Source organism: Panthera tigris, chromosome A1 (genome assembly GCF_018350195.1).
Source record: "Panthera tigris isolate Pti1 chromosome A1, P.tigris_Pti1_mat1.1, whole genome shotgun sequence".
Lineage (NCBI taxonomy): Eukaryota > Metazoa > Chordata > Mammalia > Carnivora > Felidae > Panthera > Panthera tigris.
In genome coordinates, this window is record NC_056660.1 from 131,102,795 (window position 1) to 131,246,973 (window position 144,179).

General features: G+C 40.6%; 1 protein-coding gene and 1 pseudogene across 2 annotated transcripts; one reads left to right on the plus strand and one right to left on the minus strand.

The window, feature by feature from the left end:
* Window positions 1-2,863: 2,863 nt before the first annotated feature.
* LOC102958811 (regulator of G protein signaling 7 binding protein) lies at window positions 2,864-105,590 on the plus strand. 2 transcript variants are annotated; one of them, XM_007079903.3, is made up of 6 exons: window positions 2,864-3,385; window positions 4,276-4,442; window positions 65,676-65,806; window positions 83,258-83,405; window positions 93,492-93,562; window positions 105,213-105,590. In XM_007079903.3, exons 1-6 carry the CDS (start codon window positions 3,221-3,223, stop codon window positions 105,302-105,304), a joined length of 774 nt encoding a protein of 257 aa, XP_007079965.1. In that variant the 5' UTR covers window positions 2,864-3,220; the 3' UTR covers window positions 105,305-105,590. The 2 variants fall into 2 exon arrangements, with proteins under 2 accessions (XP_007079965.1, XP_042815190.1); XM_042959256.1 differs by lacking the exon at window positions 105,213-105,590 and having other exon boundaries at window positions 93,494-93,566.
* Window positions 105,591-142,267: 36,677 nt separating this feature from the next.
* LOC122232066 lies at window positions 142,268-142,366 on the minus strand (annotated as a pseudogene).
* Window positions 142,367-144,179: the final 1,813 nt, after the last annotated feature.

Here is a 144,179-nt window from a genome sequence, read left to right on the forward strand (position 1 = left end):
GAATCCCCCAGCAGGTTTCCAAATCTGTAGTCCTTCAGACATGGCATTGAGTTTGAACCATTTTTTTTTTCCTTCTCCCCCCACCTCCTCCAAAAAATATGGCTAGAAACGGGGCAACACAACTGTGTTGCCTTTTTTCTTTTAATTTGTTGAAATTGTCTCTGAGGCAGGAGAAGGGGGGAGTAGAAACCAGATGGTTGTAGTTGGAGTAGAAGCCCTACTACTGAGGAGCTTTGAGACATTCCAATCTGGTGGCGGTCACTATTTCTCTGCAGGCAAAGGGAGGAAATAACAGAGCCGTGGCAAAAGATTTCCAGAAGGCTGGCCACTACAATCCTATTTTCTGTCTTCTACATTCACACACGTGTAAAATAAAATCTTCTTTCCTTTAACTCTCCAAAGCACTGCCCAACTTGGGTTAAACCTTGGAGGGGAGGGTGTTAGTTACTTGTCATGAAAGGGGTTTATATCACAGGGCTCAAACAGTCTACAGGTGAGTATTATCCATTCTTCCTTAAGGCCCCTTAGCCTGCCTGAATCTTCCTCCTCAGCTTCCCCATCACTCACCAAATCCTAGCAAATCTCTCTGAATCACCTGATGTGTTTCTCAACCTTTTCTCCCTACACACATGAAGTACAGAGAAAATTGGGACTGAGGAAGGAGGGACAATCAGAGAGTTGGCAAAGAGTTAACCTCTTTAATCTTCCTATATCGGGGGAGACTCTGCCAGCAGAAGAGCCCCCCGCCCTGGTCTCCAAGCCATCTAAACCCCTGGAGAGAGAGAGTAGCACACCAAGGTCAGAGTGGGGGCTGATGCCTCCCCCTTCTCACTCTCTGTTAGGGAAAACTGATTCTCAATCGTTTGGAAAAAACTGTGCAAATACAACTGAACATCCATTCCGATGTCCACCTGTTAGGGTCTTTTCCTCCTCCAAATACATGGCGTGTCCTTCAACAATACTTCTTCATCTCTCCAACACCAGCTGGGGGTTCTATGAGTCATCTCCATTCTGACACTAACTCCTGGGACTTAGCATCACGTTCCACTGGCTTAAGGGCTCAGTCCCACAAGACCACCCACACTCCAGAGACCAATCACAAGTACCGAGTGCCCAGGTTACCCACACTTCTGTCACACCGGACACCAAGTCAGGGGTTCCCACAAAACCCCCTCAGATTGGGTAACTTGTAAGAGCAACTCATAGAACTTGGGACAGGGCTTAACCCGCCAGTTGACTATAAAGCATATGAGGCAGGAAGGGATGAACAGGGCAAGGTATGGGAGGGGTTTGCCACCTTTCCAGCGCCTCCACATCTTCAACAACCTGGAAGCTTCCTGAACCCTATTGTGTAGTGGCTTTTATGGTGGTTTCATGATACTGATATGATCGGTAAAGTTAATGGTTATTCGCGATTAAGCCGATCTCGAGCCTTTCTCTTCAGGGAAGTTGGTTGTGGGGTTTAAAGTTCCAAATCTCTAACTGAGTCTTAATCTTTCTGGTGACAAAACACTCCTGTCAGCCCTGTTACTCAGGAAACTAGGAGCTCTGTGACCAGTACTGGGGACAAAGACCAAAATATCATTCTTATTATACCACTCCATTATGCTTACCTGTCTTGTAAAAAAATCCTAGAGACGCACACCTTAAGGTGTTAGTCTTCCCATTTCTGGCTCTGCCTCTCTGGGTTCTTTCCATATCCCCTTAAGAGAGTGACCAGAGGTGGTAGACCTGTTTATCTGTCCCCTGCAAATAAATCCTTCAGGGGAACAAGCATTATCAGATCACGGGAGCAGAATACCAACCCCACCTCTGTAGGGTGTTATGGTAACAGTGGACTCCAATGGCCGAAGAACTCACTCCCACCCTGCTTCTTGTAGGCATGCCCTGCACTTCCCTGGACCACCTCCACTGGCCTCTGGCTCACTGATGTCTCATAAAGGAGAAGTGGTCATTTCGAAAGCCTGAAGTAGGACTGTTGGCTCTTCTTGTTAAGTCTCTAATGGGAACCCCTCAGAGCCTATCTGGACACTCTGGAACACAAGAACAGGAACTTCACTGGTTAAAATGGGATGAGGACCAATTTGGCTGACGCCCTCTGTGCGTTTTGCCCCCCTGGCTGCCAGTTCCCTTCCCTGCATACTTCACACACACACACACACACACACACACACACACACAGACAAACACACACAACTAGAGCAACAACCGACTCAGGGAAATACAGCTTTCCTTTTAGGTCATCAAGAGATCAACCTTTTCAATCAATCATCTCTCACGCTCCTCTGTTTGGGCTTTGATGATCTGTGTGGCCCCAGATGGTCTCAGATGGTGAGGGCCGTAAACGCACACAGGTTGGTTAGAAATCCATGTTTAGGTCCCAGCATGTGGCAATGTGCTCCACTCTGATGACACTTTTCGTTTCTAATAATAGCGCAGATGAAGTAATATTGCAACTGACGTTCCCGGGGTTTTGATTGGATAAGTGCATAAACTGTGGAGGAAGAAGGGGGGGGTGCTCCACGGACAGATCACATTAGTATTCCCGTCCTATCAATGTGCGGGGCAGCGCACAACGTCAGGCGGACCGATTCCCTGCGTCTGCCAGTCCCGCCACAGATTCATTTGGGATCCTCAAACAGATGAGCCCGTAGAGACGGGGGATCAAGGCGGCCTATTAGAGCCAACTGCCTGCTTCGGGGACTGCCAGCCCTTCCAGGCCTGGCAACGCGGGAGGGAGGGGAAAGACGACGGAGCGCCGCTGCGGGAAGACACTGAAGCCAGAGCGACACTCATCCCCCCCCCCCCCCCCCCCACCTTACAGCGCAGGCTTTGAAAGCTGCTCCCCCATCTGAATGGAAACTCAGAACCGCCGGGCGGCGCGTTCCTTCTCGCCCAGCGTTGCGATCCATGCCGAGGGGCAGGTAGTGCGAGCCCGCGCCAGCGCCCAGCTCCCGGGACAGGGCCGGCAATGCTGCTGAGCAGAACTTGACCGAGCCCCTTCCTCGCTGCTAGTGGAAGCGATGCTGCACGGCACAGCCAGCGCTTCCCAGGCTCTCCTTCAAGCTGAAGGTTACCCACCCGCGCAGCCAGCCCCAGCCCTGTGAGCGCCGCGCCTCGGTTCCCGGCTCCGGCTGCTTGGCGGCGCGCAGGGCAACGACCGGGCCGCCCGCGCCGGGGCGCACTGCACCAGCGGCTTCGGCTTGGTGGATGTGTATGCATGAGTTCTGCACCGAATGGGCGCAAAAAGCGCCCCAGCCGGTCCACCCGCTCCTCGATCTTCCAGATCAGCAAGCCCCCGCTGCAGAGCGGGGAGTGGGAGCGCAGGGGCAGCAGCTCCGAGAGCGCCCACAAAACCCAACGAGCCCTGGACGACTGCAAGATGGTAGGTGAAAACTGCGCCTCTTTTTTTTTTTTTTTTTTTGGAGAGGAGGTGGGGGTAGTCTTGTATGTTAATCGTTTGCTTGACTGCCAGCCACTCCCCCACCCTCAGCTCCTCCATGCCGATCACGTGCACATGCACTATTTTTAAATCTGCAGTCCCCAGATTCAGGGTGACAGCCGGGTCGTAATGCCCCCACAAAGAAGTGCCGCGGCAAGGGACTTAGGGTCACCGGCTGTAAGTCATGCCTCTACCTCCTCAGAGAATGGTGGATGCGAAAGACTCGGTGAACTGGCTTGCTTACCAGGGAGGGAGGGTTTGGGAAGCTGGGGGTGCTGCTTTGTGGGGAGACAGCAGCAAATAAACCCAAACACAGCACACGGGGCGCTGCAGAGGGGACGAAGGTTCCAGCGCCCAGGCTGTGGCCGGTCTTCCCTTCAGGCTCCTGAGCCAGTGTGGTTCAGTGGCCTGGACAGAGGTGAAGGTTTGCCTATGGCAGCCTACCTTTGGCCTTTATCCCTTCGCAAGTACACATCCTTATCTTTGCTGTAGTAAAGGGGAGAGCATTCTATGTAAGAGTTCCCAGCATCAAACTCTAGTGACCTGGGAGTGGCATATGTTCTTGCTCTTCAGAAAATGAGTCTGAATGGGTGGGGGTGAGTAGGTCTTGAAATAGAGCTTCCACGACCAGACTTACCCATGAAAAATAAACACGTGCCTTGGACAAAGAGAAACTTACCATCTTAGTGCTTTGATCTTTAAACAATTTGGAGGCTCCTTAGCTGGCAACTTGTGGAGTTGGCTGAGGGGGTCACTGAAAGCCCACCTTTGTATACACCGCAATAGGAAACATTCTAATGATGTTTCGTGAAAGAAATTCAATTCTTTTCCAGCTTGTCCAAGAGTTCAACACTCAAGTGGCCCTGTACCGAGAGATGGTCATTTCTATCGGGGATGTCTCTGTCAGCTGCCCCTCACTCCGGGCGGAAATGCACAAGACCAGAACCAAAGGCTGTGAAATGGCCCGCCAGGCACACCAAAAACTTGCTGCCATCTCAGGGTAGGAGACTCTTGGCATTATTTGGTAACTCATATACATGATGCATGGATGCTGACAGTAATTTACGGTGGCCAAGACCTCAGAGGTGATCTTTGCAAATGTGGGGGTTTAACCAAATCACTCTGAGATCAGAATTATTTTGAGAGCTACAGGCAAGCTATATGCCAAATTACAATCTGAAGGTTTGTGATCCTTGTATGGACATATATTGAAAGATTTGGGTATTAAGTGATTTTTTTAAAAAAATTAACTTTCAATATGCTGTCCACATATTGGAACTTGGGGCTTAAGTTTTTTTGCCGAAAGTTTGGCTATCAAAATGAAGTTAAGTCATCATGCCTCAAGATTACTTGTCATCTGCTGCTAAACATCTACTGCACAAAAGGCCTATACAGTAGAGAGGAAATCTTTGCTAAATCCTATATTTATGCAACTATTTATACCATCAGATGAACTCCTATGATACCATTTAAAATAAAATCTCTAAAATAAAGTCTTGGATATAAAGTACTCTCCTCACTGTAGTGTATGAAAAGGAAGTTTTAACATAAGAAAATTATTTTAAAAATTGGGGATATTCAGAAATCTACCTAAACCTAGGTTTTTTATAGGCCCCTCCCCATTATTTTTATTTTTATCACGCTTACAGATTCCCAAGCCTACTTTAGGTGGTAATAGAGTGTAAGCTTCTCTTCTGAGACGCCATTTACTTCTTCCTGATTTCTCAGTATCAGGAAAGAAGTTAGTCATGGGTTTTTGTCAACAGTTACTATTTTCAAATAAGAGCGCAGAGCATGGAAACACAGAAATCCTTACACTAATACATTAATTTAAGTGCTTGATTTCATCTGGCTATAGCCTTTATCTGTTTATCTGTGTATGTCTATCACACTCAAAGTTTAAGTCAGACTAACCTGATAATGTTGCACATTGATCACATGTAGGAATTGTATCTAATTTACTGATTTGAAAGAATCATTCTTTGCCATCTTTAATGTAAATATTATGTATAATACCCATAATATGTATAGTGACTATTATTGGTATATACAGATTAGAAAACCATACGTTGCCTTTCTTAATAATTACATTTAACAAGTGGCATTTCTATCATGAAGAAAGATACACTATCTAATGTCCTTGAAGTGAGAGATAAAGTATGCCACAAATCTATTTTATTTAGTAGAAATACTGAGAAGCCTTAGCCTTTTCTGTTTAACTGTTATACTATGAGTAACAGGAAGTGAATCTGGGATTCCATAAAGGAGATGGAAGGGAATTCAGTGTTTAAGGAATTGGGGGAAGAAATGCGGGTGTGACAAATCCCAGAGATGAAAGGAGGAAAAACAATCAGAAACACAAAGGGGAATAGTGGTGGAATAAAAACTGTAGAGAAACCATGATTCAGAAGGGCGAACGGGTTTAGAACAGGAAATTTTATGCTCAGAGCTAAAGAGTAGCATCTTTGTAAACTGTGTGTCCAAGAGTATCCAATGGGATTATATTCATGACCTCTTTAAGTTGCAATCCAAATGGGGAGAAACAAACAAGGAGTTCAGTTTTGTCTGTTTTACTAAACACATGAAGTTCAGACTCTTCCAAAGTTTCAGGAAAGGAGTCTGAAATTCCTGACTCAAAGTTGAGTTTGGAGGATGTGAGATGGATTTTACATACTCAGAAGTTGATAGCCCTTTGCTACTTTTATCTATCTGAGGGTTGATGTTATTGAGAGCAGTTTTTTTGTTTTTGTTTTTTAAGACTTAGTGGGAAAATATGGTGTTCTTAGAGCCTTGAAGAGGTAAGGCCAACTCTGTAGAATGTTCTCAGATTCAATTTGAAACATTTTCCTCCTTAAAATAATAAATACAATTTAACCTTTTTCTAAAACATGACAGAAATATAATTGAAGGAAATCCCTTTAGCTTCTCACCATTTGGGTTTCATTAATGAAGGATATGATTCCCCTTGGTGGTATTCCATTCCTGATATTGCTAGGTATGTGGGCTCTCATATCAAACTTGATGTGAAAGCTGGTAGCCAGACTGTAGCATTCACTTTAAAATCTGAAGCAGGGTTAAGAAAAGCAAAGGTTCCCAGGGACTGTAAAGGCCAAGACTGGATTTCTTGAGTACCCATCATTTTCCAGGACAATCCAGTTAATTCATAGAATAATCCTCTGAGGGAGGGATTAATATCCTTATTTTGCAAATGAGTCTCAGAAAGGTTAAGGAGCTTGCCCGAATCCACACAACTAAGAAGTGGTATGACTTTGATTCGGCCCCAGGTTGCTTGCTTCTGAAATCCATCATCCTGCCTCTACATGTTGCTGCCATTTTAGAAGGTATTGTGTAAGGTGTGCCTGGATGGCTCAGTTGGTTAAGCGTCCGACTTCAGCTCAGGTCATGTTGACTGGCCTTTGACAGTTTGTGAGTTCGAGTCCAACAGCGGGCTCTGCGCTGACAGCTCAGAGCCTGGAGCCTGCTTCAGATTCTGTGTCTCCCTCTTCCTTTGCCCCACCCCCTCTCATGTTTGCTGGCTCGCGCTCTCTCTCTCTCTCTCAAAAGTAAATTTAAAAACACACACACACATTAAAAAGGTATTATGTGAAAAGGAGTGAAATACTAAAACACGCTAACATATGGATGAGCCACAAAAAGAGTATGCTGAATCAAAGACACCGGTCACAAAATGCCACAGATCCTTGATTCCTTTCATATGAAATGCTCAGAAAAAGCACATCTATAAGCATCAGCAAGTAGATCAGTGGTTGCCTAGAACTGGGAGTGGCCACAGGGAGTTTCTGCATATGAGTTTGAGGTAACTTTGTGGGGTGATCAAAGTGCTCCCAAATTGAATTCGGTGATGACTGTACAGCTATGTATTTACTAAAAGTCATTCAATTGCGCACTTAAAATGAGTGAAGTTTATGCTGTGTAAAATAGAGCTCGATAAGTGCTTTTTAAAAAGGTATGATCACCATCACTATGAATATCATTTGCCTTTGACTGCCCTCATTCTTTTCTACATACCTGGCTTTTAGCAAAAGGGGTATGAACTGAACAGACAGGGAAACAGAAAACTTGGCTCTCCATGCATGTGTCAAGATGCCTGCCTCACAGCTCTCACCCAAGCACCAAAGCTTTGCTCTGAGTAGGAACACAGGTGCTGCAAAGGCAGGACTTGAAGGAGTAAGTGAATCCACTCATTTCTCTCTTTTTTAATGTTTATTTTTGAGGAAGGGGGTGGGGGAAGAGAATGAGCAGGGGAGGGGCAGAGAGAGGGAGACCCAGAATCTGAAGCAGGCTCCAGGCTCTGAGCTGTCAGCACAGAGCCCCACACAAGGCTCCAACTCATCAACCGTGAGATCATGACCTGAGCCGAAGTCAGAGGCTTAACTAACTGAGCCACCCAAGTGCCCGTTAAAAAAATTTTTTTCAATGTTCAATGTTCTATTTTTAAGAGACAGAGCACAAGCCAGGGAGGGGCAGAAAAGGGGGGGGGGTGTCACAGAATCTGAAGCAGGCTCCAGGCTCTAAGCTGTCAGCACAGAGCCCGACACAAGGCTCAAACTCATGCACCGTGAGATCATGACCCGAGCTGAAGTCCAACGCTTAACCAACTGAGCCACCCAGGTGCCCCCAATTCACTCACTCCTTAACCAGCAAAGACCACTCCTTTCCTGTTTATGCCCTGGCTTCGGGGCCAGAGGAGGGAGACCGGGTTGGAGGTAGACAAGGTAAAAAGAGGATGAAGCAAGATAAAAGAAGAAGAAAATAAAAACCCCTTTCATCCCTGACTGAGAAAACTCCCACTGTATTTCTCACTAGCTGGCCCTGGGTAAGAAGGCCATGTTCACAGACACAGTCAAAACATTTTCTCAGATTGTGTCTAGATCAGCAAAAGTTGCAGCACAGCAACTGAGGTCTTCTGGACAGAGCCAGCCAGGTGAGTCCTGGGTCTCCTCTGCCTGCACTGACTTACAACAGTTGCTGTCCCTTTAGGGTGCTGATTTTCTCCTTGGTATTAAAGCTAAGGGGGCCTCAAAGATGACTTTGCTGCCGTGGTCCCCCAATCTGTTTTAGCAGCAGAATCTTCCTTCAGTCTGAATGTGGAAAGTCAGATTTGTAAGGCAGGTCAAAAGTGGCATTGCTGTGCCCTGCTTGGTATTTGTGTGTGTGTGTGTGTGTGTGTGTGTGTGCAGTTCACACATCAGGGGCAGGTGTCTGTCGAGCCAGGTGTCCTTGGACTTCCTTCCCAAAATGACTTCTGAGACACGGCTAAAGAATCCCTAGGGCTTCATGGCACAGAACGTACTGATTCAGCACAATTTCCTCGTTTTGTCTTTTAAGATTTAGAGGATTTCAAGCGAATTTACAGGCAACCTGGTTGAGTATGCGAGAAGAGTTAGCATTCAGGCAGACCAGGATGGAGTACCATCTTCTGTAACCTGGATGGCATTACTTCACTGTCTGAATCTCAATGCCCTTCTCTGTAAACTAGCTGTGATGCTCACCGTGCGGTAGTTGAGAGGATTGGGGGGGGGGGGGGGGGGGGGCCAAGGATGTGACTCCCCAGCCTGTAGAGGACGCTGTGTCAGTCCAAGGCTGCTCTAAGCCTGGAAACCATGGCTATGGCTCCCTAGTCTGGTGTCTATTCTATCAAACACACCACATCTCGAGAATGAAAGGAGCACAGCACGCAGGCTAGAAAGAACCCGGAGGAGCCGACGGTCTCCAGGAGACCCTAAGAGATAATGCTGTGGCTGGTGGGCTGAGGGTTGGGAATCCTTTTCCGGCACTGTTTTTACGGCGCCTGTGTCTCACTTATCTCTTTCTCACCACTACCTTCTGTTAGTGGCTGCTGACAGAGTGAAAGTGAGGTTTAAGTAGGAAAATGTGCGAGGCAGTATCGTGTGATGACAAAGAGCTTTGACTCGACATCAGATTAGACTGGGATAAAGTCCTAACTTTAGCACTTACAAGTAATGTGTGCGGATGGATATGCAAATTGCCTCCCAGGGTGGTAGCTGTCAGGGTGGCACGCTGGTGTCACTACACCGACTTTGGAGCTCCACGGCCTGTGTTCAAATCTCAGCCCTGCCTTTTACAGATAGTGTAACTACCTGATGAAGGTAGATAAACTGTCCTTCTCTGCCTCAGTTTCCTCATCAGCAAAATGGGTTTATAACTAATGGGACTGAATCAGATGACACCCTAAGGACTGAGTAAGTGAACATACATCAAGCACTCACAAGGCTGAGTAGCATGTAGTAATGCTATTATGAAATTCAGATTCGTGTGAGTCTAATTATTAGTAAGACATTCAAAATTCAGGTTATCATGATACACTCACATGAAAAATAAATTTATTCATCAAATATTTTTCAAATCATTATTTTGGTTGACATACATTTTTGTTGCCCTTAGTTCCTTTCATTATGTTTGGGGGAATTTTCCAGGTTGAGGCTTCCCAGAATGCTATCAAAAGCCTTCTTCTTTAATACCTTAACAACAATATGGATAGGTGAGGGTTTAAAAGCACTTAAGTTTAGAAATATTTTCTTTGTAGGGGGGTAACCTCGATGGCTCAATCGGTTAAGCTCCGACTTCAACTCAGGTCATGATCTCATGGTTTCGTGAGTTAGCCCCCACATCGGGGGCTCAGAGCCTGGAGCCTGCTTTGGATTCTGTGTCTCCTTCTCTCTCTGTTCCTCCCCTGCTCATTCTCTCTCTCCTTCCCTCCCTCTCTCTCTCTCCCCCTCAAAAATAAACAAACAAAAAAAATATTTTTAAATATTTTCTTTGTATGAATCAAACTGTATTCCTCATAAACGATGTAATATTTACAAAATCTTTTGGCCTAGCTCTGGTAAAGGCTGTGAGACATTGGACAAGTCTGTTAAATTCTCTGTACACCTCAATGAGAGGGCTGCACTGAATGACTTCTGAGTCCTGGTTTCATCATTCCAGTGTTCTGCGTTAATTCACTCAGAATCACAGACTTTGTTTATAGAACTAAGCTATAAAACAAAAAACAAAAAACAAAAGCATCATGCATGCAGTTTGATGATTGAATTCGAGAGATAATTTATTGAGATGTGAACATATGATCACAAGAAGAATCTTAGTTTCCTAATGGCTTCTGAGAATGATATAATCACTGTCCTAGAGATTCGTACCTAAATTTCAGATTTCTCCCTCCAGCAATTAGTTTCCTGCTCCCTAGTTTTCTCTCCTTTTCTCCTCCCATCTCCCCTCATGTTCTTTTTTCCCTTTTTTTAGTCTGTTTTCGTTTTGTTTGACCATTTGACTTTTCTGCTCCATTTTTCCCAGTCCCCCCTTCGAGCTGGTTCTTGTCTGTTCTCTGTTCCATTTGCTAGGAAGTTGGGAGGGTGGGGAGAGGGAGAATACAGATTCACAGATCCATCAGTAACGCTTCGCTCCCACACTGGGGCTGAGACAGCAGCCAGTACGTGGGGTGGGAGAGTATGGAAATGCATGGAGGCAGCCCTCACAGCTTTCTTAATCCACATGATGGAGGAGGTCTTATTAGTACAAGAGGCCTGGTTGGCAGCCATTCCAAGCCACCCACTCTGCCCTGTATGTTCCCTTTCTACTACAGGTGTTTTTGCTTTCAAAATTTTAACCCTCACTGGTCAAATCATGAAAGGGGATTATGTGTGCCCCAAAAGAATACGCCAGCCATCAAAGGGAAGGAAGGGAGAACAATTCTGAATTAGTCTGTGCTAGGGCTATAGTAACAAAATGCCACACACTGGGTAGATTAAACCTCAGATTTGGAGGCTAGATATCCAAGATCAAGGTACAGAGAGGATTGGCTCCTTCTGAGGACTGGGAGGAAGAATCTGTTCCTCTCTTCCAGTTTCTGGTGATTTGCTGGCAATGCTGGTTGTTCCTTGGTGTGTTGAAGCATCTGTCTTCGTCTTCAGTGTCCTTCTCCCTGTGTGTGTCTGTGTCCACATTTTGTCTTTGTATAAGGAAACCAGTCACCCTGGATTAGGGGCCTACCCTACTCAGCACGGCCTCATGCTAATGTAACTAATTCTATTTGCAATGATCTATTTCCAAATAAGATCTCATTCTGAAGTAGTGAGAGTTAGGATTTCAACAGAAGAATTTGGGGCTGAGGAGGCATAAATTAACCCAGCAGATTCCCTTGACCCATCTGTAGGAATTCTCTTCACACTTTGGGTTGTTGGGCCCAGTGGGAATGGAGGTAGAGTTTTGCCCAGCACTTGGTACATTCCCTCAACACAGACCTCCCCATGCCCAGAGCTTTATCATTAGAGCTTCGCTTATATCAGGGGTGGGGTTGGTGACCATGGAGAAGAATGCTTTCTATATGAAATGGATGTGGTCACAAAGGTCCTGAATCCCTGGTGTGGTTAGCACTTGGCAGTGACTAATTTAACTACTAATGTGTCAACAGGGAACACACAAAGGTGGTACAAAAATCCAACCGCAGGAGAGGGTATTTGGGTGGGGATAGAGGAAGCACGTGACAGTCCACATACAAAGTGTTCACCCTCTCTGGTCTTCATGGCTAGAACTGGCCAGGCACTGTTCCCTCAGCGGTACTAACACTATTGCTTAAGGACCGGAGGCCTACTCTGGAAACAAGTGACATAGTAATGACTCACATCAACTTAAAGAACCATGCTATTATCAGTGACAAGATGACAGGTGGCATGGAATCTAGACAAGGGCTCTCCCGTGGCCTGTTGAAGTTAGCCTTTTTATGCTTGGAAAAGATAGCAGCCTAATGACCTTCACCCTGTTAGAGCCTTCTTAACAGATGTGCCGATTAGAGAGAAAACGAAATCTAAAATGAACTTGAGGAAAATTTGTTGTCACTTTATTATTTATATGGGGAGGTGCAAGAGAGCACGGCCGTGTTTCATGCATGCTTGCACCCTGGGGGACAGGTCAGTGAGGATACGTCTGTTTTGTTTGTTCATTGACTTTACGCGGCATTGTAAAATCTATTCTGACAAAGAGGTTAAGAATTGATCAGTCCGATTAGCTGATTTTTTATGACTTATCTATTACTTTGGACCATTATTTTTTTTTCTAACTGTGAAACCAGTATGTTGTTTTTAAACAACAGAAGACTTTAAAATAAAGCACACTGACGACTGATTTCTGAGGTATAGGTGTTCATTATTACAGCATGTCAGCAGGCATTGTGTATTTTAGAACTGCTCCAAGTAATTATGTTTAATGAAAGTTGTTTGATAAAATATTGCCCTGACGTCTGTCTGCTTGGATACTGAATAGTTAAATAATGATTTTCCATTAAGATCACCTTTAAATATCACTCTTGATATTTTTAGCCCTTGAAGGGTTAGTTACAACTCCTCTAAAAAGCTGTCTACATAAAGCACAGCTCGAGAGCAGTAACTATATTCATTTCCTCTGCTCTACAAGACATGACTTTAAAAAAAGGAAAAACCACATGAATAACACTTAATTGCTTGTCTCTATACATATATGCACCTATGTATATTGCTGGTCTATATGTATACGTGTATTTATATATAAACAAATACTAAAATTTGTAAAGTAGACTCTTGTTAGCGTAAAGTGTCTGAGGCTTTAAACAAAAGAGCTGATTCCGGTTAACAAAAATCAGTATGTGCAGCTATAAGTAAACTCCTCGTCTATATGGATTTAATGGAGTTTGAGCAAAAGGGTCAAATACATACTAATCCAGAAGTCAAACCCCTAGTGTATTCTTCAGTCCCCAATTAAGTCAGTTCATAATAAGCCCCCCTCACCCTTATTTTCAGCACCAATTCTCTCTCTCTCTCTCTCTTCCTCCCCATTTCTGAGGTTACCCTCTTAGTTCACAGTTGGTACCCCCAGGCCATCAATCACAACACTATCTCTCAGTTGGTCCCCTCACTATCAGTCTCTCACCTCTTCTTTGCAATTTACTCACTGGTTCTAGGCTAATCTGCCTATAATTTTCCTCTGATCTCGCCACTTCTTTGATTTAAAACTTCAAGCCAATACCCATTTCCTAAAGCAGTGTTTCTTCAAATGTGATCTCTGGATTCCCAGTCTCAGAATCATCTGGCTTGCCTTCAGACCCAAGAACCAAAATGTCTGGGGAGCAAGACGTGGAAATTCAAATTTTTAACAAGCACCACCCCATCTCCCAAGAGATTCTTGAACATGCCAAATACGAGGCCTGTCGGCCTGAAGCAGGGATTCTCAACTTGGCCTGCACACTGGAATCACCTGGGAAGCTTTAAAAAATTGCTGGTGCTTGAATTTCATCCCTAGAGTTTTTGATTTAAACTATCTGGGATGCAGCCTGGGCATTCGGATATTTTTTAAAGCTCCCCAAGTGAGCATATGTATCAAAATGGCTTACGTTTGGCTACATTTAACAAAAAATTCAAAGAAGTAGTTGTTTAAAGATACCAGGGTTTATTCTCACACAGAAAAGGAGCCCTAGAATGGAATTTAGAACATGGAATCACTGTTCTGTTGCCCATTCTTAGCATATGGCTTCCACCCTCAACCTGACTTGATGATGCAAGATTATGACAGGAGCTCCAGCCATCAGTCCAGAATAGATGATGAACGGGGGAAAGGCTATGCTTCCCAGTGGGGTCAGCTCTTTCTAAGTAAACCCAAACAAAACTTCTAGAACTGCATCACGTAGTCATACCTAACTACAGAGGAGACTAGAAAGTGTATTCTTCTCTGACACGTTAACTAGAAGGCAAAGGAAGAGAATGGATAATGGCCAACAACCAACCATCTCAGTCATAGCACCCAAGCTGTACTCCTGGACTCTTCTTTTACTATCTGACTCTTTACTTACTCAAACTGATCTACTTCTTATTCCCTAACAGTGTGTAAAGGATGGTCCTCTCCTATTAGTCCACATCTATGGGTTCTCTCTATAAAAGCCTACCTTTTAACCATTAAAAAAAAATCATTTAGCCTCCTGAATGTCGTCTTACGTGCAGTCTCATTACAGCCTACATGCTCCTCACACAGAAATCCACAACAGACAGAAGAGTCCCAAAGGGATTAACAAGATTTGGCCACTTTTAAATAGACCCATGGAAAAGATAAGAGGTGCAGGAACCTCTTGGGAAAGCAGGAAGTTAAGCAAGGTACATTTGAGTATAGTTTTCATAAGACAGGAGTATAGTTTGAGTATAGTTTCCACCAGACAGGAAGTGAAATGAGACAGAGTCTACAAGGAGTGTAGGCAATGGCTCAAGAAAACCTGGGTGGCTCAGTCGATTAAGCATCCAACTTCGCCTCAGGTCATGGTCTCACTTGCTCTTATTCTTTCAAAATAAATGATAAATTAATTAATTAATTAATTAATTAATTTAAAAAGAAATCATTTAGAATACATCTACCTGAGATTGAGTGATTCTCTTTTTGGAACAATTTCCTTTAATAAATCAAAGAAAGAATTTCATCAAGGAGTTAAAATCTGATGAACTATTAAGAATAAAAGGTAGAGAGGCAGCATTTTCTGGATATAGAGATAAGGTGTAAAATGACCTATGATCTAGATTATAATAAAGTCATTAAGAAAAATTGAACTTGAAAATCATGTCATATAAACCATGTTATACAGCAGTTAGGTCATAAAACGCATTTAACCCATAACTTCCAAAATTATAAACCTATGCAACATATGATGGCATATTCTTTGGGGAAATATATTCATTTGTAACTCTGGAAGTATCCTCCCTTTCTGGACCACTATTTATAGAGCATCCACCATATGCCACGTGCTTTTCTAGGTGCTGGAGATACAGCAGTTCTGAACAAAATAAAGAAGGTTCCCGCCTTCATGGTAAGGATGATCAAGAAATGCTGTGGGTCTGAATGTTTGTGACTCTGCACCACTCCTATGTTGAAATCTGAATGTCCAAAGTTATGGTACCAGTAGGTAGGGCCTTTGGGTGGAGCTTCAGTTATGAGGTTGAAGCCTTCATGAATGGGATTAGTACCTTTATAAAAGGGGCTCCAAAAGATCCCTAGCCCCTTCTACCATGTGAGGACACAGTAAGAAAGCACCAGCCAGGAACCAAGAAGACAGCCCAGGAAGAGAGCCCAAACATGACGATGCTGGCACCTTGGTCTTAGACAGCCCACCCTCCAGACCAATGAGCAATACATTTCTGTTGTTGTAAGCCACCCAGTTGATGGTGTTTTGTTATAGCAGCCTGAATGTACTGAGAAAAAACAAAACAGGAAAAAGAAAGTACAACTGAGAGAGTGACAAATGCAATGAAGAAAATAGAGTGATACAATTAAAGAATGATGGATGCAAGGTAGGGAGTTATTTTCAGATAGGGTTTTCAGAAAGGCCCCTCTGGAATGTGACATGCTAACTTGGTATCTGATCTTGAGAAGGGGCCAGTCATGTGATGATCTGTGAGAAAAGCACTTTACCCAGAGGCAAGAGCAAGTGTAAAGGTCCAAAGACAAAGTGACATTGTCATGTCTGAGGGGAAAAAAAAAAAGAAAACTAGATTATCAGTTTGGAATTGTCTTCAGCTGCAAGTAACATAGACCAGATTTCAGTGGCTTAAACAGAGAAGAGTTTATTTTCTCTCATAATTAAAAACTCAGGGGTAGGGGATAGGAAGCTTTGGTTCATGATCCAAAGATATCAGGTATGAGATATGAGATTTTCTGGAATACTTCAGGCCTTTTCCTCAAGGTCCCAAGAATCCTGCTTAGCTCTAGAAGCTGTGTCTGTGTTCCCAGCAGGGAAGAAAAGGCAAAGACATGGGACAATTAAGTGCATCCCTTTCAGAAGCCTCAAACAGCAACTTCTATGAACATAATTTTGTCCAAGATCATGTCATGTGGATCTCCCAACCACAAGTTTCATGATTTCATTTGCATACATCTCTCGCCATACTAACTATCCAGTGAGGACAAAAGTTTCCCAATCTGTAAGCCAAAGTGATGCTTCCTGAGGCCGAGGACAGGATCTTTAGCAAAACTGGGGAAGGGTAGGGAGCTTGGACATGAGACGTGGGGAAAGAGCTACAGTGGGGAAAAAGAAGTAGGTGGAGATCCCTGAACGTCTACCCACTCCTTTCTGCCCATTTTCTTATTGAGGTGTTCATCGAACTCTGAATTACCTACTTGAACCAGGCACTGTGCTAGATTCTGGAAATGTCAAAATAAATAAAACACAGCCTCTGCCCTTGTGGAACTTATGGGCTAGCATCTGTGTACAGACAGACATGTAAACAAATTATTGCAGAACAGGGTCATCGATGCTGTGATAGAAATATGCAGATGATACAGGAGAGGCAGAAAGGACACAGCTATTATCTCTGCTTGAGTGGGAGTAGCCAAGAAATAAGACTTCATAAAGGGATGGTAGAACTTAGACCAAACTTTGAAGAACAAGTAATGAGTAAATGAGTAAATGCTCCTGTCTTGAACCGAAGGACAATAGAAATAGCAATGTCAATGTGCTGTACCCTTTGCACATATCACTTCATGAGTACATGAGTTCATCTGAATATTTACTTAGAACCCAGTGAGATGTTTCTCAATGTTTATTTATTTTTAAGAGAGCGCGCATGAGCTGGGGGGAAGCAGAGAGAGGGGAACAGAGGATCTGAAGCAGGCTCTTTGCTGACAGTAGTGAGCTTGAACGGGGCTTGAACTCACAAACCATAAGTTCATGAACTGAGCCACCCAGGCACCCCCAGTGACATGTTTTAAAGCCTGATATTTTGGCTAAGAAATCCATTTACCTAAAAGTCGCAGAAATTAAACCACAGGGGCCTAATCATAGAGCCAATATGTAGAAAGGTGGGAGGCGAGATTACCTTGGCAGTGGTCCCGCCAGGACTATAGTCTTTGGGATTCTTTGGACTTTTCCTTTATGCTTCCATGATAGTGGATTCATCCAGACCAACCGAGGCTTCATAGCTCCCTCCTGAATCTAGATAAGGTACACCTGGAGGCTTTCTGGAGCACCCTGAATACCAGATTTTTTTTTTAATGTTTAATTCTGAGAGAGAGACAGACAAAGAGAGACAGAGAGAGAGAGAGAGAGAGAGAGTGGGGGAGGGGCAAAGAGACAGGGAGACACAGAATCCGAAGCAGGCTCCAGGCTCTGATTTGTCAGCGCAGAGCTGGACACGAGGTTCGAACTCACGATCTCTGAGATCATGACCTGAGCTGAAGTCAGACCCTTAACCGACTGAGCCACCCAGGAGCCCGAAGAATACCAGATATTTTTAAAATTTTCATTTTGTAGTAAATTTAGGTTGAAGAAGTTGAGACATTTGGTTAATTGGTGGGACTGGGGTTTGAACACTGGTCTCTCTGGTAGCAGAATCTTTATTCTTGACACTATGCCAGGTGGTTCCCCAGACAGCCCCCTTCTTTCTTGGAGCAGTCCCAGAATTGGCCTACTTGCTTTCCTTCCCTTTCACTGCCACCAAATATTATTTCCACTCAAAGTCTCTCTCCTCCCCTGGACACACTTCAGGACAAGGACCTCTTCAGCTGGCACACAGCTGATTTGAAGGCTTTTAAGGTTTCCTTAGCTAGTAAGAAGAGGAAAACAAGCAAGCAAGAAAAATAACACAATGATGGTCTCTCTGAAGCTTCCAGTGGAATGTGAATGGATTTGGGCTCTGCATTCTGGAGGCCTCAGCACTTCTCCCTGAGCCCCGACTTTTTCAGACTTTCTTCCTCCATGCTATGTGTACTCAGATCGCTCCATCCTTGGACACCTTCTTTCCTGTCTGTTTGTCCACACAAATCATAAGAATGAGGACGTAGAATCTGACTTTTTCCCAGGTTGGGTAGGCTGAATTCTGGGTTTCAGGAACCAACCTGCTTCTTTCCCAGCAGAGGACATGTGAGTAGGAGTGGGACACCCCATTACCACAGTGACATTGGCCACATAGCTCCACTCCAAAACATCAGTGCATACAAGGGGTTCAAGAGAAATGGAAGTGAGAAATGGTACCAAATGTGCCAGGGCTCAAAGGAGAGCCAACTTCCCACTGTGGTGACGGGTACATGCAAGAGAGTAACAGTGACACTGGATAAAAAGATGGTAAGGGGCGGCCTGGGAGGCTCAGTGGGTTAAGCGTCTGACTTCAGCTCAGGTCTTGATCTCATGGTTTCGTGAGTTTGAGCTCCATATTGGACTCTGTGCGGACAGCTCAGAGCCTGGAGCCTGCTTTGGATTCTGTGTCTCCCTCTCTCTCTGCCCCTCCCCTGCTCGTGCTCTCTCTGTCTCTGTCTCTGTTTCTCTCTCAAAAATAAATAAACATTAAAAAAAAAAAAAAAAAGCGGGGCGCCTGGGTGGCTCAGTCGGTTAAGCGTCCGACTTCGGCTCAGGTCATGATCTCACGGCTTGTGAGTTCGAGCCCCGCGTTGGGCTCTGTGCTGACAGCTCAGAGTCTGGAGCCTGTTTCAGATTCTGTGTCTCCCTCTCTCTCTGACCCTCCCCCGTTCATCCTCTGTCTCTCTCTGTCTCAAAAGTAAATAAACGTTAAAAAAAATTTTTTTTAATAAAAAAAAGAAAGGAAAGGAAGAACTCAAAAGGAACAAGAATGGGAAGAGATTATAGACCAATCTCAAAACACCACTTCTTAAAATACCCAAATCCCTTATCAGTGAATGCACAAGAGCTCCAGTCTCCCTAGCAAAGGGAGTTTAAAATCACCAGAGTCATTACCCACCTTGCTCCCCCTTGTCAGAATGCCAGTTTTTAGCCAGAATGATGGCTTGTTAGAGCTTCAGACTCTGATTGGACTGTTTTATTCTCTTAGTGGGTCTCCTTTTGAAGCATTTCAATTTGACTTGGAATTTCTATTTCCATTCTTGCCATCTATTCCCTGAACTGAGGAATTGGGTGATGCCAATTTTTTTTATCTTTTGCAGATATTCGTGATCCATAAACAGATCATTTCTGATTTTTCATCTTTTGCTATCATTCCTATCACTGTGTCACTCTTGAAATTCTTATCTATCTTAGAATTAAAGAATAAACCACTCCCCCTCACCTGCACCAAAACATTTCTGATATATGCTTCTGAGATGGAAATTTATTAGGCAGAAATAGAGTTCCTAAAATTGTTGCGGGTGTATAGTTTCTTGAATTATACATCTCAAACATTTTGGGGTTTGTGTCATTATTTTTGTTCAAAAGGATTTTTTTCAGTTGTTCCACTCCTGTCTGTCCTTACTCTAGTCCAAAAGCAGCAGGTGGGGTAAGAAATGAGTAATGGGAAAGTCAAGGATAAATCTTAATCTTAAGACTACTGTTCTTACTAGCACTTTCTTAACTTCCATAAAAATCTATTCATTTTGATTTCATAATAATCCTTATCCCAAAATAGTGGCTGGTGTACAAAGACCTTCCCTTTGAGGACCACTACAGAATTTTCCACCCCCAAATGAGCTAGGTAAGACAACTAACTATAAAGGATCAGACCCTTTCTGTGGATATGATTTGGGAATGTGTAGTTTGGGTAAGTACAGCTGTCCCCTCCATGGAACACAGAAATAGCCTGAGAGGTGAGTGGCAGCAAGCTTCTAAACTGGATATGTTAGGGTTTTTCAGACAAAGAGAACCAATAGGATATATGGGGTGTGTGTGTGTGTGTGTGTGTGCGCGCGCGCACGTATAAAGTGGAGAATTGATGTGGAGAAGAGGTTGCTATCCCAACTCAGTAGCCAGGAATAGAGAATTCAAACTTTCTTAACTCTCTCGTTCTTTTCAGGTCCTCAATGGATTGGGGGATGGCTACCCACATTAGGAGGGCCATCTGCTTTACTCTACCAATTCCAACACTAATGTCTTCCAGAATGACCCTCACAGACACACAGAGAAACAATACGCAACCAAATATCTGGGTATTCTATGGCTCAAACAAGTTAAAACACCAAATTAACCATCACACTGAGCCAGTTCCCTTGATCATAGCAGATGGCTAAAAGCCCCACAACTCCTAATTCTCAGAGTGTAGCTGTGGGGAGATCACCTGTGGACATTTGGGAAGCCTTCTGTATGGGCAGTAAGGGGAGATACTTGAGGAAGCCCCTACCAGTCAGCATATGGTCAAGCATCAGAACATCATTCACCCCTCACCAGGGAGGAACTACGTGGTCAACAGTAGGTTCTGAAGGAGATTGCTGGATCTTCCCGACTGGGTGACTCCCATGAACATTTTTCACCATAAGTCATGTTTTCTTACTCTCTGAATTTTGAGCTCAAATGGCTGCATCTGTTTTAGTACTGTACCATCACTGAATAATGAGGAAACTGCTCAGATTATTTTAGGCCACACCATGTACCATAATGCAAAATCACTCGGCAAATGTTCTCTCCATAAAAACAAGCCTTATCAACTGTTTTTATATTCATAGATTCAATCTTTTGTTTTCTGAGGATGAAATATGTTTCAAGTTACCAAGTCTGTTCAGACTAGAGTGCCTTTAAATTCTTCTCTAAATTTCAGTATTAGCTTATTATACAGGGCACCACTGTAGCTCTGACATGACAATGTGAAGGGAGTTCAGGTACCTATTTAGGTATAATCTTTGCAAAAGAAATGTCATCACGGTTCATTCTGGGACAGTCTTGCTTCACGCTTCAGTATTCTCAGGGCATTCTCCAACTTCAGGCAAGGAAACTCTGTGGGCCATGAGGGGGAAAGATGTAGGAAAGGGCAACGATGTAGCCGGAGAGAAAGTGAGTTAGAAGAAATTTGTTCTTTGGGAACCATGCCGATTCAAGAGTTGGTATTGACAAGAGATAAAGGAATGAAGTGAAGAGAAAATAAAGGCAACTATGCAATCACAGGGTTAGGGGTCAGAGGACATTCAAGCTTTCCAAACTCAAGTCCATCACAGGCCCAGAAGGCAGTGTGAGAAAGAGAGCATGTGCCTGCATGTCTGAAACAGGCTTCACTGACTGCCGGTTCCCTGTGGAAGAGTGGGCCAAATGTGCCGTACTTGCAACCTGTTTGTTTCTTAAGAAGCTCCAGGAATTCATGTTTATGTGTCAAATATCAATTTTAAAATATTGGCCCACAGAAAGATTCTGCTGACTACAAGTGGCCCTCAGCTATCAGTGTCTATCTCTGTTACTTACCGCCTGCTTCCAGCTCAGAATATTTGCAGGCTGTTGGATGTGAACAATAAGAGAAATACAAGGATGTCTTACCATTTGGGTTTGGCTTTAGTAACTGTGACCTGTATTACCTTCTTAATTTCTTTGTTGCTTTCGGAACGGCACAATGTCGATGCTAAAATTTGTTATTACCTGTCACCTCATTAAAAAAGTAACCAAATATAGAAAAGTATTTTAGCCTTGAATAAGTAATTAAGGCCCAAAACACTTAATTAGCATTAGGAACATGTAAAACATTTCTGGAATTGAACCTAAGGAGAGAAAATAGAGTATTTGTACATTTGCCCTCAAGTCAAATTGCTTGAAAGACCCTTTCTCCTTTGATAAGATGACAATTATTTAAATTATCATACAGCTGACACATTACTTTCTCATATCAAACGGGAGCCATTGATCTTATTATGATTAAGATCAAGACAAATAGCCTGTCAGATATGTAACAGAGTCTGAGGGCCACATGAATGCTGAGTAGAGGGTATTTTTTTTAACTAAACAAAATCCTAAGGGGGGGGGGCAAGGATCACCCGGGTTTCTCGTTATTTATATGATCTGGCAGCGGATATTATTTCACTGAAAGAAGATACTGTATACCAAGTACTGACAAATGTCCATTTGCCCCAGAGTCATAACCATTTCTCAATAGCTGTTTCTGAATTCCCAGCAGAAAGTGTTCCTTCTAGGACTTATTTCTGCTTACAATTGTGGAACCTACATTAAACCTTTCAATATTCAATGTGTCCCTTTTCTAAGATTCAAGATTTAATGTAGCCCAGTGGACTATCCATTCTTCTCTTGCTCTTCTCCCTGCTTACCCACACTCCTTCCCTCGATCACCCACAGATTTCCTCAGCACACAATGGGGTTACGTGCTGATAAACCCACCGTAGGTTGAAAATATTCTAGGTGGAAAATGCATTTAGTACACCTAATCTACTGAATATCATAGTTTAGCCTGGCCTTAAAGGTGCTCAGAACAGTAGTTCTTAGCCTACAGTTGGGCAAAATCATCTAACATGAAGCTCGTTTTATAATAAAGTGTTGCATTCGGTAAATGACATGGACTCTTCCAACACTGAATACCATACTGACAGTGAGAAACAGAGCAGTTACCAGCATATGGGCTTTTACCCCGGAGCTCGCGTGGCTGACTGGGAGCATCGGCTCGCTGTTGGTATGGGCATCACAAGAGAGGATCATTCTACACATTGCTAGTCTGGGAAAAGGTCAAAATTTGAAACTGAAAGTAGTTTCTACTGAATGTGTCTTCCTTTCTGACCATCGCGAGGTTGAAAACTCCGAAATCAGACCATCATGTGCCAGGGACTATCGGTATATAGGTGAACTAAGGATAAGGTGGAGGGGCGGGGAGTGGGGGCTAGAAAGGCATAGGTGGCACCCTGAGAGGGACAGAAGTTTGGAGAAGAAACTTAAGCATCTGGAGAAAAGCTGGGTCAAATGACTAACCTTTAAGTTCACGAAAACTCTAAGATCCCGGGATTCCATAGTAACTTAATTTTTTCTTGATAGTTTGTTCTAGTTATAGACACAGCATCTGTATCTATGATTCGACATCAGCATTTCAAACATCAGTGTTATATTGCTGATACCATAATACCTTCTGGGGGCCTAAGGTCAGTAAGGTCCCCCATTTCTGAGCTTTCAAAGTGCCTTAAAAAATGTTATTATTGGTTATTATTTTACTACTCCCCAAAGGGATAGCACACATGAGCCCACTCATCAGTCTGTCATCACAGGCACCACGTTCTTTCAACCCCGCTCCCTCTGCCCCCAAAGCCTCTGAGCACCGTGAGGAATCCGACTGAGGGGCTGTGTGGAGGTGCTCTGAGAGCTCCCAGTCCAGAGAGTGGCAGAGGGGTGCTGGGTTCCACACTGAGGTGGGGAAATGGCCTCCTCTCCAACTCTGTGCCATACCTGATCATCTGGGGCTGAAGAAACTCTGTCCATCAGCTCTGGGGTATCTATTAATGCTTCTGCTTCTCCTCCAGCTCATCACAGAGGTCTAAATTTATTCTCACACCCAGGCGGTAAGCAGATACCATGCAACCCACCGCAGTCCTCTTCCTCCCCTTTGGGTCTATTTCCTACTCAAATCTACTTCCTCTCTCCCCCACGGATACATACAACACGTGCCCCCGCGCATATCCGCAGATGCAAATACTGGTGATGGATGTGGGGATGGGGGCAGAAGGTACAAAAGAGATAAGGAAAGGTGTTCACGACATGAGGACATCTCTAGCCCAGTTTGGTAGTCTAAAAAGGTCAAGGGAATAACTGGAAGAGCTACTGAAGCTCATATTCCTTCCTAGGTGATTTCATAAAGACCCTTCCCATCCCCTGCCATCGCAGGGTTCTTTGAGCTCACAACTTTAGAGCTGAAGTAGGTGCTGCGTACAATCCCTTGACTGCTTTCAGCCTTAAAGGCCCCCGAGAGGTGCACTTTCCCTTTACTGAAGTACAACCCACTGTCACTATGGATTTCTAGTGCTGTGCAGGATGCAAAGTGCTTCTCCAAATACGATGTCTGTTAACCCTTTCTCCTCTTGGAGCTGTGGACGATTCTATTCTACATACATGCAAACTGAAGAGCTCTGAGAGGTGAGGTGGCCTGCCTCTGGCCACACAGCATAGGAGTGACAGAGTTGGAACAGGAAACCCGGTCTCGGGACTTCCAGCTACGAGCCCTGGCCACTGTCCCATAGGTACCACCCTCCCATCAAGTCATTATTTGTCTTAAAGTAATTTCTGGATAACAGGAGCTGAGATCACATGGATTCCTCTATCTCTTGTAAATGGACACACGTTCCCTCTATTTATGATCCCTCATTTACCTTCATTATGTGTTCTGGTAAGTTATGCAGAGCCGGAAAACCCCGGTCATTGGAGGGCCAGCAGTGAGTCCTCAGGAGCAAATCCACCCCAAGGAAGCAGGCATCTTACTGGTGTAATTACTCGCAGAGTGGTGTTCTGGGGATAGCAGGGCCCCTAAACTCTTTCCAGCCCAGGCCCTGGGATGGAATCTGTGGTTTTGCACTGAAAGCTGAATCGCTAAATGCTAGAGCTTTGCAGTCCAATTAACTTTGTTCCCAAATGCTTCTTCAAATAAACGTTAGACATAGCAGGCAGTCTTCTAACTTGTAGTCTCTGCCCTGGAGGAGTGGTGGGTAAGCTCCACTTGGCTCAGCCTCAGGGTATACAATCAACTCCCAGCTTTACTGTAGCCAGGAAGGGGCAATGGCAGTGACGGACAGTTCTAGTCCTCTTGGCACCTCTGTGGGACAGTTGTGGCCTGAGGCTACAGAGGATCAGTTTAGCTGACTGTGGCCGTGAGCAACAAGCAACTTGTTTAGACACCTACCGATATTTTACAGAAATCACCCCAGGGTTCTTGGAGACGCCTGAGGGGAGGCTGGCTGCCACCCAGCAGGTAGGGGCTAGAAGCTATGGAGATGTGAGGGCTAATGCTAACTGGCTTTGTAGCTGTGGGCGCAGATGGTAGTTGCCCTCAAGCTGCAGCCCCTCGCTGCCCTCCTGCCCTTCCACTGCACCAGCCCTGAAGCAGACATTCAAACTCTCTAAAACCTGCATCATTGCAAAAACACACATTCCTCTTTCCACTTACAAGACAAAGACCCCATGAAAATTAACTAAGAAGTCACCCGAGTAATATACTCGGGTGCTGGTGTGCTCAAGAAAGAGTAATTGTAGGATGTTTCTGTGCGCTCTTGCTTCCAGAAGCCTCATGGCCTAAGCAGTGATCCTAACCCTGCTAAACATCCTAGTACCCGGAGGAATTTTTTAAGATGCTCTTACTGGGGCTCCACCCCAGATCAATTAAATCAGAATGTCTGGGGATGAGGCCTGGACACGATATTTATACAAAACTCTACAAGTATTTTACAAGCCTACAGCAGGGTTTAAGAACCACTGAGAAGTTGAGAGAAAGGAGGACTGAACTGATTAACAGACCCTATTTAGAGTTATCACCATGCTTTCAGCTGGGTTACTTTGATCAATCCCCTTGACTACTGTGGGCTGCACTTACCATGCCTACACTTCCTTGAAGCTGCACAAATGTGTGTGTACATTACAGCATGGCTTGTGACAGCAAAAAAGGAGGAATGATCTAAGTATCCAATAGAGGATTGATTAAATAATAGGCCCAGGTGCTAAAATACTGTGCAAACACTTAAAATGACATTTAGTGAAAAAAATCATATTATAAAACAGTTTTGCATAATGACCCCGTTTTTCAAACAAAATGAAAATTATATAAGTAGATCTAATTCCAAGGATATACACCAAAATCTTTACAAGTGTTCCTTTTTAGATAAATGACTTCCTTACATATCTCTATTTTCTAAATATTTTGTATCAGATGTTTAGGGGCAAAATCTACACACACATGTCAAGCCATGAGTATCAGTCTTGAATGCAAGCAGGAAAATATCAAAAATAATTTATTTATATAGGTAGAGTTCGAGCTTTTATACTTATTAGATAGGAAAATGAAAAACTCTGATGTTTTATTTGTCTTCTAACTTACTTATAAAAAGGTACTAGCCTTGGGGCACCTGGGTGGCTCAGGTTGAACATCGGATTTCAGCTCAGGTCACAATCTCGCAGTTTATGAGTTCGAGCCCCACATTGGGCTCTGTGCTGACAGCTCAGAGCCTGGAGCCTGCTTCAGATTCTGTGTCTCCCTCTCTCTCTGCCCCTCCCCCACTTGCACTCTATCTCTCTCTCAAAAATAAATAAAACATTTTTAAAAATTAAAAAAAAGAACGGTACTAGCCTTGGGGTGCCTGGGTGGCTCAGTCATTTCAGTGTCTGACTCTTGATTTTTGCTCAGGTCATGATCCCAAGGTCATGGGACCAAGCCCCATGTCAGGCTCTGCGCTGAGTGTGGGGCCTGCTTAAGATTCTCTCCCTCTGTCCCTCTCCCCTGCACACACTCACATTCTGTCTCTAAAATTACAAAAAAAGAAAGGTACTAGCCTTAAATTTGTTCATCTTCTTTATTTGGAACTAAAGATCCAGAAGAAAAAAATGAGAGAAAACATTTCTCCTACAGTATTTGTTCTGAGCCCTGGCGGGGCTGCCCCCATTTCCTTGGAGAGAATAATTAGAGAGGAAGCAGGAGTGAAAAAGGCAGGAGGCTGCAGAGCCAGGAGAGAAGGCTTTTGATCTGTTTTTCTTTTCTAGAACATTCTGTCATATTTTTTGCCTGGTGTGTTGGTGGTTATGAAGATAAAATGAAACCATCAGTCCAAGGACTGAGCACACCTTTAGCCACACAACTACTCAACATTCCCATTCATTCACACATGTTTCTGTGAAGGGAATAACTTAACTACTTATCACATGTGTGACCTCAGAGCAACCCCATCTCCTTCAGGTCTGTTTCTATCCCTAAAAAAGTAAGGAAAATAATAGCACCAACGTTCCTGGGCTGCTCTGAGAATTAACTCACGTGATGTAGGTAAAGCACTTAGCAAAACACTGAACACACAATAAGCATTCAATACATGCCAGCTATTATTATTATTATTACAACTTAGTCCAGCATTCCTTAACCAAAAACACCTTTCAGTATTACTAAGACTTTCACTGTAATCCAGAGAAAGAATTGTACAAGTTACATAGCTCTAACAGTTTGGAATGAGAATGATAAAAATAGTTTGGCAGATTATGTTTTGATTAGAAAAATGTACTTTTTTTTTCATCATTTCAGTACTAAAAAAAAAGATTATTATTTCAAGTGCTCAAGAATAATCCCTCTGTGGTTTAACACCAAGAATAGAATATTTAATTTCAGAAAGAATGCCTAAGAGAAATGATGAGCCACTGATAAAGGTTATTACACTACAAAATGACTTTGGGTGTAAGGCAAGTGTTTTTGTGTTATAAAAGTGATTGTGCCTTTCTAAATGTTTTCAAAACACGGTATATGCATATAATATAATGAATGCCTAATGACTTTTGTTGTCAGGCTCAGGGTTCAAGAGGACCAGGACTTGGTAGAGGAACAGGGAAAAAGGAACTTTGACATTGATGGTTTCAATTAACAAGCTTTACCGGAATAAATCGAGTATGAGAACATAGACCAGTGGTTCCCAAACTTGTGATACTATTGGTCACCTGGGGAGCTTCAAAAAATCCAAGTGCCAGGGGCTTATCCTCAGGGGTTCTGATTTACCTGATGGGGGGCATGCCCTGGGCTCCAGAATGTATTGTCTTCAGGTGATTCTGATGCACGACTAAGTTTGAGAACCACTACCCTAGACAAAGGATCCATCTGAGCAAATGGCCCCCCAGGTGTCTCCCTTCTTCTTTCCTCAGGGGGAAGTTCCCAGGGTGTGGCAATGGCAAGCAGCCCCCACTTGGGGCCCTCTCTGCGTTCCCCGTTTTTCCCTGCCCTGTGCTGGAAAAGGTACATCAACTGCCCAGAAATAATGTGGGATACATCATCCAAGTCCAATGATCAGATTTCAGACTGTAATTCATGCTGTGACAACAAGATGCCACCTCCATTTCTCGACATCTCCGTCTCAGCTCTGAGGCCCTTTAGCTGTGTCACATAACCAGAAAACTTTCATTGACATCCACATAAGAGCTTCCATGGGCAGGATTTTAATTCTGAATTCAATGGTATCAATAAAATCAGACATGTTTCAATCACTCATTTTAGGTAGACGCCAAAGTTCAGATAGTAGCTTTGAAGGATCTGGTAATCAATAGGCAAATACCCCCTGGTCTGAGCTCTGCTCTACATGGGTCTGTCTGTCTGTCTGTCTGTCGAGGAATGAGCTAAGTTGTGTCAAATGGAAACTTAGCTTTTGACCTGAGAAACAAGGAAGTCATCTACTCATCTTTGTAATATAATTTAAGCTTCACTGCTTACATCTGAAGTAATGATATAAGGTACTTTTTAAACTAAAATTTGAAGGCCCAGGCTATCTCCAAAAAAGAAACTAGGAAATATGTAACAGATGTGAATTATGTACAAAATCAAATTATATAGAAAAAAAAAAAATTTTGTTGGCCTGGAATGATGAAAATAGCTTTAAGTTTTAAAAGTGCTTTCATGATAAAAATAATCTCATCTTGTCCTTAGAATATACCTGTGTGATATTTTTATTCTTGTGCTACTGTTGAGGAAATGGAGGCTTATACAGATCAAGTGTCTTGTCCAAGGTCACATAATCAATAAATAGAGTCAATACTCAAACTCATGACCTCTCAATTCAAAGGCCACTGGACTTTCCACTATGCCATGACTACAAGAATGCAAGTATGGCTAACTAAGACTCAAATTTATTAGATAATTTCTAACTTTTTGCTTTCCCCTTCATTTTCTTTCTAACTGCCAGGAATAGGCTTAGCTCTGTCACTGATCAGTAATTGAGGAGATATATCAATTAGGATTTTTTGCAAGAAAGAACAGCTTCTTCCAAATACCTTGAGGAGGAGGATTTATTGGGAGGTTATGGAGTTTGGGGAGGGGGGTGAGAAATCACACAATCAAAAAGGGACACAAACCAAGGAGACTGCACAGATTACATAACAGAAACCGGCTGGCCAAGATGTTGCTCTAGCCAATGCCAATGATGGACGCTGCTGCCCCAGATAAAGTCCTAACCATCCCTTCCTCTTAGGTCACATACCACAGCTTCAAAGCCTTAGTCAGAATGCCCAGTGTGTCAGGTGCAGTACCCTGGCTACAGGTGCAGAGAGAGAGGCCCTCTTCCTTTCGGCTTCCACAGTGGGAAGCAGGCCATTGGTACCCCTCAACACCACAGGTAATCGAGAATCTCCCAACAGAAGGAAGGGTCGGATGTTGGGATGGTCAAAGAAATGACAACTATCTCCTGCAGGACAACACTGATTTAAAAGATTATCTGTTTTTCTATTTTCCTGCAACATTAGAAAAACATTAAGAGAAGTTTCTAAGGAAAATTGGAAGCTACTATAAAAAGAGTATTCATTCTTACTCATTTTTTTTTCCTTGTAAAAAAAAATCTGTGGTTAATAACTCAAAGCCACTGGTGACATTATTCAAGCTGCACAGTTAGAAAACAAAACTGTCCCTAGGGAGTGTGTTAGGAGGTCTGTGGGGTTTCACTCTCCTTAGCTTTCCAACAACCCAGCTCTGGTCCGTGAAAAAAGTAGCCCCATACAACAGGTTACATCTACTGTGAGCCAGAATCTGCGAACACACTGCTTGTTCATTCATTCGTTCAGCCTACATTTATTATGTACTTCTCTGCGTGCCGGGCATTGAGGTTTTCAGTACCTGGTACTAGGAATACAAAGATCAACACTCACAGATTCTGGAAAAACATCTTGCTTGTGCATCGGTGTGGTGGGCCTGTCTCTGTAGGTACGAATTTGAGTTTGTGTAAATTGCGATGCAAGAATTAGTGATAATCTGATTTTTCAAACCACATGGGAGATTTAGGTAATCTGCTACAGGAGTAACAGAGAGACTAAAATGTTTAGACCTTATTAAAATGTATCATCTTGGAAATTCACCTCCTGCTGTATGCTCTGGCTTCCCACCTGCCAGATTTTCCCCTTTTGGCTATGTGCATACATACTCAACTAAAAAATAAAGATTCCTTATTGCTAAGTGCTATTTTTAGAGAGAATCTTAGGTCTTGAAAGATTTTGTTCCATAAATCTGTTCAGCATGCTGTCTTTCAGAAAAATAAAAAGGAAGGAGCTCACCAAAGACAGGTTTATGCTTACAGTCAGGCTAATTTAAGCGATAAAAACAGAGCTAGAGACATACGCGGGAAGAGCTGAACAAGGACTTCATGTTACCATTGTCTAACCCTTTTTTGAAACAGGGCAAGCAGCACCACAATTTGTTGTAATATCCTTTCTTTCCTGAAGCTGTACCTGGGTTGTATCAACTCAGTGTCTGTTTTCATAAACCCCAACAGAAAGAGGTCCCTAGAACAATGACGCTTAATCTGCAAAACACAGAGAGGCAGAATGGGCTTTATAAAAGAGCATTTTCTCTTTGGAGAAATTGTGTAAATACGCTTTCAAGTGTCAAAATAATAACCTTTTATTTCTGTAAGTTGACTGTTAGAGCATCTATGTTTGCTTTTCTAGGTATTTGGAAGGCCATTTCCATTTAAAAACATTAAGTAAAGATGGTGATGATCTAGTCTCCCACTTCACAGAGAAAGAAAAAGCATCAGCTGCTCAAATACCTCTATAAATAATAAAACAAAGTTTCTCTAAATTCTTCAGTCCATGAGGGGACTACTTTTACCTTTAGTGGCTCTCCGCATTCTTCAGGGAGTCCAGAGCTCCGCACGCTCCTGGCAATCCCTGGCAAGGCCATTTTTCTCTGGTGCATTTGGGGAGCAGGGGGCTTGTCCTGCATTCGCTGCTGAGTCAGCCCACGCTCCAGCATGCATCACCGATGTTACCAGATTACCCCCACTTGGTATTGCTCTTTCCTCACAACTTCATCCCATACACACATGGGTGGGAATGTGGATTACCACTCTTGGCCATCATTTCCCATGGCAACGCTAATAGGGAGCTGCTGTTACAAATTAATCTCTTCCCCTGCCCAAGCATCCCCTGGGTGCCATCCTTGAGAATTCTTCTGTATCTTAATATGGCTCAGGTGAGAACCATCCCAGTTTCTCCAGTGAGAAGTCAGGCAGCCCCTTGGTTTCTTTCCTCCTGAGTGAAACATCATTCTCCACCTGCATTCAATTCTCTTACCATTGCTCCTGAAATGTCTTAGCTTTTGTGTTGCCTTTTCAGCTTTAGAGGGATTGACGTGGTTGGTGATACCAAAACTCAGCCACAATAAGGCAGGCATTTTCAGGCCAACCCTGGTTGTATTGATGAATAAAAAACTGTGAAAGCCTCTAATACTAGGTTCTAGGACAAATGGCTCTACTTTCCCGATTTGATGGGCTTTGCAGAAGTGTATTTCTTGAGATCCAAAAATATCCTCTAAGACAGGTGTTCTCAATTTTGGATTAATATGGAATTACCCAGAAAACTTTTACAACCCCTCATGCCCAGGCCACAATCCACATCAATTACATCAGCACCCTTGGAGGGGGACCCAAGGTACTCAGGTGATTCCAAAGATCAACCAAAGTTGAGAATCACTGCCCTCAAAAGTGTCAAGGTGAGGAATTCAACATAAATATCATCACCTGATATTTTTTCTTCCCTAGAGTAACTTAAGTGCCTAGATTTGAAGAACCTGATTTTAAGAACAATTTCATACCCTTCCAAAGCCTCGTGTCTTTTTATAATTATACACATTGAAGTAAAACTGTGTTACAAGTAAAGGGCAGTGGTTACTCCAACTTTTTTTCCCCTCATGTCTGAGGTACATTACTCTTACAACAAAGATTAATGGAGCACCTACTGTTTACCAGGTGCCGAGAGTAACCCCGAAATAAAGCAGACATGATACACCCTTAAGGAATTGATATCTGCTAGAGGACACATACAATAAATAAGAAAACAAATAAGATTATTACATAAGTGGTATATGGACAAATATAATATAAAAATATAACGTGACAGTAAGTGGGTCACCTCCAGGAACAGGGAAACAGCAGCTGATTTAGGTGGCCAGGTAAGTCCTCTCTGAAGGAGTGACATTTGAGATGAAACCTGAATGGTAAAGAACCAGCCATGTGAAGATCGGGGGCAGAACATTCCAGGCAGAAGGAGGGTTGAGTGCCAAGACCCTGAGGCAGGAACAAACTTGGCGAGTTCCAGATTCTGACAGACTGGAGTGTGGGGACAGGGTGGGAGAGAAGGACAAGACAAGGTCAAGAAGGGAGTTAGAAGCTACCCAGGCTTGTTAAGTCACAGGGAAGAGTGGATGTGATTCAAAATGCAGTAAGAAGCCACTCGAGGAAGATATTTGTGTTTTTTAAATGTGTGGGGAATGATTATGGAGGGCAAGAGAGAAATCAGTTGCTTCGGTGATAGTGGCTTATTGTATTGTTTCAGAGATTAGGCCAGAAGGACTTCCAGATGGATTGAGGGGTGGAGGGGGTGGGGTGGGGAGGGATGAGGAAAAGGGAAAACTCCAAAATGAGTGCTCCACTTTTGGCCTGAGCAACTGACTGGATGTTAGTGCCATGTCATGAAACAGGGAGGTCTCGGTGAGGAACATTTGGGAGATGAGAGGACAAAAATCAAAGGCTTTCTTTGGACATAATAACTTTGAGATTCCTTCTGACATTCATTAATATCCATCAGAAGCCGGTGTCCATTAGGACAAGTCTAGAGCTCAGAGAAAAGGTCAGGGCTATACATCTAAATCTGAAGGTCACTGACATGGAAGTGGTATTTAAAACTTTGGGACTGGATGAGTTTGCTTACGGAGACAATGGAGACAGAAAACAGAAGAGAGCTAAATACTGAGCACTGACTTACTCTTCACCTTTTGGGAAGAAAAGAAAGATCCAGTGAAGGAGGCTGAGGAGGGGCCAAGAATTTAGGGTAATTGGACCCTGAAAGTCAAAAGCAAAAGCGTCTCAAGGCGGAGAGTATGATCATTGTGCCAAAGGCTACTGAAAGGTCAGAAATGTCTAATAAGTGACTTTGACATGAGCAGCCAGGGAGGCAAAGGGGACGGAAGTGCAGGCGTGAGGGGTGAAGAAACTATGGTGGGTGAGAAGGTGGTGGTAGTGGCCACTCACGCGTGTACCTACAAGTCTTGTGGTGCCTGGAAGCACGTGCTTATTATCCAGGTCCTGACTTACAGCACTGAGTAGAAAGACACATGACAAATGTGCACACTTCTCTTGTCAGGACAAAAGTGGGCGCGTTAGTTGCCCACCCCCAGTTGGCATGCTATATATGCAGTGGATCCCCTGGTTGGAATAATGGCTGCAAGAAACATGGATGAATGTTTGGGGGAGGATTGATTCTGCTCTTACTTACCCCAGGGATTTTCCTTCTGGAAAAATGCTACCTACACCACCCCCCTCTCCAGTTAACCATCATAATCAAAGAGCAAGATATATGGTCAGCTTAAAAAAGCTGTCTATGAAAGTTGCTTATTAAATGACAGAAAAGGCTAATCTAGCTTCAACCCTAAATCTCCTGAAATAAGACTTCTTCACATTCCTATTCCTTTTCACTTAAAACTTAAATAATCTTAAACACTGAGAACAAACTGAGGGTTGGTGGGGGGTGGGAGGGAGGGGAGGGTGGGTGATCGGTATTGAGGAGGGCACCTTCTGGGATGAGCAGTGGGTGTTGTATTGAAACCAATTTGACAATAAATTTCATATATTGAAAAAAAAACTTAAATAAATTCATATGGCTTTTAGGTGAGGTAGGTTTTCACCTTCTTTCCACAGCAGATAGGAAGCTGTATATCCTCCTTTATGGAGATTAAATGGTCCTTGTGGCACTTTTTAGGTCATGGCCTCAAGAAGTAGTTGCATTTGTGTCGACAGTTACTGTCAGTGGAACAGCTTAGTATCAGTTTTTTTTTAATTTTTTTTGAAGGTTTTATTTATTTTTGAGAGACAGAGAGAGACAGAGTGCAAGTGGGGGATGGGCAGAGAGAGAAGGAGACACAGAATCCGAAGCAGGCTCCAGGCTCTCAACTGTCAGCACAGAACCTGACGCAGGGCTTGAACTCATGAACCGCGAGATCATGACCTGAGCTGAATGAAGTCAGACGCTTAACCGACTGAGCCACCCAGGTGCCCCATCAGTTTTTTTAAAAAAAAGCAAAAATCTAGCCTTCTGGAAAAGAAACTCTGGAAATCAAAATGCACATAACACACATCAAAAAAAAAAAAAAGATTCAAAGAGCAAAGAGACTTAGTTGTCTGGGGTGTCCATGCAGACAAGCCCTGGGGGTACAGTCATGACTGACATAAATTACTATTAGTGGTGCCAATTTAAGTCTCTATGTTGCAAAAAAGAAAAAAAAAGATAGTTTATAACTTTCAAAGTCAACATAGTCTTGCTCTGCATAGCAAGGCTTTCCAAGCTGGAGTCCACCAGTCTCTTTGGAAAGGTAATGTCTTCAGTAGACATAAAGGAAGAGAAAAAGAGTGGTCCATAATCTTGGAGGAGGGCCAAGTTTGAAGACAGAGAAGCTCGTATCCAGAGCAGTAAAAGGAAGACGGTTCCGATTTCCATGGGCAAACCTCAGTTAGGAGTAAGCGGTGGTGGTCATAGTGAAGAGATTAGGAATATAGAAAACTCTGAGAGAAACCATGTGAGGTATCCAGTGTGCATCAGGGACAGCGTGGTGCAAAAGAGAATGTGTTATCACCGGGGTGATTGTGTTCCATCCGGTGTGGATTGCCATGGACACTCACAATAAAAGAAACCAAATACGTGCACTGGTCATGGCAGCGGTGGCAGCAGCAGCAGCAATAGTAGTAACTAGTAGGATGAAAATCTACTAGTAGTAACTAGTAGTAGCTAGTAGGATGAAAATCTTAATCCTACTTGCACTTATTCCTGTAACTCATCTTTGTGGGGGGGGGGGTGCGTTTCTCATCAAGGCAAGGGATACATACCACACACTTTACTTTTCAAAACAGAATGTACATAAAGTATGCGTGTAGTCTGTCAATCAACACAGAATGTCTACATTTCCAGACTATAAGTATTACTTTAATTGACTCTCACTTGCTTGAGTCACTGGATTAAGGGAAGTTCCCCATTCGCTCTGTCAAACCTACTGATTAATGCTCATGTCAACAAGCATCTTCTAGTACTTGCCTTGGACTTCTGCCCCACCAGTCGAATTGTATGCTTATCAAGAGCCAGGTTATATTGGTTTCAAAACTTGTCTATGTTTATGCTGTCATTTTGATTAGGTAATATGATGGGATAGGAGGGGCAAAAAAGAGAGCTGTTAGTATAAAAACTAAGTCATTGAATAACTTCACAAAGTGACCGTAACAGTGAGCGGATAAGAAAAAACTTATTATCGGATTAGGTATGGACAAGATAACTATAAAAGGCTATGAACAATAATCATGAAATTCTAGGAAGAGTCTAGACATCACAAGTGTCTTTAAGTTCTGATGCACTTTAGAGAAACTGAAACGGGGAATTGGAGATGCCATATTGCGAGTGTGGTTTTTGCCAGATGGAGAGCTCCACAGTTAAAGAGAAGGTCCTAGCCTTTCACCAGAAGACTGGTGGGGGAATATGCAATTATGTGTCAGCTTAAAATAACAGTTTAAGATACAGAGTTATAGGAAACCTATTAACCACTCAATTGCCACTCATTGGGTAAGTTTTACTGTACCTGTGGGGATGTACACTTTGGATTTTCTGAGTTTATTTCTCACTAGAAGCTTAGCTAAAATCATTTATATTCAAGAGAAATAACCTAGAAATATGTTAGCCATGAGTTTCTCTAACTTCTATCCCTGGATTAGGTCAGATCCCAAAAAAAGTTACATTGCAAACCATTTCCTCTAGATTATGACGGGAATTCCTTCACAGAAATATGATTTAAGTGTTAGACTCTTGAATTTTATGGAGGACCCATAAAAGAAATGATCATAGGAAGAATATCTCTGTCTGGTTTGTCAAACTGGTATCTAAGCTTTCTAATACACCGTTCAAAGCCTGGTGCATGAAGAATCACATGATAAACTTCACTTAGTGTGAAACTCCTGAAGGCATCCGTGGGAAGAGTAGAAAAGAGAAGAGGAGAGAAATCATAGTTCTAGACATAACTGTCCCAACCAATTAATTACAAAGCTCTTTTTTCCTTCTGCTTTAACATTTCTTGTGGATTTCTGAATTTTAAAAGTTGATAAACCTAATACGTATGCATTATTTCCTAAACCACATGTACAGCTAATTCTCTTCCTCTGATTTTTTAATTGAAGTATATAGTTGATATACATTCCATTAGTTTCAGGTGTACAACATGGTGATCTGACCAATCTCTATGTTATGCAGTGCTCACCAGAAGTACAGCCACCATCTGTCACTATACAATGCCATTACAATACCAATGACTATATTCCCGATGCTGTAGCTTTCATCCCCGGATCTTACTGATTCCATAAATGGAAGCCTGGATCTCGCACTCAGCTTCACCCATTCTGCCCATCCCCTCACCTTTGGGAACCACCAGTTTGTTCTCTCCTTATGAGTCAGTTTCTGCTTTGTCTGTCCATTTGTCTTGTCTTTTAAATTCCACACAAGTGAAATCATATGGTATTTGTCTTTCTCTGACTTATTTCACTAGCATAATGTCCTCTAGCCCCATCCATGTTGTCACAAATGGCAAGATCTCATTATTTTTATGGCTAAGTTACACACACACACACACACACACACACACACACACAATCTATGATGTATACCAGATCTTCTTTATCCAGAAGGACACTTAGGTTGCTTCCGTATCTTGGCTATTGTAACTAATGCTGCAATAAATGTAGGGGTGCATATATCTTTTTGAATTCATGTTTACAGGTTTTTGGGGGGAAATATCCAATGGTGGAATCACTAGATTGTATGATGTCTATTTTTAACTTTTTGAAGAATTCCATACTGTTTTCCACAGTGGCTGCACCAGTTTGCATTCCCACCGACAGTGCACAAGGGTTTCTTTTTCTCCACATCCTCGCCAACACTTGTTATTTCTTGTCTTTTTTGATAATAGCCATTCTGAAAAGTGTGAGATGATATCTCTTTGTGGTTTTGATTTGCATTTCCCTGATGACTAGTGATGTTGTGCATCCTTTCATGTGTCTGTTGGCCATCTGTATGTCTCCTCTGCAAAAAGGTATACTCAGTTTCTATGCACATTTTTAATTGGATTATTTGATTAATTACTGTTGAGTTGTATATGTTCTTTTTATATTTTGGATATTAACCCCATATCAGATATATCCTTTGCAAATATCTTCTGTTCAGTAGGTTGCCTTTTCATCTTGTTGATGGTTTCCTTGGCTGTGCAAAAGCTTTTTGCTTTTGCTGTATCCCAATAGTTTATTTTTGCTTTTGTTTCCCTTGCCTTAGGAGGCATATTTGGAAAAATATTGCTAAGGCCAATGTCAGAGATTCCTACTTATGTTTTCTACTAGAATTTCTATAACTTCAAGTCTCACATTTAGATCTTTAATCCGTTTTGAGCTTATTTTTGTGTATGGTGTGAGCAAGTGATCCAATTCCATTATTTTCCATGTAACTGTCCAGTTTTCTTAAAACCGTTTATCAAAAAGATTGTCTTTTCCCCATTGTATATTCTTGCCATTTTTGTCCTAGAATAATAGACCATATAAGCATGGGTTTATTTCTGGACTTTCTATTCTGTTCTATTGATCTATGTGTCTATTTCTGAGCCAGTATCATACGGTTTTGATTTCTGTAGCTTTGTAGTGTACTTTGAAATCTAGGGTTGTGATACCTACAGCTTTGTACTTCTTTCTCAAGATTGCTTTGGTTATTTGGGGTCTTTTGTGTTTCCATAAAAAATTTAGCATTATTTATTCTAATCCTGTGAACAATACTATTGGTATTTTGATAGTGACTGCATTAAATGCATAGATTGCGTTGGATAGTATGGGTATTTTAACAATATTAATTCTTCCAATCCATGAGCATGGAATGTCTTTCCTTTTCTTTGTGTCATCTTCAATTTCTTTCATCATTGCTTTATAGTTTTTAGAGTACAGATCTTTCACCTCCTTGAGTAGGTTTATTCTTGGCAATTGTTAAGGGAATTGTTTTCTTGATTTCTCTTTCTGCTACTTCATTATTAGTGTATGGAAATGCAATTGATTTTTTTATATTAACTTTATACCATGAAACTTCACTGAATTCATTTATTACTTCCAATAGTTTCTTGGTAGAGTCTTACAATTTCCTATTTATAGTATCGTGTTACCTGCAAATAGTGACAGTTTAATTTTTTCCCTACCAATTTGGATTCCTTTTATTTTTTTATTGCCTGAATGCTATGGCTAGGATTTCCACTACTAATGTTGAATAAAAGTAGGGAGAGTGGACATCATGGTCTTATTTCTGATCTTAGGAGAAAAGCTCTTAATTGGTCACCATTAACCATGATATTAGCTGTAGGCTTGTTACATCTGGCCTTTATTATGGTGAGATATGTTCCCTCTAAACCCACTTTGTTTAGAAATTTTATCATGAATGGATGTTGAATTTTGTCACATGCCTTCTCTGCATCTTTTGAGATGACCATATGATTTTTATCCTTCATTCTGTTAATGTGATATATCATGTATTATGTATATATTGGTTTGTAGACACTGAAATATTCTTGCATCTCCAGAATAAATCCCACTTGATCGTGGTGAATGATCTTTTAAATGTGCTGTTGAATGCAGTTTGCTAATATCTTATCAAGAATTTCTGCCTCTATGTTCATCAGGAATACTGGCCTGTAGTTTTCTTTTTTGTGGTGGCTTTGTCTGGTTTGGACATCAGGGTAATGCTGGCCTCATAGAATATATTTGGAAGCTTTCCATCCTCTTCTATTTTTTTTAATAGAGGAAAACAGGTATTAACTCTTCGTTTAATGTTTTGTAGGATTCACCTGTGAATACACCTGCTCCTGGGTTTTGCTTCCTTAGTTTTTTGGTTACCAAATGAATTTCATTACTAGTAATTGGTACGTTCATATTTTCTATTTCTTCACGATTCAGATTTGGCAAACTGTATTTTCCTAGGACTTTATCCATTTCTTCTAGGTTGTCCAATTTGTTGGCATACAATTTTTGTAGTAGTCTCTCATAATCCTTTGTATTTCTATAGTCAATTGTTACTTCTCCTTTTTTACTTCTGATTTTATTTAAGTCCTCTTTCTTGATGAGCCTAGCTAAAAGTTTCTCAATTTTTTTTATCTTTTCAAAGAACCAGCTTCCTGTTTTATTGATATTTTCTATATGCTGCCGAAAAGAGACCCACTTCAGACCAAAAGACACACACAGACTGAAAGTGTAGGAATGGGAAATGATATTCCATGTAAATGGAAGTTAAAACAAAAAAGCCAGGTTAGCAATACTTATCACACAAAATAGACTTTAAAACAAAGACTGTAACAGAAGAAAAAGAAGAGCAATACATAATGACAAAGAGATCAATCCACCAAGAAGATATAACAATTATAAATATCTATGTGCCCAACACTGGAGCATCTAAGTACATAAGGCAAATACTGACAGATATAAAGGTGAATATAGGCTTTTAATTCTCTTGGGTAAATGCCTAGGAGTAAAATGCTGGATCATAGGATAGGTACATGTTTAGCGTGAGTTTTTGTAGCCACAGTTTTTGTAAAGGGACAATACCTATTACCCTCCCCAAATCAATGTGTAGAAATTCTTCTCACCAAAGCTTGATATTATTTCTCTTTTTCATTTTAGCTTTCCGGTAAGCAGACATTTTGAAAATCAGGTTTTCTGAAATAATAGACCACAGTTTCTCAGTGTTGGCACACATAGAAATTTCAAAGCTTTCTACCTTAAAAAGCACTTTCCGTCATTGGCTATTACCCTTCAGTAAACCAAATCCAATATTAAAAACAGGTAAACATAATTCAAGATGTTTCATGATAAAGAGATAATTTAATTCTCCTTTAAAGTGAGCTAAATTTAAAAACTAAATAAATAAAGTGAGCTAAATTTAATATAATGATTAGGACAATCCTGTCAAAAAGAGTCTCACTGCAAATTATGAAGATATAGGAAGTATTATCATCTAAATGTACTAGTAAGAATCGAGTCACTTAAATGGTGATGGAAATTCTTCACTGATATATCCATTGCAATTTGCATTCTGTATAAGCAGTGAGTTTGGAGATGATGGTTCTGTTTCCACTTCTCATTTTTATTTTAATGAACTATATTTGAAATCATCATTCACTATGATCAGAATTATAAACTACAGTTTTGAAAGACACTAGCAAGTCTTTGGAGGGAAAATAATGAAATAGAATAACTGCCCACTTACAATTAAATACTGATTATTTTGTATTTGACTCCCAATCTTTCTCTCTCTTTCATGCAGTTTTTGTTTGATATCTGAATATCTGAAACTTGACAAAGTAAATATATGACACTGCAATCGAGTTATCCTCACAATTTCTTGTTGCATTAAATAAATATTTCTTTGTGTTAATATGACACACAAAATTGGTTGTCAACACCATCACCTAATCCTTTCTTTCTTACATGTACCATGGTAAATCTACTATAAAATCTGTTCACACATTTGCCATAATAAGATGGAATACAGATTTAGGTTTATTTATTTATTTTTTTAACGTTTATTTTTATTTTTGAGACAGAGAGAGACAGAGCATGAACGGGGGAGGGTCAGAGAGAGAGAGGGAGACACAGAATCTGAAACAGGCTCCAGGCTCTGAGCTGTCAGCACAGAGCCCGACGCGGGGCTTGAACTCACGAACTGCAAGATCATGACCTGAGCCGAAGTCGGACACTTAACCAACTGAGCCACCCAGGCGCCCCTACAGATTTAGGTTTAAACTGAAGGGATAAAAGTATTGGAAAATAATAGAGATACACATTTACATAATTAAGTTGGGACAGGCCTTTCTAAAAATGAACCGAAGCCAGTGACCATCAATAAAATGTTGTATACATTTGCTATGTGAAAATTTTACATTTCTATCTGCAAGTGAAATAGCCACACAGAAACAGATAAATTCAGAATGTGAAATATCTTACTGGACAGCTGACCCAATCTCTTCCAAAAAAGCTAATGTCTTGGGGAAAAAAGGTAAGAGACTGTTCTAGAGTAAGAAGAGACAAAGGAGACCTAACACCTTGTATGAGCTTTCACTGACTTTTGGTTTAGAAAAATTGAAAAAGATTTTAGGGACTTTTGAGAAAATTTGAAAATTTGAATACTCTGAGGCGCCTGGGTGGCTCAGTCAGTTAAGCACCTGACTTTGGCTCAGGTCATGATCTCATGATTCATGAGTTTGAGCCCTCCTGCGTCGGGCTCTGTGCTGACAGCTCAGAGCCTGGAGCCTGCTTCCGATTCTGTGTCTCCCTTTCTCTGTTCCTCTCCCACTTGCACTCTCTCTCTCTCAAAAATAAATAAACATTAAAAAATTATTTTTAAAAATATGTTTTCTGTATTAAATAATTACATAATTAATGTATTTATCAATTAATTTCTGTAGCTATTTATTTAGCAATTGAAGGACAAACATACTATGAAAAATATTTCAACAAGTGTTTTAGAAATAAGTTAATAATTTACTTTTACAAATTGGTACAACCAAAACACTTGACGGAAAAAAAGAAAAGAAAAGAAAAAACTGAGGACATGAAATCCCAAATCATGAAAGAAGAAATAAAATGATCAGAAAGGTTATGGAAATTTTTCCTAGTTTGAAGTAAGCAAAGAAATGCAAATTAGAGCCAAAGATTGAAAAAAATTGGGAAATATATATATTGTCAGAAATGGCTGGTACAGGACATAAATTAGTTTAAGCTTGATGGGCGACTACTTAGCAACATTTATCAAAAGCCTTAAATTTATTCCTCCCTTTCAAGTACCTATTGGTCATGTGTATGTCCTCTTTTAAGAAATGTTAGTCATCAGGGACTCTCTCTCTGTCTCTCAATAATAAATAAACGTTAAAAAAAATTTTAAATAAAAAAGAAATGTTAGTCAGCAGGGAAATGCAAACCCAAGCCACAATAAGGTATTATCTCACACCTGTTAGGATGCCTATTAACAAAAAGACAAGGGGCACCTGGGTGGCTTGGTTGGTTAAGTGTCTGACTTCCGCTCAGGTCATGATCTCACTGTTCCTGGGTTCAAGCCCCGCGTTGGGCTCTGTGCTGACAGCTCAGACCCTGGACCCTGCTTTGGATTCTGTGTCTCTCTCTCGCTCTACTCCTCCCTCTCTCTCTCTCTCTCTCAAAAATAAGTAAACTTTAAAAAAAAAATTTTAATAAAATAAAAGATAAAAAAACCCAAAAAGACAGAAGGTAACAAGTGCTGATGAGGATGTGGAGAAGGAAAACCCTCTGCATTGTTAGTGGGAATATAAATTTGTGCTTCATTATGGAAAACAGTATGGAGATTCTTCAAAAAACTAAAAAACAGAGCTACCATATGATCCAGCAGTCCCTCTTATGGGGGGGGGGGACTTTGAGATACTGGTATCTCAAAGAAATATCTGCGCTCCATTCATTGCAGCATTACTCCTAATAGCTGAGATGTGGAAACAACCTAAGTGTCCTTGGATGGGTGAATGGATAAAGAAAATATGGTATACATACAAAATGGAATATTATCCAGCATTAACATGAAGAAAATCTTGTCATGTGCAATGACATGGGTGAATCTAGAGAACATTATGCTAAGTAAAATAAGCCACACACAGAAAGACAAATACTGCATGATCTCATTTACATTTGGAAGCTAAAAAAGTCAAATTCATAAAAGGAGAGAATAGAATGGTGGTTGCCAGGGGTTGAGGTAGGGGAAATGGGGAGATGGGTCAAAGGGTATGACGTTTCATTTATGCAGGATGAATGAATTCAGAAGAACAAATGTACAGCATGGTGACTACCATTAATAATACTGTTTTATATACTTGAAATTTGCTAAGAGAGTAGATCTTCCCATCACACACACACACACACACACACACACACACACACACACACAAATGGTAACTATGCAAGGTGATGGATATGTAAACTAGCTTGAATTGATTGTGGTCATCATTTCATAAATGTATATATATATCAAAACATCACATTGTACACCTTAAATAAAAACAGTTTTTATCAATTATACCTCAATAAAGCTTCTTAAAAATATTCCTACCCTTGCAGGGGAAATCTCAGTTGTAGTAATTTATCCTAAGGAAATAACTGTGCATTTTGCAAGGACTTAAGAATATAAGTTTTCCATACAGTGGAATTCTGTAGGTGTACTAACATGGAGAAGTTCACGATGTACCATTATTCTAAAAGCGGGTTACAAAATACTATTTATGACATGATCTCACTCATTCTAAACTTGCGAGGTTTATACATTATATATTTACTTAAGAAAACACCTGAAAAATACAACGAACGTCAATTATTACTATGTGGGATTATAGGTAACTTTTTTGTCTTCTCTATTCTAAAATTACTTTCCAAATATTCTATGAGCATGTATTCATTCCCTATTAAGGGGGGGAGGGATGTTACCTTCAAAAGAAAGCAGTCCATTTGGAGCTTTGCTAGTCTTTTGAGATTTTTTTTTCCTACTTCATTTTGCCACACAGAAAAGTGCTCAGGACCAACCTGATTGTAGCCTCTGCTGTATTTCTGTCCGACTTAAATCTATCAGGAAATATGAAGTACTTTCCCACATGTTATCTATACTAAACCCTATGAAGGCACTTGAAATAAATCTGATCTCTTCCTTTTATAATTAAGCAAAGAGAAGATCACAGAAATGAAATGACTCTTTTCCCTCAGTCCGAGGGGAGTGGTGGTGAGTGGGGTACCAGGGCTCCAGGCTTTTCCACAGACCCTCAGGAATGGTTTTCCAAACAGCGGTGAGGTACATCATGCTAACGAAGCCAATCGTGCCTGATTTGTTGTCCTCAGGGATTGATACTATTTACTGAATACCACCCTGAATGAAACCTAAATTCTGCTTTTTAAGTGAATTTCATAAATAAAATAATTTTTACTAAATTTTTTCTTTAGAAATAATTTCAGACTTACAAAAAGGGTGCAGAAATAAAGCTTGTGAAAATACCTACCTACCTACTGTAAATATTTTATTCACTTATTACAAATATTTTAACCCTATTTGCTTTATCACTTGCCATATATATAATTAAATATATGATTATTTTTCTAAATCATTCAAGGGTAAGTTGAATCCATCATGGCTCTTGACACCTAAATATTTAAGTGGACATTTCCTAAGAATAGGGATAGTGTATTACATAACCATAGTACAGATATCAACATCATAAATGTACATGGAAATAATAATCATGTAATCTATCCATATTCCGTATTTGTCAGTTGACCTTAGTAACTGTTGTTTATAGCATTTTTGCCTCAAATTTTCAGTACAGGCTTTAATTTAGGTCAGGTATTGCACTTATGTGTTATAACTATTTTTTTAATGTTTATTTATCTATTCTGAGGGGCTCAGGGGCAGAGAGAGAGGGAAAGAGACCGTCCCAAGAAGGCTCCGCTGTCAGTGCAGAGCCTGATACGGGGCTCGATCTCACAACCACGAGATCATACCCTGAGCCAAAATCAAGAGTAGGATGCTCACCAACTGAGCCACCCAGGTACCCCATGTTATGACTCTTTAGCTTCTATTAATCTGGGCTATTTCTATAGAATTTTTTTTAATCTTTTACACATTTTTGAAAAAAAGCAGCCCTCCCTTTTTTTTTTTAATTTTTTTTTTTTTAACATTTATTTATTTCTGAGACAGAGAGAGACAGAGCATGAACGGGGGAGGGTCAGAGAGAGGGAGACACAGAATCTGAAACAGGCTCCAGGCTCTGAGCGGTCAGCACAGAGCCCGACGCGGGGCTCGAACTCACAGACTGCGAGATCATGACCTGAGCCGAAGTCGGCCGCCCAACCGATTGAGCCACCCAGGTGCCCCCAGCCCTCCCTTTTTAACAGAACTCTTAGTCTGCTGTGGCTGCCATAAAAAGGTGTCATAGAAGGGTTCTGAGACAAGAAATTGATTCTCACAGCTCTGGAGGGTGGAAGTCCAAGATCAAAATCCCACAATGGTTGGGTTCTGGTGAGGGCCCTTTTCCTGGCTAATAAATGGCTCCCTTCTCACTGTGTCCTTACATGGCAGAGAGGAAGAGAGAATAGGCTCTCTGCTGGCTTTTCAATTCAGGGCACAAATGTAGACCAAGGAAGGCACTGCCCTCAGGACCTCATCTAATTTGACTAACCTCCCAAAAGCCATATCTTCAAATACCATCACACTGGGTATTGGGGCTTCAACATATCAATTTTGAGGGGACACATCTAGTCCATAATATAGAAGGTTCCTCATTTTGTAAAGCAAATGCATTTTTAGATATATTAGAAATGAAATAAACTAGGTGCACCTGGTTGGTTGAGTATCTCAGTTGGTTGAGTGTCTGACTTTGGGTCAGGTCATGATCTCGTGGTTTGTGGGTTCGAGCCGTGTGTCACGCTCTGTGCTGACAGCTCGGAGCCTGGAGCCTGCTTCATATCCTGTGTCTCTATCTATCCCTCCCCCACTCGCACTCTCTCTCTCAAAAATAAATGAATAAACACTAAAAAAATTTTTTTATGAAATGAAATGGCCTAAACCTATAAAATAGTATTTTCTAAAGCCATTAAACCAGAATAAAATCATAGCAGCAATTTCCCAAATTGAGTGCTCACTGAGCTGATATTTTATTTTGTTGAAACCCCAGTCGTTACCACCTAGTCTCTGTATTGGGCTTTCTATTTATGTGTCACCCTCATTCAAGAATGTGCCCCCTTCTGCCAACACAGTATTAAAATAGAAAAAGATTACTCTCTACAGAAACACACTGTGTCTCAAGGATTTTTATGGAAGTCATGCTATATCAGAACCATAGAATGTGCTTCAATTCATTTTTAGACATCAAGTATTCAGAAAAAGTATTTCAGATCAGCACTTGGCTAATAAGAACAAAGGAATTTTTTCATGCAACTCCTGATCTTTTTTTTTTAAGTCATCATAATACATTATGTTTCTTCTGTACTTTGTTGAAATATTGCATCTTGATTTCTTCTCATTATGTTAAGCAGTTATTAATATTGAATTAATTAGCCCATTACATGTTAGTATACTGTTGTTTACTGTTAACCTAAAATCTTTCACTTTGGGGGTGCCTGGGTGGCTCAGTCAGTTGAGCATCCAACTCTTCATTCCAGCTCAGGTCATGATCTCTCAGTTTGTGGGATTAAGTCCCACTTTGGGCTCCACCCTGACAGTGCAGAGCCTGCTTGGGATTCTCTCTCTCCTGCTCTCTCTCTGCCTCTCTCCTGCTTGTGCTCTTTCTCTCTCTCTCTCAAAATAAATACATAAACATGAAAAAAAAACATTAAAATCTTTTACTTTTTAAATTTTAAGACACTTTTTCTAGTATTCCAATTAGGTATCATCTAGTGCAAATGTACTTTCTTTTAGAAATGTATTTGCTAACCTGACATCCTTAGATTAAGCTTATCAGTGAACCCCAAACAGTACCCAACTCCATGTTTGATACCTTACAAACTTGACCCTTCCTCGTTAATTAGAATCTGGGTATGAACCTTTTTTCAAATAGTTTTGAAAAATTAAAGCATCCCTTTATCTCTTATCTACAAAATTCAGTTTCCTTACTTTCAAGGTATATTCTAAAACAAATTACCCCAACATTCAATAAAATGTGCTTCAACGTGATCAAAAACTGTTGATAATGTGGTCTAATGTAAGCAATCCAGATACATTTACCCAATAAAAAAGTTTCCAAAATGGGGCGCCTGGATGGCTCAGTCGGTTGAGCGTCTGACTTCAGCTCAGGTCACGATCTCACGGTTCGTGAGTTTGAGCCCCGCGTCGGGCTCTGGGCTGATGGCTCAGAGCCTGGGGCCTGCTTCCGATTCTGTGTCTCCCTCTCTCTCTCTGCTCCTTCCCCACTCATGCTCTGTCTCTCTCTGTCTCAAAAATAAATAAACCTTAAAAAAAAAATTAAAAAAAAAAAGTTTCCAAAATGATATGTTAAAATGTACACATTAAGAAAAATTCCTATTTTTTTCTTTTTTTAACTCCCTTTTTTCTATTAATTGTGATTATTTCTTTCAAAGGCAGTAATATTATCTGAACATCTTTCCAAAATCATCCAGTTTTTAGGCTATATTTGCTACCTCCGACATTTTCTTGATTATTTAACCTTTCAAGGAGTATATGTGTTACTGCATATCCTTTTTTTTTCTCCTTTGTCTTTGCTAATTTCTCAACAAAGCAGAATTTTTTGTTTTTGTAAAACAAAAGTTTTGGAATAAAAATGACCCAATATACCTAACATATATTCACTTTTAATTTCTTCTACATGGGAAGCAATTATTTGACCTGATTTGACATATTCTGGAAATAGAATTTCTTCTTTGTGCTCCACGTCGACTCCTAACATCTGCTTCTGAATTTAAATTGAGGGTTTTCTGGACTTTTAAATGTTGCTTTCTTCTTTCATTGACGTGCATGGACCATTTCATTTACTCGGAGGCTTTTGATTCTGTTTTGAAACAACATGGTCATGGTACAGTTGTAAATGCTCAGATAATCTGAAATCAGAATTTTTTATTTCATGGTCTTGTATGATCCAAAGGAAAATAAATGATCAAGATTTAACTTTTTTTCCTCTCTTAATGATAGTTTCTGTGGAATAAACCATATCGGATTCACACCTGCAATCTGTAATACTTTAATGCCAGTCCTTTTATTAAGGAATTTCTGGTGTTTTTGTGTTTTAGCCTATTTATCTTTTCTTTTCTTTTTGGAGCTTCATTGTTAATCTCACAGATGACCTAATATTGCTTGAATTTGTTACTGTTTCCTTCCTTCCTTCCTTCCTTCCTTCCTCCCTCCCTCCCTCCCTCCCTCCCTCCCTCCTTTCCTTCTTTCCTTCCTTCCTTCCTTCCTTCTTTACTTTATTCCCCGCCCCCCAAAACAGCAGGCACACAGCATGCCTGCATTCAGTGTTTAGTGTAGTCAATATTAAAAGCCTGGACTTTGGAGACAGTATTCCAGTCCCAGCTTAATAGTTCTGTGATCCATGTGAAAGTAACCCATCCTCATCTTTCTCCATCTTTAAAATATCAAGGATATCTACATCAGAGAGTCTGTGTCAGATTGGGCAGGATAATTTGTGTGTTTCACTTCTGGCCATACACTTGGTTAGAAAACTCTAAGGGCATACAAGACAACTAAGTTGTGTAAGCTACAACAAGCAAACACCCTTTTAAATGTGTAACTCATCTTGTAGGAAAGAGAAGTCCCTAAAGTCAAACATGAAGGGGGAATAGGGGCACCTGGGTGGCTCATCGGTTAAGTGTCTGACTTCGGCTCCGGTCATGATCTCACAGATTGTGGGTTTGAGCCCTGCGTTGGGCTCTGTGCTGACAGCTCAAAGCCTGGAGCCTGCTTCAGATTCTGTGTCTTCCTCTCTTTCTGTCCCCTCCCCCTCTGGCACTCCATTTCCCTTTCTCTCTCTCTCTCTCTCTCTCTCTCTCTCTCAAATAAATAAATATTTAAAAAATTTTTTTACTGAAGAGGGAATAAAAAGCCAAGTGGTAGGCAGCATGGACTGATCCAATGGCTTCCCTGAAGGAATTTGCTGGCTCCATTACTGGTGAGCTTCCAGTCGGAAGGCCATGTAGGGACAGGAATTAGAGGTGAGATACTCCCATGAAGTCATGTGCTGGCTGTCTGTTCCTTGCCCCTCCAGATCGACTTTTCACCCACCTCCACCTTGTATCACTGGGCTCCCTTCTCCTCTGGCTTTCAGCTGGACTTAGCCAATAAGGAAGGAGTTGGGAAGGAAGGAGAAGAGTGAGGTCAGCATATTTATTTTCCTGTTTCCCTCCCTGTGCAATCCCTTTGAAGTGGTTATGTCCCATGGGTGTCCGACATATACAACTCTCTCCCCTTGGGTCCCAGGAACATCTCTCTGCCCTCGTTCCTCAGAGTGGTGACAGCACCATGTGACCAGCTTCAGGTTGCTGTGACTCCCATTTGCTCTTCATACCTTTGTAATAAGGAATATGTAAAGAAATACTCCTCAAACCATCCACTGGTTTTCTGGTTGAGTTTCTGATACAAACCAAGAATTTCAAAGGGCCACATGTTTAGTGAAAAGGGAATCCAGGGGAAATGTACAACCAGCACAAAGAGATCACTTGCTTGATTTGGCCTTCTAAGAAATTAGAACCATGCTTTACCCTGCCATTGTAGCTCAAGAGCAACACATCTCAGATATCTACAGAGAAAGTCCTGCTGAATATGAGGTCACAAGCTTAAATTGTGAAACACACAAGGAAAGAATCTTGCAAAGGTGCAAGAGACATGGAAAATAGTAGGACTGAATTCTCCAAGAGCCTTAGTTAATAGCATTGCCTGAGGTGCCTGGGTGGCTCAGTCAGGTAAGTGTCCGACTTTGGCTCAGGTCGTGATCTAGCGATTCATGAGTTCAAGCCCCACATCAGGCTCTGTGCTAATCACTCAGAGCCTGGAGCCTGCTTCAGATTCTGTGTCTCCCTCTCTCTCTGCCCTTCCCATGCTCACACTCTGTCTCTCCCTGTCTCAAAAATAAATAAACATTAAAAAAAAATTTTTTTTAAAGCATTGCCTGATAATGACTTAGAGGAAGGGTGTCTTAAATTATCAAAGACACAGAAGACTTGAAAACATGAGAACAAATAGAGTATGTAAAAAGACCAAGCACGCCTGGAGAAGAATTCAAAAAATTTTCAGAAAGGAAAAACATATAATCATTAAAAATAAAAGAGGCACTCAGTAAATGGGCGATAAATCTTGCTACACCTCTCAGTGGACTGTTCCCTTATGACCTGAATGAGCAATTTGTATTTTACAAACATATTTGTCTGTGCTACTCAATGCAATGCAGTGTTTGCATGTTTCTTTTGTTTTAATAGTAGTGTGGTTTTTATCTGGTTGCGCCCGTTGGTCTCACCTAAAGTTGTTTTAACCTTCAAACAAAAAGCTGGAAGTAAAAATGCAGACAAATTTTCAAGCATTTTGAAAAATACAATGGGAAAAAATTGTTCTGAAGTTTTAGAGGATACAAACTAAAAGAAATCAAGGAGTGTATAAAATTGCTAGGAAGCAGCACCAGAAGAAAAAAGATAAATATTACCTGGGATTTAGAGCAGAGACTTTAGCTGAAAATAGGCGATGGGTACGGACGGACAGTTGGCAGAAGCAAACATGAGGGAAAATAGTCAACTCTGCTTGTGGTTGAAAAAAACACATGGAAATATAGAATTGTACGCACTGTAAATTAGCAAAATGTCAAAAAAATGAATACAGCCTGTTCTGGTAATTCTATGTTAAAATTGGCCTACGTATATATTTCTAGAGACACAGAAATTTAAACTTACATAATTAAAATAAAAACCACAGTTCCTTAGTCACAGTAGCCGATTTCAAGCGCTCAATAGCCACATGAAACTAGGAGCTATCATACCTTTCAGCACAGAATATTTCCATTAGCACAGGAAATGCTACTGAACTGGAGTCTGGAGGATAGACACAGGAGCAATAGATCTTAAAGATGCACAACTCTCATAGTACTTGACATTTCAAGTTGTTCTCCAATGCTTTTAGCGGTTGATCTTTGCATTGATACGTTACCCAATGTCCTCTTAAACACTTGGCATTTTCAGACCTATTTTTCTAATCTAATGGAATGAAATAATATATCTTGCTGATTTAAAAAATTTGCATTTTCCTGATTACTAATTAGGTCAAGTATTTTTTTCACGTATTTATTAGCCTTTCATATTTCCTCTTCCGTGAGTTGCTATTTTTTTCCTCCACATTACCATGTTGAAATTATTTAAAATGGGAAAATGTTTATGATATAGTGATAAGTTAAAAAAAAAAAAAGGACAAGCTTTTATTCTTTGTTTTCTAAGTCTTCCTCTTAGCTCCACGTAGACAGAGTGATTATTTTTCTTTATCCCTGCTATTATTTTTATTTGACATTATTCCTTTCTGGTAGAACACTGTGTGCTTGACCTAAAAAAAAAAATTGTCTGTGTTTGTGTGTATGTGTGTGCCTGTCTGTGTCTGTGTGAATGTATGCGTGTGTGTATAAAAGCAAGGACAGAGCGGAGAGAGAAAAACAACATTTCAAGATTTGTATCTTTAATTAGACTACATGTTTAAATTGCAAAGGAAACTGCCTTCCATAACTCAAGTAGAAGGAAATGAATTTGTGTATATTGTTTGGAGACCTCACATATTCATGTTTTGGAAGTTAACTTAAGCACACAGTAGTCCAAGTAGTCAACTTGGAAAAGAAATGACATTCTTTAAAGAAGTGAAACTGCAGTGTTTAGAAACAAAAACAGAAACAAGACAAAGAGAAATGATAGTGTAAAAACCGAATAGAAATTAATTCCTGCCCAACTTCAATCCTTGGGAAAAACGGGCTGTATTCCCTAGCACGTTTCATGGCAGTTTTGGCATCCAGCATGTGGAACCTTCCACTAGTGAAACGCAATTAAGTTCCCACACGTACCCACGCAGATTTGTCCCCTATTGGTCCTTTCCCTCTGTTTTACTGTCAACCAGGCTCTTTTCTATTATTCTTTCATTTCCTGCCTAGATCATCTTTCCCAATTTCCCTGTTTACACTCTGCTGAACGACGTTTCCCACCCCCGGTACAGGTGCTCTTTACAGCAGGTCCGAAGAGAACAAGGATTTTTACCTTTAACAAAGACAGACAGGAGCCGTCTTTATACCTGCTCATTGAGACTGCAGTCTCTAGATGATGTTGCAGCCTCACATCCTCCAAGTGATTTTTGTTAGCTGTAGGCACACCGGGTATCTGTTATGGATGTCTGGAATTTTAGTAGCGTGGGCTAGAATATGCCTTTGTGCATTCTCTCTCTTTCCCACTTGCTTCGAAATGAGCACCCCTGTAAGTGACTTGTTCAGAACAGGAGTCAGAGAGCCTCTCAGTTTATTGTTCTTGCCCTTGCCCTTGCCCTTGCCTGGAACAGTGCCACTTTCCAGTGGACTCACTTTGCGCGGCTCTTTGTTAACTCATGTACAAATTTGTAAAGTGGGTGTTGCTGCTTTTCCTTTGATTTGCAGTAAGGTGTCAGTTCATTCTAAGGGTATTGTGACATGAGTTATAGGACAGGAAATGAAAGAAGGCCACAACGAAGTAAAATTGATAAAACAAGATGTTTTTAAAATTAGGATAAAACCTTGCCCAGTAAAACCTGGAGCGCCAACGAAATAGGATTTGCAACTTGAATGCACACCCTTCAGGAGGCCTCTCAGAAGAATTGCCAAGCAATGCTTGACTTCCCAGGGGCGCTTGTGCTGCGGGATGCCATATCACTGTGGTCCTAGAACCTCCCATGGTCTTCCATCTGCTGAAGTTTGAGCTAAGGTGTGCATATTTGGAGCTACTTGCTAAGATTTCCCTAACGTGTATCCTGGATGTTATCTAAAAACATTTTTCTTTCCAAGTGCCTGGAATGTACTGGGACTTTTCCTGAAGCTACTCTTTTGCATAACAGAGTCAGATTTGCAGCTGTGCAAATGATTTGGGGATGCTCCATAGGGTCACCTGCTTTAAATATCAGCCTTACCACTGGAATGCTGGCATTATTACTTCTTTTCTTGGATGCTGGATGCCTTCCCTAAAGGGTATGGCTGTAACAAGCTACCCCATTGCTTCACAAAGTGTGGTTCCTGAATCAGCTGGGAACTTATTAGAAATCGAATAACCAGACCCCAGACCAGACCCACTGAACTGGAAACTCGAGGGACAGAGCCTAGGGTTCTGTGGTTTAACAAGACTTTCAGGTGATTCCAATGCTCATTAAAATTTGAGAGCCTCCTATTAAGCCTGTGGATGTCAAAGTGACATGTGCAGATGATGTGAAAGGAAATATTGTAACTTTATACTTCATAGTCTCCATTTCTAATGTCAACTTTTGTGCACTGTATATACCTAATATGTGTTATTGTTTATGTATAATTTATCAACACATGCATGTTGTGTACTAACTAGGAGTTCATGTTTAATTTTGTTATTGATACAGATGCATGATACACAAAGTTTGAAGACCACTTGTATAACATTCAAAAACGCTTATGCTTTAACTCCAGCTGAGCTATTAGCCAGCAATCATGTCATGCATTCGTGTTCATATATTTATCTCCTTTGTTCTAAAATGCTTTGCAAATAATTTATAGCATTCATTTCTCCTGTTGTACAGAGAAGTCTCACATTCCCAGTAAAGTGATAAAAAAGAGACCTCTCTGTTGCATCCTGGATTCTTTTTGCCTCTCTTTGAACAACACAGAGAATAATGATGGCCCATGAACAGCATCAATGGTGCTTTCCCACATCCAATGTGCATGCAGAAAAAGCACAAAGAGCTAGAAAGAGGAATCTATGCCCAGTCCTCGCCATGCCCTTTTCCCACTCCCATTACTCTGCTTAGATGGAGGAGTCCCTGCGGCCTGGGGGGCACTCTGTTCTCGTTGGCAGTTTTCCTCACTCCCCAACAAATACCAGCTTGCACGAGCCTGGTGTGCCTCCTGTGTTGCACACTTATGCTCCCTTTGTCTTATGTATTCCTGAGCTCCCCAGAGAATACCAGTGTGCACTTGCTATAAATGGAAAAAATGGAGGAACTAGGAGTACGGCGGACTTTCAAGCCACAATAATTTAGGAGCTCAACAAAGGAAAAGAAAAAAATGATTATTTCATTCCTAGCATAGTGTTTGCATAAAGTGTACTCTCCATAACTGTGCATGAGGTGAATGAACAAACATACATACAGTTCGGTTCCTGAGCACGGTGTTCTAGTAAAATTACATAGCAGCTTAAAAGCAAAAATACAGGTTTGAGTCTTACCACCGTCCTTATTATCGGTGTGACCTCGAGGAAGTCCCATAGCCTCTGTTAAGCCTCATTTCCTTTACTCTGTAAATCAAAGATAAGGGTAGTAAGTACTTCATAAACTTACTGTGAGAATTAAGTGAGATGTAGCTGCTCAGCATGGTATCTGACACATGGTAAACTCCTGGGAAAGGTTAGTTAAGTCATATGTCGCTAATGCTGAACCAAATGCCAAAAATTCACAAAGCGTATTCCTGCCCTCAAGCCCTTTCTGAGTGAAGTTCACGCACTCTTTTTTCCCTAGCTAAGGCCAATGATCTTACGTAATCTATGCTTTTCTGAAAATCAAAAGCAATGCCTTTATTGAAGAGACTGACCTAAACATTTGTTAATCACTATCTCCTCCCGCCCATATGTCTGTCTGTCTGGAAGAGTTATTTCTGTTCTTGAGCTACAACTACTGGCAGAGGGGCAGAGTTCTTTTCATTCTGTCTCACCTAATGGAACATTATACTTCATCATTAAGAAAGAAGGGGAAAATTATATGTAGATCTCCACGCTGGAGCCATTTAGTTGAAAACTAGATGGCAGTAAAATGATACCACATCAAGGAAGGAATAAAAGGGTACAAGTTTTCTATCACTGTTTGGAAAAATTAATTTGTCTCTGAGGAGACTTTATAGCATGTTATCATCAAATAAAGAGACCCTAGGATAATAACGGAAGTTTCTATGAACTCTGAAAAAAATGACTCCAGAAAAAGTAACACAGTACTTTCCTTTTTCCCCCAGAATCACCCTTTGTGAATAATGGGAAATCAACAAATATTATTTGAACTAATGGTTAAGTAAGAAGAAAGCCTGTGACAAAGGTGTGAGGATGTCTAGGCACAATGTGCAGAATTGCTTCCCGGGAACACTTCTTCGCCCATTCATTTGGGCTTGTTACAATCACATAATTCCCATATATGACTTGACTTCAATATTTTCAATAATGTATGAAGTAGGTCTTACTGTCCTAATTCAGTATTTCAGGTAGTAAGAATTTGAGACACTGCTCAAGTTCACACAGTTGTAAGTAATGAAATCAAGACATAAACCCCAACCCACTTATGGCCTCATGTGGAGGATGGGAAGGGGCCTTTAGTTCATCTTTTTTCCTTCTTTGAGAAAATGTGAATTACTGCAGCAAAGTGGATCCCTTCCTCCTGTGCTCACATTACCACTGCTTTGCCTCACTGACTTGAATACTCCAAGGTTACTAGCCTTGCCCCTCTGAGACCGCTAGATCTGTCACATGGACTCATACATTGGGTCAGCCTTAAACGTTCAGTTTGATTCATTTCAAAAAACATGAACTGAGAGCCCTCAACGAACCAGGCACTCTGCTACGGGCTTGAGAACCAGCAATAATGGATAAACTTCTTGCTCCTGAGGTATCAGTCTGGAAGGAAATAGACCAAAATGATAATAATGGATAACTCTGGCATTGGTTTAAGTTCTCTTTTCCTCTTTTTTCTTATCTGCATAAAATGTCTGCTAGCATGTGTTACTTTTATAGAAGAGCTTAAAGAAAAAAAACCAAGGGCTACAAGAAAAGAAACTCTTCGGAAACTGATCTCTAATGACAAAGGCTGAACCAACACCATTACCCCAGCCTTCTGACTCTTTACATCATAGAGGCACTATTGTTCAAAGCCACTTTGGGGAACTGTTTAATTGAGAACCTGATAGATATCAGACAATCTGTTCAGTGTTGGAAGTTATAGAGATAAATAACATAAACTTTGACAATTTTGGAAAAACGGTGGGATATGATATTTTCCGTTTATACTGATACTGGTGTCTTCTGTTTGCATAAAGCTTTCGCCTGTTTTTGTACAAAGTAGCTATTACACCCGTCTAGAAATGCACAATGCCATGTTGACATGAAGTGTCTTCTTTTGAGAGCTATGCAAAAAAAAAACCCCATAACTTATCATTGCATGCCAATAGAAACACAGAATAACCCCACAGAATCCTCTTAAACATAATATTTAAAGAACCTCTAGTGTTGGGTAGGAGTCTGAAGCTGAAAAAGTAAACTGCAAAATGCTAAAAAATAGAAAATTATAATAATCCCAACGCTTCTCAAAATCCTTCCTGTAAACGAGGGAATGAACTAGAGGGCTAACCCAAAGTGCTAGCACAGAGCAGAATGCTGTTGTTATTAATATGATAAATAGATGCCAGAAATGCCAACTCTCTACCCTCTGCCTCAACCCTCTCCAAATAGCCTTACTGGCTTAATCCTTTTATGAGGCTAAAAAAAATAATTCAGGCCTCATGCAGACCATATTGGACTCTCATGGTCTTCTGTCACCCTTCAGACCCTCGCCCTAGATAAACAGCTCCTCACATGTCAGAGGAAACCATTGGCACTGACAACCACAATGGATTTGATCGTTACCCTATAACTATACAACTGATATGTCATCATTCATTATTCAAGTATTGATCACCATCTTGTGCTGTTACAGATAAATGAGATGAGGCCTTTTTTTAAAATCAAAAACTCTCTTTTGGATAAACTGAAGGAGTTAAATTTGGTCAGCTCAGTTATTGGAGGTTGTTTTAAAACTGCGTTATTATTTCGGCAATATTGATGAAGCCTATGACTTTAGCTAAAGAGAAATATGACATCACATAAATTAATGACATGATTAAGAATGAAGGGCTAAATACCATTTAGATAAACCAAGAGTTTAATATGCTAAGCCCTAAAACTCCAGCAGATAAAAGCAAGAGTTAACTGCAAGCTGCAATTAATGACCCAGACTTTGAATATAATGAAAATTAATGAGCTGAATTCTTTCTAGTGTAACACATGATAATCGACCTTTGAAGATCATTGGTATCAGATAAAAACAATAAACATTAGACCATAAAAATCTTGATTTTCAATGCAGAAAATATTTTCCAAATGCAATGTAAAAACGTAATACACTTATTTAAATATAAATATATACACATATATATGCATATATATTTACAAATAAACAGATCCTGGCTATAGTCGGTGGGATAGGGCTATGTTGTAATAATGTCCATGGTGCTGATTGCCATCCCAGCAGAGATTCAGGAATCCAGGACTCAGACTCTAACAGCCACAGACCTCTCTCTGCTAGCTGTAAGAACGACAAGACGGCACTTGGGTGGCTCAATCAATTAAGCATCTGACTCTTGATTTTGGCTCAAGTCATGATCTCAGGGTCATGAGATCCAGCCCTGCTTTGGGCTCCAAGTTGGATGTGGAGCCTGCTTAAGTTTCTCTCTCTCCCTCCCTCTCTCTCTGCCCCTCCCCCGTTCTCTCTCTCTCACTCTCTCTCAAAAACTTAAAAAACAAAAAAAGAATCACAAAATCCAATAGACCAGGACCTAAAGAGCTGTTTGCAGACCCCATGTCTCCCAACCAGAGACCATAAAGAGAAAACATTGAGAGAATCAGGGAAAAAAAAAAAAAAAAAAAAAGGAAATTCTAAGAGATTCTCAAGCCAGAAAGGAGAAAGGGTGGGGAAGCAGACCAAGACAGAATAAGAAAGATACTTCATTTTGGAGAGTGAAGAAATATTGCTTTATAAATATTAGCTTTCCCTGTATCAATAAACATAAGTCTCAAGTATCAAGCAAAGGAAATCATAATGTGCACCCCATTAACTCCTTCATCCTCTAATGTCCGGAGAAATGCCCACAAAGTCCCTTCAGAATCGCCACAAAAGTCATCACCTCTTCCCAACCTCCCCAGTAATGCCTTAAACAGTAACATTTAAAATAAATAAAAGATTGTTCATAATTCAATAGTAATATTTTTAGTCTTCAGTATCAGTATCATAATGTCAGGAAGCTGATGGATATTGTTTAAATGTTTAAATATGGTTTTTTACTCTTTAAATGGGAAAAAAGTGAATAAGATGCTTCAGTAATGCTACCCATTATTTATCCAAGCTCCCTTCTGCTGCATGGGGAAATGTCAAAGGTCCTGCCAGAGGGCAAACCAAAAGCCACAGGGAGATGAAGACCAGAATGTGGCCCTAGATCATGAAAGGTGCTGGCCCCTCTGGGCCCTGATGCTTTGCATAAAGACACCTGAAGAAACCACCCACAGATAATTCAGGTGTGTTTCCAGTTTCACTCCTTTGTTAAAGTCAGGTTTCATTTCTGACTGAACCTGAATGGCTTCAGGGCAGAGTCTGATCCCAGCTCTTGTTCAGGGACCCTCGAGGAAGTCACGGAACTCTATGTTCCCATGCAAGGACATGCTGGCAAGTGAGGGGAGTTACTGCAATTACTTCTTCAGAGGTTCCTGGAGGAACCAAACTTGTCATGACTCTCTATGAAGAACATAGAAGAGGTTGCCACCAAAAACACAAGTTTCATGAAAACCCACTAAAGAAAGATTATGAGAAAAATGGAGACTATAGGGAGAGTCAACTATTATATAGATAGATACCTTGAAAAAATGTCTGGTTTCTGTTCTCCTGATTAACTGGTCTTCTCTTCTATTTATTTTTTTTAAATTTTTTTTTAACGTTTATTTATTTTTGAGATGGAGAGAGACAGAGCATGAACAGGGGAGGGGCAGAGAGAGAGGGAGGCACAGAATCTGAAACAGGCTCCAGGCTCTGAGCTGTCAGCACAGAGCCTGACTCGGGGCTCGAACACACGGAGTGTGAGATCATGACCTGAGCTGAAGTCAGACACTCAACTGACCAAGCCACCCAGGCGCCCCACTGGTCTTCTCTTTTAATTGCAGTGCTTATTTTGGTATAAAACAGTATAGTCATGGGGCACCTGGGTGGCTAAATAGGTTAAGCATCCAACTTCATGGTTTGTGTGTTGGAACCCCACGTCGGGCTCTGTGCTGACAGCTCAGAGCCTGGAGCCTGCTTCGGCTCCTGTGCCTCCCTCTCTCTTTACCCCTCCCCTGCTCACATTCTCTGTCTCTCAAAAATAAACATTAAAAAAATTTTTTTTCAAGGAGTGTAGTCACTTAGTAGGTATCTAGCATCAATTCCATGTTTTTGAACTTGGCTAGAGCCTGTAATTATGTTTAAGAATTTTAAACCTGGGGCACCTGGGTGGCTCAGTTGGTTGAGCATCTGACTTCGGCTCAGGTCATGATCTACAATTCATGAGTTAGAGCCCTGCATCAAGCTCTGTGCTGACAGCTCAGAGCCTGGAGCCTGCTTTGGATTCTGTGTCTCCCTCTCTCTCTGCTCTTCCCCTGCTCATGCTCTGTCTCTCTCTCCTTCAAAGATAAATAAAAACATTTAAAACAATTTTTTTAAGAATTTGAAATGTATGGAGCCCCCTGGATTGCCCAACTTCAGCTCAGGTCATGACCTCCACAGTTTGTGAGTTCGATCCCCATATCCGGCTCTGTGCTGACAGCTCAGAGCCTGGAGCCTACTTTATATTCTGTCTCCCTCTGTCTTTGCCCCTCCCCTGTTCACACTCTGTCTCTCTGTCTCAAAAATAGTTAATAATAACCATTAAAAAATGATAAAAAGAATTTGAAACCTAGAATAACTGAGACACACATACATACACACACGAGCGCGCATGCACACACACACACACACACACACACACACACACACACACACATTTTCCTTCTCTGCCCTGTAATTATCCATTGATTACTTAAACTATGAAGCCACCGTGAGACCTCTCCTTCATGGAAAATATATGAAGGCAGGACTCTGAAGCTGTCCCTGCATTTGACACAGAACTGGGGTATACTGTTGTGAGTGGCATCCATCTGAGAGGAAATCACTGGGGGAAAGGGGGGGCGGGTGGTTACTGACAGACGTTTGGAGCTCACTATCCTTGGGTCAAGTCAGTGAATCCTCTTCCTCCCTAGCTATTTGCTCTGAAAAATAAAGAGAGGATATCATTCCCTTTCTACATGCCCTTTGGCTTCCTGAGTCTTGTCTTGCCATTTCGCCTAATAGCCGACAACAGAATTGATTCTGAAAGGAGAAACTTGGCTGTATCTGCTGCAGCAGAAGTTCTGGTTTCTGTCTCCGGGAGCTGACAAACCCCAAGTGTTCTGCCTCACCCAAGTCCGTGAAATGCTGACGGGGGGCCGTCAGTGGGGTCACACCTCCTTTTCTCAGCCTAATGGCGTGTTTATTTAACCAAAACCCATACTGGGGAACTCGAAGCAAATAAACAATGTTGCAGAAGAGCAGATAATTTTTAAAACTGAAGACCACACTCAAGCATAAAGCTAAGTAAACACAACTTTGATGTGTTAAGATGGATTGCAGCCAACTTCTAACAATCCTTCACCGTTTTTACTGGGTTTCCCACACATGATCTCATTTGATCCTTGCAACAACCTTGAGATATTACTTTAATCACCAATAGTTGTTATCCCTGTTTCACAGCAGAGGAAACTGAGTCTCAGAGAAGTTAACGTGATTTTCCAGGGATTACTGTTCTAAGCAGCAATGTCTACATTTAGAGCTGAGTTTTCTGACTCTAGACCCATTCTCCTTTTTTAATGTCTTGCTGCCTTCAACTAAATATGTAAACCATTACATGAGGGACAAACTTTCAAAACAACAAATATTTTGCTGGTTTTTAAAAAGCTCTTAGCAGTTGCATAGAACACCAAAAGTCTGGCAACCTCAATAAAATAGCAGACCGATGCAGGGCCAGAGCATTTCATAACTAAAATCCCTAGTGTGTTCACTCCTGAACTTGACCTTACTAGTCGTTAAGCTTCTCAGTTGATTTGTTCAATTTAGACCATGTAATTATTTGGGGAACCATAAATCCTTGGACACCAAATAAATGCCCATCACCTAGATTCTACAATTAACATTCTAGTATGCTTGCTTTGTCTGTCTGTCCATCCCTCTAGCCAACCAGCAATCCATATTATTTTCCTGAAGCTGCAGATAGCAGTAAATTTTATACCTAAATAATTCAGCATGCATATCATTAATTATCAATAATTGCTGATGGCTCTTATTTTTTAAGTAAAACTTGCATATAATCAAATATACAGATATTAAGCGTACCATTCGGTAAGTTTTGCCAAATGTATACACCCATGTAACTCAAACCTCTGTCTAGATATGGAATACTACCCTCGCCCCAGAAAGCTCCTTCTCTGCATGCTCCTTCCCAAATCCCCTCCTCACCATTATTCTACTATTTATCACTGACAGTTTTATCTCTTCTAGAACTTCATATAAATGTGTTCATGTGTTTGTGATTCATTCATGTTGCTTTGTGTATCAAGAGTTTACTCCTTTGAATTGTTGAGCATCACTCTACTGTAAGAATATAACTAGTTTCTTTATTCACTGTCCTCTTGACAGACACATGGGTTATTTGCAGTTTTTAGGTATCCTAAATAAAATTACTACGAACAGTCTTATAGAGATCTTTTTGTGAATATGTTTTCATTTCTTTTGTTAAATACCTAGAAATGGATTGCCAGGTCACAAGTAGGTATATGTTTAGTTTCATAAGAAACTTCCTTAACTCTTTTTGAAGAAATAGCACTGTTTTAACTCACATCAACAATGTCTGGAGAGTCCCTGTTGCTTCACATGATCAGCAACGTTCGGCATTTTCAGGCTTTTTTAATTTTAGCCATTCAGGTGGGTGTGTATCATATTACTTTTTTAGTTATCAAATAAGAATATTCACAGAGTATATCCACACTTCCATTATCAAGGGGCATCTCAGGCAAAATCTGTATCTAAATCCCCCTATTACTATACCAGTTCAGGCTTCTTAAGTCATATGATTATGACATTAAATCTTGATTCTCATCCTTCAGGAGTTGATGGAAAGATTCATTATTTAACTTCAATTGGAGCTCCAAGTCACTGACTATCATTGAAGTTGATTTTTAGGATGTTCGCCCATTAAAACTAAGACTTTCTATTAATCAAAATTATCAGGTTGGCTCTTGATTTATGCTCAATAGAAAAATAAATAAATGAGCACAGCCTAGTCACAAACCTGTAAAATTTCTTTGACTAAATTAAATGGGCACCACCACAAAGGTGACTCTCTTAGACTTAAACTTGATATTAATAAGAGTGAATCCATGTAGACTAAGCTTAAGTAATAATACGTGGTAAAGTTACTTCCACGTTAAGATGCTTCCAATTGCTGGAGGAAAAGTCATAGGCCTAATTCTGTCTTAATGTAAGTTATTCCTTCGGTCTTCTAATTTATCCTTAGAAAGTTTCAAGCTTTCACATTGCTGTTTTCTTGGCTTTTCCTGCATTTTCTCTGTTATAACTTCATTGTTTATTTATTATGAAAATAACCTACATGATCTTTTTTTTTAATGTTTATTTTTGAGAGACAGAGACAGAGTGTGAGCAGGGGAGGGGCAGAGAGAGAGAGAAAGACACAGAATCTGAAGAGGCTCCAGGCTCTGAGCTGTCAGCACAGAGCCCGATGCGGGGCTCGAACTCACAAGCCATGAGATCATGACCTGAGCCGAAGTCGGACGCTTAACCGACTGAGCCACCCAGCCGCTCCCACCTACATGATCTTAATGCTTATCAAAATGTATTTCAGTCCACTGCTTATAACATTAGACATATTATAACTCATTTGACATTTTGTCTTTAATCAACTTTTAATCATCAGCAGCAGTAATGCAGCTTAGAGCCCTGAAGCAGGAAGAACAAATTGTACAAATCCTGAAGCTAATGGAACTGGTCAAGGCATCTCATTAAACACTAACATAAACAATATAGTAACTTTTCCACTTCTCTTTAACTAGTTCCTTTCTTTGACTATAATTTTCCAAGATATTAAAGGATACTCTGCAAGTATATGTATGAATTTTTGAACCAGAAAATTTATAGTGCAACCTTAGCATCAATTAATCATTGTTAGGCACATTATATTTCTGGTGGCACCCATTCAGTTCTTCCCTGCACCATCTAGGATGGGCAAAATGGTTCCACAGTTTTAAGAATCCCCATTGGTTACAGAGGCTTTAGGGAGATGGCATCTGCAGAAACGTTATGAATTAGGCATTTTAATCTCTGTCCTGACTTGCCTTTTTCAGGAGCACTAAATATACTACTTTATTGCTCACCATCTACCTGTAAGATAATAAAACATACTGGTTCTTGGGGCGGCTGAGTTGGTTAAGTGTCCCACTTCGGCTCAGGTCATGATCTCCCGGTTCGTGAGTTTGAGCCCCGCGTTGGGCTCTGGGCTGACAGCTCAGAGCCTGGAACCTGCTTTGAATTCTGTGTCTCCCTCTCTCTCTGTCCCTCCACCACTTATGCTCTGCCTCTCTCTCAAAAATTAATAATAAAACATTTAAAAAACATTAAAACATACTGGTTAAGATATGTTAATATGATAATCCTTTGTTTAAGTTACATCAAATGTCACCTATATATGAGTTTGCGTATTTTTGGAACTAAGTACTAGGCACATGTTTTGTACTTCTGAAAATAAGGATACTCCATGGCTTGAAATGATGTTACAGTGACTGTCCCACACATCAAATGTGCGAAAAATACTACAGATTTATTATAAGTTCCTTTTGTTTTAATCTGCATATGTGCCACGAGGGCCAACGCTATGCACAGGTGAAAACAGGTAGCTATTTTGGGATGATGAAGGAGCACAGAAAAGACCTGCCTGCCTTCACATATTTTTCCTCTAGGCTGCCTTAGGGATAAGACACTACCTTCAGATTTTTCTGTCAAAATCAACATCTTAGGGTAATACACCAGAATCGTTTTTTACTATATGAACCATTAATGCCCATTATTCCTCCAGAATCTAGTAGAACCATGAAGGGATGGAACACAGAGACAGTGTGAAAGGCTGCAGATGATATAACGTGTGGTTGGGGGCAGGGAGAGGGGTAGTGGGGAAGAACCCCAGGTAGCCCGGGGCAGCTGAAGGGTGAAAGCTCCGGAAGAAAATCTGGGACTTTCACAAAAGATACACTTGTTTCCAGTGTCGGCCTGGGGCTAGACCCATGAGACACAAATGAGAAACCAGCAAAGTCCTTTATTTTCTGGAGAAAGCCGAATTTTGCACGTGAGCTCTTCTGAGGCACTTGGCTGTGGCGTAAGAAAGGCAGAATAACTTTGCCGGCCTCAGTACTACTGAGGCAAAACCCTGGTGCATTTCCCCGTGTTACATAAGCCATATAGTTAGATAAACGCTGGTTCATCTACTAAATAAGTACTGAAAATGAAAAGTGATTATCCTTGTCAAGTGCTGTGTAAATGCAAACTCTTTTTACTGTGAGTCCAGAACTTAAATAAAAAATCAAGCCATCATTCTTTTTCCAATAATTGCCCCTAACATTTTGCCAGTGACCACTTTATAAAGGAATCAAATCCAAATGCTGGATTATTTAATCAGATTTTACTGCGTTTTAAATGAACGGGGATAGAAGGTGACACTTTAGGACATGTGACAGAGCTCATGTCTAGGCTCCTTCCATTTCTAATGTATCTCTAAACTTTATCCCTTTTATTTAGATTGCTTTATTCAACACATGCAATTGTAACAGCATATAAAGGGTTTTTCTGACAATGTACTGTTCCCTAAATAAAAAAATAAAAGTGATTCCTCCATGTTTTATCATATTCCCATGTATACATTTTATCATAGGCAACAGAGAAAGGTTCAAGGACTTTAGAATAAATTTTAGAGCATAAGTTCAGTAATTATTTAGCTTTAGATTGTTAAGCATATATTAGAATTGTATTACTTTTCCTTTTCATAAAATGTTTCTGTTTTCACTAAAATCAGTTGGCCTTTTGTAAATTAACCATAGCAAACAATAAAGGAATATTCTTCAGACTGAGACAAAAGACCTTGATAAAAATAACTGATATCTTGGCTCTCTAATCATATTATTCTAGAGCCTTAATATTAAAGAGCTCTCATAATTGGCAATTGAATAGCTCTCCGTTAGTCTCTCTAAAAATAAGAGTTTTTAATCTCTTCTTGCAGGCTAGAAGAGTCTTATGATTTAAATATATTTTGGAAATCTGTTTCAACAGTTAAATCAAAAATGTCTGATATTTTCAATTACTTAAAACATTTATGATTTTAAGCTCCCAGCAGAAATCTGCTGCTGAAGGGGAAAAAAAATTAAGAGCTGTTAGTCAGAAAGACGCTTATGTAAGAACTGTGACATTGGTCATTGCTTTGAAAGCAGGAAGTCCTATATTATAGACTCAAGGCTTTAAGGAATCTTTATTGAGCATCCCTCCCCCCCCCACCCCCCCGAGCTGAGACAAATGGCTGATGAGTGAAATCTTGAGAAATGCTCACAGCTTTTCTCCTTCATTCTGTTACAGCCCGGAAGATGGTGAGATCCATCCAGAAATCTGTCGGCTTTATATCCAGCTGCAGTGTTGCTTAGAAATGTACACAACAGAGATGCTCAAATCCATATGTCTGCTGGGGTCTCTTCAGTTTCATCGAAAAGGTATCTGCATTTAGTGTATTGCCATAAACACTGAGGAATGTTAAACAAAAGCTAATCTTTCCCAAAGCCCTAAATGCACCCCATGGCTATCTACACACAATTAGAATGGATGTAAATGTTCAGGGAATGTTTGACATAAATTAATAAAAGAACTCTAGACCAATACTAAGTGCATAAGAACACTGATCATCTTGAACAGAAATTGTGGTAGAAACTGTTCTCAAATGTATCATTTTACCACTTGTGAACATGACTTTGGTTACAATCAGCGTGGGGAATAAAAATATATAACAATCTTACTAGGGGTAAATGCCATCCAAGACTGCTGCTATTTCCCTAAATGAATTTGGCTGCAAGAAGACAAATTACATATTATGTCTCAAAGATTTAAAAATAGGGGGAACTCAACCAACAATAGGGAGGCAGATGAGTAACAGAAAAATCTCATTCCTGGACTTAAATCATAAAGGAATATATTGGCTAAAAGGCCTGAAACTTCCAGAGGTGCCCATGACTTCAGCGTGGTTTGATCAGACTTTTGACTCACATTCTGAATGATCCTCTCTGCCTTCTCCTGGGGGTTGGCTTTACCCTCACACTGCTTTCCCTGACATCAGCGAACTGATTCCAATGGGTCCAGTCATCACACCTGCATACTAAAGGATCCATAAAGAGACTTTTCCCCCACTATAGACTAGAAAATGTCCTGAGCTTCTTTCTGATTGGGTCAGATTGGCCCATGGGTCTATAACTGAACCAATCACTGTGGCCAGAGGAATGGTTTTATACAGATTGATTCGGCAATCATGGCCCATTCCTGGGGAGGAAATCAAAAGTTTCTATTAGTTGCTAATTAGGAGGATTCCAGCTATATTTTCTTTACTCATTCAGTGAACAAATAATTTATTAGAAATCTCTTAAAGGCAAACACTTTATGCTTGAGCTCAAAAGAACAGGATGATGTGAAGAAGGCAATCCTGGTCTGTGATTTAAATTCAGAGAGAGTAAACCCTGTAATTTCAGGGAAAATTTTATAAGAAGGATGGGGATTGAGCTGGGCTGTGAAGATAGGGTTCAAGTAGAGAAGGAAAAAGAAGGACCTTGCAGTTCACATAGAGACTTGACATCAAATGAGCGTGCAGTTTGGGGGGAACTAAATGGCATAACAAAGTCCTTGTAAAAATCAAATCTTGCATACGTGCTACGTATGCACAGGGCAGAACTAAAAATAGGATTATTCTACACTGCTCCAGAGAAGGGAGAACATTTTTTTGAAACATGAATATTACTTTTTTTTCCCCCTTTCTCCTTCTAAAAGCTGACCTTTCAACAATTTCCTTCACTACTTCTGTTATTAATGCAACTGAACATGTTTGGAGAGATTAGCTCCTAGACACTCCTAGACACTCCTGATACCTGATCAGAAAACTGAACACTCACACACACTGACGACATTCAAACAAGTTGTCACTGGCCCAATGTCTTCACTCATCCTGTCTACTCGCTCACTCACTCATGCTGTCTCTTTCGCACACACACACACACACACACACACATGCATGCACGCACACGTGTGTGCACTCATGCGTGCACATGCATGCATTCTTACATGAACTCACATGCAGAGTAGCATTTTCATTCTTTTGAAGCGTGGTTGAACAGAACAGGTATGGGTAGCTTTTTTCTGGCTCTGCATTGGCTACTCTTGCAGTATTTTATGTCATAAGCGTGTTGCCACTGCAGTCTCCCTGGTTGATGACATGTCCTGAACACTCAGTGACCTCCAACCCCACTCTCGCTCTAACTCCTGTGTGCCACCTGGTCTCCTGCCATCCACTCCTACTCTGTCTTTTCACAACCTGCTTTTGAAAGAAAGGCTCTTCTCAGCTAGCTCTCTGTTTAAAAGTAAAAGGGACTCCCTCATCCAGGTTGTTTCTTTATTGTATTTGGAAATACTGTATTGTCTTGAGCACACAAGTAAAAACACACGGCCTCTTAGCTGATCAGCTCATTTGGTCTTCAGTGCCTCCTGTCTTCATTGTCAGTCTCTGACCTGCTCCCTTCCCTGCTTCTTATTCTAAAAATAATAACCCCCTGCTGTCACACTTAGCCTTCCATGTACAACACTAAAAAGAATCTGTCTGATAGGGTCTTTGATTTCTCCCACATATAGGATTAAGACTCCACTTGGACATCTATTTTATTCCTCTAAAATCATTATTCTTTAAAGTGTAAATCCTTAGACAAACTGCTTCAAAATTATCCAGGATGCCGACTAACCTTGCAGGCTCATGGATCCTACCCCAGACCTACTGCATCAGAATCTCTGGGGGCCCTCCAGGTGATTCCGAAACACCGTGAAGATTGGAAGGTGTCACTCTACCCTTTGAAACAAAAGGAAATCACCCCACTATATGAGTAAAAACTAAACCTTCCAGATCCTTACCTTGCCATTCTCTATCCACCTAAGTATATGCTTTCAACTTTGTTCTATGCTTTCTTCTTTATCATCCACGCTGATGAAAACCAAATACGAAAGCAGTAGGTACCTCTGATGAGCAAGGGCTGTGTGTGATGGCTCGTGCTGTCTCCACAAGCCCTTGACACGACCATTGAAATCAAGCTGTGGTGTTCAAAGTGTAGTCTCCACACTAGGAGTACCAGCATCACTCGTTAGAAACGCAAATTCTTGGGCCCGAACCTAGATCTATGGTATCGAAAGCTCCCCAAAATTTACTTTCTTCCTGCTTGAAGAAAATTAAAAGAACAATTCATCGAGACATCTCTCCAACTGAATCTATTTGTAGCCTTCTGTAACCTTCTGTAATCACCGTCTGGAATCAGCAAACCATCCTTCTACCCCTGGCAAGCCTCCTGTGTTTCCAGGAAACACATCCAAGAGCTAATTGTCTCATGTACTGTTACCTCTGTCTAAGCACCAGTAGAGGTAAGGCAATGAAGACAAAGAGATTATCTTAGTGAGAAATCTTTAAACTAGGAGTAAAGAAAACTATCTTATTTAAAGTTAAAAAAAAAAAAAAAAAACCTGGGGCACCTGAGTGGCTCAGTCAAGTTAACTGTTTGACTTTGACTCGGGTCATGATCTCAGGTTGGTGAGTTGGAGCTCCGCATTGGGCTCACTGCTGCCAACACTGAGCCCCCTTCAGATCCTCTGTTCCCCTCTCTCTGCCCCTCCCCCCCACCACTCTCACCCCACCCTATCACCCCTCACCTCCCTGCCTGTGCATGTTCTCACTCTATCTCTCAAAAATAAGTAAACCTTAAAAAAATAATTAATAAACTTGAAAAACTACGTGGAAAATGGAAATAAGTAACTAGAAATAGGCACCAAGGAAAATATCATTAAACCAGAGAAAATAAAGCACTAGAAAACATGTATGCAAATACATACTTGACAAATATCCTGAAAATTTCTGGAGTGCCAAATAAAATACTAGCTCTTAGAAAAGGGATGGTTCCATTAAAGAAATTATTCCTAATTTTTCTAGCCCTATATTTGTACTACACTTCTCTATTTCTTTATTCTCTCCATTAATTTCCTCATTACATCTAGGAGATTAACCCTATAATGATTGCTTTCGACTCCTGGCTTCTTTCTGTTCACTAATTTATATTCCCACCATCAGAATGGCATAGAAAATGTCAGTTCATGTCATTAGTTTTTCTTCTTTCTTTCTTTGGTATTATTGGAAACTGGAGAGTAACCTGTGTCCAAGAGCCTCCAGCTAGTAAACAATAAGTATATGAAATGTGCTGCTAACAATCTGGAAGGCCATGATGAAAGAGAATAGAAATACTTGACTCCAGTGACCATGGACTGCCAGAAATGACTGGAAGAAATATGTCTAGGGGAGCCTCATTGACTCAGCCCATAGAGCATGCAGCTCTCCATCTTGGGGTTGAAAATTCAAGCCCCAAATTGGGTGTAGGGATTACTTAAAATCTTAAAAACAAAAGGAAGAAATATGTCCACAGACCACAGCACAGGAGTACTCTTACTCAAGTAAGAGTGGGGCAAATTAAGAGATGTAACATGCATCTTGTCCTGGAAACGTACAGCCCCTTCTCATAAAAGTAGACAGAGGGGAGTCAGCAAGCCTAAGCGGCCTTACTGCATGAGAACAAGAAATGGGGAAGGGATGGGGAAGAAGGCTCTGCCAATGTGACTTACTAAGTCCCCTTTCCCCAGGATCTATACAAATCTGTCTGCCAAGATTAAAGATGCCAGATAACATATTCTTTATCCAAAGGCAGTAGTATCTCTGGTGTGGCCTTGGGCTAGGGAAGTGGCCTGTCTAGAAAATCTCACTAAGTCCCTTTATCCAGGAAATCAGTAGTCCTTGGAATCTTGGGAATAGTGACTCCCATTCTAGTCTGTGACACTTCAAATATCTTTCTACTTAGAATTTCTTTCTGGTATGTTTCTTCTAATGTGTGGTAAAAGTTGGTGTTTGCATAACTTTTAGGTTAGCTAATTTCTTATCCCTCTGCATGAGTGTTACTGGTTGGCCATTCCCCCTCTTCTTCACTATTTCTTTTCCATCAGAGAAAAGGAAGGAATTGTAACTGAATCAAGTTTGGCTCTATAGGAGGGTCTTTGGTCAATTTGTTGTTGTTGTTGAGATTAGATATTGAAGCCAGATTGTTTCACAATTACATGTACTTGTAACTCATTTTTATTTCTAGTTACCCCGTGGCTACCACCAGAAGTTCAGCAAGTACTCTGTATCATGTTTAGTTTTGCTATTGTATTGAGGAGTCATAAGCTTACTCTTTGGAGAAAAAGAGTGCACAAAGTTACGGCAGGAGCAAAGAGTATGGTTTCCTTCTGGGAAAAATAAGGCTCAAATCATTTTAAAGCTCCTGTAGGGAGCTTGGATTTAGTACTGAAGATTGTCTTCTTCTCCCAATTAAGCAAATTCTAAGTATCCTTAGTCCTTAACATAATCTTCTGTGGATCTTCATGCTTTTTCCATGCACCATGCTTCTGAATTTTTGCTGTCTCATACATCTCCCTGGTACAATCTACTTGGAAATCTTTTAAAATTTACAAGACCATGCTACTGCCAAAAAGAAGAAGGAGAAGGAGGAAGAGGTAGAGATAGAGGAGGAGAAGGAGGAGAAGAATAAGAAGAAAAACAGTAATGAAATGATTTTCTTTTTTCACGGCCAACAAAATTAAAGTCAATTACAGTAATGTGAGGTAAAATCCATATTTAATAAAGGCATTGGGTTGTACCATGTAGCTTGTGGTTTGGAGAATTGTTTATTTCAAGAAGATGACAGATGGGAATAATTTTAGTCATTCTGTAGTTTCATATTCTAACACTTAAAGTTGTAGATTGGACCATTGCTTGACAAAGTGTAATTTCTTTGTTTATACTGCAAAATAGTTGCTCTCTCTTCTTCACACTTAGTTAATAGGAAATCTTTTCCCATAGCTGAGTCCATGTATCGCACTGACCATCAGTGCCTGTTTCCTGCCACCAGATGAAATGAGACTGTAGGTCTCATTTGCTCTGTTGGCAGAAAGTGGGGCCAGGTTCCTAAGGGAATTGAATGATCCTACTGTTTTGACCATGGTTTTCCTCTCTCTCGCGTTCTCTCCCCATTGAATCAGTTTGGGCAACAGTGCTATTGAAAGGAGCAGAGACAACAGAACATTCCAGCGCAGCTCCCCTTCACATGTGAACTTGCTCTTTCCATCTGTGTTTTTGCCTCACCTGGCTCTGACAGTGAGGGGGCAGTGGTCCCCTCTGACTCTGCTCTACCTCTGGGCCACAGCTTACAGCCAAATTGTCCCCAAGTCCTCTGACAGTATAATGTAATCACAAAGGGAAAGGAGAGAGAAATGTTGAAAGTTGAAAAAATCTTAATTCAAAATCTAGTGGGAGCTGAGAGCTCAAGATGCTATTATGAGAAATTAATGAACTGCCTGCCATCCAGCAAAATACAGGATGAACTCAAGACAAAGAATAGAATATGAGCAGTAAAGACTCCAATGTATTCAAGCCTCCTATTAAGAAATGTAAAGAAAATGACCCACACCAATAAAAGAAACAAGCAACATAAAAACAGAAATAGAATATAGCCACAAGACTTTATTTTCCAATGTAATGAAGCAATTGATACTAAAATAGAACAGCAGGTTAGAAGAAATGAAGCAGAATAGATCTTAGACTATGATTCAAATTCTGAGTGGAAACATGCGTTCATTCTTTGAACAAATATTTATTGAGCACCTATCATATCTAAGGATATGATAGCACCTAGAACAGGTGCTAGGGGACTTCAGGGATCAACGCTGAAGACATACCTTTTATTGTCAAGTATATACTCTAGAGCAGAAAAATAGGGAAAAAAAAGAAAAAAGAAAAGAGGAGAGGAAAGAAGAAAAAAATTCAAATGTTCTAAAAATCCCCAATACTAATAAGTGCAATGTCAATAATTAAAATAGGATAGATGATATAATAGAAAGTAACTGGGTGGCTACCCTAAAAGGGAAGGTCAAAGCTCTGTGAGGAGACAGCATTTAATCTAAGATTTGAATGACAAGATGGAAACAACCTCATAAACATTGGTGTCTGATGCAAAGAATCCAAGACTAGAATGAATTTGCACTGTTTGCAGAATATAATTATAACCACCTTCTGGAATCTATTGCAAGGGTTATCTAGCACCATTTATTACTCTCTCTCTCTCCCTGTCTTCATATGCCAAACAGTGAGTAGGACAACATATTCATCACCTTGTGCCAAAGTTGAGTCAGTTGAGGACTAGGATGATAGCAGTAACAATAGCTTCCACTTACTGTGTACTTTCTACTAGCAGCTGCTTTATACATACTATCTGGTTTTTTCCTCACTGTTATTTCCTCCATCGGACAGATGAAGAACCCGAAGCTGAAAGAGATAACTTGCCCAACGTCCCATAGCACATTAAGCCCACTGCAAAGTTCCTGATTGTTCCAACACACCAGACCCTTTCCCACTAAGCTCCATTGGAGAAGGGCAAGAGAACATACCAAAGGGAGAAATAAAAAGTACTAGTATGATTGGTTGAATTTTATCCACAGATTTGACTTTTTAAAGATTAGTGTACATATTTCAAAATACCGTGTTTAATGGCTAAAATCTATTTTGTATTTAATTTCCTACCAAAATAACATTAAGTTGGAGAGTTAGTTTTAAGATGGGAAGCAAACTTAACTCCATAGATCATTCAATGATCTATTTATAGATATATTTATTATAGATGTATTTATCATAATGATCTATTTATAAAATATTTTACTTTGGGTGGGAAGAATTCTGACAAAGAAATGAGTATATTTAGTAAAATTAAATTAAATTAAAATTAAAATTAAATAAAATGTAACATTTGTGTGATCCAAAGGAAGGATAATTCAGCCATCATACTCCTGTGGGAAAATTGGAATTAATTAATTATACAGTAAATATACCTTATATATTGTTCTGCTCTACGTTAGGGGCCAGAAATGAAGCAGTAAAAACTGCATAGGGACCTTCTTCAAATGCATCTCTTTATCTGCTCTTCTCCAGTGCTGCTGGGGGACCCTTGGGCCTCTGCTTCCTCACATAGCTACGTGCAGCTGCCAAGATGGCTGCTACTGTGGGGGCAGTGACAGGACTACAGTACCATAAGGAGCACAGAGGACTGTGGGGAAAGGAGGATAGTTCCGTATCTCTCCCAAATTGGCAGATGTTTATTTTCCAGTGTATGGATAAGAATAGAGCTCTGTTTATGTTATCATTTTTATTTTCCACTATGTGTTTCATGGCACTGTGAATATCTTCTTACCACGGCGTAGAAAAGCCTTTGAAACTACTTTCTAATATAGGTAAACAGCTAACTGAATTAAAATAACTTACCTCTTCTCAAACTACATACTTTTTAGAAACTCGAGAGTAAAGTTGGATTACTTCACAAGCAGCCTACATTTCCTCAGTTTGTTTGTTTTTTTTTCATAGTGCAGAGAGGTAAAAAGCACCTACCGGTTATGGAAACACTTGAGAGCGAGAACAACTACCTAGATAAGGTTCCATACATGCATCTCATGTAAACCGTGTTCGTTTTGCTCCCAGTCAGGATGAAAACTTTTGTGAAAGCCTTGTCTGTGCAGAGCAGACAACGTGTTGGGAGTACCAAGAACACAGGCAATTTGCCCCAATCATCAAGGAGATGAGAGTGCAGTGGTGTCATATTAGCTCAGAGAAGATTGGTTTTGATTCCTAGGGAAATGTATGCAAATGGATGAAATGGACATTGCTAGACACCAGGGGCCTCCAAAGAGACACTGTCTATAGCAGTGCTTCCCAATGTCACTGGCAGGAAAGCAAGAAGGAATGGGAGGGAGAAAGGGAAAAGCAGTAGAGGAAAGCATGGATAGAGAAGAAAGAGGGTAGGAAAAATAAGAAATCAGGAGAAGGAAAGTCAAGTCGAGTGTGATAAAGAAGCTCGCACTGGCAATGAAGGACCCCAGCACCATCTGCCAGGGCCCGTGCCTAGGATTTCTGAGGTGGAGGGTACTCTCTGGAACTCTTGAGGCTGCCCCAGAATCAGATGTGTTTTTATTTCTCCTAAACAACTGACCATTTCTCACGAATATAAGAATAACCAACTTTCCAAACTGGTATGTGCTTCATGGGTGGTTTCTCTTAACTTTTCCTCAAACACGCCTATTATATTATCCATAAACAAACTAAAAATACATAGAAACCCCAAGGGAGCTGAAGGCAAAAAGCTTTGCAAGGCCCTGAGGAATGTAGCCAACTTTCTGATGTCTAGTTCTTAACAGTGATGAAGCCAGCTTAGTGTGATTTCAAGGTACTCTATGGACTCTCTCCCCTACGTCTATCCCCTCCCTGAGCAAATATTTGTTCACTGAGGCCTGAAATTGATTTTTCAGGGGAGAGAGTTTTTCATTTCATAATCAGAAATGATTTTGAATGCATATTCACTCTCTTGGGTACAGTAAAACGTTGACTTGAAGTTACCATTTGTAAGCTGGTTGACCCCTTTCCTGAGAGCCCACCTGATGTTAGAGAACTGGTACTCCAATCTAAGGACACCTGGTCAAACAGGGAAGCTAGGGATAAGGAATTCAAACTAGCCACTGTCCAGGTGTGTAGACCAGACCTCTGCTGACTCATTAATGTGGTCATAAGAACATCTATGAACTGAACCTAATTTTTCAGCTTCATCTTTCACTAACAGTCCTCACCTTACCTGCCCCCCATACCTTGTCCTGCCACTCTCCAGGCATCTTGAACTATCTGTAGGTATAGTATCTGTAGGTACTTGAACTTGCACGTTCTTTGCAGTTCCTCCTTTTGCTTGGAACTTATTACCCATCCTCCCCCATCCCACGCCCATTCCTTTCATCTGGCCTACTTTCTGGGTCATAATTTAGATGGGACTTCCTATAGGAAGCTTTCCCTGGGCGTACATCCCCAAGCATTTCCATGGCACGGATTTTAGCACCTTTACATTGAGGTGTAGGTAGTTGCCTGTTTTCCTGTCTGTTGTCCTCTCTAGACTTGATCACCTTGAGTGTATTCACCGTTGTATCCCCAGAATTTAGCATAGTGCCTAGAGCAAAATTTCCATGAATAACTAGTGAATGGATGAATGTACTGCTTTCATTTTGCATTTATTGTCAAAAGAGAGGGAGTATAATTGGTGGAAAATCTTGTCCAGACATGTTAGACCGAACTCATACATATATTTTCCCTCCTTCGGAAACTCCATTGAAATAACAGAAAAAAGATATCATGAAAAAATAAATAAATTCATATTAGTTCTTATATTTGTCAGGATAGAGTACTGCTTCATGAAACAACACCAAATCTTGATGGATTAAAACAGTTAGAATTCATTATCCATGACAGGGTCCAATGCGAGAACTGAGAGGGTGAGCAGTTTTGCTCCTTCCATTCTCCACGTCCATCCAATGGTCAGGAGGAGAAAAGACAGCAAGGAGAATCACATGGGAGGATTTTTCGGAGTGAATTTGGAAGAGGAATACATCACTCCTACTTACAATCCACTGGCCGTAGCTCTCCCACATGCCACTCCCGCCCCCCACCTCCACTTGTAAGAGGAAAAGGAAACAGAGGTTGGCAAACAAAGAACAGTCTTCTATGCCCCTGAAAAACAAGGAAGGACGTCTTCAACAAACCAGAAATTTGGAAGAATTTCTCAAAGCTCCAAAGTTATTGCGATTGGATTGGTAGATATAAATGAACAGAGGAAACCACAGCTGATAAGATACTCAAAAAGAAACAAAAGAAATTCAAGCAGGAGAAAATTACTGCAAAAATAAAATCAATTCCAGAAATACTTTGAACTTGGAATCAACAAATGCAAATCACAGGAAGGGTTTCTGGGACTATTGTCAGGGAAATTAATGTTTGAAATGGCATTCAGAAAAAACTGGGCTGCCCCACACTGAGCAATGAGACCATCACTGCTCGCCCCAGGAGGACATCTGGTGTGATTGTCCGGACTGGGCAGCAAAGCAGAGCAGAGTGTGAAATAACTCTGAGCCTCCATAAAGACAGCTGTAGAAGAAAAAGAAAGTGAACACATTACTCCAGTGTTTTTTCACAGGCTAAATTGTTCAGTATATCTCACTGGAGTAGGAGTTTTATTTTTATTTTTATTTTTTAATATATGAAATTTATTGTCATATTGGTTTCCATACAACACCCAGTGCTCATCCCAAAAGATGCCCTCTTCAATACCCATCACCTCCCCTCCCCTCCCTCCCACCCCCCATCAATCCTCAGTTTGTTCTCAGTTTTTTAGAATCTCTTACGCTTTGGCTCTCTCCCACTCTAACCTCTTTTTTTTTTTTCCTTCCCCTCCCCCATGGGTTTCTGTTAAGTTTCTCAGGATCCACATAAGAGTGAAAACATATGGCATCTGTCTTTCTCGGTGTGACTTATTTCACTTAGCATCACACTCTCCAGTTCCATCCACATTGCTACAAAGGGCCATATTTCATTCTTTCTCATTGCCACGTACCACTCCATTGTGTATATAAACCACAATTTCTTTATCCATTCATCAGTTGATGGACATTTAGGCTCTTTCCACAATTTGGCTATTGTTGAGAGTGCTGCTATAAACATTGGGGTACAAGTGCCCCTATGTGTCAGTACTCCTCTATCCCTTGGGTAAATTCCTAGCAGTGCTACTGCTGGGTCATAGGGCAGGTCTGTTTTTAATTTTTTGAGGAACCTCCACACTGTTTTCCAGAGTGGCTATACCAGTTTGCATTCCCACCAACAGCACAAGAGGGTTCCCATTTCTCCACATCCTCTCCAGCATCTATAGTTGGAGTAGGAGTTTTAAACAGGAAACTCTGAGTAGACAGGAGGCCCAAAAAACAGGCAAGTGCCCAGGTAACTTGTTACTGGAGATGAGAAGCACCCAGAAGATAAGCTTTAAGCGCCCATTTTGCAGCCACACATCCTGTCCCTTCACCAAAATAATCAGAAGGAGGGCACTGTAATCAGAGCAATAGGCAAACAGAGATCCTCAAAGATAAATCTGGATAGATATCCAGGAATGACAAATTAAAAAAAAATCGACTTTGGATGAGCCCCACTTCTCTCTCTCTCTCTCTCTCTCTCTCTCTCTGCCCCTCATGGGATTCTCTCTTCCTCCCTCTCTCTCTCCGCCCTCACTCGCTTGCTCCCTGTCTCTAATGAAAAAAAAAACCCAACACCCCAAAAAGGCGATGCCAACTGAAATAAACAAACAGCTAATACTTGAAGAACAAATTGTAAAGTAGAAACAAAGAATTTAAGATATATGTAGTTGATATTCTCAGAGACATTTGAGTCTATCATACCCATAAAAGAATAACTGTCAGTAACAAAAAGGAAGCAGCCAAATTTGTTGGAGATAAAAATGTTATCAACCAAATAAAAACTAAATAGCTGGGTTATTTAGTGTTAGGAGGCAACTCTCCAGCTTCTTGCATTTCTGTACATCTTGCCAATGGAGGCACTGACTGCCCTTTTGTTTTATACTATCTTTTCAAGGGTATTTACTTAGCAGATGCCTTGGAAAATAGAGATAGCAGCGCTTTCCAGAGTAAGGCATCCTGACCATTCAGTATAATGAAAATGTTTCCCTCTTGGGCAAAGGGCAGACATGCTTATAAAAGGCACATTTCCTAAGCTCAGGGTTCCTCTTTTGTCACACAGCCCCTTGTTGGACAGGTAGTGATCTGACCCTTTTTGTGTCTCCCTGTGGGAATTAGGATTCAAGAAAACAACACAAATGCTTATTAGGATGGCCACTACTATTCTGTGAGTAATCAACTGGTTTTGTCTCTGACCCAGAAGTCTCCAGGCTTCTTCCAGTATCCATCAAACTGTGGCAGGCTCACCAACAGGTATAATAAAATCTCAGACCCTTCACAGTTCTTAACAATTGTTATAATGAATATACTGAGACCCTAAAATAGTGAACTATAAGATCAAGTCAAGGTATTCTCCCAGAATTCAGCCCCCAAAATAAACGTGGAATATGGAGGATAGTTAAGAAACATATAGGATGGATCCAGAGACTCCAATAAGAAATAGGAATTCTGAAAGAATGGAGAGAATAGAGAGAAGGAGATAATCAAGAAAAAGAGAAAAACTTTTCCCAAACCTAAAAGAAATAGTTAAATTGAAAATGCTGTAACATCTCAATGAATCACTCCATAGAGTACCTAGCAACTATTAAGGGAAAAGGGTACATCTATAATGGTAGATCCCCTTTTTCCATTGGAATGAAAGCTTTGGACAGAAACCAAGCCACTAATAATACTTAACTAACAATAATGGGACAAACTGACTCATATGCTTTCTAATGCACTGCACTAAGCCAGTCACAATAGCACTTCTATAATACCCACACCAAAAAATGTTTACTCTGAATCCACACATGCAGAAACAATAAAAAAATCCAAACGGAAAGACTTTCTATAAAACAACTAGCCTGACCTCTTCATTCAAAAACATTAATAACATGGGGGCACCTGGGTGGCTCAGTAGGTGGAGTGTCTGACTCTTGATTTCAGCTCAGATCATGAATTCTCAGTTCATGAGTTCAAGCCTCACATTGGGCTCCATGCTGACAGCGTGGAGTCTGCTTGGGATTCTCTCTCTCTCCCTCTGTGCCCATCCCGTTTGCTCTCTCTCTCAAAATAAAAATAATAAAACTAAAAAACTTAAGAAAAATGCTAATGACATGAAAGTCAAAAAAAGACAAGGGTGCAGTTCTAAAAGAAAAATGACAACTAAATGCAGTGCATAGTCCTTTTATGGAAACTTCCTTTTAAGTTTATGGAACTTAAAAAAAACGGTCAGAAAAATATTATTGGAACAATTGGGGAAACATGAATACAGACTGCATATTAAATATTAGTATTGTATCAAATTGTATTGAATCATATTTAATCCAAGCTAAATAATTTTTTGGCCCAATCATTGTTTTGAGGTTATGTAGGGAAAAGATCCTGTTCTTTAGGAGATATATGCTGAAGTAGTTAGAGTAAAGTGCCATTAATGTCTGCAACTTACTCTTAAATGGGTCATAAAAAGTTATATTTGTATGTATATGTGACTTTAAATATAAAAATTGTATACAATCAATACAGTATGTATATATGAAATCTGTACACATATACATACACATAGAGAGATGGAGAGAAATAAAATATAACTAAATGTTAACAGTTTGTGAAACTGGAATATTTGGGTGTCTGTTATATTTTTACAGGTTTGCCATAGGTTTGCAAATTTTCAAAATAAAAAAATAGGAGGTAATAAATTACAAATGCCAATCAAATGCCAAAAAAAGATTAACATAAAAAGAAACTATTCCTATACATATTTAGGACCCATTTCATAAATCAAAAAATGTGAAGATAATACCCTAAAAAGTTTTCAGAGAGCTGTAAACAGGCTACACACAAGTCATTTTGGATATGGATGTAAGATAAGGAAACAGTGGCATCCAAGTTTTGAGAGAAAGTTACTGTGAAGACAGATTTCCATATCTAGTCAATTAAAATTTAAGTGTGAGTGCAAAGAAAGAGAAAAGAGAAGAAAATGTATTTTCCACAGATACTCTCTGAAGTAATTAGTCAAGGATATGCTGCAACAAAATGGAAACTGCATCCAAGAAAGCTGAAGATGTGGGACCCAAGAAATGTGGTATACAAAGAAAGCAGGAGCCATACGTACATAGCAGTAGAGATATGAAACAGTTACAAGCAAAAACATATTCAAATTTATGTACTATTAAAAATGTATTTAGTTAACAAATACGTAAGGGGCGCCTGGGTGGCTCAGTCGGTTAAGCGTCTGACTTTGGCTCAGCTCATGATCTCCCATCTCATGAGTTTGAGCCCCACGTCAGGCTCTGTGCTGACAGCTCGGAGCCTGGAGCCTGCTTCAGATTCTGTGTCTCCCTCTCTCTCTGCCCCTCCCTCCTCTCAAAAATAAACATAAAAAAAATACATATGCAAGATAATTTCTAAAAGAGGTAAGTACTATAAAGGCAATAAGCAGATACTGTACCGGAAAGGGATGCCCAACATGAAGTCAGTGCTATCAGTAAGTGAAAGCAATTAATATCTACTTGCAGAGTAAACTTGACCCCATAAATATTCTGCAATTGAGAACCCCTTAAATGCATACTGATACCTGCTGTCTTTGAAGATGTTTCAGCCAGAGAAGATACAATATGATCAAAATTCTGCAGAGATTTTGTGAGCTGATAGAAAGCACTCAACTGCAAGCCCAATGTTCAAGGCTTTTATTTTTGTTCATCTGCATTAGCAGAGTTAGAACTAGTCACTGAAAATGAGGAAAAGGAGGAGATGACCTGGTGAGATGACAAGCTCACCGGTGTGTTTCAGTTATATGAACAGTTATTTTACTTTGAAAAGGTCATAGAATGATGTGTGTCTTATATAAGTAGTAGAATTATTACACGCAGTTAAGTGTAAAACTGATTGTAGATTGGGTTCTCTTTATGCCTTTGCCTGTAAAAAGTATATACATGAGGGAGGTAAAGAGAGGACTCCAGGGGCACCTGGGTGGCTCAGTCAGTTAAGCATCCAACTTCAGGTCATGATCTCACGGTTCGTGAGTTCAAGCCCCATGTCAGGCTCTGTACTGATAACTCAGAGCCTGGAGCCTGCTTCAGATTCTGTGCCTCTCTCCCTTTCTCTCTCTCTCAAAAATAAATACACATTAAAAATGTTTTTTTTTTTTCACATTAAAAATGTTTTTAAAGAGAGAGAGGGGACTCCAAGAAAGAGCATCACGCTACCTCGTGTCCTCCCTGTTCTCATTTGAATGAAAGCTTTGAGCTGTACAGTCCTGACCACAGGAGAGGGGCTACTGTGGCCCCAAGCCAAGCAAAACCCATAGGCAGAGAATTAAGTCTGCATATGTATCTTCTTTCTCTACTCTTCACTGCCCAAAAAGCATACTGCTTTCCCCAAATCATTTCAACTCCACAGGAGTACCCCAGGAGCCATGTGTGGCCCAATCCTTCAGAGTTTTGAAAAGCAAAAAGCTAGGGTTTGGTTCTTTTTGCTTCTCTCTCAGAGCTTAGCTATCACTGCAGAACTGTATCCTAAGGCTGACCCTGCTGAGCAGCGGGTAGCAGATGGGCTATAGTTGTTGCACTTTCCCAGGAAGCACAATGCAAATACTTTTAAGAGGTCAGTGCCCTCCAACTGTGAAATCGTAACATGCTAACTTACGTGCTTGATTAAATTTCACCTCCCCCCCACCCCCAGCATACCATAAAATTGGAAAAGCAATTCCATCACCCAGGATCAATGTGCATAAAGTATACACAAAAGGAGCAGAAGTTCTCATCAGTAAACTGTGTGTTTGCCTTGGCTGAATATTCAGAGGTCCATTTCTACTCTAGGTTGATGAATGATGTATAGTTAATTACCACTTAATTGCTTGTTTCTTTTTCCTTGTGTTGCTGCCATATAGGTTAGAAATTACAAGGATGAGATTTTGGCTAGTCTCCTTCAGTCAGGAATCCAAGGGAAAATCTTCCCATTAGATTTTACCATCCTATTCACAAGTGTGTTTGCTTTATTTATTTATTTTTTTTTAACCATGCAAAACACACATCAGGACTAGGGAAACTGAGCTAAGAGGTAGCCTGGTGTGGCTGCTCTCTCATGAATATTCAACAATATGGGATATAATAAATTCTTACCAACTAGTCTAGAGCCGTATCTACGTAATACAAATAAAACTGGATAGAAGAGTAAAAAAGAATCTAGCGTCAAGCCCAGTACCTGATACTTAGCTGATACTCAAGAAATATTTATAAATGAATAAATAAGTGAATGAATAAACTCATAACACTCAGTTCTCGGGCTTCATAAGCCATTTCCATGACACCAGGATACACCCTTGCAGATGGAAAATGTTCAGAGCAGAATAAAAGACATTAACAGATGATATCTGGGCAATAGACTATAATTCCCATTTATTTTCATATGAATTTATTGCTGAACCAATTTGAAGATTTGTTTCTAGAAAGTATTGATTTATTCACTTGAGATCAGTCATGGTAAAATACAAGTCTTAGCAGAGTGGCAGTGCATTGCTGTGGATGGCTACCCAGTATGTACATGGAACTTTAGTTTATGGCACTTTATGGTCTCAGCAGAGCAAGGCTGGATCTTGAGGTTGAACTATTTCCTCAAAGAAGGATGAAGTGAAGGAGGCTAGAAAGCCAAGGAAATGGAAGACAAGTCCACAATCTCAGTTATTTCCCATATACTAAGATACAACTATTTTCTACATGCTGGATCCCCAAATTTACATTTATTTAAGGGAGATGAATCCAAGAGAGCGAGTGTCAGAGTCAGAGAGAAGGGCAGAAGCTCTCATTCAACCTGCTGAGTGTCACCTACTCCTGGCCCTTATAGTTGCTCCTGAATCAAAGAACCAAAAAGCAGCATGATTTCACAGGCTGAAACCCCCCTCTCAAGATGACCTGATCTATCTCACTAAGAATGGATTATAGAGCACCAGTATTCCATCAAAGATGGAGCCCTTACTTTTATCTTGATCTTCAGGGTTTCCCAGAATGTTGAGAAACATGCTATGCACACACACACACACACACACACACACACGTACATATATTTATATAGCTAGAAACAGAGATAGATACCTATATTCAGTATTATTCAGAAATAAATGAATTAGTATAGCATTTCATATTCAGAAGTTATTAGGGTTAATGGAGCCCATGACTCAAAACATAGACAATCTTTGCAATGATATCATGTATATAGAACTTGCATTTCTGATTTCTTATCCTTTTCTTTACCAACATCCCCTTTCCCCTCTTTAGGAAAGGAGCCTGGTGGGGGAACCAAGAGTTTGGACTGCAAAATTGAGGAGAGTACTGAAACACCTGCTCTAGAGGACTCCTCATCATCCCCTGTAGATATTCAGCAACATTCCTGGCAGGTTTCCACAGACATTGACAACACTGAAAGGTGAGTGGGAAGTTACTGCCAGTATTCCTCCAGTTCATATTCTTAGGGGCTACAGAAGTTGAGATTTTCTCTTTCATATTCTTATTTCAGAAAACTGAGCTAGCAGAAGGTAAGGAGTCCAAACCCTGCAGTAGAATGGTAGAATTTTCAGTAGTCATAGGCTCCCAGGGCTCTTTGTATCCCACTCCAACACATTGTGTCTCCATGGAAATGAAAACAGTGTGCTCCCATGGGAAGGGAGAAAGTTGGATCCATATACCATCACAGTTCACCCACAGGGCTGGGTACTAAAATTTCCATTTGCTTAAAGGGAGAGGAATCCAAAATCATGCAAATATGCCTCCAGTAGTCTCTTAGATTTCAGGTGTATGGAATGGCCTGCTTAGGTTGCAGTCCACGGCTAAGCATTCTGCCCAATTGACAGACAGCTTTTCGTAGTGCTCCCTTCTCTTGCTTTCCCAGAATGCAGCTGAGGGCCCCTTGGTGGCCAAAGCGAGTTAATGCACTTACCTTAACAAGCACCAGATCACTGCTAGATAGGGAGTTTCCTTCTTAGGAAGAAGAGATTCTAGAGTAATTCAGTTTCACTTAGGGAAAGGAAGCAATAATAATATAATAATAAGTGCCATGGCTCATATACATGCTAAAATACCATTCTGTGAGGCAGGAGGACAAGACCCTTATTTATTGGCCTTCACAGTGATATCATGTCCTTTGCTACTAATGTCCCTAGAGCTGGCACAAAGCAGTTGAATGAATACTGGGCAGTTCCACTGAGTGCTTTGTGTAGAGTTGAATCATTGACAAGATAATGAACATTTTATTTTTTTTATTTTTAGAAATGTAACACACAATGGAATTTATAGCCATTGTGGTTCTACTTTCAGATTGTAATATAATTCTAAAGCTAATTACTGAATTTCTGTGTTTATAGAAAATTGAAGCATGTGGTAATTATATGCTATTAATAAAACTTGGATTTTGTATAAGCTTGGAAATCTAACAATTCAAACAATAAAGCTGTTTGGCACAGTCTGATAGAGCTATAGACAAATGGTGAGGGAATGATTTATCTTAATTTATGAAATAGAAAATGCTTTGCTCTATTTTCAGGAAGAAATATGTGCCAGAGGGCCATGATCAGGGCATAATCCATCAGCAAAGACATTTGCCTTTTCAGAAACCAAGCACAGCATCTATATCTAAGCCTTCTGAGCTTTTAAGAAAGCAAGCTATGGCTGGCAATAAAAATAAGACAGGGTGGAGTTGGGTTGAAGATGGTGGCATAAGAAGATGTAAACTCACTCTCTCTCATGGATCTGACAAATACACAATGATTTATAGAATAAATTCCTTTGAAAAAGAACAGCAAATTGGATGAACAGAGCATCCACAACAAAAGACGGACAGGACAGCATTGAGAAGGGTAGGAGAGGCAAAGAGTGTCTTGCCAAAAAGACTCCACCCTAAGTGCCATGATCCACCATCAGGAGGGATCTCAAAAGTACAGTACTTTTCCCTAAGAAGTGAGGGGTTTGTCCTCCACACCAGGCACCCCAACCCTTAGATCCTACATGAGAGGTATGAGCCCCCTAAATGTCAGACTTTGAAAACCAATGAGGATTACATCTAAGATAACTGTAAAACTGAAAGAAATGGAGAACCCACTCTTAAGGACTCAGATTTACTCACTCTGGGACCCAGCACAAAAACACCAATTTGAAAAGTGCCTAGATCATATGTAAAGGAAAACAACTTACTCAACTTAAAGTACCTGCCAGAGAGGCAGGAAAATGTTCGCATTTTATCCAGAGACAGAGACATTGGTGGCCACCATATATGTGACCTCTTCCTACCTTGCTAAGTTCAGTATTGGTAGGCACCATTGTGGAACTATCCCTCTAACCTGTTAGACCTGGTGAGCATGCCCACAATCAGAGCAAAACCACACATCATAGCCAGGCCAAGTGCCAATTCCACCCACCCTGATACCACAAATACAAACCTGCCACAGCAGATGGCTGTGTGCAGCCCATAGAGGGGACAATACTTGGGCGCCTAGCTCTGGTGGTCAGAAGGGCTCCACATGACATCTCCTGTCCAAGGACATTCTTCAAGACTGGAAGGTGTAGTTGATTTGACTAATACATACAAACCAACACAGAGAGTAAGACAGAATGTTTCCACAAAACATTATGTTTCAAACAAATAAACAAAAAACAAAACAAAACATCAGAAAAAAATATTAATGAAACAGATAAGCAACCTACCTGATAAAGTGTTTACAGTAATGGTCAGTAAAGATGCCCACTGAGCTGGAGAAGAATGGATGAACATGGAGATCCTCAACAAAGAGACAGAAAATATAAGAAAGTTTCATACAGTAGTTACAGAGCTGAAGATTACAATAACTGAACTGAAAAGTACACAAGAGGAGTTCAACAGCAGGCTAGATGAAGCCAAAAACCAGATCAACAAGCCAGAAGACAAAGGAATAGAAGTCACCTGGGCAAAACAACAAAAAGAAAAAAGAATTTTTAAAAAATGAAGATAACTTAAGATAACTTTGAGACATTAAGTGGAGAATAATGTTCACATTATAGAGGCTTGAGAAAGAGAAGAGAGAGAAAAAAGGCCATAAAACTTATTTGAAGAAGTAAGAGTTGAAACTTTTTTAATCTGAGGAAACAATCCAGGTTTATGAAGCACAGAGAGTCCCAAATAAAATGAACTCAAAGAAATCCACAAGACACATTATAACTAAAATGGTAAAAGTTAAAGATAAGAGAAAATCCTAAAAGCAGCAAGAGAGTATGCTAGCAGATTTTTCAACAGAAACCTTGCAAGTCAGAAGAGTGGCATAACATATTCAAGTGCTGAAAGGAAAAAAAAATCACCAAGAATTCTCGGCAAGTTATTCAAAATTAAAAGAGCGATGAACAGTTTTCCAGATAAGCAAAAGCTATAAAGGAGCTCATCCCCACTAGCCCAGTATCACAATAAATGTTAAAGTGACTTCTCTAAACTGAAAAGAAATGATACAAATAATAACAAGGGAATAAATATAAAATCCTACTGGAAAAGTTAAATATGTAGTAAAAGTAGCAAATCAACCACTGACAAACCAACTATGAAGGTGAAAAGACAAAAATAGTACAGTTAACTAAAACTACAAAAATTAAAATGATGCATAAAATAAAAAGATGTAAAAATGTGACATCAAAAATATAAAATGAAGGGGAGAGAAAAAAATGTAAAGTTTTGTCATGCTGCTATTAACTCAAAACAGACCATTATACACATAGGAACTTGTATGTGAACTTTATGGTAAGCCATAGAGCAAAAACTTACCATAAATACACAACAGAAAATGAGAAAAGAATCTAAACAAAACATAAAAAGAGCCATCAAACCACAAGGGAAGAGAGAAAGAAGAAAGGAACAGAGAGGAACTACAAAAACAGCCAGAAAACAATTAACAAAATGGTAATAAGTACTTATCAGTGGTTACTTTAAATGTAAATGCACTAAACTCTCCAATGAAAATATAGAGTGACTGAAGGGATAAAATAAGACCCATCTATATGCCATCTACCAAAAACTCACTTCAGAAGTAAGGACACACACAGACTGAAAGTTAAGGGATGGAGAAAGATATTTCATGCAAATGGAAATGAAAATAAGGCTGGTGTAGGTATATTCATAGCAGACAAAGTAGACTTTAAAACAAAGACTATATGATAATAGGGGGATGCCTGGCTGGCTCAGTTGATAGAGCATGTGATTCTTGATGTTGCAATCATGAGTTCAAGCCCCACACTGAGGGTATAGTTTACTTAAAACAAAGACTGTAATAATAGACAAATAAGGGCATTACATAGTCTAAAGGGATCAATCCAACAAAATGACATAACACTTTTAAATATATATGTATCCAACAAAGAAACACCAAGATATATAAAACCAATTATTAACAGACCTAAAGGAAGAAATTGACAGCAATACACTAATAGTAGAGGACTTTAACATCCAATTTACACCAATGTAGAGATCATCCAAAGCCAAAATTAATAAGAAAACAATGGCCTTAAATGATCCATTACAGCAGATGCACTTAGTAGATATATACAGACATTCCATCCAAAAGCAACAGAATACACATTCTTTTCAAGTGTACATGGAACATTCTCCAATACAGATCACATGTTAGGCCATAAAACAAGTCTCACTAAATTCAGGAAGACTGAAATCATATCAAGTATCTTCTCTGACTACAATGGTATGAAACTAGAAATCAATTACAAAAAGAAAACTAGAAAAACCACAAAAATGTGGAGATGAAACAACATGCTACTAAACAACCAATGGGCCATCAAAGATGTCAATAAAGAAATTTAAAAAAAAAGAGACCAATGAAAACAGAATTATGACATACCAAAATTTGTAGGATGTAGCAAAAGTAGTCTAAGAGGGAAGACTATAGCAGACTTAACTCCATAGGCAAGAAAACTATCAAATAATCAACCTAACTTTACAACCTACAAAGGCAGAAGAAAAGCAAAGCCCAAATTCAGTAGAAAGAAGGAAATAGTAAATGCAGAGTGAAAAGAAATGAAATAGAGACCTAAGGCGGGGGGTGGAGGTGGGGGACAATAGAAGATCAATGAAACTAAAAGCTGGTTCTTTGAAAAGATAAACAAAACTGAAAAACCTTCAGCTAGACTAACCATGAAACAAGCGAGAAGTCTCCCATAAATAAAATCTGAAATCAAAGAGAAGTTACAGCTGACATCACAGAAATGCAAAGGACCATAAAAACTACTCCAAACAAATATATGCTAGCAAACTGGACAATCTGGAAGAAATGGATAAATTCCTAGAAACATACACTCTTCCATGACTGAATCATGAGGAAATAGAAAATATAAAGAGACCAATTACTAGTAAGGAGATTGAATCAGTAATCAAAAATCTCCCACATAACAAAAGTCCAGGACCAAGCAGCTTCAAGGTGAATGCTATGAAACATTCAAAGATTTAATACATATCTTTCTCAAACTCTTCCAAAAAATGTAAGAGGTGGAAACACTTCCAAAATCATTTTACAAGGCTAGCATAACCCTGATACCAAAATCAGACAAAGCATCACAAAAAAAGAAAATTAGAGGCCAATGTCATTGATGAACATTGATGCAGAAATTCTCAACAAATTATTAGCAAACCAAAGACATTAATACATTATTGTATCCATACACTATGATCAAGTGGAATTTATTCCAGGGATACAAGGACGGTTCAACATCTGCAAATCAGTCAGTGTGATACACCAGATCAACAAATGAAGTATAAAAATTGTATGATCATCTCAATAGCTGCAGAAAAAGCATTTGACACAATTCAACACCATTTTATGAAAACTCAACAAAGTGGGTATAGAGGGAACATATTGCAATATAATAAAGGCCATATATGATAAACCCATGGCTGACATCACAGTCAGTGGTGAACAGTTGACCACTTTTCCTCTAAAATCAGGAATAAGACAAGAATGGCCAATCACTTTTATTCAACATAGTAATGAACATCCTAAAAACAATAATTAGGCAAGAAAAAGAAATAAAAAGTGTCCAAATCCTAAATGAAGAAGCAAAACTGTCACTATGTGCAGATGACATGATACTATATATAGAAAACCAAAAAAACTCCAACAAAACACTGTTAGAATTAACAAATTAATTCAAAAAATAATAATAAATTCAGTAAAGTAGCAGAATACAAAATCAACAAACAAAAATCTGTGATAGCTGTATACACTAATCACAAACTATCAGAAAGAGAAATTAAAAAAATAATTCCATGTAAATTGCATCAAAAACCTGTGAAAGACCTACACACTGAAAAACATAAGACACTGATAAGAGAAAATGAAGACAACAAATAAACAGAAAAAAGTATCCCATGCCTATGGATTGGAAGAATTAATAGTGTTAGAATGTCCACAACTATCCAAAGCAATCTACAGATTCAGTGCAATCCTTATCAAAATTCCAGTGAAATTTTTCACAGAACTGGAACAAATAATTCTAAAAATTGCATAACACCACAAAAGATGTTGAATAGCCAAATTATTGTTGATAAAGAACACAGGTGAAGGTATTACACTCCCTGATTTCAAGCTATACAACAAAACTACAGTAATCAAAACCATCTTATATTAGCATAAAAACACACACACATCAATAGAACAGAATGGAGAGCCCAGAATTAAACCCCCACATAGATGAACAATTAATTTATGACAAGGAAGCCAAGATCATACAATGGAGAAAGGACATTCTCTTCAACAAATGGTCCTGGAAAAAATAGACAGCCACATGACCACTCTCTTATACGATGCACAAAAATTAACTGAAAAATGGAGTAAAAACCTGAATGTAAGATCTGAAACCATAAAATTCCTGAAGAAAACATAAGCGGTAACCTCCTGAACATGAGTCTCAGTGATATTTTTTTATGTATAGGATTCCAAAGGCAAGAGAAACAAAAGCAAAAATAAACAAATGGGATTACATCAAACTGAAAATATTTTGCATAGTGAAAGAAATCATCATTAAAACAAAAAGGTGATCTACTGAATGGGAGAAAGATTTTGCAAAGCATATATCCAACAAAGATTAAGATCCAAAATACTAAAGAACTTATACAACAACAAAAAAGAAACAGTCCAATTAAAAATGGTCAGATCTGAATAGACATTTTTTCACAGAATACATAGTTGGCCAACAGACACATAGAAAGATGTTCGACATCACTAATCATCAGAAACACAAATCAAAGCTAAAATGAGATATCACCTCCTACCACTTAGAAGAGCTAGTACCCAAAAGACAAGAAATAACAAGTGTTAGCAAGGATGTGGAAAAAAGGGATCTCTCATACACAGTTGATGGGAATGTAAATTGGTGCAGCCACTATAGAAAACAGTATAGAGGTTTCTAAAAAAAAATAAGAATAGGACTAACATATGATCCAGCCATTCCACTTCTAGGTATTTATCCGAAGAATGTGAAAACCCTGATTCGAAAAGATATATGCACCCCTATGTTCATTGCTGCAGTATTTATAATAGCCAAGAAATTGAAACAACCTAAATTTTCATCAGTGGATGAATGGATAAAGAAGATCTGGGGTGTGTGTGTGTGTGTGTGTGTGTGTGTGTGTGTGTTTTAAAATGGAAAACTATTCAGCTTGCTATTTGCAACAACAGAATTCACCTTGAAGGTATTATGCTAAGTAAAGTAAGTCACACAAAGAAAGACAAGTACCATATAATTCCACTCATTTGTGGAATCTAAAAAAAAACAAAAGAAAAGAAAAATAAACTCATCCATACAAGAGAACAGATTGGTGGTTACCAAGGGGAAGGTTGGGAGATGGAGGTAGGCGAAATGGTTGAAGGGGGTCAATTATAGGGTGACGGATCATAACTAGACTCCTAGTGATCACTTTACTTACAGTACATACAGATGGCAAATTGTAATGTTGTACACCTGAAACTTAAATAATGCTATATGCCAATTTTACCTCAAATAAAAAAAAAAAAAAAGGAGAGTATAGCCCACGGTTTTGAAGTTCAGTCTTCAAGTCAGATTCAGGTCAAAGGAGGTGGGAATGACAGAGACAAGTGGGCACAAGAGACCTGGCCTGGTAGAGCAGCTTTTCCTAGGTTCCCCCTCTGTCTGCCCTAGGAGATCAGTGGATCTCACCCTGGGTGGCATATTAAAATCACCAGGAGGGCTTTTTTTTTTTTTTTTTTTAATTTTTTTCTAATGTTTATTTATTTTTGAGAGAGAGAAAGACAGAGGGACAGAGTGTGAATGGAGGAGGGGCAGAGAGAGAAGGAGACACAGAACCTGAAGCAGGTTTCAGGCTCAGCTGTTGCACAGAGCCCAATGTGGGTCTCGAACCCACGGACTGGGATCATGATCTGAGCCAAAGTTGGCTGCTTAACCGACTGAGCCATCCTAATGCCCCAGGGGGGCTTTTTAAAAACACTGATTCCTAGGGCGCCTGGATGGCTCAGTCGGTGGTTGAGTGGCGGCCTCTGCTCATGTCATGATCTCACAGTTTGTGAATTCAAGCTGTGCATCAGGCTTGCTGCTGTCTGCACAGAGCCTGCTTTAGATCCTCTGTCCCCCCTCTTTCTGTCCCTCCCTCGCTCCCACTCTCTCCCTCTCTCAAAAATAAATAAAACACTAACAACAAACAAACAAACAAAAACAAAAAACAAAAAAACATTGATTCCTGAGCCCTGTCCCCATAAACCGCTCCCATGGGGGGGTGCAGTCTCGGCATAAAGTGATTCTCCAGTGCAGCACCAGGACTGAGAATTGGCGCTTTCCAGGAGACTCTGCCTGAGTCTCACATACAGCATTCCTAGCCCATTCCCACCCTGTGCTTCCCCACCTCCCATCCCACCTGCCCTTGAGAATTTTACAGAAAATCAGAATGTGCTCCTTGCACTTCCGGATGTAGGGCCCTGCCTTCCTTTCTTCCCCTCCCCCACTTTCACCTTTTCTCTCTAGAAATATCCTTTGCAGCTTATTAGCATCACTGCCCCAGAAACATCTCCTCATACCTATGGGAAAGAATTCTAAATGCTTTTAAAGGTGTTATTTCTATACCTGATCCACAAGTCTGCTTTCCTCTCCTTTTCCAATCAGCTATTCCTGAGAAAGAGTTCTTTTTTACATATTAGTCAATATTTAAGGAGAGACACTATCGGGTCTCGGGCCTCCCCTAGGACCAGTGGTCCTCCAACCATACTCAAGAGAATAGTTGTGTTTCAAGAAAAGAACTGAGAGGCAGGGGTGCCTGGTTGGCTCAGTCAGTAGAGCATGTAACTCTTAATCTCACAATTGTGAGTTCAAGCTCCACTTTGGGTGTGGAGCCTACTTAAAAGAAAAAAGAAAAAGAAAAGAACTGAGGGATTTCATACCGAAGATTAAATAGTGGTTCTTTTTCTTCATAGAGCAAAAGAAAAATAAGTTAGTAGATAGAATTTCCTCAACTTGAGGATTATACTCTCAAATAAACTTCCTTAAATCCTTAGTACCAGCTATTGCTTGCCTATTGTGGAATGAACTAAAAGATGAATCTGATTTTTGCACTGGTAAATGAAATCTACCACTACGTCCTGTGCTTTCAAGAACACTACGTCCAGTGGATGACCACCTGAACATGTGGGGAACTATGGTCCCAAGGACTTGAAACGTCCACCTTACCCTTACCCCAGACTGGAAGCCCCCTGAGCAGGCTTACTGCTGCACGTTTGGCAGTTTTAGGATCATATGCACTCTAAGACGAGGGAGGGGAGGTGTTGGAGGTATGGAGTGACTTACCTACGGGCAAGAGGAAGGTCCAGCTTTCCCAGGTGCTTCTCTCTCCCTGCCTGCCTCTCTCTCTCTCTCTCTCTCTCTCTCTCTGTCTCCACCCCCACCACCCACCCACCCATCCCAAACCATTGTGAAGAGCACTTCTCTGAAGGTTTTACAATTTGTCAGTCTCCCAACATTCCAAGCCAATTTAATAAATGTTGAGCCCTGTAAATCCCTAACACCTGTGTTACACTGATTTTCAATCACCATAATGAGACACTAACAAGTGAACCTGTACAGCCACAATAGCCTCCTGACCATAAAGCCTGAGAGCACCATCACCCAGCCTCAGCTTTGCCCAGAGTACCTCTGTTACTCAAGTTGCATGACCTTGACCTCCCTCTTATACAACGGCAATACTGTCCTCATTATCAGAGAAGAGTCTGGTCCCACTGAAGGCAAGAGGAGGGCTCCCACAGCAGAATGCCCTGTGGCAATGTTAGCCAGAGTAGTCTCGTTCCTTCCAGAGCCATCAATCTCAGATATTTTTTCTTACAAAAACAAAATAAATTCAATATTTGCCCACTGGAAACTAGAGCTTGTACAATTAAGCACAGACTCTCGTCTGTCAATTGTCTCACAGAACAGACTGGGATTGCATTTCAAAAATTTACAGCTGATTATTTTTTTCTTTTTATCACTTTTACAGAGACATGCGAGAAATGAAAAACCTTTTAAGCAAACTCAGGGAAACTATGCCTTTACCATTGAAAAATCAAGGTAAGTTCTCGTCATTTTTCTTTGAGGCAGAGGATGTTGTTAACACGATAACCTTGGGACTTGTTTCTTGAGAAAGTACAAGTTTGTTTTACACAAACAATAGAAGGCATTGAATATACAGTCCTCTCTCTTCAAGAAGATATGATAATGAAAACATAGTCCCTCAGGCGAGCACAGCTGTGCTCTGACCCTCAAGCAGAGGCCTCCTCTACTGGCCCTGTCAGTCAAGGGCATGGATTCATTGCCATGCTGTGAAAAGCACTGTACCAGGAGTGGCAAATACAAAAGAACTGGAAACTTGGCCCTTGCCTTTAAGAAGTTTACGGCCTATAGGAGGACACTTAAGAAACTTCCAAAGGAAGCTCTCTGCCATATAGATGTTCACTTATCTAAAAGAAGTAATAATAACATATACTGAGACCTCACATTGTGCCACTGTGGTTCCACACCCAATTCCAATATGTGGGGGTGGTTTTCCACACCACCAAGCAATTAGGAGACACCAGCGGGGTGTTCTGCAATTCATCTGAATTCTGACAAGACAGGGAGACAGCACCAGATCCCCCAAGTTAAGGGCTACACATGACTGCCCTCCCCCACCACTTGGGATGTACAGGTTAGAAACTCCAACGGCCCCTCCATGAGTTTAGTTAATCTGCTAGAGCGGCTCACAGAATTCAGAGAAACATTTTACTCAGTAGATCACCAGTTTATTGTAAAAGGATATACCTCAGGAACAACCAGATGTCAGATGCCAAGTACAGAGTGTGGGGAAAGGACAAGGAGACTCCATCCCTTCCCAGGTGCACCATGGTCCTCAGATCTCCACCTGTTCACCAACCTGGAAGTCCTCTGAACCTGTCCTCTGAACCTTGCTGGTTTTTATGGAGGCTTCATTATGTAGGCATGATTGATTAAATAAATCATTGGCCATTGGTGATTGAAATGTCTTCAGTTCCTTCCCTTCCCCGGAGGTTGGGGGTGGGACTGAAAGTTCCACCCCTCTGATCACAGAGTTATTCTCCTAGCAACCAGCCCCCATCCTTAGGCAGTTTTTGAAAGCAACCTCATTAACATAACAAAAGGCCCCTTTACGCTGTCATCACTTAGGAAATTCCAGGAATTTTTTGGAGCCCTGTGCCAGGATTGAGGTGGGAGACCAACTGTATATTTCTTACTATAAATCACAATATCACAAACCACTATTCTAAATACTTTACATGGATTAACTGTATTAACTTATTTAACTCTAATAACGCCTTTGAGGGAAATAACGACTGTTTCCCAATTTACAGGAAACTGGGGCAAAGAGAGGTTAGCTAACTCTGCGAAGGTCACACAGACTGTAAATAGATGGTTGAAATGTGGCCCCAGGCAGTCTGTCTCCAGAGCTAGCCTATGGAAATATACACCTTCACACAGAAATGGAAAGGTATTTTCACTGGAGTGAAACTTCCATAAGGGAACTGCCTCTATATGCTTTTGTCAACTATTACTGTAGCTTCTGTACCCAGAACGATGCCTGGCACCTGGTAGTAAAACCCCCGGCATACACGATAAATGTGTGTTCAATCTGTGCCCAACTTTGCAGTCCCAGGGTCTGAAGATCCGTACCAAGGACTTGAAGGAGCACGTTCCCCTACGTGGCCAGAGCGGCGTTAAGTGAAGCAAGCACCAGCTTCGGAGAGACATAACCAGAGGGTGGGGAAAGGGTTTTTAGAGTAAGAAAGAAACTCCTGTGGTTCCCCCTGATCAAAGCCTGGGCGGAGGGAGGACAGGGTGCTGCTTGCCTTTGAGAGGATTTGGCAGCAGAGCTGGGAGTCTGCTGGCTCAGGGAGCAGCAGAAGGTGGCAGAAGGTGGAGAGGTGCAAGTGGGAACACCAGATGAAGAGGCCGACAGGTAGCGCGCCTGAGCTCCACGGCAGGGAGGCGGGGTGTGAGGAAATGAGAGGCAGGGGTGCGGAGCATCAATTAACTCGGAGCCCCCCTGAAGGGCCTAGAATCAGACGAACGGGCTTGAGCCACAGGGGTAGTGTTGTAGAGGCCTTGCGGTGGTTTCCGGAAGCAGACATTGTGGTGTCTAAATGGGGTGTCTGTCAGATCAGATGAGGGCCCCCAAATGCGGGGTGACTATCAGGTGGAAGCCAGTGGCTTGGGAGATGAAGGGATTCGCCAGAGGCAGAACAAAGGAGATAGAAGTTTATGGCCTACACCTCAAGGAAGCCGCGGGCTGAACAGCAGAGGAGAGGCTGTCTGCAACCAGGCGGTGGGTGGGGGCTGGTTTTAAAGGGGGAAGACGAGGAGGAATGGAGACATATGGAATGTTCCCTTTTTTGATAACTGTGCCTGGTGGGAAGTAGCCCATTGGTGGGGTAGGGTCTATGGCTATTTTGAGGTGGCCACCTGATAGATGGGCCTGTGTTCAGCCAGGTGGTCGCTGTGGGCCCTTTCTGCATTCCACCTCACAAGCCTGTTTGCCTAAAAGTGGGCTCTACAGACACAGTGTAGTGATGAGAGAGCCCCCCCCGGACCACAGCATGGAAGACTGTTGCTAGAAATCCGCATGGTGGTTGGGACCAGGGACTTTGGATTAAGGCGATGCTTGGGTTTGAATGCTGGCCCTGCCCACTTACCAACTTTGTGCCCTGGAACAAGCTGTTTAACATCCAGCCATTTCATTTTCCTCAGCCCTGAAAAGGAGATGATAGCATTACTTACTTCAGAGGGTTGTCCTGAGGTTTAAATGAAGCACCGCTTGTGGAACGTCTGCTACGGACCTTTCAGAGAGCAGATGCTGACGGGTGCTTTATTGTTATTGTTGTCGTTGGTATTGGTATTCTTTACCAGCTGGCCTACCCAACCTAGCTCAGGAGAATGCCACATTCTCATCAAATAGAACAGCCCCTGCTACCACGCATTGATCTTGAGCCTGCAGTACAGAACATCGGTCTCTGTGACTTTGGAGTTGGAGCCATGTCTGAAGCTATTCTCAGTTTCTTTATATGTCTGGCAAGTTCTCCCTGTCAGCAGCATGGAGGTCTCTCCCTGTACCTCACAATCAGGAGCCCAGGAGGATGAGTACCAGAGCCCTCAGAAAGAATTTCATGTGCGGCATGTAGCCTCTATTTTAAGTCAAACCATCCAAAATATTTGCTCTACATTTCATGAAATGCATCCAATAGTTTCCGAAATGTGCACTAATGAAAAAACGGAAATTTCATTTTATTTACCTAGGACATTTTTATAATCAAAAAAGTATAAATATTTTGTATAACTTTGTATTACTTTTATAAAAAGAAAAAAGTAGAATTTTAAATATATTTTTCAAATATAATAATAATAAATGATTGGTACTGTGAATAAAACCATGAGTGAAAAGGGCATAGTCCAAATAAATGATATTCAAGATTTAAACTTTAAATATGTGTGGAGCAGAAAAAGGAAAAAGCTAGGAGATTCAAGGACCTGTTCAGGAGGGAATGAAGCAATAGGATTTTGAAATTAAAAAAAAAAAAATTGAGGTGAAGGCTTCAATTCAGGTAATTTCAGATCTTTTCACTTGGGGGAGAAATGGGACCCTCAGCATGTGATGCCACATCTCTGTTCTTTACATGTTTCATGGGTACTCACAGCATGATGTCACTATAAGCTGAACTGTAGAGAAAGGGGGTTGTGAGTCTGAATCAGAGGGTCTGAGAAACCCTGAAGGAAGGAGAGCAGGTCTCTTGGGTCCCTCTGGGAACATTTTTTTAGCAGATGCATATGGCACCATTTTAATGAACAAATCGGTCAGATTCCTCTGTCTGGTTCCATAAACCAAGAAAGACCATAGGGGCTTCCCATGACCTTCCTGGAATTCTTTTGCACAGATCTGTTTATTATACAGGTCTAGGTTAATACATGCAAGAAATGGTGTGGGGTAAAATGTGGAAAAATGTATCCCAGTTCTTTTCTCGAGGACCTTATTGTCAAAACATCTTTGTAACTGGATGAAAACCATTATAGAAAGCCATCTGTTTTCTTTCTGGCTCTTTCTTTCCTTTCTCTTTTTATTCCATTTACATGTGGGTCTGAAGCAGAGAGAGAAAAGGGAAAAGATACCACTACTGGTTCCCTTTTTTCCAACCATGTGAAAATCCTGCCAGGCAGGTGCTGGGGGATTCTACAAACGGAGACGCTCCGATGTCCCTGTTCTCCAGGCTCCACCCTAGTTCTCAACTCAGAAACTTCCATGTTTATTTCAGCATTTAAGGGTTCAAACGTATCTCCCCCCTTTCCTACCACAATCAAAACTTGACTGAACAACAGTTTGTTTTAAATTGATTTTCAGTGGCCAATAAAGGAAGGTGGCCAAGAGCAAGAATTTTAATGGGTAGCGATTATGCCCTCATTTCAGACAGTGCCTTTTCTTTCCCATCCTTCCCGTTTAAGACTGGAGACAAAGAGATGCACAAAAGAAAAGTGAGCTGTCCTCTTTCTGCCGCGGCTCCACAGCAGGCTTCTGACCACGGTCAGGTCTCCTGGCTCTCAGCCCACTGTTCTTGCCACTGCTTCAGCGCCTCTCCTGTCCTACATTCTGGGTCACTGGCAGTGCTGTAGGGAGCTTCATTAATTATGATAGTCTTGCTGTGTCAAATGGATTACAAATGGAACCACCTGTGGGGAGCCTGCAAGGTTACTGACAAAGGCTAAAAGGAGATTGGAGAGTGAAGGACAAGCATCTTCTAAATGCGTGTTGTAATCAAACAAAACAAGGTGGCAGAAATAAATTAGGCCTGAAAGACAGTTTCACCTTTTCCAGAATTCTGACTTAATGAATGCTGTAGGGTGTGTTTGTACATTCACTCTTGCCTAGAATGTGGTTGTTGAGACCATGCGTGAGAATCCGTCTGAAGGGGATCAGTCAGGAATTGAATCTGCTCTAGAATGGGTCCCCTCCTGGAGACAGTGCTATTCCAGACTAAACTGGGTCTAGGAACAGTTCCCCCAGACTCATACTCTCAATCCACTCCAACCTGGACCCCCTGTATCCATCCTAGCCATGTCAGCAGAAGTGTTTGATATCTAGCTAAAGAACATTGGGCAGTTATGCCACCTGGTAGCCTAGAGATGACCTTTTAGGTCCTTTCACCAGGGCTTCACATAAAGACTTTATGTGCTTCAGTCTAGTGTCTGAATGTTATTCTGGGTAGTTTTACTCCAGGAGCCCCATATCCTTTGTAATCTCTTCAATCTTTCATCCAGGATTCAGTATGACGTATGTACTTCCCTCTCTGCTCCAGTTAATTCACACATCAGTTTCTTAATGCATTACTCTATGTTCAGCCCCTATTCACAAACGTTACATGCCTACTCATTGTCTACTAAAGGAAGAACAGACTTCTTTCCCTAACATCTGGTGTCCCCACCATCATCTAACATGTGATGGTATCCTATAATGGGCCAAGTTCTGTGTCAGGTGCTGGGGATATCTCTCCCCCTAGAGGCTCTCTCTCTCAACAGAACAAATTGGGTGAGAATTACCTGGGAAGCCTTCCCAAATGACATGCTTCCCTTCATAGAGATTGGGATAATGTTTTGGGGATAGGGCATGTGAATTCTAAAATCAACTAACACGCAAACACACACACACACACACTATTGGAAAGACAAAGAAACTAGTGCTTAGAATACAACAGTCCCATAATAGCTACAGGTCACTACAAAGACATATTGGATTCTCATCTAGCCATATTGGAGTTGTAAGGGGCTGGGGTGTGAGATGGGGGAGAGGGTTGTTGATATCAAGGATTGCTTTTTGGAAAGTGAGTTGAGATTTCTGAGGATGAATCAGTTAGCCAAAGAAAGAGGTGGGGGCGCCTGGGTGGCTCAGTCGGTTAAGCGTCCGACTTCGGCTCAGGTCGTGATCTCTCGGTTTGTGAGCTCGAGCCCCGCGTTGGGCTCTGTGCTGACAGCTCAGAGCCTGGAGCCTGCTTCAGATTCTGTGTCTGCCTCTCTCTCTGCCCTTCCCCCACTCACATTCTGTCTCTCTCTCCTTCAAAAATAAATAAACATTAAAAAAATTTTTTTAAAGAAAGAGGTGGAAAAAAGAAAAACAAAAAGAGAGATGAAAAAAGGTCGAGGCAGAAGATTCTAGATATGTGAAGATATAGGAGGAGACATAAGAGCAGGGCATTTTGTTGCGCTACAAGCACTTCATTAGTTGGTAAAGTGGTTAGAAAAGAGACATGAAAGACTAGAGAGGTAGGAGGATCTATATCATTAAGGCCCTTATAAGCTATGTTAAGAGGTTTGGATTTGGGGCACCTTGGTGGCTCAGTAGGTTAAGCATCCAACTCTTGATGTCTGCTTGGGTCGTGATCTCACGGTTCATGAGATGGAGCTCTGCAATGGGTTTAGAGCCTGCTTGGGATTCTCCCTCTGCCCCTCCCCGCCCCTGCTCTCTTTCTTTCTCTTTCTCTCTCTCTCTCTCAAAAATAAAAGGGGGGGGGGTTGGATTTTATCCTGAAGCCATTGGAGGGGTTCAGTTAGGAGATAGTTGAAGTAATCCAGGTGAGAGATGCTTAAGATCTGACCTAGGGCCAGGGGGTTGGAGAAGAGGATGTGAACAACTGATGGGCTGCACAAGAGGGAAGGCAGAATCAAGGATGAAACCCAGGTTCAGACTTGAAAAACGAGGTGAATGATGTGTCTATTCACTAAGTCAGAGAGAACAGAGGAGGAACGGTAGAGATAGAGGATGATTGAAGTTTTGGAGATGGAGGAACTCCCAGAGCAATGCTCAGTGGTGAACACTAGGCATACAAGTATCATGCTGAGGTGAGACATGTGAGCTGGGAGGCTGGAAATACATATTGAAGCATCATCAGCGTAATGGTAATTGAAGCGAGACCCCCCCCACAGAGTGTAGGTATAGAGAAGATCCTAGAATACCAAAATTTAAGTTTCAAGGGGGAAAGAACTGCAGTTTACAGAGGGGACTGAAAAGAAAACCAGAAGAACATTATGAAATCAGTCAAAGAAAGTTGTAAGCTAATCTTGAAGGAGGATTGGCATTTGCCTAAGAAAGGAGGACTAAGAAATGGTGTGTGTAAGGGCAGAGAGCCAAGAGAAGGTATGGCCATATTTAAGGAATTCTATGTATTTCTGTTTTGTACTATTCCCTCCTTCATACACCCTTCATTCAAGACTAGATTGTTTCTTGGAACAAAATTCAAGTTGCCTTTGACCTCTATGACTTTGTTCACACTGTTTTCTCCATCCAGAAAGCCCATCTTCCCCTTCACCAAATTTGCAAGTTCTCCTCATCTCTTGTGGCCCAGAAAGAACACCAAGACCTCCATGATTTCCCACAATTGTCTTCTTCCTTCTCCTCCACTTGGGAGTAAGTCCACCCTTAAGAGTTCTCAAAGCATTGTATTCATATCTCTCTTATGGTATTCCTAATAAAGCTTCATAGTTACTCAAGCGAACATCCTTGAGACCAAGAACCACCTTTCTGTTAGGACCCTCAACACCCAACATGGAGCCTGTACTTAGCAGGCCTTTGATTAATGCAGGGATTCTCATAGTGTGGCCTCAGGACCAACAACATCAACATGTCTGGGAACTTCTAAGCAATCCAAATTCTCTGGCCTCACCCCACACCTACTGACTCAGAAATGCTAGAGGTGAGGCTGTACTTGAACACGCTCTCAGATGTTGCTAATGCAGCTAAGGTTTGAGAACCCCTGAGTTTGCTGAAGGTCTCCTTTTCTTCTAGAGTAGAAATTTGCAACTACAGTTACATTATGAGCACTTCTCTGGATTCTGAGAACATAGCTTTAAACTTTAAACTGAGCCTGGGTGGCTCAGTCGATTAAGCAACAGAATTCGGCTCAGGTCATGATCTCACGGTTCATGGGTTCAAGGCCCGCCTTGGGCTCTGTGCTGACAGCTCAGAGCCTGGATCCTGCTTCGGATTCTGTGGCTTCCTCTCTCCCTGTCTCTCTGCCCCTCCCCTTCTCTCTCTCTCTCTCTCTCTCTCTCAAAAATAAATGAACGTTAAAAAAAGGGTTAAACTCAAATGCTCAGCTGATTATTTGCAATCTTATTTTTATGTCATTCTGTTTATTAACATATCATCTGTATAAGCAATCTTTTATTAGCAAAAGAAATCTGAGCAATAGAGAAGTGGTATCATAGTGCCTTACGTGGCGGCAGTGTCCCTGGCTTTAGTAGTATCCAGGAATTAAGCTTTGAATGACCAAGATTTTAACTTGCTGATGGCTGAATTACCTGTTCTCCTTCTCTTTCACTTTCTCCTCTGCTTTCCTCCCTCCCTTTTCCTTTCTCCACTTTTCATTTTCACATCTAAAACTGTCCTTGGTTACAGTTCTCTCAGAGCATATGCACTTTGGAGAAAAGATGCTACAAAAGTCTGAAATGTTCACAATAAAAATCAAAGGTTTCCCAGCAAGGTCAGGTGAATTCGCCCAGAAAGTGAAGCACAAGTGGGGAAACATTCCATTTCCTTCACATTCTTTTGGCAGCCCATAATTTCAGAGACAGGATTTCAATCAATGTGGAAAGACATCTTTCCTTGGAGCTGAATCCACTCCAAACCATTCCAAGCAGACTTGCTGCTGCTGAATTTCAGCATTTACTGCCGGTGTCAGCTTCCCAGGGTGTAGGAAGCTGCTCTGAATTTCTGCCAAGATTGTTTGAGCTTTTGTGTCACCTCAGCCCTAGGTGATGATCAGATAAGCTCTGGGCTAGGCAAAGGTGTCACAAATGCTCAAAAAGATGCCCCAAACGAGCGGTCATCCTTAATAGGCAGCCTGTCCTTTGCTTAACATCTGAGCACTTTCTCATCAATTCTAACACTTCTATTCACCTATGAGTGCTCTGTATGTGCACATGTATATATAGCACTCACAAGTGAATGTATGTGTGCATATCTATCTATGCATAGATAGGCAGAGACAAAAAGAGGGCTGAGTGAGGAGAATTTCAATAGCATAAAAGGTTTTTTTGATTTGCTGTAACGAATGCACAAAAGTCAGTCTTGATATAAATCTCATAATACCTGTGCACAATACCTGTATGCTTTTAATACATAGAAAAGAGAATGTGGGAGGTGCCTGCGTGGCTCAGTCGGTTGAGCGTCCGACTTCGGCTCAGGTCATGATCTCATGGTTCGTGTGTTCAGGCCCCGGGTCAGGCTGTGTGCTGACAGCTCGGAGCCTGGAGCCTGCTTTGGATTCTGTCTCCCTCTCTCCCTGCCCCTCCCCACTCATGCTCTGTCTCTCTCTGTCCTCAAAAATGAGTAAACGTTAAAAAATATTTTTTTTTAAAAAAAGAGAGAGAACGTGGGAGCAAACATGACACCACAGGATACACATGTACAGTTTTTTCGTAAATACAACATGTAGCAGGCATTTCCTCATGCAGTGGGAACAATACACATCTATCTGCACTGCATTTTATAATATATAAATAAATACCCATTAGGTCACTATGCCAATGTCTTAAATGTTTGGAGAAACGGAAGGATATATGGGCATTCAGGAAATAGATCTTCCAGGTCTTAAATAGAAATAAGATTTTTTTCTTCCCTATAAATGTCTTCATAGTTTTGGTGATTCTGCTCAAGGAAATATTAAATTCCTGGTGAACTTGCATTTCAGAAAGCATAATCAGTATTCAGAGAGATACCAACAGATAAAATTCTTTATTCTTCACAGTCTGCTGTACCTTTGCCTTACCCGAATAGGTTGTTTATCGATCATTTGGTGGTTAAAGAAGTAAGAGTCCTAAAACTGATGGGAAAGTGAGTTATTATTTCTTTTTTTCTAAATAGACCATGATTCATCTCTGAGAGATTCTCCTGAGAAATCAGGCTCGCATATAGTATTTGACATTGCTTTCAGTGTCTTAACTATTTGGGGCAAGTTTAACTATAAAAGAGAGATGTCCTATTTTTAGTCTCAAAATGTTGACATCCAGAATATAGAAAATTGCTTTTCACGATGGAAAGGACAAAGAGAGTACTGTTTTTCTCCACATTCACAAAATATGAATCTTAAGAGAGAGTATTAACCTGTGGAGACTGGGAGAGTACACTGTTTGATGAATTTGATGTGCTCAGCTAGGGTACCTGTTTTCTTCCCTGGCTGTGACTTGCCATTCTGGTTCTATCTAAATGTATAGCATGGTGCACCATTCCAAGGAACACTGTCAACTTGGTGAGTGATGCTAATTTACAAATAAGTGTGACACATGACAGCCTTTGGGGAGGGGGACGATAAGCCCAGGCACTTGGATGACACAATTTATGTGAGAGGACTGGAAAGCCGACACTTGTTTTTGTTCTGGACAGTTTACTGAGCATCTAGGCTCAGCAATCAGGAAAAGCAACCCTCGTCTACAAACCAGTTTTATTGACGTGGGGCACATTTTTCCCTTACCCATCTCTTCATCTAACTCCTGACTCTGGGCTCCTTCCCAAGGTCCTATATCCCAAGGTAGGATGGAGAAAGGAGAGAGCCCCTTAGCTCTGCTCTGGGAGGGTGGTGCAACTAGTCCTGGAAAAGCTTAGGTACATAAAAGTACCAGAGCCAACCAACCATCTTGTGGCCCCTAGCTCCATTCTGATTATGTCCTAGTGCTGCCCACATTGGCAATTTCCAGGTCATCTCCTCATGGTCCTTCTCCAGCCTCTGGGACCAGACTGCCAGTTCCGCTCCAATAGGCTATTTCTACCCACCCTCTCTTTTGGACTGGACTCTTTCTTTAAAACCCAGCTCACTAAACTGAATTTGGTTTACTGGTTTATTTCTTCATCTGCTTGTCATCATGCTAAAAATTTCAACCCAAAATTTACAAATTCAGCAGCTGGCAATCTTCTCAGAATGCCATTGTATACAGAAACCTATAGAAATCGCTAGCCAAAGACTCAACACAGAATAGTTGAGACTTCTTCCTGAGGCAATAAAGTAGGTGAGTAGAGGCAACACAGTGGTCCTACGTAAAGGAAAATAGTAAATAAGAGCTGTATTTACTGAGTGCTTCCTCTGTGCTAGGCACTGAGGACCTCACCCAAGCTTAATGTCTTTCATAGATTGTTTCATTTAATCTTCACCTAAGGTAAGTGTTATTAAACCCTATTTTGACTAGGGGAAAACTGAAGCTTAGCAAGCTTCAAGTTACATGTTCACATAGAGCTAGTAAATAGTAGAGGCAGGTTTAGAAAAGAGGTCAACCTTACTCCAAAGCACGGGCTCTTTCTAAAAAGCTATGCATCTCCCAACTGAAAGAATGTCTTGAGCAGTTTACATTTAATTCTAAGCAGTGGTTCGCAACTGTAGGCTCTGAGCTCCCCACCACCACCAAAAAAAGAACATTTGGCCCTATCACGGGACATTTTTGGTTTTCACGGCTGGTGGAGCAGTGTTATTGGCATCCAGTGAGTAGGGAGAGGCCAGGGATGCAGCTAAGCATCCTACAGTGCTCACGACAGCCCCAACAACAAAGAATTATCTTGCCTAAAATGTCCACAGTGCTGAACAAGAAACCTTGATTCAAAAGATGGTGGATTTTTAAAGCCAATTCATAAAAACCCCAGTTATTGTTTGTAATTCACTCATCTGTACATTCTGTCCCATCACAGATGACAGCAGCCTTCTAAATCTAACTCCCTACCCCCTGGTTAGAAGACGGAAGAGAAGGTTCTTTGGGCTGTGTTGTCTTGTCTCAAGCTAGGCAACTCCTCCTGGAAACCCACCAATGCGAAGACCTGAAAATATCACAGAACCTGAGGACCTCCAGACAGCTGAACCACAATTATTGGTTTTTGACTATGTTTTCTATGCTTCCTTATTACTTTTATTCGCCTCCCTCTACCCTTTTAAATGATTTTACATGTGAAAGCAGCTGCTGTCAAGGGGGGTAAAAAAAGATTCAAAAAGCAGGCTGTTTTTAAAAGGATTTTTAAAGCTGACATTGTGCATGTCTGCTCCAAACCATACCATGACAGATGCGAGAATTATGGTTTTTAAATTATTTAAAGGTTTTTTTTAAATGTATCATACAGAGAAAAATTATTTCATGTATAATAGTATATCTTTAGCTCTTGCTGATCTCATGTTAACAATTTATCATATATGAAAGTCTTTAAACATAGGAATCTCTCTAAAACTGCAAAACTGTGTTCAAAAATCCAATCTATCAATATTATTAGAGATAATATTATAATCAAACATATACCACCTCACCTATTGCTTTGTGCTCATTCACATCTAGTCTTCCATTCTGTCGGAATCCAAGAGCTTCTACATAAAAACATCTTAATTTATAATGCAACAAAAACCATATATGGAAAGTATTTAAATTTTGTAAATACACAATTATCCTAATACCTTCGTACAATGCATATGGGCAACTAATTTCCTTTTGATCCAATGGTGTCTTTTTCAGCTTCTTGGAGAATGAAGTAATCCAGTTAGAAAATGGTGTAGTAACATATACAATTACCCTCAAATGTAAAATTGAGTATTATCACATTTTGTTCTAATTGAAATCTGAAGCATGATGTCTGCACAGCAGCATAGTGTTAAATCTTATAGGGCATGCCGGAATTAGCTCAGATCGTAAAAATATTTAACATTTTCTGTTAATAAAATCTTTTTAGTTAAGCTAAGCTTGTCTCATATTAGATGACTATGCAGATATGACTTTTCCGATGTGTACTTGGTGTCTTGTCTTATGCTTAGAATCTTGAAAGCAGGACACATTAAGCAATACTATATTTTAGAAAGGAGGAAGCCACACGCTTCGATTTTCTGCTCACAGTTTTGTTATGATCTTCCTCACTAAACCTGTAACATGGTACAAATTTTGTTATATTGTCCCCTGTTCTTCCTTGGCCCGTTTCCCAAACAGTATTTCCCATGGGTTGAGAGATCAGACCTTTGGACTTTTTTTTCTTGCTTTCCAAAATCTAAATGACCCTAAAGAAGGACAAGAAGCAACCAGTGTCCAGTACAATAAAAGGATGGGCTAGATGCCTATAATTGGTTTATTCAAGATGCATTTTTAATCCCAACCCTATACTTTCTCAGTACTTAAGTGCACAGGCATTTATAGGTCCACCAATATTTTGACCTAACAACTAAATTTGTTAAAGCTGTTAGCTTTACTGAAGATGAAGATAGGTATATATGAAATAGTGGAATAATTATTGTATTAGGTTGAACCATATGAAATTGCTGGCATTGGACTGTTTTGACCTATAAAAATAGCATTTTCATATGGTTCAACCAAATATCTGATGTTGTGAAAATTATACTTGGAATTGTCTTCTAGCATTTGTGATTGAAAGCGAACAGATTAAAAGGTTGGAAGAGATCTCAAAAGGCTACACAGGTGTCTCTTTAGATCATACCAGCTCACTTGGGGCCTTAATCTTGGAATCCAGAGTTGTGTTCCAATGACCTGGTAATGAATGCACGGTTGTAAGTATGCCTGACTCCATATAAAGAGGTATCTCTGAAACTTATATGAGAAAACCACAACTTTCTAAATCAAATATTTGTAAAACAGTTATTGGGATATGCTACTTAAAGACCCTTAGAATGAATACCCCCTTGGAAAGCAGGGAACTACTCCCAGATTTATCTGGTCTGTAAAGCCTGATTTCATAAATCAGGTTTGACTAAAGCTTACTATGGTTTTTGAATATGGTTCATTTCCATCCCCCGTGGTTAATTCACTTAAGGTCCATTGTTTTAGAAATTATAAAACAGCTCAACTGGGCATGCTCTCAGCTCCCGTCTCAGCCCTCGCCCACCTTTCCACTATATTGAACCCTTTGCTTCAATCTAGTTCCTACTAATTCATGCAAAGTTATCAACTGATAAACCTACCTTGGTGTTCAGCACGTTCCTCTAAATGCTTGACCTAAATCACTTCTGCTTGGTTAATTTGTGCTCACTCTCGCCTTAGTCTCGGTATGAAAGGAACACTTACCTTCCATGCCATTGTCCTTTGTACAACTGAAGACTGTTAATAAATTCAGGTCTCACCTCCAGGTCTGGGAGGGCTATAGTAGCTATTCATGGAGAAGGGAATTTGTCTAATTCCCTAGGTAGGCTTCCCATATCTAAGGTAAATAAATTCAGCCACCTTATCTTTTATTCATAGTGCCTGTTTCCCAGACTTTGATTGGTTTTATAGTTCCTGTGGACACACTCCAAGATTTATAGATCTTCTTTCACTAGCAGGTCCTAAAATTAAATGTAGTGCTCCAAGTCGTGATGACCTACCCTGGCTCATAGTGGCAATAGACAGCTCACCATCTCCCATTAGATATGCCAATGCGTCTCTTTAGGAGCTGACCCCACTCTCCTCTCACCTACCAAAGGACTTTCTCAGGTGTAGTCCATGAGATAGAGGTCTACTGTCTCGGCTTCTGCTAGTAATTCGCTTTCAGATTAGCAATAACACTGAGCTGATCTCTAGGGGTAAGGAGAGAACCCTGAACCCATTCTGTTGCATGGGTACTCACATGCTGAAAACAGAAAAGGATGTCAACTTTTTCTGGCACACCCTCACCCATTTTACCACCATAATTTCAATATCCTGTGTTGATTCATCGTTGTTGTTTTTTTTTGTTCTGTGTGTGCGCACGCGTGTGTGTGTGTGTGTGTGTGTGTGTTCAGATTACAGAGGCAATATATATTCTTTATGGGCAATCTGAAACCTACCACCGAGTATAAAGAAAATAAAAATCACCTGAATCCCACCATAATCATATTGTTTAAAACCACATTTCTAGGCTTTAAATCGTCAGTGGCTAGGTTCAAAGGCACTTGTGGATAAGATAGGTGAACAAACGCCCACACGGCCAAGGTATCACTTTAAAATATCTGTCCGCTGATGTTTTGCATGCTTCTAGAAACAGATTGACTGCAAACTTCTGGTTGTGCCACTGTTGAAGGGTACAAAGAAGACTTTAGAAGTAGCACAGCCCGGATGCCTCCTCTAACGAAAGCTTTTAGGGAAATTCTAAAATCCTGCCGGATCATTTTGTTCCTGGGTGCTCTTCTAACAGTTGGATGCTTACTGTATGGCAATACTGCCACCTACTGAATTCTGAGCTTTAGGGTAAGAGGGGAAAACAAATGTGCAGAATATAAAAGCATCTCATTCATTTTAGACAGCAAACAATGGACCAGGTTAACAATATTCCATATGGAATTCAGATTCTGGAAGTCTCAGAGCTGAAAGGATTAAGGATATCATCCAGACTAACTTCCCACGCCACCTACATGTACCTAAAAATTGCCTATCATTTCTTTGTGTTCTCGAACGTCACCAAATGCAAAATGCTCAGGTTTCAGGTAACGGTAGATAGGATGAGAAAAAGCAGTGATGCTATTGGCCCATAATAAATCATTATAATGAAATATAAAGATCAGAAATAAACCCAAGAACATAAAATAATTGAGTGCATTATAAAGAGATGACCTTTCAAATCTGTGAGAAAAGGTGGGATTACTAAATAATTTGGGATGACTGGTTGGCCATTTTTTGGGGAAAATCCTAGATCTATACCTCATAACTTCCATCAAAATAAATTCTAGGTGAAGTAAAGATTTACATGTTAAAGCACATAAACATATACAAGGAGTATGGCAATATTGATAAATATTTCTGTAATTTTACTATGGAGAAAAGCCTTTCTAAGCATGATACCAAAGGAAGAAACCAAAAAGAAAAAGATAGATGGATTTGACCAATTAAAAATGCAGAACTCCTATACAGTAAAAAATAAACCAAATTAAGAGAAAACAAAATTTGAAATATATGCAACAAAGAGTATAGATCTCTAATGTACATCAAGAGCTTAAACCCCATTACTGATGGGAGGTTTCTATGATCTACAACCTTCCCAACAGAATGTTCCTATTTCATTCTTTCCTCACTGCACTTTTTAAATTATTGCTTGTTTGTCTGTTTATTTCCACTAAACTGGAAGTTCAAGAAAGCAGCCACTGTGTCTGTTTTGCTTCCTGTTATATCCTCAATACTTAACACAGTGCTAGACACAAAGCAACTACTGAAAACATATTTATTGTGTGAGTGAATAATGAATGCATGAATAGATAACATTTTATGATCAAAAAGAATCAAACTTTCCAGTAGAAAATTGAGCCAAGGACACAAACTGGCAATGTACCATAAACTAAAGTAATGAACTAATAATAAATATGAACATATTTAAATACACTAGTAATCAAAAATGCAAATATTACAATACACTCCTTTTTTTATGTATCAGAAAGACAAAAGATATAAAGAATTATAGTTCCTAGGGTCAGTAAGGAAGTATGGAAGTGGACATTCTCTTACAGAGTAAACAAGAGTGTAAACTGACCCGATCTTTCTGGAAAATATTTTGGCAACATATTTTTTGTGTATGTCAAATACTTCCACTTTAGGGAGTTCTCCTTTTAAAAAGGTTAAGAAAAAATGAACTCAAGATACATTCATTCATTATTCAAAAAATACATGCAACAAAGGATGCTTATAGGAGCATGGAAAAAATTGAAGGAATGAAAAAAATATAAATAAGCCCACAATATAGGGTTGGTTAAATATGGTATATCCTTTCAAGGGAATACTACTGTGCACCAATTAAGAATAAGCACTAGATGTATATTTACTGAAATAAACAGCTATATTGTTAAATGAAAAGAGAAAGTTATAGAAGAATACAGTGTGTTCCCATTTTAAGAGTATACATACACATGTGTGCATTACAGTGTCTGAAAGGATATTTGCTAAAAGGTTAACAGCATCTATCTCTGGGAGGTGAGATTTGGAGCAATTATATTTTCTTTTTGCATATCGGTAATTTCTGATTTTTCCACAATGAGCATGTAGTATCTGTATAATTTTTTCAGGGAATAAACAACAATGTTCACAATATATATTAAATGAAAAACACATGTTATAAAACAGTATGTATAGTATGACACAATATTTGTAAAAAAGAAAATTATATATAAAAATATCTATGTATGTATATATATGCATAAGAAGCTAGAAAGACATACACTAAAATGTTAATAGTAGTTATTTATGGGTAGTGGGATTATGGGTGATTATTTTTTCTTTTTGCTTTTCTGTGTTTTCTAATTTTTCTACAATGAATATGTATTCCTTGTGTAATAAAAACTAATAATAAAAGTTTTAAAAAAAATTAAAAGTGAGAATTTGTGACTCATCGCTTTCTCTCACCCTCCCTGCCACCCCCTGGACTTATTCCCTGTCATCAAAGTGTGGGCAGTGGGGTTATGGAAAGGAAACACCAGGACACCATAACTTTGGAAGATAAAATAGAGAGCCAGACAAAGGTGGATGGGAAGGAAAGAGAGAGGGTGGAAGGGAGGGAGGGATGGAGGAAGGAAGGAAAGAAAGAATTAAGTGAAAGTGAAGTCAAAAGAGGAAGGATTAAAGCAGGCTTTGGAAATATTTTCCCTGACAATAGCAGTAAGTCTCTTTAACTCTGTTTTCCTGATAACTATGACAAAAAAAAAAAAAAATCAGTTAAATAGGTTTATTTTCTTAAATTTTTTAAATGTTTATTTATTTTTGAGAAAGAGAGAGACAGAGACAGAGTGTGAGTGGGGTTGGAGCAGAGAGAGCAGGAGACACAGAACCCAAAGCAGGCTCCAGGCTTCAAGCTGTCAGCACAGAGCCCGATGCAGGGCTCGAACCCATGAGCTGTGAGATCATGACCTGAGCCAAAATCAGACATTTAACTGGCTGAGCCACCCAGGCACCCCATATAGGTTTATTTTCCAATAAAAGGAATCATATACGTGTCTGGAGAGACATCTAGGAATTCAGTTCTTCCAGGAGTGTATCCCAAGAAGTTTTTCAAGAGGCAAGCTTTTGAGGTCCAGCTGGTTATCAAGGGCTGTGCAAGTACAGCCTGGAACTACACAGGCTATCGTCTGATTCTCCGATGGGCGCAAGCAATGCGCAACAGTGGCTAGCAGTTCCGATATCCATTCTCTCCTTTTTCCCTTTAGAAACAGAGACCCCAAATTTCAGCAAGACACTGGCCACCTAAATTTAAGACCCCGTTTACTATGGTTTGGGATGTGGCTATGTAACTGGGTGTTTAAAAAAAAAAAAAAATCAAGTGCATACTGCCCTTAGCAACCAACATTCACAGCAGCTGAGAGATGGATGCTGTGGCTCAGTAACGCACACCTCGGCAGGTACCACAGCGCCTCCTACAGTTCATGCCTGGCACTGCCCAGATCCCCTTGCTTCTCACATGGACCTACTCCACCCAGCTATAGCTTCTTCTGGATTCTGTTATTACCGTTGACTATACAAAAAGAGGGACAGTGGGACAAACCACAGCTTTCACTTAATCCATGCTAAATTCCCCCATCTTAGGCACTTCTGAGCTTCCTGGTAAAATGACCCAGACCCTTACCCCCAAGTGATCTGAGACCCTGGTTACCCTGCCCTTAGTACACTTTAGTTGCTATACTTGCCCATTTACAGTTAAACCTGGGCATACCAGAGGTGACCCAGTGGTCATGTGAATGCCGAACATACTCCTCTGTATGAACATACCCCTCATACTGCAGGACCTCTCCCTGCTCATGACGATCAGAGCCGATAACCTCTGTCAGTATGGTAACTCTTACTTGCCTGCTAGTTTTCTGCCTGTAGGACCCTAAGTTGACCACTTAGCAGTGGTAGCTTAAAGCTTAGTGGGATTCTTATTTTCTTCACTCTATGACCTAGGACCTCTAGAGACACAGATTCTAGACCCCCAAAGAGAGAGCACAAAGTCCTCAGTGGATTCCTGAAGCCACTCCTACTCTCACCCCTTTATTTTTGGACTCATGAATTTAGAACCATCTAATGACCATTGGTTGGTGTAAGGAGTATAATGCATCCCATAGGTTGCATCACCCCAATAATACAAGGCATCCTCTCCTTAAAGAGGCCAGGCCACCACTCCAGCGCGATGGCAGCTTTTGCTTGGTGGATCCCACAGTCGTGTTTTCACTGATGCACCTGCTTTGCTAAGAAGTGGGGCCCTTGGTCTTAGGCAATGTTATGTAAGATCCTGCATTGGTAGGTCAGACACTTTGTCAGTCAGTGGATATTGTTGCTGGCTGAAGCCCTGCAGACAACATTGGCAAACTACCATCCAGAAAGCAGGTAAATCCCAGTCAGGGTGGATGTAGTCTCAATTTGTCTCTAGCTGGCAGTCTGTTCTCCAGAAGGAATGGTATTAGATCGAGGGCACAGTGTCAATCTCTGTTACCAAGAGGCTGGACATTGAACGGAAGCTGTAAATAAATTTTGCTGAAAAAAGCTTGTATTCGTTTCTTATTGCTGCCCCTATAACAAACTGCCACAAACTTCGTGGCTTAAAATAACCCACATTTATCATTCACATTTCTGGAGGTCAAAAATCAGTTTTACCGCCTTAAAGTCATGAGGTCAACAAATCTGTGTTCCTTCTGGAGCCTGTAGGGGAGGATCTATCTCCTTTTCTTTCCCAGCTTCTGGAGGCTTCCTGCATTCCTTGGCTTGTGGCTCCTTTTTCTATCTTCCAATCAGCAAAAACGTAGCATAGCCTCAATTCTGTGTGTATGTGACTCCTTTTTTCATCTTCAGGTATCCTTCCTATTCTGACTCTTCTGCCTCATCTTAGAGGGAAACGTGCTGGTTTGTTGGGCTTGCCCACATAATCCAGGATAATTGTCCCATTTGAAGATCCTTAATGCAATCAGAGCTGCAAATTCCTTTTTGCCAAGTAACACATTTATAGGTTCCAGGGATTAGGAAGTGAACATCTCTGGGGGACTATTATTCTGTCTGCTGCAAGACCAGTGCTGTTGGACCCATTTACAGTTTCCATCTCTACCGAGAGCTGCTTTTTGAATGGTCTATCTTTCTCTGCTGCAGATAGCATGGCCTTGCTCTTGAACTCCAAGGGTCTGTGCTATGACTCTTTTATTGGAGTTTGCCAGAGTGTCCACAGCATCCTTTTATACCCAGATTCCTCTAGTACCGTGGCCTCTGCCAGACGATATGGCACAAATGACAGGGCTCCTGATGGTAAAGCCTAAACATGCTGAAGACCCCCTTCTTGCTCTGGGACCAAATTAAAACTAGAGATCTACCTCACATGTGAGATACGCTGCCTTCCAAACCTATGGAGGCTGCTCAAGCTTCAAGTTTCTAGCTTCATGGTTGGAAATGCGAGGGACAAAAACTTGTTTTTGTTTTGGAGACGCCCCAGCACCTCTCAGATCCCTTGACTCCTAAAAGCTTTACTGATGTAGCAGACCCCTTAATCTCTGTAAGGTTTATCTCCCATTCTCTGGAGTTTGTGTGTCTTGCTTACCAAGGCATTCAGAGGACTCGCCATTTCACACTTGCTGTGTCCAGAGAACAACATGCCATCGACTTGGTGTGCAAATGTGAGGTTCTCTAAAGAGAATATTCCGATCAACAGGATCGGACTATTGTAAGCCTTGGGGAGGTCATCTAGGGATACACAAGTCTGGTTCCCAAAGATCATCTGAGAACACAGACTGATGCTCAACCCTCGGTACCAAACCACGAATGAGGAAAACAAATATTATGCAGTGAGGACATAGGATGCTAAAAGGCATGTGAGATCCACTAGAGGTGGAGAGGACTGGTTCCAAAAGGTCATCTGAGAACATGGAGTTGGGTTATACTCACATACACAGCTGCTAAGTAATAATATTATACAATGAGTACACAGAGCTCCATTTTCTGTGTTCTCATTGTTAGATAAAAGCCCATAACAATTTGGCATAATTTCTAATAGTGTGTATGCATTTGCTGGTTGATAAAACTCAGCCAGGGCTTTTAGGGACTTCATCTCCACCTGCTCCCGGTAAAACCTCTGCTGGGAATACTTAAGGATAGTTCATTTGTTGCAGGGAAGATAAAAGTAGCAACTCTTTGGGGGGACCCAGAGCATCTCGAGATTCTTGATTCTCTTCAAAATTCTTATCTGGATCCTCTTCAGATTTCATATAACTTTTTCTGTCTATAAAGTGCAGTCAATAGAGATCTTTGGAACTCGGTTAAAGTCTCATGATTATTCTTGAAGCCATATAATCTGTTCTAGTAAAGATACCACATTCGGCACAACAGCTATTACTGGGGCTTCTTGGATAAGCTTGCAGCAGTGGTGTTTGAAAGGGCAGACCTACGCCGGCCGACTCCATCTTGTTCTGTGTCCTCCACCTTGAGTGACTATGTCCCCGACATGCCCCCTTTCCGGGAAAATCGCAGAAACCTCAGACCACGGCTCCTCTCCTAGAGTAACCTCCTGCTCACCCGTTCAAACTTCCCCGATCAAAACACGCCCGGCTACCTGTGTAACAGGACTCCGACCTTTCCCCAGCCAATCGGCCGAGGCCACGACCCTTCCCCAGCCAATCGGCTGAGGCCGCAGCCATTACCTCACCAACTGGCCCTAGACCCCTATAAAACCTTTGTGCTTTTGAAACTCGCTCTCTCCTGTATCTCACCGCTGCGTCGGTGCAGGTAGGGGATTGAGCTCGAGCTAGCTCGAATAAAGTTTCTTTTGCTTTTGCATCGGACTCGGCTCCCTGGTGTTCTTTGGGGATCACAAATTCTGGGCATAACAGTGTTCATCTGCCATAACCCATCCAGTGTTTGAAGAAGCTGAAGTGATGATTAAAATGGGGGGTGTGATAAGAACCACCACTGCTGAATCTTTTCCATCACCTTGGATTTGTGATAATGTTTTTTTGTTTTTTGTTTTTTGTTTTTTTTGATTAATTGTCTTGGTGAGGATGGAAAAAGTTTTCAGGAACTTGCACTTAGTGTTTCCTATTTACAATAGCTTTTCCTCTGTATCAAGAAATTGGGTGTAATGGTATTGGCCAACTATTAAGTATGTCCATAATATTATATGTTGGGAAATTAGAGAAAAGGTTGCCGGATGGGTCCATGGGCACAGCCGACCCACGGTGAGGCAGAGAGGGATCATGAATCTGTTTATGACCTTACCTCCATTGGTTTTTCCCCTGACAGATGTCAGATCCCTGGGAAGCAACGTCAGCTCAGGACCTATGTCTGAAGGCCTTGAAAGATCTAAATGTTTCCTCTTCCCATTGTTTGGTTACCTGGGTGATGGCTACAGGACCCTTTGGGGAAGGCCTGGAGGAATCACTACTGTACAAACCTGGCAAGTTTCACAGGATCTGTCTTAATATCGATGCAGCTTCTCCTTTGGTAGACAGGTTTGAGTTTAGCTGTCTCAGCTGTGGAAACTGAGCAAGAATGGTCACTTTCCTTTGGGGAAGGGATGTCAGTCTTCTGCTCATCTATCCTTGATCTCCTCAAATTATACATATATTAAATAATACCCTGCCCACTTGTCTTACCCCTAGGAATACCATGATCACCATTATCAGCCATCTCCAAAGATCCCTGCAGGTCAGCCTCTCCTGTGCCATTCAGATCTTGCTGCCCATGACAGCAATTATTCCCACCTTGCTTCTCATGGTTATGTGGTCTCACCTAGCCTTTTCCAATCCAGGATTCTATCATCCCCATTGCTACTAGAAGCCCTGTTCAATAACAGCATCTAACTATCAGCCAGGCCTACAAAGGATGGACACCACTGAGCTCCTTATTGATGCTGCTATTCCCCTAATTAGCACATTCCTTACTGCCTTGGAAAATATAGTGTCCCTGGGTCCACCCAAAGAACAGAGTCGGCTGCTGAATTTTCCAGGCTCATAGGGGATCTATCTCAGCAAACTCCTTCCTCTATACTGTGCCATGAGAGTTTTGCTATCTCAACTTTATTTAATGAGGCTCATCATTTTTTCAAGCTTCCAAGTACCTTAACAGCAGCACATTTAAGCCACCTTCCAGAGCCCTTACCAAAGTGTTAAATCCTATCTCATGAAAGAGGGTCTTTGTATTCATCCTTTGTATTCTGTCATGCCTGATCCAGCACCCTCTAGACCCACTCCTGGGCATGCTTTACTGGTTTCTCCTGGTACCTGTGAGTCAGCACCTTTGATGTGTAATCCATCACCTCCCTTCCTAAACCCAGCACTTGTCTACTGTACATCTCATCCTCATTATTGATTTTTCAACCAGAAAGGAAATGAAGGCAGATCTTGAGGAAAACTAGCATTGTCTCCTAAAGCCCATGTCTCATTTGAAGGGTCTGCATTGTCTTAAAGGAAGAAGAAGAAGAAGAAGAAGAAAGAGGAAGAGGAGGAAGAGGAGGAAGAGGAGGAAGAGGAGGAAGAGGAGGAGGGGGAGGAAGGTGAAGAAGAAGAACAAGGACTCTATCTTCCACAAGGTAGAGTGGGCCATGTCTTCAGGCCCAGAGGCCTCGGGATAATCTGGGGATTTAAGATGCTCACCTGAAAATAATCGGGAGTTCCCTTTCCAGATCTCCATCTCTATCAGGACCTTAACTCTGATATGGAGAATTCAGCCTGCTCTGAAATTCTGCCACTCTTACAATTAAGTCTAGGGTCTGGTTTTCAGGGATGTCTGTCCTCCAGCTACAGGAGATGACAGCCTCTTTAAATTCTTCCCAAAAGGCCCACTCACTCTCATACTTTGCTTAAAATTGCGAAGTATTTTGCAAAAATAGCCTGTCATTTTCTCTCATCAATAACCACTCAATTCCACAGCCCCCTAACTGCTAGTTCTCCCATGCAGAGATGTCAGATGTGAGCCAGTACATCCCCTCCTACCTACATCCCCTCCAAAATCACTAGAGGTGAATGTTGTAGCAATGGCACTGCTCAGTGCCAGGGCTCAGTGATCCACTTTTCGTCAGGGCTGGAGACCTCATTGCCCTCTGTCTGTTGAGTACTACTACCCTTAGAGTCAACAACCTAAGACCACTTTAGTACCCAGTGTCTTAGGATATGTTTCACAGAAGCAGACTCTAACATAAGGATTTGTGTGCATTTGTTTTTGTTTTCATTTGTTTGTTTGTTTTGAAGGAATGCTCTTTGACAAAAATCCGTGAGGAAAGAAGGAAGCAGGATAGGAAAGAGGAAAGAGCTGAGCAAGGATGTCTCAGGTAAAATCTAAGCTGTCAGGGGCAGGGGAGAAAGGGTCTGCAGCATGAACTGTATTGCCTAATATGTCAAACACATGGTATCTTTTCACTCAACAAAACAATCATGTCTCTACCCTGGGCTTTCCTCAGAATATTTCACTCACTAACTGGCAACTAACATCCTTCCACCAACAGTGAGGTTTACACTGCCTAAAAGAATTCACTACGTTTTCTTCGAAGTTCTTTAAGCTGTCTCCTCACCAATACACAATGGGAGAAAATAATTCGAAAGTGATCAATTAATATCGATGTCAAAAAATACCATTATGGAGTTAGAATTTTACAGGGCTTGGGTCTCAGCTGTTACTTTTGACTCTGCCAAAGAAACTTCTGTATGAAGAAACTCTTCCACAAAACTTCACAAGGTTAAAGCCTCCATTATATTACTCAATTGAGGAAACTATAGCATGGAAGAGAGGGCCCTGCGTTTTATATGGGTTTTCATTCCAGCTCTTGCATGACTACAGAAGCATACTTACTCCTCATTCTATGTGATCCTGGGTTACTCAGTTACCCTATCTGTACAGGGGAATACTATGCCTAAGGAAAAGCCATGACAACCATCTATTGCTCTAGGTATCTAAAAGGAAAGAGACAAAAAACAAACTTCACCACATCGTGCAGGAAAACTTTGCCATGTTGAATTTGTTCCAATCCAATTCCGTTTTTGAAAATCCCCTTGAGTCTCCTAAACTTTACCTTCTAAAACAGTACATTTTCTATCTCTGAAGGTTTCATTTGGTCCCTTATTCATATCAGAACTCATCATCCATACGTAGAAACCCCAAGTGAGGGTAGAGTGGGGCCAGTATTCATGTGGCCCCGAATGTTCAGAACCCCAGCTGTGGCACCTGATCCAGGCCTGCTCCTTCCATGTCCTTCAGCAGCCCACTGTACTTAAAGCTTTTCTGCTTTCCCTCCCTCAAATAAGTGGCCACTTCTGTGTTTTATTACCTCACAGATTTGAAATGGATTTCTATATACCCATGAGTTTCTAGAACACTGGTACAATTACATACTTCAAATTCTGATCAAATAGAAATTTTACTTTCGCTACATATTGCTATGGTGAGTCTGGCACTGAGCTGAGAAGGTTATATGACTTATTACAGAGCAGGGAACCACCTTCAAATCCAAGTTAAAAGGCTTAGAAAATATCAAAGGTGAGCCAAAGAAAGAATGTATGCTTACTGAATATACAGTAGCTTTGCTTCATAGATATATGACAGTGTAGTTATGGAAGTGAACAGTTCTACGAAAAAGTGGCATAATGATAATAAAGGGCAACCAGGTGAGTTGTTCAAAACCTATCCTGCCAAAAGATTCTAATGCTACAACCTGTGGTGTGCTCCTTATACATTTACCCTAAAATGAAGCTAATGGTCAACAATTACCACCCACAGTCAACTTTAACTACTCATTCTAACCACAAACAGAGAAACAAGGTTCACTGGACATTGAGAATAGTCTATAACTTGAAAGAGAAGGACTGTCATCAAACAAACAAATCAAAAACACTGACAATGGAGAAAACACAGATAGTTCTTTTTTTAAATATAATTGTTAAGTTAGCTAACATACAGTATATACAGTGCACTCTTGGCCTTGGGAGTAGATTCCCGTGATTCATTGCTTACATACAACACCCAGTACTTGTCCCAACAAGAGCCCTCCTCAATGCCCATCACCCATTTTCCCCTCTCCCCTGGACTCCCTATCAACCCTCAGTTTGTTCTCTGTATTTAAGAGTCTCTTATGGTTTGCCTCCCTCTCTGTTTGACACTATTTCTTCCCCTTCCCTTTCCCCATGGTCTTCTGTTAAGTTTCTCAAGTTCCACATATGAGTGGAAACATATGATATCTGTCTTTCTCTGACTGACTTATTTCACTTAGCATAATACCCTCCAGTTCCATCCGCATTGTTGCAAATGGCAAGATTGCATTCTTTCCCATTGCCAAGTAGCATTCCATTTTATATATAAACCACATCTTCTTTATCCATTCATCAGTCGATGGACATTTGGGCTCTTTCCATAATTTGGCTAGTATACTCCAATAAATTCTAAAAGATATTCCAGCTCTATCAAACAAACATAGAATATTTGGAAAAAGGAACAATGACAAAAGAGCTAATAATCCCAATCAACTGCTGAAATAAAAATTCACAAGTGTTATTGAACACAACACTAGCAAATCAAATACAATCTATAAAAGAGATAATACAGCTAGACCAAGTGGAGATTGTCCTAGGAATATATGACTGGTTCAGTCAATCAATGTTATTTCCCATATCAAGAAACCAAAGGAAAACCATGTGAAGATCTCAATAATTGAAGGGCAGGGGGCAGAAGCATGTGGTAAAATTCAACATTTACTCATGACATTTTTTTAACTCTCAGCAAACTGGGAATTAAACAAGACTTCCACAGAAGGGACATCTAAAAAAACCCCCAGCTAACATTATACTAAGTGGTGAAAGACTACATGCTCTCCTCCTAAGAAGAGAAACAGGTAAGGACGTATACTCTCACCATTCCTATTCAAAGTGTACTGAAGTAACAATACAAAACAGAAAATAACAAATGTCAGCTAGAATGTGACGAAACTGGAACCCTAATACATGGTGGGAATGTAAAATGGTGCAAGCTGCTTTAGAAAATAGTATGGCAGTTGTTTGAAAGGTTAAACATAGAGTTATCATATGACCCAACAATTTCACTCCCAGTTATATGCCCAAAAGAAATGAAAACACGTCTCCACACACACAAAAATCTGTATATAAACATTCATTGCAGCATTATTCCTAACAGCCAAAAAGTAGGACAAAACTGTCAATCATCTGCTCAAGGGATAAATACAATTTAGCATATCCACAATGAAATACTATGTGGCAATCAGAAGGAATGAAGTACTGACACATGTTACAACATAGATAAACCTTGAAAACATGCTAAGTGAAAGAACCCAGTCACAACAGACTATATACTGTATGGCTCCATTTATGTGAAAAGTCCCGAACAGGCTAATCTAGAGAGACAAAGAATAGCTTTCTGGTTGCCTCGGGTGAGGGGGTTGGAAGGGAAATGGGGAGTGACTGCTAATGGGTATGAGGTTTCTTTTGAGAGGTGTAGACATCTTTTCCCCAAGACAGGCATGGCTGGGCTCTGCTAACACATGGCTTCTATGACTCTTGTTTTCCTAAGCGTGAAAGGATGATTAACCTCACTTGTGACTGATGCCTCCTCCCTCATAAATGGTAATACCTTCAATTGAGTCATAATTGAATTTGGCAGACCTGGGAACAATTTTGCCTCTTTAAGGTGACAATGGATGTCTGTGCTATAATTTATTGATGAGCTAATACCATAGTTTAATTCTCAGGGGGCAATTTTACTTCTAAGTCCTTAAGAGACTTTTCCTTTTCACTTCCTTGTATCATTGACAAAGTGGCAATAGGCTAACATGCAGTCAGTCGTTCACTAAATTAGTTTTTAAAATAGAATATTGAAAATAAATTGTTGTAAGCCACAAAAATGACCCCTAACGGAGGCAGCATGTGATAGCAAAGAGCGCGGGACTGTAAGTCAAAAGTTCTGGGTTTCAGGGGCACCTGGGCGGCTCAGTTGGTTAAGCGTCCAACTTCGGCTCAGGTCATGATCTCACAGTTCATGGGTTCAAGCCCCGAGACGGGCTCTGTGCTGACAGCTCAGAGCCTGGAGCCTGCTTCTGATTCTGTCTCCCTCTCTCTCTCTCTGCCCTTTCTCTCTCTCTCTCTCTCTCTCTCTCTCTCTATATATATATATATATATATATACACATATATACTGTGTGTGTGTGTGTGTGTGTGTATATATATATATATATATATATATATATATATATATATATAGTAAAACATTAAAAAGAATTAAAAAAAAGAGTTGGGGGTTTCAAGCTCAGTTCCACCTGCTGCACAGCTCTGACAAGTCACTGACCTCTGTCCATCACCCATCAGCCCTGTAGAGACAATAATATCTGTCCTGCTGATCTCTAGCACTATTATAAAATGTCTGTAACTTGTAAATTTCTATGCAACTTTAGCAGACCACTTATAGGAGAACTTGATCAAGCAGCTTGGGAAAGTGCTACCATTCTACAGGACATTTTGATAACTTCACCGCATACTCTGTCCACAGCTCCCCTAACTGAGCACTGCCTGCTTCCACCATGCAAGAGGCAGACAAGCCCTGAGAAGAATAACACGCTGTCAACCATAAGCAAGCATTTAAATAGTTGGACGCAACCTGCCTACTGGGGTGGGGGAGGGGAGCTGTTTTGTAACTCGAAGCATGAGTGTTGGATATTCTCTTTTTATCCCTCCAAATCTATCTCCATTTTTCACTCCCCACTCTGTGCCCCAGGAGGATGACCCATGGAATTCCATCAATGGGCTCCCTTGGCCTTTGGCTTCCAAATGTGTGTTGTCAAAGGGGAGCCCTGGCAGGAGTGGGGAAGAAGGGAAAAAGAATAAAATCAGAATATGGATCACCTTGACTCTGTCCCTTCATAATCCCAATGGCCTGGCTGAGTGCCTTGACTGAATGTCTCCAATCCTGACAGAGGGACTTTCCCATACAGGTCTCTCTCCAGGTTCTGCTCCACAGGGGTTGTAATAGTATCCCAACTGTTACTAGCCCTGGGGTCCCACACTATCTCTTGTGGTTTTCCTATACCCTGTTCACACTTGACAAATCCTTTTATTAAACTCTCCTCCAACCAGCCATTTGTTTCCCACAACTATATAGTCTCCTTGTGCCTTATATCCTACAGTTGATACAGGCACACTGAGCCTCTCATACTAAAGGCAGCGTAAAACATTCACTCCTCCCAACAAATATTCACTGAGAGACAACTTTGCCAGGCTTAGGGTGAACGACATGAATCAATCCTCTCCCTTTATCCTCAGATGGTTGATTAGGGAAGGCTTCCTTGAAGAGATGACACTGAGGCAGAATTCAGGACAACATAAAAAAACAGATGTGCAAAGAGTCTGTAGGAAGAAATTTCCAGGCAGAGAGACAAATAGGAGAAATGATTCTCAGGCAGAAACAAGAATGACCTTTTGAGGGATAGATATAAATCCATGTGGAGATAAGCCCATGGATATAAATCCATAAAGACTCTTTCTTTGGCTGCTGTGCAAGAGCAGACTGTACATACAGCAAGAGTGGCAGAGACACAAGTTACAAGAGTATTAAAATAGCTGAGCTAAGGGATAGTGGTGGCATGCATCAGGTTGGTGACACTGAGAGCTGGGGAGAAGTGGTAATACTCAGAAAACATCTAAATTTGCTTATGAATTGGATATGGAGTATGGGAAAAAGGAATAGAGGATGCTGTGGAAAATGTTCTCGGTAACTCTGTTGTCATTTACTGAGGTGTAGAAGATGGGCTTTTTGTACGTTTTTGCAGGTGGGGATGGCTGTGGAGAAATAAGAATCTGTGAGTCTACTCGATGCCCAAACTGAAACGTTGAGGAAGCAATTGAATATGAACCTGGCTGTTAGGAAAGTCATGAGAGTTCAAGAGCCATATGTGTGAGCCACCCTCACATTGACTGGATAAGATTACCCTGAAGAACAGTGTGGCTGGAGAAGGTTAGGGACAGAGCCAAGAGCATTGGCTGAGGTTTAAGTCTTGGGAAAATGAGGCAGAGCTAGCAAAGAAGAAAAGCCACCAGTAAAAAAAAAAAAAAAAAAAAAAGAAGACTACAGTGATGGGTATTCAAGGACTCATGTAAGACTGAGAGCTAAATCACCTAGGAAAAGGGGTGTTCAAGAAAAATCAATTGAGGGAGAACCTGGGTGGCTCAGTCAGTTAGGCATCCAACTCTTGATTTTGGCTCAGGTCATGATCTCGTAGTGGAGTCAGGCTCTGCGAGCTTGGGATTCTCTCTCTCTCTCTCTCTCTCTCTCTCTCTGACCTTCCCCCACTCATATTCGCTAAATAAATAAGCTTTAAAAAGAAAAAGAAAAATCAGTTATGTTAAATGTTGCTGAAAAGTGGAATAAGACAAACCTGAAGAGTAAATTATTGAGCTTGCTGACATGGAAGATGTTGACTTCAACCGTAAGTTATAGAAACAAAAGTACGTTAATGAGGAAATTGAAGGTTATAGAATGGAGACAGCCAGTGTCAACAAACTATTTGAAGGAATTTTGCTGAAGGGCAGAAGCCAGAGGAAAAGGTGGAGTCAAAGAGGGGCTGTTAATAAGACAGAAGATAATAGAGCATGTTTGGATGCTGATGGGACTCATCTAACACAGAAAGCAAAATTGATCATGTAGGAAAGAGGGGAGATGGAGGAAGGAAAAAGGCCTTTAGGAGATGAAAGATCCACTCTGTAAGCACAGGACCACTCATAGGACGTTCGACATTCTAAATTCTTGGTTCTAAATTCCAGTGCATGTTAGAATCCCTCGAGAATTAAGGAAAAAAAGATGTCCCACAGCAGATCAAATAATCCAGAATCTCGGCATTGGGATTTAAAAATTCTACATATAACCCCTGTTGGTAACCACTGAAGCACCGAAACAGCAAAGACAGATTGAGTACAAACGCAGCTAATTTAATCAACTTTGGTGGTTGAAAGATGAGGCAATTCTTTGATTGCTTCTATTTTCTTAATGATATATACAACAAGGTCTGAGCTGAGAGAGTGTCGTTGGATTGGAGAGAGGGTTAAGATGTGAAATAATTTTAGGAACTAGGAAAGCAAATCTACTCAAAAAAATATAATAGGATTGCAAGGATTTGCAGAGAGTCCACTTGAGATTTGTGGTGATAAATATAATGTGACACTAAGTTAGCACAGCTGTATTTCTCTTCTAGCAACATCCATCTGGGTACAGGCAGGGAGTAGGTGGAGATATTCTTTTGTGACATCAGAAGCAGTTGGCTGCCATCACTTGACTCCTGATTCAAGTTACAAAGTGGAAGCGAGTTGTCTTGGGAAATTTGCTATCTCCATCCTGCTTCCTAAAATTAATACACGCCAGGCTGACCTAACCCCTACCATCAGCCCACTGGAACATTATAAAAGAAGAGCTAGTAAAACCAAATGGAATTCTGATTGGTGGAAAGTTAAGGGTGAGGAAAGGAGATTTGAACAGTACCTTATTGAGGCACAATTTACATGAAGTAAAAATGTATAAACCTTATGCATACTGCCTGATAATTTTGCATATTTTATATACCCATATGTGATCACTACTAGATCAAGACATAATAATATTCCCATCACCCCACAAAATTCCCCTCTTGCCAACACTCATATTCCCAGGATGAGAGGCTCCAAGGCTAACTCTCTGATTTCCACCCTCAACCCAGAGAAGCCAAGGTCAGAAAGGGATAGGGCCTGACACAAGAATTTCATTCATTCATTCATTTGTTCATTCCTTCTTTTGTTCACATACAGATAAACAGATGATACATACACATGTAGCACCCGGACGTCTGTTGTCTCTCCTTTATGCCAGAGATTGCCTAGCTCCTCTTCCTGGGCACCGTCCAGAGCTGAAATCTACTACTCTTCCTGTTGCTGAATCCCAAATTAATCTCGGGGCAGCAGACAGGAAACCATCTGCAAGGACTGACTTCTAATGTCCCTTCCAGCGTGAACAGCTGATCATTCCAGAGCACCAGCCTCGTCCATAGTCAGAGCTGTGTGACAGGTGTTCATCATTGTGGACTCAATTCCTTATGATTGATCTAAAAAGCCTTCAAGCTCTACACCGGTGACAATACTCCCTGTTGCTCATACATTTAAAACACAAGTATATGTCTTTTGTAAAACAGTTCACATCAACTACACAAATGTAGTTCAAAATATGTCCCAAAGATGGCAGTACAATTATACTTTGTGTTCCGCTGTGCCTTCAACTATTTTTAATTCTGCTAAATTATAAAACATGTTGAGGGGAAAACATCATGAGAGACTGGAAAAACATGAAATTTTTGTTTTCTGCTATTCCATTACTGCTACAGGAACATGTGTGAAAATAAATAACATCACACTGTGCAAAGTACTTTGAAATACGCAAAACACAATCACATACGTGATTTCACTTAACCCTCACAACAAACCTGTATGATTATTATTTTAATTTCACATCATGAGGTTCAAAGATTAATTATGCCTAATTCAAGGTCACTCAGCTACCAGAGCAGCAGAACCAGTTTTCTAAAGACCAGGACTCTTACCTGCACACCCCTGCTTAGCAAAAAGCAAATATTTTGTACAATATACAAACCTGTATATTTGACCGGTCCATAATTTATTTTTTTAATGTTTACTTATTTATTTATTTTGAGAGAGAGAGGCAGAGAGGGAGGGAGAGAAAGAATCCCAAGCAGGCTTCACGCTCAGCACATGAGCCCAACACAGGCCTCGATCTCATGACCAAGATCATAACCCAAGCCAAAATCAAGTCAGTTGCATAACCGATTGAGCCACCCAAGTGTTCCCATAATTTACTTTAAATAGCAGGGGTTATTATGATCCAGCAGAAACTTAGGGTTAAAGCTGTAGAATTTGGAGATGAGGTCGTTTGATAAGGAGGGTGACCAGCTCCTCCTGATTTGCCTGGGACTTCACCAGTCTAAGCACTAAGTCTCACCTCTTGGGAGTGCCCTCACTCCCAAGCAAACCAGGACAGTTGGCGATGAGCACCCTGAATCATCTTGTGTGCCCGTTAACTGATGCGTGTCCAACAGTTCTCTGAAAGCTCTGCCAAGTGGTGCCCAGTACACTGCCTTGTACTTAAAAGTGGTCAATGAATCTTTAGGATGGTTTAATTCAGCATTGTGTTTGGTTGGGGGGAGAAATATTTTCTGCTGTTTCCTAGGTAGGACATGATCGTTGGAGTTACTCTTGTTGGCTCCATTTTATCAGCTCAGCCCTTTTGGCATCATTTCCAACTCTGGTCCCATCTAATCTCAGCTTAGTCCAAATATTCTGTACTGTGGCAGCTTCTTGAGGGTGCAGCCAAGTAGAGGACTGGAAAGATATCATGAGTGGGAGAGACTTTCCTCCACTAGACTCTCTACTTAGACAACATAAAGCAAAACCGATACTAAAGCACTTCCTCAGTGTTGAGTGAGTGATACCCAAATGGCCAGTCTTTCCACACCCTTGAAACTACAGATATGTGAAGATTAACATGTCACTGAGAACAGAAAAACAAAGTCAGTCTCTCAGGACTGGAAGTTTTCTTGCTTCTCCCTAGTAAATGAAGTTACCAGGCAGGAAGCCATTCTGTCACTATAACCCCAAAGAAAGGAGGAAGAGAGTGAGAGAGCTCCCTAAGGAAGAAGGATGTGATGTCAAGGAAGTTGTAATAAGTCAGGAGGAAGTGGCCATCTGGTGCCTGTCGGCCTCCAGGTTAGGAAGAGGACAGAAGTAGAGAAAGCAAGATTCGAGATGTTTGCTGTGTGGCTTTGGATTTCTGGGCGGCTATTACAAGAGAAGACAGGCTGAGAAGAAACCTGCAGACCTCACAGAGATACCTCAAGACCCATGTGTCATATGATGCCAGAGGCCACAATTATGTCAGTGGCTTTTTTTGTTTTTAAGTTTATTTCTTTATTTTGAGAGAGAGAGCAGGACAGGGGCAGAAAGAAAGGGAGAGAAAGAGTCCCAAATAGGCTCTGTGCTGGCAGCGCAGAACCAACATGGGGATGGAACTCACGAACCATGAGATCATGACCTGAGTCCAAATCAAGAGTCAACACTTAACTGACCCAGGCGCCCACATGAGCGGCTCTTTAGCAACTCTAGGCAGCTGCTTTTCAGTAAAGCTGGAAGGGTTAGGGGGCTACCTGATCTTGCGGGACTGCCGAGTCTCTCACAGCTCCTGGTGTATGGAAACTAGCCAGGAGCTCCCCTGTGGCATATATTGGAACACATAGGAGTTGGCTCTCCTCCCTGGTAAGCTTGCTGGGGTCATTATACACTGACAGCCACGTCTCCAGGACCACAACCCTGTGAAAGGACCAAATAGGATTCACAGCCAGACCTTAGGAAGAATACACAGGATCACCAGCAGCTGAGGTGGGTCTGAGTCAACACAGTAGACTATTCCAAGAAATTAGACCACAGGTTCTCCAGCAATGTTAGCAGACCTCAGCCACAGGAGCCAACAAGGGAGATCAGGGACAAGAACAGCAGGGAACATTCCTTCCACAGAAGCACAAGGGTCCACTCACAGATCAGAGCCCCCTTCGCTCCCCCTGCCAATGACATGAGAACGCAGTAAGACCATGACCCCAGAAGCCATCTGTGTCAGGGACAGGGTGAAAGGGGGAGAACTGTGAAAGAATAAACATTTACTGAAAAGCAATCAGTTGAAATCAGAATATAATGATAAATTCTTAATTTAAGTTCCCCTGGCCCATACCACCCAGTAGAGTATGAGGAAGGGGGAAAAGTACTCATAAGAAAGATTGGATTAACTGTTGATGAATAACATTTTCTTTGCACTTTTGTGAATAGAATGAGTAAATATGCCATTCTCTTGCAGGCGTTAATACAGTGAAGCTTTTAGTGTATTGATAATTCAGCAAATAGCTCTTTTGATGAATTACTCAATCAACTAATTCCTAGTCCAGAAATCACAATGTGGCAAACTGGTACAGAGCAAATAATTTTTAGCAAAATTATCGTTTGATAAGTTGCTGTTCAGTGAATTGATCTGTTTCAGCCTACTGGTAAGGAAATAAAGAGTATCCCCACTCTCACGATTTTATTTTTACTCATATTGTCTTAGCAGCTCAAAGTTTGTGCTAGTTGTAAATGCTTTGAGACATTTATATTGCTTCCATATCAGCACCTGCAGCTTCACCATTTTGGCATAAACATGAAATCTAATGAAGCATGCGTGACTAGTCACAAAACTGGTGCGAGTGGCTCTCCAAATACAGTGCCTTTCCAGAATCCTTCCAGGCATAATCAGAATGCAAAAGAGGAAAGGAAGGAAACGGGGTGGGGGACAAGGAAGGGAAGGTGGCATGATACAAAAAAAACCCTGAAGCTAACTGCACTGCCTCTGTGAAAATCCATAGAAACAGCACCACGCTTTCTCTGCTGGAGCTTGCGTGCCTTGGGCTCACTTTGAGATAATCTTCCCCAGCTCAAACCACTGTGTAGCTCCACACCACACAGAATTCTTTCCCGTGGCTAAACTTCGTCGGTGGATGGTATCCAACAATTTTCCTAAGATCTATTTTGCATAAGTTGAGACTTATGTGTCCCTGGGAGCATCTGTAGTAAGACATCCTTACAATCAAAAGCATCCCAATGTCATATTCCACAGTGTGGAAGGAAAGCTCTGGGTCTTGATTCTAGCTCTCTTTGCTCAGCTCAACACAGGCACTGGTGAAGCTGGTGGTCTTCGTGGTCTCCCTCCACCTCCTGCCTTTTTCATGGCTCTCTGATTGCAACAACTGCATGACATCTTCCATCAGCTAACTCAGCCTGATATCCCCATTTTTGATATCCCCATTTTTTGGACACCTATAAGCACTGCTTGCCTGTATCACTCATTTGGGCTCTCAAACTCCATACAACTCGTATCTTCCTTATTTCATGCATGTGTCATTCTAAACATCATAAACCTCTTGAATGGAGATGTTGTGTCTCGGATAGTCAGAACCTCATTGCGTGATGAGGACATCCGCACACGCTCTAATAAGGGCTTATGGAATTGAATGGAACTTTCAACTGCAACTTAAACACTCTGCTCTGATTTAGAAATAATTTTGCTTGCTCATATGCTCAAAATAGACACCATACCAAGTCATTTAGTAGAAAGAATGCTTTCAGAAAGATTTTTATAATGATGGGGAAAGATAGCATTCAAAAATGGAACTGAATTAGTTCTTTGAAAAACAACTTTGGAACATGATATTCTTCTTACAAATTTGTTGAACAAAGCATACAGATCTAGTATATATAGATATTTTGGGGTCAGGGAGAAACAAATGCAGGATCCAAATGAGATAATAGAGACAGAGATTGAGTAATTCACTTAAGAGGGAAAAACCTCACAAAATGAAAGACAAGAAAAGAGAGAAAATAATTATCTTCGTGTCTTAATAGGTCATAATGGGAGTATGAGGATATTTTTAGGGTGAATATGATCTTGGTGCAGAATGGGAAATCATGGTCAGAAAACAAAATAATTTTTGACAAAGGGCTCATACACAGATCTTTCTTTAAGCATTAAGTCTATTAAAGTCTCCCTAAATAAACTTAAAATCAATTTGTCAATGTAGTTGATGCATATCTCAAGAATAGATCTATTACTATAAATACAGAGAACTAATTGATGGCTGCCAGAGGGGAGGGGGCGGGGGACGGGTGAACTGGGAGAAGGGGAGAGGTATAGGTACAGGCCTCCAGTAACGGGATGGGTAAGTCATGGGAATAAAAGAGCATAAGGAATACAATCAATGATATTGTAATAGGAAGCTAAGGGGACAAGTAGTGTCTATTCTTGTGGTGAAGGTACCATAATGCACAGACTCGTCAAACCACTACACCATACACCTGAAACTAATGTAATGTTTTGTGTCAACTATACTCAAATAAAAAAATATGTATACCTATTTGCTTCTGGGCATTAAGATGCATTCTTTACATTCTATTGCACTTGGTTAATATTTGGGGTATTAAATTTTCATTTGGGAACATCACTCAGAAGTATGGAGAAATTGCAGCTAAAAAGCAAATGAAATAAAGACAAAAAAAAAGAAAGGTTAAAGATTTTGTAAGCAAAATAGAACTAGAGAACCACTTTGAATAATTTTGTTGTATATGGAAGCCAAAATGACACCATTTATATTTAGAAATATAGCAGTAAATGGCAGAAGAAACAGCTAAAGGAGGTGGAAATAGTGCCTCCGCGGAGAGGACAACAGAGATGGAAGAGGATAGGACAAGGACTATTTGTTTCACTACAAGCTTGGTACTCTCCATTGATTTTTAAACCCACTCACGTATTACATTGGGGGGAAAATTAAAATGAAGTTGTAACTCAAGTGTGAGATGCTATGGAGCTGACTGGAGGTGCTACAGACCTGGGTGGAAATTCTTGGCTGGGGACCTTCACTCTGGGCAACTAGGTGGAGAAGTAACCAGGGTGGCTTGGGGTCTGTGCCTCATGTTAAGCAGAGGGCTTTTCTCTGAGGCTGTTTTCCTGGAGTAAGTTCACAGTGTGTAAAAGGGATCAACCAAAAGTCCAGTGGAAGTGTATTTTTAAAGATATGGAGATTATCACCAGAATTAAAGAAGTTTCTTCCAAGAGGAAGGAGTGATGGTGAGGAAGATAGAAGCCAACTGTCACTTTCGTAGAATGACAAATCCATTTTAACCATGCACATATACTAGTGGGAACATTTAAAAGAGTAAAAGCCTTTTTGCTGCAATCTATGATGGATCATCTTCAAAATGTAAATAACCACTTCCCACAGGGATTGTGCCGTTTTCATACATGTCTCTCTCACATTACTGAGTGCAGTGCTTTTCGCACACCAAAGTAGTCAGTGGGTATTGAGTGAATGGATGAACCTTGATCCATGTGTCTGCTGCATATTCTCCCTGTGCCCTCCTAGATCACTCTCCAACTTTATCCACTCTGTTGACTTCCAGTTAACTCAGACAGTGGGAGGCCCTTCCAGGAGATCTGGTGATGGGAGAGAAAGAGGGACAGGTATTTGCTCCATCAGCTCTTTCCCTCTCTTTTTCTCTCTGCCAGGTCCCAGGATGGCAGTAGCCATGTTCCCCCCACCCAAGTCCACAGTTCTTGCTAGGCAGCCTTTTTTCTACAACTTCAGCTCTGGCCAGATTCCAGCAAACCCTCCCTCTCCTTGTCCCTTCAGACCCAGGGGAGGTTCCAGATTCCTGCTGATTTTAGCCCCTGTATGTTCACCACCTTCCTCGCACCTTGGCAAATACTCCTGTCTTTATATTTCTTCCATTTTTCTTTTGATTCTTCTGCTTGATTTCTCTCCTATTTCCAGCTCAACCTTGACAGATGCAACATGTACCCAAAGTACTGGTCAATCCAATTCAGTGAATCTTTAGAGTACAAGGCATTGTACAAAAGTAATGCAGGAGATACAAAGATTCGTTCTTGCCCTTTAGGGAGGGGTATACAAGGAGACATAAAAATAATCATACATTCAACATATGGATCAATTTGATTCCTCGCAGATGTAAAATATTAAAAGAGAATGATGGGCAAACTCGGAGAAGGCACACAACTTCCAAATTTTCTCTTTTCCCACTTGGTTGCTAAAGAAGCTGGGTATATATCACGGGAGAGTGGGTATATATCTATATACTGGGTGGGTCTATACATCTGCCTTATCCTTTGCCATAATTAAGTTAGGACAAGTACCTTAATAAACAGTTCCTGGATCTGGGACTCATTCCAGCACCTATCTGAAATGCACTGAAGACCTTAGGAGGTTGATGTGGAGCAACAAGATGTAAAGCCCAAACTCCTTTATTATTTGTGAATGCATAATTTTTTGTTAAAACGCAGAGAGTTTATAAAGTCAGAGGCTTCCGAGGGTACAGGGAAAGAAATACATTTTCCTGATCCTATTACCTTTTGCCTACCCTCCTCAGCTTTGTCTCCTGAGCCATAACGTTGGTTTGTTGGAAGAAGAATTGAATATAGACCAAGATTTTTAAAATTATATGACAGGGAGTCTTACTAGTTAAGGGCAGACTACTTGGATTCAGTCTTGATCTTGCTACTCCCTTAGATAAGCTATTGAACATCTCTGCGCTTCCGTTAACTTATCTGTAAAATGAGGATAGGAATAGTACTTATCTCATAGGATCATAATGGAAATGAAATGAGTCAACATGAAAAGCATTCACTGTTGTTCTTGTATTCTGGGGAGCTTATGAAGTCATTATGAAATCCTTTGTCTGAGTTAGACTTGGCCTGGCACATGGACTGTTTTTCTTCATGTGAAGAATTCCACGTGGCCAGTAAAACTCTTGAAATGTTGCCAGTTCAATGTCTCTGTCTTAATTTTTATCTCCTAAGATGAGCCCAGATTTGATATAACACTCTGAAACATAGTAAAATTTAATAAAACTTAAGAAGTCTTCAAACTCTAAGGTACAGAGGGCTCAAAGGAGGGACGGAACTGATTGGGAGCAGGTCAGGAGACACTTTATGAAGGTGGGAATTTGAGATGGAAAGTGAAAAAATCAGTAGGACTTGCAGGAAGGACGAAAGAAACGGTACACAGCTATCCTCTTAGGAAACCATTTTTAGTCACCAGATTGTGCTTGTCTTTTGTTTATTCCAGGGTACTCTTTTTAAAAGCACTCAATCTTCCCAAGGACAGCACTAATAGGCTCTGATATTGTCTATTCTGGTAGAAAAAAAAAAAAAAAAAAGAGGGGGAGAGAGAGAGAGAGAGAGAGAGAGAGAGAGAGATAGCCAAACAAAGGTTATGTAACCATGTTACAAATGCTTTGTGTTTCACTTTGCCAGAATTTCATTAAAGACTGAGTTTACAATACTTAGGTATTGATGTGTGTGTGTGTGTGTGTGTGTGTGTGTGTGTGTGTGTGTGTGTATAATCCATATGCTAGCCTTTCTCTCCCTGCTTCTAAGTCACTTTCTTCTGGTTTATTTGGGGGAAAGGAAGTCTTGTCTTGTACCTGTCCTGAGTCAGGACCATGCCACAGCTGGTTCTGTCTGCCTGTTAGTGTCCCCACAGGCCATCATTCACTCTCCTGCTAGTTGTTGCCAACACATGTGGCCTATCGCCCCTTTGAAAAGATGGCGCCCCCACACTGTAGGTGTCAGCAAAGATGAGACTACAGGACTGGATTTTCACTGCCCTGATTTTTTATTCCCCCCCATCGCCAGCCTACAAGGTTGTTCTGGCAAATTACATTTATCCCAAAGATTTAGAGTTCTAGGAAGTTCACAGCAAAACAACTTATAACTGAATATTAGATGTCCTTGGTCTTGAATGTCTTGGCTTTTCCACTACTGGGAATTTTCTTCCTTCCCCTGTTTTACTGCCATGTCTCTCCCTCCTTATCCCCTCTGGATCCTCTACCCTTTCAGATTCACCCCAGCATAAAAATCTTTGTTTATTCTTATGCAGATCAATTCATCTTTTTGTTTCATCACCCTCTTTGAATGCATGCCCTCCGGGTCTCTCCTTTCACACTCAAACAGCTCACCAAGGCATTTTCTTAAACAAAGACATTAAGAGGACTCAGGCACTGGGTGCTAAATTGTAAAAAGGTATGAGGTGATGGAGAGGAATCCTCACAGAGGAAAACTGTAATGGACTATGAATGGATCAGTCAGGATAGTTATCCCTCCACTGAGGTGCCAGCAAATCTACAGACAGTAGCAAAATGGAAGACCACCTTTGCTTAGTCAGATGAAAGGTTAGATGAGGGCATAAAGGTGGATTGTCTAGAAATAGAACAGAGAGGGAGATTACCATGGGGGTGTTTTATTGAGAGAATGCCCTCAGGGAAACATGTAGGGGAATGAGGAAACTTGGATGGGGCCAGGGAAAAAAGCCAGGCACTATGGGATTCAGGCAAAATCTAGCCCTAACCTGTTCTCTCAGGGAACTCTGGAGCAAGAATAACACCACAGAGTTACCCTAATTTGAAATGGGAGTTCAGGCTGTTGTACTCACGTTTCAGGCAGACACTGAGCGTGCACCACCCTTATGGGGACAGGGTAACCTCCTAAGCACTTCCAGACACAGTGGCTCTTGTTGGCAGAGGGCAGTTCTCAGAAGGGTGCACATGTGAGCAGGTACCAGCTAACGTGGAAAGCAGCTGGGGGAGGGGTGCACCATTCTGATAAGGGGGGAGGGGCATCTACTACATAGATTACATAGTAAGAGCATCGACCACAATGCCCAGTACCTCACAGAAGAACTTACTGTGCTAGAGCCCAGGTCTGGCCGTGACTCGAGTAGCCACTAGAGAGAACCAGACCCAGGGCACACACACTGAACTGCATTTTACCCGTCACTTTCTTTGGCATTTTTTCCCTTCCCTAACTCAATTCAGAATTTCTACTCCCTCCGTATCTTCAGCATATTTCATGTTTTAATTTTATAATGACTCACTAACCATAAACATTTACTATTCTCACCTTCTGAGCGTTGCCTGGTTCCACAATAGATACTATTACAGTCGAGCCACCAAATTCTGGTAACATAACTAGATGCACGTATGAAGGTTACAGAGGATCAAGGTGTGCTGGGTTCTGATTGGTTGGATTGCTTATAGATTGATCTAAACCTTAGCTACAGAGGCGCAGATTCATGAAAATGGTATTGCTCTTGCAAAAGCAGTAGGTGCGGTATTCACTTAATATTTTATATAGCAGTGTTTCTAAGCAAATATTTGACAATGTCCCATTCATGTCATAACTGCAGAAGGAATAACCCAGAACACAATGTTTCCCTATAACAAAAGAGAATGGAAATAAAAGATGTGCACAATTATATAGTGTAGTATTAGAGCCAAGATTTGTCAGTTACCAAGAACAATCAAACTAATTAAATAAACGAGTTAATTTCAAGGATTCAGAAACCTCACAGACCCTAAGGACAGGCAATGACACAGAGAGCTGCAATATCAGAAGCTATTTCTTGGCGACAGTGCAGTCTCCTCCACCCTTGTTTCTCTCTGCTGTCAGGTCCACGTGTAGGATCTCTCAGTTATTGTTCTTTCCCTCCTCATCGTACACAAGGCTCTTGGCTCAACTCACATAGAATGCTAATGACTTGAAACGTCCCTCTAGGTCTCTGAGAACGAGACTCTGATTGGCCAAGGTCACTCTACACCAGCTGAACTCTGTACAGGATCAGAGGAGCCCTGTCACCTACTGTTGGGAGCAAGAAAGCTTAAATTAGACAATTTAATTGGGTAGGGGTGTCTGGGTGGCTCAGATGGTTAAGTGTCTGACTCTTGATTTCACCTGAGGTCATGATCTCACAGTTTGTGAGTTTAAGCCTCATATCGGGTTCTGCACTGATGGCACGAAGCCTGCTTGGGATTCTCTCTCTCCCTCTCTCTGCCCCTCCCCTGCTCGGTCTCTCTCTCTCTCTCTCTCTCTCTCTCAAAAATAAATAAATAAAACTTAAAAAAATAAAATTTAACTGAGATTCATAGATACATTGATGTTTATGGTAGAGTTTGCAGATACCACACATGTTCACACCAGTAACTGGTTATTCCGTGTTCTCCAGCTGCTTTGCTTTCTTCTTGGGTCATATGTATTTCCTATGGCTTTTGACCTTCTTTGTTTTCGAATAAAAGTATTAAAAGCTATAAATATCTTAAGTGATTCCTTTAGCTGTATCCTACAAATATTGATTGACGTGTAGAGTTTTCATTACTACTTAGTTCTAAATTGTTTATTCACTTTTTCAATACAAAGACTGTTTTTCAAACACTACAGCTCCTAACTTATTTTTGAAACTATTGTTTTAATTAGCATGTATAACATTAACCCTTAGTAATGTATTGAATTTTCCAATATGGCCTATGTCATAAGAAAAAAGAGCAGAGACTCAAACTTTTGAAACATTGCTCTTGTCATTTACTGAAGATCTGCATACAGCAAAGAATGACAGTGACCATCAGTCAGGAACCAGAGACCATTGCCCTTCAGAATCCACCATATGAATTTTGAGGAGTTTCCTCTGTACACAGGGGTAAAATGCAAAGGTCTCCCACATATACCTTCCAGGAAGTGCTTTGAGACCTCCTGGGAAGAGAAGACGTATCCACAAGTAAAGAAAGATTTGAAAATGTAATTTCCAAATAATAGGAAGCACAGTAAACTGGATTGAAAAAACATTTGTAAAGAGACAAAGTATTTGTCCAGGGGAAAAAGTAGAAATGTCATTGAAGTTTATTTAAAGGGCTGCTGGTGGTTGTTCAATAAGTAAAACTTTAAAATATCTGCATGAGTTACATTTTTTTAAGTTTGTATTTAAATTCCAGTTAGTTGACATACCTTGTAATACTAGTTTCGGGGGTACTATTTCGTGATTCAACATACACGTTGATGTATGTGTCATACAACGTCCATATGGATGATGCGTCCATACAACATCCAGTGCGCGTCACAAGCGCAGTCCTTAATGAATTACAATTTACCTTTCAGAATACACGACATAACGTGCTATTCGTGTCTCTTTGTAAATATCCTGTGAGTTCTTAAAAAGAATGTGGATTCTCTGTAAGGTGCAAAGTTTTCTACACATCTCATAGTCTTGTGGCACTTGTTGGGATCAATTCTTAATTTGCTTAATCTTTCAGTTTCTAAGTGTGTGTTAAAATCTGCATTCGGTTGTTGATTTACCTTTTTTTCCCCTAAAGTCTGGCAGTCGTTGCTATATTTTAAGGCTGTTGTTAGATGCATGTATTTTTACTGGCCATATTTTATGACCCTATATTTTATTTTACAGGATATAATACCTTTTCCGTCATTTATACTTTTTGCCTGCTAAATTATTACCGTTGCTCCTTAAGCTTCTTATTGTATAATATTTTCCTGGTATAGGTCTCTTTTTCTCTTAAACATTGTATTGAGTTTTTGTCTTAAATATGGTTCTTACAGAGAAGATATTGTTCAATTTTTTTAAAGCCCAATCTAAATCTGTCCTTTAATGGACTCAACTGTTTGCATTTATTTTATATTAAGGCTTGTTTCTGTCTTATTTAATTCTACCATTTACCTTTCTTTTTTGTTTCTTTTTTCTCCTTTGTTGCTTCCATTAGGGAGTTTGAGTGATGTTTCTTCACCTAGTTATATATTATTATATACATTCTTTTGGTGGCTCTCCTTTAATACCCACACTTGAGTTTATTTATACTGCTGATTTTTAAAATTAATATCTGTAACTTAATCCTAATAAAAAAAGTAATTTAACACATCCTCATGTCCTTGTAGTACTTCCCAATGCCCCCCCCCACTTATCATGTTGATAATGTCTACAATTTTAATTTTTGTTTATTATAGATATAATAGTTTTCATTTTCTTTAGTCCTGGCTTTTAAAAATGAAAAACCATAGACTTAAACAAGTTATTCTACCACCCATATTTCTCTTATCTCTTGCTGTAGAGTCTAGAACTTTTCCTCTCCACAAGTGTTTTCAGAGTCTGTGTGGTAGGCCTTCTGAGGTATGCATGCATGAGGATATTTTTATTAAACTTTCAAATTTGATTGAAAATTTGGTTGGGTATAAATTTCTAGTTTTGAAATTTTTTTAGTACTTCAAATATATTACTTTATTGCCTTTCTTCATCCCATGTTGCTGATAAGAAATCTGATGTATGATTTTTTTTTTTTTTTGATGATCTCTTCTTTCTCTTGGAAAGCTTTTATAGATTTTCTCTTTGTCTTTGATAGTGTTTAAACCTCTCTATCATAACTAGATATTTATTTTTCTTTTTTCATCTGAAGTGTTTTATCATTTATTTATTTTTGGAAAATTATCCAAAATTATTTCCTTAAATAGTTCCTCCTCTTTTATTTTTCTTTCCCTTTGGGTCTCCCATTTCCTAAATGTTGGGACTGTCTTCCAAATTTCTTAGTGTTTCCTTTTCTGTTTTATTTCTTTATCATTTCTTGCTGTTTTCTTTCTGAAAGTTCTTTTGATTTTCCACATCATTATCTTGTTGCTTAGCCATCTATGTCTGTATCTATCCAATACTTATTTTAAATTCTCAGAGTTTCTATTCCAATATTTCTCAGATGGTAAAAAAATATACATATTATCCAGTTTGTGGTCATTCTTTGAGATAGTTGAATTCTTCATCTGTTAGTCATTTTGGCCTTTGAGCTCATGTTCACATAGGGTTTCAACTAATCTTTCTAATAATGTGTACCAGTGAACACCCATAGTCAGGCCCTCATCTGTGTCAGTCTAGGTGTATTGAGGGAACAGAAGAAAACAGGAGTCAAGGATGAGAGTCGTATGCACAATAGAACCACTGATGATCCCTGCCCCTACCCCAAGCCTTTACCATGATACTTATGGAAGGGCAGCACTGAGAATAGGCTAGGTTGAAGTCATAGCCCTATGGGTTTAGAAGAGCAATGCTGAAAGACTGACACTGACCTTGCTTTTATGAACACCTTACCCAGCAGGACTTAAGATACTGCCCTGATTTTGTTCCCAGCACACAAATGTCAGAGTTGAAGAGCAGATATTGATTGTTCCAAGGTAAACCAAAAGAGAGGAAAGAATAGAACTTAATATTCTAACCCATCCTCCCTTTATCGTCACAGGCAGCAGCCCTGCACGCCAGCCTGAGCCACCCAACAACTCCCGCTCTTTTAGGACAGGCTGCGGTCTTCCCAGGACTTTTTCACTATTATTGCTGGTGGTGCCGCTCCTGAAATCCATACCTTCCTCTTACTTCTACAGTTACTGCGGCATTGCTTTCGAGGGTAGCAGCCTGCAATGTAGGCTTGACTGCCATCTTGGCAGAAAGCAGAAACTGAGACATTTCAATAGCTCTTGATCTATCAGGCATCCAGCATTTTGGACTCAACATAGCCTCCAAAAATACTGAAGCAATTTGCACAGCCACTAGAATGTAGCACAGGGCCTACTATTTTGTAACCTCACCGGCAATGTGTTTAATCGTTGTGTATTTTTCTAATTCAGTAGAAAAAAGTACATCTCACTGGTTGCTGTGCATTTCTCTGTTCACTAATAAAGCTGAAGTTTTTTCCAACAGGTTTATTGAGTCCCTGGATTTCTTCTCATGAGAATTTGATGATTTATGGCTTTTACTATTCTACCTTTTCAAAGCTTAGTGGGTTGTTTTTTCTCATTTATTCAGTCTTCTATGATTTACTTTGACTTATGATTTATGGATTTGACACTCAGGATTTTTTAAAGTATAATATAAAAAAGACTTTATAGCATGATAAGAGTAAAAACAGATCTGATAATACCACAGAAATGGCATTCTCCGAGAGCTGTCTATGAAATAAAGACGGGGACATATTTTGTTTTCTATGTCCAAATGTTGCTGTTTGTATGCACTCACAACTGTCAATATTTTCCTTTATTATTTTATCTATTGTTTCTAAGCCTATAATTATAAAAATATCTCTTTGCAACCTTCAAAGCTGTTAAATTATATTTTATTCTGATTTCTAAACTTTACTATTTTATTAGTCAATCTTTTAATTCATCTGAAATGGATTGGCGGGGTGAGGAAAATGGTTTGAAATGTGAAAATTACAAATTGACTTTCAAAATGGACTCTCCCCTACCTTTTATCCAGCTAAATTATTACTACAGTTGATGGCATAAGGCCATGTATCCAGGCATTGCAAAAAAGATAAATACTCCTGTCAAAGAAAGATTGCTCAGCCAAAAGAGAATAATGACAGAGAGGAAACTCATAAAATGTTCTTATTGAGAGACTGTTTTGGTTTTTGTTGTTGATTTTTTTTTCCCCCTCTTCTGCTGTTCTGATAGCTTGATTGTTGGGGGAAGGGCTGAAAAAGGAAATGGAAGGAGCTGGCTGATTTTTAACTCTTTATCTAATGCAAAATTGCCTGCAAAATACAAGCACAAGTTTGAACTGCTAAAGCTGGCACAACCCAGCCTGAAATACATGGTTTCAGGGAAAAGCTGAATGGTAACAACTACACTTTGGAAGTGGATATGCATTTATTTCCTGAAAAAACTCAGTACCTACATGATTCGCTTCTTTTTTTTTTTTCCTATTTACCTTTGACTCAAATATTAATGAATTCATAATAATACACTTATATTCTTTGATATCCATATCATTTACAGATTACACCCGGCTCTTTCAACCCCAAATGCTGATCATTAGTTTCCAGGCAGTCTTTGTAAACCAGGGGAAAGTCCTGTGGTCACTTTTTGCTAATTGTCTGGAAACAATAAGATACCCAGATGACAAAAATGTTCTCAGTGCCCTTCCTGTGTGTTTTCTCCCTTAGGAAATAATTTGCTTTATTGAATTTCTACAGTTCTTACCTTCAACGTGGCGGAAGGTGTTTATCAAGCTGCTTGCAGACTTCATGCCCGGATAATTCTGCGGCTTCAGCGCCACAGTCGTCAAATTACTTGAACTAAGTTTCCTCCTTTGTGCCTTAATGTTTTCATTTGCAGTAGCATGTAGCTCCTATGTGTTTGAGGATTCATTTATTTGAAATATATTTATATGAATGCTTGAGGATCATAGATGAATGGGATTTCATAATTGCAAAGGAGGGGTTAAAAAAGGAACAAGAGAGAACTTGGAGTTATTTTTAACCTATCCACTCTAATGGCAACAGCTGCTGCTAATTCCTAAAGTGATACTATCTGGCTTCCTTTACACGGAGTTTTTATTGTTGTTGGTTTTTGTTGTTGTTGTTAGATGGTGTCTAACATATATGAGTATCCCTTAAATAAATGAATAAATGAAACCCAGCAATTCATTTTCCATGCTCCAAAATTAACTAAAGGCTATATGGCAGCCTAAAATCAACCGTCTACAGTGACTAATTTGAAGAAAGTACATTAAAATCATTAGACAGATAAAGCCATGCCTCACTGGAAAAAATTTAATACTATTTTACAACTTTAAAAGCTAATCCCATAAGAAAGTAATTAAGAACAGCTCTGTGGTGCTTTGTTTTGGCCTCTTTTCTTATTCTATTAGAAACAGCTGATTAATATTCCTGTTAGATGTGTGTAATTCAGATTAAATGCGAAAAAACCCCACACTTTCCTATTTCAAGTTCTTTCTACTATATTGGGAGATCTGGTTCCTACTGGCCTTTACTACTCAGCATTAGAATACTTTTCTTGGGTGGGTTTTACCTCTTAGAAACGCCCACACTAGGGGGCTAGGTTCCAAAATTGAAGTTCTTTTATTAGATTAGCTGTCCTGTTCCTACCCCCCCCACCCCCCCACCCCCTCACCCCCCACCCCCCTTGCATCCCTGAGGGAATAGGTTCAGTGTGGACCAAATATCAGACTGGTGAGGGATGAAGGGAGGATGAAAAAGTGGAGGCAGCCAGGTAGCAGGTAAACCCTTGAGGGGGATAGGTAGCAGGACCCTGGGCAGCTGTCTGGGTGTTGGGGGGAAAGAAGGAAGAATTTAAAAGGAAACAAGGGAAACCCAAAAAGTTTCAAACTTAACTGCACCCTTAATGTTCAATCTGCCAGTCAGTCAACCAACATCTATTGAGTGCCTGCTGTATAAGCTGGCAGTGTGCCAGGTTCCAGACACCTATGTCAGTATCAAAGATACAGCTTCTTCCCATTTTTAACGAGTTTATAATCCAGAAGAAGAGACAACAGAAGATCTAATGGTGACAACAGAAGCTAAAAGGAGATAAAGGTCATGTATTCATTCATCCTTGAATTCCTCTGCTCCCGTTTTCTCTCTCTCTCTCTTTTTTTTTTTTTTTTATATGGAACGCTTCATGAATTTGCGTGTCATCCTTGCGCAGGGCCCATGCTAATCTTCTCTGTATCGTTCCAATATTTTTTTTTTTTATTATATGTGCTGCCGAAGCGAGCACTCCCGTTTTCTCTTAAATCTACTCCAAAAGGGCTCTTACTCCCACCACTCCTCCAAAACTGTTTTCACAGTATGGAAGTTTCTCAAAAGACTAAAAGTAGAACTACCCTATGATCCAGCAATTGCACTACTAGGCATTTACCTAAATGATACAAAAATGCTGATTCAAAGGGTACATGCACCCCAATGTTTATAGCAGCATTACCAACAATAGCCAAATTATGGAGAGAGCCCAAATGTCCATCAACTGATAAATGGATAAAGAAGAGGGTGGTATATTTACAAGGGAATATCACCCAGGCATCCAAAAGAATGAAATCTTGCCTTTGCAATGACATGGATGGAGCTAGAATGTATTATGCTAAGCGACATAAATCAGTCAGAAAAAGACAAATACCATATGATTTCACTCATGTGTGGAATTAAGAAAAAAAAACAGATGGCCATATGGGAAAGGGGAAAAAATGAGAGAGGGAAACAAACCACAAGAGACTCTTAATGATAGAGAACAAACTGAGGGTTGATGGAGGGAGATGGGTGGGAGGTGGATTAGACGGGTGATGGGTACTAAGGAGGGCACTTGTGATGAGCACTGGGTGTTGTATGTACGTGATGAATCGCTGAATTCTACTCCTGAAACCAATACTGCACTGTATATTAACTAAACTTTAAATAAAAAGTAAAAAAAAAAAACAAAAAACAACACCTGTTTTCATAAAGGTCACCAATGACCAAATGCTAAATCTAACAGCCATTTCTCAGCTTTAAGCGACTCTCCAACAGAGTTTGTCAGAATTCACTCTCCCTGAAATAGTTTTCCCTTAGCTCCCAGGACAAGACACTCTCTTGGCTTTCATCTTCTCTCTCTGGTCTCTGTTGATATCCTTTGTTGGTTCATCTTCTTCCTTTAGATTTTTATGTTGGAGTGCCCCAGATTTGGTTGTTGATCTTCTCACTGTCTATACTCACCCCTGCGGGGATCTCATCTGGGCATATTATGATTCTACATATAGCTTTCTTGCTGACAATTCCCAAGTCTATTTTTCCAATCTATACCCCTTTTCTAAACTTGAGATTCACATATCAGATTGGTCCTTGACACTCCCACTTAAATGTCTAATAAACACCTTATATCAACTTGTCTAACACCGAACTCCTGAGCTCCCCAGGACCCCCAAAACCTACTTAAACCACAACTTTCCCTTTCTCAGGTAATAGCAACTCTATCATTTGCTCAGGCTAAAACCTTGGTGTTCCCCTCATTTTCTCACATCCTATACACAAATTTCAGGAAATCCTGTTGGCTGTAGATTTTAAAAAAAAAGCATAATTCTTGGGGCACCTAGATGGCTCAAGTTGGTTAAGTGTCTGACTCTTGATTTCAGCTCAGATCATGACCTTGCGGTTTGTGAGATGGAGCCCCGCATCGGGCTCTGTGCTGCCAGCACAGGGCCTGCTTGGGATTCTCTCCCTCCCTCTCTTTCTCCCCTTAGCCTGCTCGTGCTCTGTCTCTCTCAAAATAAATAAATAAACTTTTTTTTTAAAAAGAAGTTTCTTTTAAAACATAGTCAAACTGTGTCAGATCATGTTCAAAACCCTGCAATGACTTTTCTTTCCACTCAGCATGAAAGCCCAAGTCCTTATATGTGGCCCAAAGGACCCCCAGTGATGTTAGCCCCTTCCCTACTTCATGCTCACTTTGCTCTAGACACACTGCCTCCTGCTCTTTCCCCAACACACCACAGTCTTTGCACTGGCCATGCCTCAGCCTGGAACATTCCTTCCCCTAGATGTCT

Excerpts from the sequence above, each read along its gene's own strand:
- LOC102958811 (XM_007079903.3), top strand. The coding sequence starts at position 3,221 with ATGAGTTCTGCACCGAATGGGCGCAAAAAGCGCCCCAGCCGGTCCACC. Across the intron at positions 4,443-65,675 it reads AAACTTGCTGCCATCTCAGG|CCCGGAAGATGGTGAGATCC; the intron begins GTAGGAGACTCT and ends ATTCTGTTACAG. Across the intron at positions 65,807-83,257 it reads TCTTCAGTTTCATCGAAAAG|GAAAGGAGCCTGGTGGGGGA; the intron begins GTATCTGCATTT and ends TCCCCTCTTTAG.